At 31.5% G+C, this 129,575-nt stretch overlaps 3 protein-coding genes, 1 long non-coding RNA gene and 2 pseudogenes across 4 annotated transcripts; 4 read left to right on the top strand and 2 right to left on the bottom strand.

Annotated features, from left to right (window-relative positions):
* Window positions 1-12,117: 12,117 nt before the first annotated feature.
* Window positions 12,118-30,421, top strand: LOC127713976 (uncharacterized; annotated as a pseudogene).
* A 3,054-nt stretch (window positions 30,422-33,475) lies between these two features.
* LOC127714220 (uncharacterized) lies at window positions 33,476-37,745 on the top strand. Its single transcript, XM_052220244.1, has 2 exons — window positions 33,476-33,519; window positions 35,622-37,745. The coding sequence occupies exons 1-2, from the start codon at window positions 33,513-33,515 to the stop codon at window positions 36,485-36,487; spliced, it is 873 nt and encodes a 290-aa protein (XP_052076204.1). The 5' UTR covers window positions 33,476-33,512; the 3' UTR covers window positions 36,488-37,745.
* Window positions 37,746-42,763: 5,018 nt separating this feature from the next.
* On the top strand, window positions 42,764-81,714 carry LOC127715440 (SWI/SNF-related matrix-associated actin-dependent regulator of chromatin subfamily A member 5-like). Its single transcript, XM_052221478.1, has 23 exons — window positions 42,764-42,913; window positions 45,421-45,504; window positions 49,867-50,045; window positions 51,508-51,608; window positions 53,681-53,781; window positions 54,929-55,108; window positions 55,594-55,749; window positions 58,195-58,398; window positions 58,845-58,954; window positions 60,524-60,660; window positions 62,344-62,433; window positions 64,399-64,520; window positions 65,261-65,413; window positions 66,498-66,630; window positions 67,353-67,501; window positions 68,545-68,781; window positions 69,855-69,968; window positions 70,578-70,703; window positions 71,917-72,033; window positions 73,527-73,661; window positions 79,421-79,633; window positions 80,110-80,226; window positions 80,982-81,714. The coding sequence occupies exons 1-23, from the start codon at window positions 42,863-42,865 to the stop codon at window positions 81,039-81,041; spliced, it is 3,069 nt and encodes a 1,022-aa protein (XP_052077438.1). The 5' UTR covers window positions 42,764-42,862; the 3' UTR covers window positions 81,042-81,714.
* LOC127715447 (uncharacterized) lies at window positions 62,729-75,023 on the bottom strand. Its single transcript, XR_007988420.1, has 3 exons — window positions 74,885-75,023; window positions 74,591-74,737; window positions 62,729-63,098 (listed from the first exon to the last, which is right to left on the bottom strand). It is a non-coding gene; the product is annotated as an uncharacterized LOC127715447 (long non-coding RNA).
* A 24,128-nt stretch (window positions 81,715-105,842) lies between the features above and the next one.
* On the bottom strand, window positions 105,843-109,203 carry LOC127715444 (uncharacterized). The gene is made up of 2 exons (XM_052221484.1): window positions 108,670-109,203; window positions 105,843-107,050 (listed from the first exon to the last, which is right to left on the bottom strand). Exon 2 carries the CDS (start codon window positions 106,922-106,924, stop codon window positions 105,848-105,850), a length of 1,077 nt encoding a protein of 358 aa, XP_052077444.1. The 5' UTR covers window positions 106,925-107,050; window positions 108,670-109,203; the 3' UTR covers window positions 105,843-105,847.
* Window positions 109,204-127,003: 17,800 nt separating this feature from the next.
* Window positions 127,004-129,575, top strand: part of LOC127715446 (E3 ubiquitin-protein ligase TRIM33-like) — a 3,388-nt pseudogene continuing 816 nt past the window's right edge.

The following is a 129,575-nucleotide window of genomic DNA, read 5'->3' as shown; positions in this document are numbered from 1 at the left end:
AATGCTCGGAAAATTGATTAAAGTTCGGGGTTTGTTTGTTATTTTTTGTTGACATTTTCAAACGTGTCTTAAATCTTTTATTTGAACTTAGACATGATAGTGGTAGAAATATAAATGGAATTTTGGATGCAAGCCCTGGGCATCATTGGAGAAAATTATATACTTTAGTTAAATACTGAAACTTTTGGTCTTAGAATTATTGAGACATTGCAGAATTAAGGATTGTTGGCGGATGGTCAAATTACACTTGAGACTATGCAGCTGAACTAATGTTATTGTCATGTCTTTATTATTATGTGTTGTTTAATACAAATTGTATTTGTCTGAATTACTGAATTACTGATAAAAGCCTTTTGCTTGGTCTGATTTATTTTTTGTGAATAAATTACTCCCGAATACTTCCCCCTTTTACAGGGAATCTTTCATATTTTAACGATTTTCAACGAAATGTTGTGATATTTGATACTTGTATATTCTGAAATTTGGTATGTGAAATTGGTATGACGAAATGTATTACTGTCTTAACAATCCATAGATCGTTTTCTTATAAGCATATTCAGGACAGAACTAGACTATTTTCGTTAAACTTATATTGTTGATTTTATACCAACATTGATTTATTTAGAAATTAGATTTTCTGTTGTTTCAATAGTTTTGATCGTGTGAACTTAGTTTCGAAAAGTTGGGTTATTATTTTCCCTCTTGAAACGACTAATGTCAATAGGTTGTGCTACCGGCTTTAAATCAGTCTGTCTGTCACATCTTTACCATCTCTTGAACTAAAACAATAGACTAGTTAACATGTGGTAGCCTCAACTGTCGACTCTTCATATGAATATTTGATATACTTTAGTACCTTTTGTCAATTATAATCCATAGAGTTTTCAGCCAAATAAAAATATCCTCCAATTAGATTAAAACAGTTACCCACCCCAGAGGACAAACATATACCAGTTTTTGTCATTCTCCATAAATTAAGGAAGACTAATCTTCTGTTTACGCATGTTCATTATTCACTTCAATATTTCCCCACATGTCACACTTAACCAATTTTTGATATAGTCGAACTATCCTACAAGATGTTAAAGTATATTGTTTAGGTTTGACCTGACATATATTTTATGCGTATGCTTACATAATGTTTATAACGTATATAATGTATAAGAATCGGTATACATTGTATATTCCGTCTTACTTCAAGTTCGGTTAACTCCTATTTGCCAGAAAAAATATAACTCAAAAGTGACATACATGTGTATGTCCCATGTCTGTTACTGGCAAATTTCATGTATGTCTAATAGATTGGATTTTATTAAGTAAGAGTAATGTCGATCGCCCGGGCGTGTTCTTCAATAACAACAAAAAATAATTTTTTGCAACTCGAAACGAAATCTAAATATGATTTCACTTGACTTTTGTGTATTGCGAGAAATATATACTCTATTTTATGTTATTTTAATATGTTTTTATCTACACACATTCTGTTTAACTATCCACATTTAAGCTAACAACGGCAACGATAACACAAATAGTAAAAAAAGCAAACAAACAAATCATAAATGAAAAAAAAAAAAAAAAAACATATTGGTTCTCTATGGGGCTTTACTGAAATGACCACGTTAAGCGTCATCAGAGTGGGGATAGAATAACAAAATGTTGTGGCATCTACAATGCTGACAAGATGAAGCAAGAAATGAATGTTCGATTAATTGAGGATTGTCCGAATTGCATATTTTTTATGCATATTCATAACAAATACAACTTTAAACAAAATACAATAGACAGGTTCTTCAATGTTGGTCAACATGTATTCACCACTGAAATAATATGGTATGTAAATAGAGACAAAAAGGTTTGTTTTACAAATAGGCACCTACAAATCCCGCATTTATTATAGAATTCATTAACTTACAGTAAGCTTGGCACTCTTTTTTCTTCTTATTTTTATAACTAGCTATCTATTAATATCAAAATAGTAAACTTAACTTTAAAAGAGGTAGAATGGTCACTGAACAATTAGTACAAAACTTCTTTATCATTTTTATCCTATCTTCAGCAGTACTTTAGGTTGCACTTTGTAAATACAGCTGTTTCTCAAACCACGCCTCTTTTGGGGAGATATATAATATTCGTAGGTATGTAAATTTGTTAATTTGTTTCTATCAAACGTTTAGGGAATTTATGCACCAGACTGATATCTTCATAAATGCAACTTTTGCAAATATGGCTTTGTTTAAGCACTTCTAGTTCATATATTAACTAACTTATGTTAGATATATGGTTAGGGATAATACTTAGATAATACTGTTGTGACAAGAATTCTAAACTGACCATTTGAGGCAGAAATTGTAAACTTTCACTGACTAATAGCAGTTAATATATGATTGTCTCATGATTTGATGTCAATCTTTCTAGAAAATACATTGTGAAAATTATTACGTTATGTTCACAAATTAAATTGAAGACTGTAGCCAATTTCAGTATGTCAACAAATTGAAATCTGGTCAAAAGGACGATCATCTAACGACCATAATCTTGAATTTTGGAATGATTAACTACTAAACATTACATTTATAGTATTCTAAAATGCTTTCAATTTGTTATCAGAAAACTTTCACATAGGGTAAAAAATTGAAACAGGGTTAGGGGTAGGGGTATAAAATGTACTGTAAAAGGAAACTTAGAGTAAATGCAGTGATTTCTTTAGGCTATAGTTCTGATAAATAAGTATTGTTGTGAGAAAAAGTGTTTCAGAGAGTTTTCTATTTGAATAAATGTTTGTATAGGTTGCACTTTGTAAATACAGCTGTTTCTCAAACCACGCCTCTTTTGGGGAGATTTATAATATTCATAGGTATGTTAATTTGTTAACGTACTGGTTCCCATTTATGATCTCTGTGTTTCATCTCATAGAGACATCACTTGGGAATGTAACCAGTATAAAAAAAACATGGTAGAGGCTAAATTTCAATTCTTAGGAGGTCAAAAAATGAAGGTAAGGGTAATATAGAATTTTAGTATAAGTTAAAACTCTTAGAAGTTCAGGGCATATAAATGTTGAAAATATGCCGAACAGCCCTATATTTTGACCTTTGAATAAAATAGCAGTGCATATAAACTTTCCGTTCTGGGATATGATTTTCACGAAACTTCATAGTAAAAGTGTCACAGTTTTATCACCAAAGGGAGTTCCTATGGGAATTTGCATTGTCAATATTTACAGAATGGCAACTATATAGGGTTAAAAAATAGAACATACAGAATTTCACAAAATCTGGTTTATCTCAGAGATTTTAAATAATTTAAATCAAATATGAGGTTTTATAAATATTTCATGAAGATTGAGAATTTTCTGGGTCTTAACTATGATGACTCAGCATAAATTCACAGTTTACAGTGTGCATGGTTTACTTAAAGCCCTGAATTCAAAATAAATTTATAAAATATGCCTATTTGTAATTTAAATTGTTTAGAAGTGCTTATATTTACTCTTCGCAGTCATTGCAACTCATTGGTCCTTCCTAATTTTTTTTGGTGGGGCGTTTTTATCCTGTCGATAACCCAAAAGTAAGCCGTAAGACCTAAATGTGCATTTTTGTTACCGCGGCATAAAAAAGTACAAGCTAGAATTACAAAATGACCTCAATAAAACTTACAATAGTGTGACTTATCCTAAATATGTACTGAATATTCCACATTGCTAGAAACAGGGGAAAAAAATAGGAAATGTGAGGCCCCAGGGGCAAAAAACAGAGAAAAATGCCTACCCCTGGGTCATAAAACAGATAATTTTACTAGAAAATGTTATTATTTTATTATTTGAAAGGTCTTTTGTAAAGAAAACAATAACTGCTAGGAAGTTATGCAAAAATAATATGTAAGAAATCATATCTATCAAACTTTTAGAAAATTTATGCACCAGACTGATATTTTCATTAATACAACTTTTGCAAATATGGCTTTGTTTAAGCACTTCTAGTTCATATATTAACTAACTTATGATAGATATATGGTTAAGGATAAATACTGTTGTGACAAGAATTTTAAACTGAACATTTGAGGCAGAAATTGTGAACTTTCAATGACTAATAGGCACACAGTAAGATGTGGACTGGAGACAAAGGCAGGATTGGATACTTTGTATAATCTTGAATGTTTGAATGATTAACTACTAAACATTACATTTATAGTATTCTAAAATGCTTTCAATTTGTTATCAGAATAGTTTCAAACAGGTTTTAGCCAGTTCATGTCAGAAAATTTGCACATAGGGTAAGCTGGCAATAAGTAAAGTCCTGTTTTCATAAAACAGATAATTTAACAAGAACATGCTATGATTTTATAATTTGAAAGGTCATTTGTAAAACAACAATAACTGTGCTAGGAAGTTATGCAAAAATTAGATGTAAACAATCATTTCTATCAAACGTTTAGGGAATTTATGCACCAGACTGATATCTTCATAAATGCAACTTTTGCAAATATGGCTTTGTTTAAGCACTTCTAGTTCATATATTAACTAACTTATGTTAGATATATGGTTAGGGATAATACTTAGATAATACTGTTGTGACAAGAATTCTAAACTGACCATTTGAGGCAGAAATTGTAAACTTTCACTGACTAATAGCAGTTAATATATGATTGTCTCATGATTTGATGTCAATCTTTCTAGAAAATACATTGTGAAAATTATTACGTTATGTTCACAAATTAAATTGAAGACTGTAGCCAATTTCAGTATGTCAACAAATTGAAATCTGGTCAAAAGGACGATCCACTAAAGACCATAATCTTGAATTTTGGAATGATTAACTACTTAACATTACATTTATAGTATTCTAAAATGCTTTCAATTTGTTATCAGAAAACTTTCACATAGGGTAAAAAATTGAAACAGGGTTAGGGGTAGGGGTATAAAATGTACTGTAAAAGGAAACTTAGAGTAAATGCAGTGATTTCTTTAGGCTATAGTTCTGATAAATAAGTATTGTTGTGAGAAAAAGTGTTTCAGAGAGTTTTCTATTTGAATAAATGTTTGTATAGGTTGCACTTTGTAAATACAGCTGTTTCTCAAACCACGCCTCTTTTGGGGAGATATATAAAATTCATAGATATGGTAATTTGTTAACGTACTGGTTCCCATTTATGATCTCTGTGTTTCATCTCATAGTGACATCACTTGGGAATGTAACCAGTATAGAAAAACATGGTAGCGGCTCAATTTTAATTCTTAAGAGGTCAAAAAATGAAGGTAAGGGTAGTATAGAATTTTAGTATAAGTTTTAACTCTTACAAGTTCAGGGCATATAAATGTTGAAAATATGCCGTACAGCCCTATATTTTGACCTTTGAATAAAATAGCAGTGCATATAAACTTTCCGTTCTGGGATATGATTTTTTACAAAACTTCATAGTAAAAGAGTCACAGTTTTAGCCCCAAAGGGAGTTCCTATGGGAATTTGCATTGTCTATATTTACAGAATTGCAACCTCTACGTTTAGCTTTAAGCTTTCCTGTTGCCAATTTTCTATTAATTGTTGGCACGAAATCTGTTCTGTTAAAAACTTCAGATCAAAACAAAGATTTGAAATGATTTAAAAATGTATGAACATCAATATTTTCAAAATCATTGAAATTGTTTTTTTTTAATTTTACATAATCTATGTATTATGATAGATTTGTTATATGGTTATGTATTTAATCAAGATGGATGTCTACGAAATTTATCTTCTTAAATAAAATATAAGTATATGTAAATGCTTAATGTAATGATTGTACTCTCTTACTTTCTTGTATCAGTGTGATGTAAATGTGTCAACGCATTTTGTAGTAGACTACATACACTAAACCTAAACAAATCAGTTCATGTTTGTTTTGAAATTTGATACAAATGTGTCAGATGCCGTTCCAGCTGTTACACTTAAGGATTGCTAGACGATTTTACTGATGCTTGTGAGTAGGTTTTCCAAAATGATTTCAAGTTGTTGTTAAGAAGTCTTATAAGAACAAGATAGAACAATTCATTGCGTACTTCAATTGACTTTACGGTTTATAGATTTTACTTTATACCTTTTCGACAAGAGTTTATTCTTCCATTTAGCAATCGGAGGTAAAATGCGTATTTCTTTATAAAAAAATCCAAACCCAGTTTTTTATAACAATGATCACTAATTATTAACAGAAAAAAAGTGGAGAAAGATACCAACGGGAAGTTCAAAATTCACAAGTCGAAGAAAATCAGACAACGCCATGGCAAAATAGGAGAGACGACGAATAGACGAGAAAGTCGACAAAATACCACATAGAAAATGAAAGTCAAAGTAGAACGAACCCGCCCTAAATCGGTTCTGAATCCATATACACTGGATTGATATGCAGTTCCTTCTCCACATATGGCACCCGTTCTGTTGTAGAACATGAAATAAAAAGTGTCAGGTGCACTGACATTATTGTGAGTGGTTTGACAAGGCCATAAAATTCAGAAAGGAATAAATTACAAAGTTACCAAAAAGGAATCAGATGAAAGAAATATTTCTTTTTTTTTTCTTGTGAAGATCAACAACTATAAAGGATCAGTTAATATATGATTGTCTCATAATTTGATGTCAATCTTTCTAGAAAATACATTGTGAAAATTATTACGTTATGTTCACAAATTAAATTGAAGACTGTAGCCAATTTCAGTATGTCAACAAATTGAAATCCGGTCAAAAGGACGACCCACTAACGACCATGATTCTTGAACATGTGAAAGGATATCAAAATGTTTATCTGATTTGGATGTAAACTAAAGTTCCACTGTTTTCGTGTTTCAACAGGAAGGTTAAAGAAAGGACATCTTCTTCCTTGTGTTTATATAAAAAAGAGATCCTCGTCACTGATAAAAGGTACAATCCACTTGATTACTATATATATGAAAGGAAGTGAAATCTCAACAGATCTATTCTTAACTCTAAACTCTATTTTTGAAACATTTTGAAATAATGAAAATTTCCACGCATTAGAAAATATATTTTAATTTTTCATCGTAACTGCAATCAGAAACTAATTGCAGAAATGTGATTTTTTTACTCCATAAGTTAAACAAAATCACATTGTTTTGTGATCTGTTCATTGTCTTTTTTTTCTGGTTATGATATTGTGTGTGTTTTTTTCTATGTCTACTTTTAATCTCTTTATTTTTATCTTCTTCAAATTTGTAATAAAGGAGAGGATAACCAGCTGGTCAAAACCACAAAGTATTAAAACATACTTATTGACTATCAATTAACTCAGGTAGAAGATATGTAGAAACATTCACGTATCAATGTCTGTTTGTCAGTTTTACGTTCATCTGCGTCTGCCAATTAATATTGAGGGGTTTTCAGGGATTTATTTTCGAGTGGAAAAAAATAAGTGATGCATTCCGTATTATAAGATAGTTATCAAAGGTACCAGGCTAATAATTTGATACGACAGACGCGCGTTTCGTCTACACAAGACTCATCTGTGACGCGCAGATAAATGTAGTTAGAAAGCCACAAGTATAAAGTTGAAGAGCATTGAGGACCCAAAATTCCCAAAAAGTTGTGACAAATACGGTTAAGGTAATATATATGCCTGGTATACGAAAATCCTTAATATTTCGAATAATTCGTACTTTTGCAAAACAGTTAATTTATAAAAATGACTATATAATTGATATTCATGTCAACACCGAAGTGACAACTACTGTGCTGGTGAAACCCTGTTGGACAATCTTATTCTAATTTCGATTTCATATTTAATGTATATTTTGAAATGATCCATTGGGTGAAGGTGGTAGAAATGTGGTCACCATAGATTTCTTCCGACCGGCAGTAAAAGCATCAAGAGTGGCGTTAGTTTGCTTGTGTGGTATTTATTCATTTACAGTCGTGTACAGTAAAAAAACGAAGGGTAAATGTCTGGTATAGAGGAAGTGCAAATCACCCCCAAACGTTCAAGAATCCTTGTAACAACTTCAATTAGGGTCCTTATTCAATATTCCCTCATTTTCTAAATGATTGATAAATTTCTTTGCTATTCATCACGGTTCAAAAGATGTTACCAACATGTTGTCGTTCTGAACATTGATGTTTTTGCCATTGAACTTACAAACAATGTCGAATAATTTTCATTTTTTTGGTTTTCAATTTCGTAGTCATCTTGTTAATAGCTGCGCTGTGCGGATCATTTATTGTGTTAAAGTTTAATCGACATGTGATCTAGACATGCTAATATTAAAGTTCATGTAATATTAGTCAAAGCCCCTTTACGATTTGCGCCATTATCAGCTCTGGTTATATTATCCATTTGTTAAATGTTGTTTTCTTTCTATATAAAAGCAAGGAGATGTTGAAAGTGTGATGCTTTTTTTTGATAGGATCAATCGGGTGTTGATGTTTTATGCGCAGTGTGTTTCAATTGGAGAGTTTAATATATTTTTGGTTAGGTCAACTGTGTGTTTTTATATTTTATGTGGTGTGTTAAAATTGTATATGTGTTAAAAAATCGCAGTGTTTTGTGGTCTGTGTTTTGTCTGTTCACTTTTTGTTAGTCATAATGTTGTGTGTGTGTCTGTCTATCTGTCTGTCTGTCTGTCTGTTTGTCTGTCTGTCTGTCTTTCTTATACTTATACTTTTAAATCTTAAATATTTATGTTGTATTTTCCCAATTATTTTTAATAAAGAAGTACATATCTGTTTGTCGATAGCTGAAAGCATGATAAGGTATTTTTTTACTGCCATTTGAATTCTAAAATCAGAAAGTATTAAACATATAACTAATTACTGTCTTCAAATGTCCATAAGGCATTTGTCTGATAAGTATACATGTTGAAAGTTTTGAATTTTGTCTTACATCGTGGGATTAGGGCTTCAAACATCTTGAATTTATTACAAAACAGCGCGAACTGACTAATAGCCTCAACTTTAGATCTCGCCATTATATATAGATATGAGCCAAGGGTTGCCTCCTCCAGATATTTCTATAAAAAATGTTTTAATAAAGATGCTAATGTGTGTAAAATATAACTTCGTGTAAAGCCTTAGTTCATATATTTTTTTTACCAAACAATAGAATTATCAATATGTTGCAAGTCTTGTGTGTTTCAACATTTTTTGCAATATCAGAGATCAAACAAAGGCTCTCATTCTCCTTCACATACCTTCTCCTTTCAAGATATTAAAATTACTAATTAATAGGAGTATGACGTACCTGTCTTTGTAAAAATCATGCAGAGGGTGATTCATAACATGCTACAAATGTATTGTTTGCCCTTTATCATAAGAACACATGTAGATGAGTTAAATTATGTCTTTTTACCCTGTATAATGTGCGTTTCCATGGTAACAGTCAAAACAACATTTTGCCTGAATAGGTGAAAAAAGAAGCTTTTGAAAATTGAAAGAAGGGGAATGTAAAGCCCCATGGAAATAAAGTGAATCAATAAAACAATAAGAATGTTTACATTGTTAACAAAAAAAAAAAAACACAAATATATTAAAATTTATAATTTATGTTTTAGTTTGTTCCCAAAGCAACCATTTAGAAATACGTTGAAATACTATAATGAAAATTTCAAACATCTAGGGTCCACGAAATATCAACTTTTCAATTGGTTTTTACTAAAATAATTTTTGTTATGTTGACATGAACATAAGGAATGAAAGACAAAAATTATCTTATCTCACATTTTATTCCCTAGACCATCTGTCGATAACCTAAATACACAACAACAGAGACCCTCCAAAAAAATGTCATCTTTAAATGTCTAAAAATATGTTATAGATTTCCAGTAAGCAATCATGATATGTGTAACTCTTAAATACAATGTGTCATGCATTGTGCAGTATACATCTAGAAGGTACCGAAACTATCACATTAATCAAGTCTTTTATTGTTATTCATCTTTTCTACGAAATTATAAATTAAAATCAATAAAAGTGCGAAGATTATGTCACTTTAAACAGCTGAAATGTGTGCATCAATTCAACCATATATTAACTTTGCATGATAATCTTTAAAACAAATAGCCGATACAAAAAACCTCTTTCATCTGATTGTGAAACTTTGAGCTATTGCCTTCATTTCTTTGAAATAAGACGAGTATCAACGGTAATAAAATATATCTTTTCTCTTGAATTGTATTTTATGTGCCCCTTGCATGTACTTTATGGATAATGTGTAACTTGTTGGAAATTATTGGAACCTTTCTTTTTATCTTTTTCCAAAGAAAACAACAAAAATGTTCAAGACACATTTTCCCTACCTTGTACCCCAACCCGTTTCATGTACGTTCATCCTATTTACGTTTATTTTAAAATCATTGTTAAACCTATGATTTCTACTTATAACAGATGTTAAAGTTATAAACTTATCCAATGAAAAATAATTATACTTATATTGAGTTGTGAACGAAAAGAGGACTAAATCAGAATACAGGTTTTCATGTTAAGCTCGACGGACCAAACAAGATGACAGGTGTGATTTAATGAAGATATTATTTTCTTTATAATCCTAAAAACGTCAATGGATAAACCCACTCTCAATAATATGGATATGACGTTGTAGCTTAAAACTTAATTTGCACAATATCTATGTATCGAATCAATAGTTTTAAGGTTGACAGACGTTGGAATTAAGTTAAAGGAAATGGAAATGGTTTGTCTTTAAATGGTAAGAAAGGTAGTTCAGGATATAGAAAAAAAAATGACAGAATTTTTTTATACTTTGCCAAAATGAAGATTTTACTATGTTTTTTTTCCAAAAAAATAATAAAAAGTATGGGTCACTGCGCTATTTTTCAAGATACGAGTCGTTTATCATTGCTAAAATTTGCTTAGATTGTGCAATGAAAAAATAATTTTGTGCATAAAAAGAAATCTATGGGCAGAATTTTGAATTAAAATATAAGAAGATAGGTTTTATAATAAAGAAAATTCAAAAAAAAAATAAAAATGATGTCACCGAACTTGTTTTCTTGCTACAAGTAAAAATGATAATTTCCCTATATGTCCAGTATAAATTTTGTACTAAAAGAGTTATCTCCCCTTAAATGGCTTATTTGAAAAACTAATTCTAAAAGCACAAATATTTGGTATTTGTTAAAACATTTTCGACAATGCAATGAATAACTAAGTTTTCTTTATATAAATAAACAGTGTAACCAATAAATTGCAAATCTGTCTCCAAATTTGCAGATTTGGGCAAAGAACTAGACCGATTATTAACTGTGATTGTACAATTCAAGATGGCGGTATACCCCTGAACTACCTAAATACAAGTTAATTGCAAGTTATAATAAATTATTCTTCTTCCAGACAAGTGAAAAAAGTTGAATTAGTCTGCGTTTTGTGTATTAGTAGGTGTACGATGTTATGAAACGATGTAATTCCAGTGCACATTCCAGAAAGTTCATGTCTATAAGATAAAGATAATCTTAGTTGCCGATTAAAAAAAATAAAATTATATGGAATAATCAAGGTAACTGAAAGAAAGACAATTTTTTTCAATGATGACAATATAACCATTTCAATCATGTTATTGTCAGGGGTTTCACAGTCAGGTTCTCATGTACAAGTATGCACAGAAACTAGTTAATTTTTTTTCAAAGATGATCCCTTTTCCGTAACGCATATGCACAAAATAATTCAAACCTAAATCACCATATATTTTCAAATTAGTTTGTAAGATGACCTGATTATTTTAGCGTTATCTCCAAAATAATATAGATATTAAACAGTGTAAATAAGGTTTGCTATCAGTGTAATATGACAGTCCCTATATATTATAGCATTTGTTTGTCGTTTTCAAAGTTTGTAAAAGAGATTCAATGTTTCTAAAATCTCCAAAATAATGTAAATATTAAACAATGTAAATAATGTATACTATCTTTGTAATATGACAGATCCTGTATATTCTAACATTTGTTCGTTGTTTCCCAAATTTGTATAAAGGATATTCAATGTTCTGAATATAACCAGTGGTAGCTTTGGAGAGGGTCTTGTTATGCGAGATAGTGATTTAGATGTTATGGCAGTTATGAAAGACACTGGGGTCTGTGAAAATAAACACATTTTTTCTAATGCTGATAAAATACTTTTTTCAATGGAAATGGAAGACACACAGGCAGGTTTTACTATGTTACGTGTAGTGCACTGCAATGAACAGAGAATCTTCGAATACTGTGATCAGCTAGGTAGTGATTTTTACTTGTCAAGTCTTAAATTCAAACAATCATTAACTAGCTCCGGTTTGCCGATTGTGCATGGGCCATGTGTATCCGACATACATGGAAAGATTGACCTCGCAGTTTGTTTAAATAGTAAATTATGGATATCACCAGCGAAACAATGGGTAACACGATCAAATAATTCATTGCCGAGATGCGATGTTATACAGGCTATTGTAAAACACGGGGTTCTCTTTGTACCTGTAGGTGTGAAAGGATCGACACAAGAAGAATTCGAATGGCGAATATCATTTTCCGTTGGTGAGAAACTTCTGATTTATTCATTTACACATACACAGTTATTATGTTATTCACTAATGAAAATACTGCTAAAAGACGTTATAGCTATATAGTAATTTTGAAAGAGCGATGCACAAATTTGTATTAACTAAGAGCTCAAAAATAAAATACCTGTATTTATACTATATGTCTAAATGTTGAGGAAGTAAGCATTTACAACCATTTGAGGATATGTCTGGTAATAAATCTACGTATAAACAATACAAAACAGGTGTACGCACTCTTCTATTGAAAACGCATCATGACGCTGTGTCTGGATGGCTGGTGCTAGTTTCGTTTTTCTATACTAGAAAACATTACAATAAAGCTCTTTACATCGTTCAGTATTCTCTATTGAAATGCACACCAGAAAAAATTAATAAATATATGACATTTGAAGATAGTCATCGTGAGCTATTAAAATTACAGTTATTTAAGAATATGAATATTGTTCAGTTGTGGAGATTTTTGCTATTAGATATGGTGACATTTATCGATGACTCTTGTTTAATACCGGACGAATTACAAATGATAGGATCAACCATCATGTCTCCAGTAGTATGTGATCATTTGCTTTGTTTTCTATGTCATAATCATCTACACAATAGGAAGCAATGCTGGGATTCCCTCAGGAATATACAGTTGACTACAAAGGAAAACTGTTTTATTTCGGGCCCTACTGATAAAGCTTTTTCTTACCAGATCTTAGGTACATGTTTTATATTGTTAGGAGACATAGAATCGACGAGACATGCTTTTATGCAATCTATAGTATTATTTCCAAATGAACAATTCAACGTAGCATTTGAAATATTGTCATTGATAAGACGAATGTAATTAGTGTTATGTTAATTAATTTGTGCATTCGATTATTAGTCGTATGTTGTTCTATATAGTATGTTCATAATATAATGCCTTAAGAGTTTTTTTGTTGTTGTTTAAATTAAAACAAACTTAGTAACTGTTTGTCGTTATTTAAAAATTCATTGATCGTTTATCCAAATATATCACGACAGACCAGTTCGTAGTTTGTGCTATGTGTCTATTCGATATAGCAAAGTTATTTGCAAAGTATGTATTCCAAATCGTAGAGAGAAAACAAACAACCATGAAACTTGATGTAATGTTGACAAATGTACTTGGTAATAAAACAATCAAACAAGAGCATTCCAGTTAAACTGTAAAACAGAAATGTAATGAACGCCAAAAACCTTTCAACACTGAAAATAGAGGCATCAACTCCAAAGTGAGCGAGGCTACATGTAATCGCCTCCTGCTATGTAAGCGTTACTTGGCATGCGAATTCGCTCAGTCTGAAAGCCTTCGTGAACACATATCGCTAGTGATTTTAGACACTGACACCTCGTATCTGCCATCCAATTCTTGATGGTGACCGCGAACATGTAATACCGTCAAACTGTAGGAATGTTAGTGTTTATGTCAGTCGTTGATTCTCATACGTCTGCTGCAGCAGTTTTCTGTAAGGAGCACACCACTGTTAATTTAGTCCGTATATCGTGAATACGCACGAGAGTAACGTATCAACTGATATATATAAATATATATATAAACACAATACAATGGGTCAGAGAGTTTTGTGAATGCTCAGAAATTGATTATATCTGTCAAAGATTAAAGTCGTTCATCTGTGTCAATATAGAGGCCAAGATCAAGATATGAAGCAGACCTTTTTCCTGCAGTATTATCCTTAAATCTCAAGTTCATTGGTATATATTTATAAGATGTCAACTCATTCAAGTATCAATATATATCTGAAAATTAGATACACAACTTTTGAATTTGCTTATTAGTTTTGTCTTTAAGATGGTTCTGTATTAATGCTGGTTCAAATTCATATGAGTACAAAACATGTCGGGCAGTAGTGGTGCACAATGAGAAGCATTGTCGACAGTATGCTGGAATATTCATCAATAAAGTTTACAAAAGTTAACAACTTTGTTGTCAATAAAAGAGTTTGAAGATAACAATGTCGCTGTATTTGTTTGAAGAATCAGTGAGGTACTTCACAAAGTAAATGTTTCATGACCTAAAACAAGAAAATTACGATTATGTTTCCAATTTCTGTAGAAAACCCTTTATTTGATGAGACGATGTAGTCGATATTTCAATTGGGTATGGGAAAAAAGCAGAAGAAAAGGAAGAAAAATTATATCTTTTATTAATACCGCAACATTGCAAAGATTGTGTTTGTAATTTTCAGGAAGAACTTGTTCCCACTACGGAAACTATACCAAAGCCGGGATTTTTATCAACATATATCTTGACAATATTCCGACACAATGAACTCATCATAGAAATCAGGATTGAAAATCTACTATAAATACAACCCAAGCTTACAGAGTACGGGGCAGAATTCAAAAACAACCTGCTAAAAGACAAATATAAAAAACATCTTGCAAACTTTTTAAATTTCATTGTCAAATAGATTGTTATATTCTGTCACTCAATCACTTCCATTTTTTGGTGGGGTTAGTGTTACCCAGTTTTTAGTTTTCTATGTTTTGTGTTTTCTATACTGGTGATTGTCTTTTGGTCTTTTACTTTTACTACCATTGCATTGTCAGTATTTTTTTGATTATTTTCAAGAAAAAGGGAAATGATATTCATCAACTATCACAGCCTGATACAGCAAACTCTTAGTTAATGGCATGATCGTCTTTGATTTCGTATTTGACTTTGCCTTCATCTTTTTTTATTCGAGCATTACAAATGAGTCTGATGTAGACGAAGTTCACGTCTGGCGTACAAAATATATGTCTGATATCTGTGACGAACTTTCACTACTACTACCTTTCTACTCTGTAGACCCATTATTTTACAAAAGGCCTACTTGAATCACAGCAACACAAATAGCTAAACCTATAGAAAACGAGAGTGATTCAAAAACAATTATGATAGACAATCTTAGTATTTTTTCCTTTAAAACGTTCATAATACTTAATATAATTATTGTCACAGGAAGTCTGACATTTATACTTAGTGATTTTTGACATCTTAATGAATCTAAGGATTCTAACTCATTCAAATCTGTTCTATGTAATTCCTTACTCTGAAAGTGTCTTTCTACCTGGACACTTGTTTTAAGACGCAAGGGTCTTTCTAAATAAAATACTTTGTTGTTTTAAATGATTTATTCGACAAAAGCAAACGATGACGAAGTATGATATGTGGTCTAATCAATTCAAAATACATTATTTATTAAGATTTATTTCAGCCTATTAATTTTAAGTTAATATCACAACATCATGAGTTTTGTGTATAATTGAGTAACTTTAAGAAGGACGGAAGGACTCTTCATAATTTTCATTATTAAGTCTCGTTTTAGCTGTAATACCACCAAATCATAGTCCGTCACATCCAGTCCATTATGAAAAAGGGTCGAAAAGAAATATTCCCTTAAATTTGACAGTTGTATGAAATAAATCCTACATTTCATTGCAGTAAAACATTTCTGAGTCATAAACATTTATCTTGGGCGTTTCATATCACCATGATGTTTTTGGGTGATTCTATAGACTAATTTGAAAACATGAGGTTACATGGTTACTTAAGCTTATCAAGGGAAAATAGTTAATAATTTTTTCAAACGAAAAAATTTAAAAAGAATTATTGTGTAAAATCAATTGTGGTATTACACCTATTATGGGAAGCTGCATATGCACCTGTGACCTTGTGTGTACTTTCATTTGTTATAATTTCATGCTTTTTAAGTAAAATATTACAAGAAAGAAATATTCTGAGTGGATTGAGTCTCAAAAACACATTCTAAAAGAAAATTGCCTTGACATATGACTCTACAATGTATATTAGTAAACAGAGGGAGCCATACTCAGTGTTTTGGGGAGTTTTTTACTGACTAACCTCCTTATTTCTTATATTTTTGCTATAATAGAATACTGTTTCCAAAGTAATACTTTAATAAATATATAGTTATTAGTGAATCATTTTTGAAGCAGTAACAACAAATTATTTATAAAAGGGAAGCCTTTTTTGTCCCTCTTTGGAACGAGGCGGACATTTAAGTTTTGCGTAAGGACTTATTGAACCTCCATGGAGTTAGTAAACTTTCATATGGATAATTCATTCAGCTTGAATAATTCAACTACTCATTTATTATCACATTTCGTTCATTGGTGAGTGAAAGTTATCCCACAATTTATATTAATTGGCCTAAAAAGTTGAAACGTGAGGAAATGAAAGGTATAAATGGATCAAAAGGAACCTTATAATGACGACAAATAGGTCCATTAGTGGTATTTATCATCATAGAGTCATATTTTGTATCATATTCAACTGTTTGTTGGCAGATGAGATAAATATTTGATCATTCATAGTTCCACACTATCTTCTATCATGATGCAGCTTGATTTGGATTTTTCGGGGAAATTTTGCTCGAATCGTTGTAGATGTTGTCTTAAGTTTACATTATACCAGATTTTTCTCCAACTATTGAACTGATTAATATGACAAAACTTGACAGTAATGCTTGAAATAACCAGTATTTCAAAGGAAAAAATCACGTTAAGTTTATTCAACAAAAAATCTTCTTTAGGTGTAATACCACAAAATCATAAACATTTATTTTGGGTGTTTCAAAGCACCATTATTTTTCTATTTCTTGTTTCTGTAGAATATTTTTGGAAACTTGAGGTAACATGGTAACTAAAACTTGTACACAGGAAAAAAAGTAGTGAACATTTGATTGTTTAACTTTCAGTAATGATTTCTTATATGCAATGAAATGTCTTATGGAATTTTGTCTATAGTGCTGGACAAAATACTTTACTTTTAGAATGTTTTGCATAATCTCAAATATCTTTTAAGTTACTGTTCTTCAGGGTTGGGGTAACTCGTAAATAGTATAATTCAAAGAAGAATCTAAAGGTTATATTTCTATTTCATTTTATAACAGAACAACGTACGATGACCCCATTTTTGTTGATATTCTGAAATCATTATATAAAAGCTATCTGCAGAACTGTATTGTAATTGTGTAATTTTAATTTGTTAAATTTGCGTTCTATTCACATAAAAAACTTTTTCTCTGTATAATCCATATAGAATTGGTAATATTTAATACAACATGATGAACTATTACATGTAGTTTTATTATATTTGTGAACATTTCATCAAATACACTTCATTTTATTGAAAATTTGAAAAATTCTTTTCTTTTTCATATAGACTCCCACTACCTTAAGTTGAAAAACCTCTAGTTGTATATGTAGTTAAATAAGTTGTTCAGTTGTCAAACACAATACCGATTAATGAGAATTTGTTACCTATTGGATTCTTGTTTTTTCTATATATTCTCTGTATTGTGTTAAGAAATCTATTCAACTTCCAACTGTATTCGACAATTTTGATCAATCAATTCTTACCAGAAAAGATAATAATATTCATGAACAAAATCCTCCTGCATCACCCATCCAGTACATAAATGATCGTTCCCTTATTCAGAAATTATGGAAATATTTTGATTCAATTCAATGACCTTGGGTTATCCCTTACACATGGCAATTCGATTTCTAACTTTACTTCAATTGTTTTTCCTTCGAATTTTAATTTTACAATAAGATTTAACCGTTGAACATATAAAAAAATAAATGAAGTTAGAATAACAAAAATACCGAACTCCGAGGAAAATTCTATACGGAAAGTCCCTAAGCAAATGGCAAAATCAAAAGCTCAAACACATTAAACAAATAGATAACAAGTGTTATATTCCTGAATTGGTACAGGCATGTTTTTTTTATGTAGAATCGAAAATATCGTCCGCAAAAAAGATAACTTTTTTTTAGGATATTTTAATCACATGAGCGCCTTACTTTTATTTTTATAATATGTATGGTAACCGTCATCACTTGATATACAATTGCAAGTGTTTTCAAGAAATTAATTGGGTTATTTAAACAAGTTGAATCGCAAGAACACCAAAACCAGTCTATCCCAACCTTGAGATTTTTTGTTTGTTGTTTATTGTAGATTTTCATGTAAAACATACGAAGCAGCATGGTTTTAGATATTATATTACATTCTAAATACATATTGTTTTTTGCTGAATATCTGAATGTATCACAATTCCTGTTTGGACGCCTAGTTAGTTGTTTTGGTGGAAATATGGCATGGTTGCTCCTCAATGTGTTATCTTGGACATTAATAAGACATTGTCGATGAATGCTGATTTTTTTAAGGTTTGGTTGCTATTTGTTTGGTAAAACTATAAATACATGACCTAAAAACTCAATGCTTCCATTTAATTTCTACTATTTGCTATTTTTATCCTAATGATTGAAAAGAAAGTCTTATAATTTCTCTGTGATAAAGATAATATAGGATCGTTGGAAAAATTATGAGCTTTGAGTTATTCCATTATACAAGTATATCCAATCAGTTGGTTTTCTTTCCAATATTAAAAAAATAACAAATAACATATTTGTCACCTAGATATGCATGCAATACGAGCATCTGAAAGCTCCCCTGTTTCATTTAGTTTTGCCAAAAAGTATTCCTACAGCTACATTTGTGTATCATAATTTCTCTGTTTCATTGATATGATGAGTATATGATGCCGTTTCGACAATGGTTTTTATAGAATCTGACGTGAAGAATTTGAACTGTACAGAAAAAAAAAACAATTCAATCCCTTATATCCATTTCTACACTTAAACCGGAAATGGATCTGATTCAAATCTTATTTGGAGAAAGAATGAAAGTGCGAACAAAATATATGCAAATGTTTAACTCAGAAAACAATGACATAAAATTCTATTTATAGGAGAGATATTCGAATTTTAGAAATCAAATATTAATGCTGGATCGGACATATCACCTATGCATACAAGGAAAAGAAATATGAAATCGAAATGAATTACCTCGTGATTACCTGATATTCATAATCTAACAAACAAATCAAATGTAAATGATGTTCAAGCAGTACAAATGCATTATAAGTATGTGTTGTGTGTCGATTATGTTAGTAAAATTGACTGTCAAAAGTCCAGAGGTCCTTACACTGTTTTTGTTATCAACACACGTCCACTTTAATGTATTGTGTTGAACTAATATTAGACGTTTATTGTCTTTTAATGACTTCAGATAAATGTTTTGTTTAATTTTCGTTTGAAAATCTGTTATCACTTCGCCCAAAACTGGTAAGACAAATAGCGATTAATATAAAAAAAGTACTGATTTTGAAATGTGCGGTTTCGTAGTTTTACAGCAAAAACATTGTCGCAAGTTTTGCTCCAAACTTTGCAGAACGGTATCATATGACTTAAAATAAATAATCTTAATTTCATTGTATTTATTTTATGATTTCTTTAAAAAGTCAAATTTTTGTGCCATATATATAAAATATGTTTTAATAATAAAACCATGATAACACAGGAAGTACTTGTTTGACTATGATATCACTAAAATAAAGATAAAATATCTTTATAAGGTAAATTTATCAACGTTTTTTCAACTTAATAGATTAGGTTAGTACCTGGCCAAGGTAAATAAAGTCACAGTTTTCAACCAATATGGCAGGTAATACTTTTTAATAACACATTGTGTCTGCTTTTTTCTATTATGATATGTTCCATACATGATTCCGTCAACACAAACTTCAGCTGAAACTCTTTTCCAAGATATTCAAACATATGCAATGTTGGCACGTTCCTGAAGATACATTTGTTACGCCTTATTTGAAATAAAATAATGAAAAAAGTGCAGATAGAAAGAAGAAGAAAAATCGAAAATAAGTTTTTGACTTAACTTTTTCCGAAAATTTTAATTCTTAACAAATCTTACAAAAAATGACAAAATGCTCTGAAAGCAAAATATATTATGGGGAATCGATATTTCTATGATAAAAAATCATATATATGTATGGTTTGTAGGTCAAGGAATATGTTTGTCATAATTCTAAGATTAATGGCTTTTCATTGAACAGCCTTCTATTGAAGTGTTTGCAGTTTCCCACAAAACTATCATCTGCGATCAATTTTTTTTTATGTTTAGATAGCACATCAATAACGTCAATATCAGGGGGGACAACTATTTTTATAATAAAATAAGTGGTATTTTAAATTCAAGCTTTAGATGTTTGATTATCAAAGAAATTGTTGTTTTTAATCATATTTAGGTTAAGAAAACAATTATTCTATCATTTTCAAGAAAAATTCGGAAATCTGTTCTGATTATGTTTGTTCCACAAAACGAGAATTTTGAAAACTACAATTCAAATCATTGTTGACTAAAGCATAAATATTTCAAACTTGTTGAAAAAATTAAACAAATAATTATTATTGATAAGGCATGTATTTGATTAATTGGAAACAGGCTATTGCCTTAGTTACTACAAAATTCCGTTTTAATTATTAGCATTTGTTCTAAAGCTTGGATTCATATTAAATTCTACTGAATTGCATACAGATACTACTGACATACATTTGAATCTTTATTCACATTGTTCATGGATTTACATAGTAATATGTTTGCATTATCAGTCATGAATAATGTTTTCCTGAAATTTGAAATCTAAAACTTTAAAATGACAGGACCGGTATACCTTATAAATATACGTGAAATATTAGTGTCAGACTGGCCATATCCTTCTGGTCAAAATATGAAATTTTATATTCAACAGGTGTCAAACTTGGTCAACTTAATTTTATTTACAAGTACAGGTTAATCATTCAGTAGGTAGAACAGTGTCCCTTAATGGTTCAGTCTTTTTTAAACTTTATTTAACAAATAAGGTCTTTAAAAATGCTTGTTTTGACAGTTCTTTACACATAAAGCAAATATTACACAATTCATCCCTGTAGTTACTAATATATAAGTCTGGCCTCTCTAACTAAATAGACGAGTGTACGGCTGAGTTATATATCGTTTGAATGCTTTTAAATATCTGTACTTTCAATTTTGCCTGGTCGTCAAAAAATCATACGGTCCAATTTCCATTAAATCAAGTTCAAAGGTCAAGAATCAACATTCCAAATATTTGCCATAATAAAAAAAGCCATTTTCTGGTTCTTTTTTTTTCGATGAGGTTATCAGAAGGATAGCATGAACCTTATATAACATGACACAATAATTCTAAAAGTAACAAAAATTAAAAGTTTTTTTACTCATTTTTTTTTTCGAAAATCGTAATTTTTGACAAATCCAACAAAAAATGAGAAAATGCTCTGAAAGCAAAATAGATCATGGGGAATCGATATTTTTATGTCAAAAAATCACATAAATGTATGGTTTGTATGTCAAGGAATATGTTTGTCATAATTCTAAGATTAATGGTTGTTCATTGAACAGCCCTCTATTGAAGTGTTTCCAGTTTCCCACAAAACTATCATCTGCTATCAATTTGTGTTTCTATGTTTAGATAGCACATCGATAATCGTCAAAAACAGGGGAACAACAATTTTTCATAATAAAAGAAGTGATATTTAAAATTCAAGAAGAAATATACTAGCTAATCGAGATAAACTTATGTTTTTATCGAAGTCGAGCTTATTTACCTTTTGAATTCATGTTGAAATGCAAACATGACTTTGAAACTAAATCGGTAGCAACATTAACATAAGTAACCCACATTTGGAAACACTTGGTTGTCTTTTTGTGATATAAACGAACTATATATAATGGTGCTGCATTTTGTTGTGTTTAAACACGTGTTAGACATGTTAAATGTGTTAAGAAGTTTGATCTCATATATTTAATACATCTTACTTTGACAGAGAGTTGTCTCATTGGCACTCATACCATCCTTAACTTCTTTTGTATATACATATATATATAAAAGAACAAAAAAATTGCGAAAGCAAATTTACAGATCTAACATTGTTGGGCTGATGTTCAGGCGAATTATATACATGTACATATATAATGATTTAAATTCAAATAAGCAACATATGCAGTTCAGTATTATTTTCCTTAGAGGACACAATTCAATAACAATTTTACGAAAAAGTGTCCTGTGGGTGAACCATATTTCATGACTTTTGCTGTAAAATTATGTCCACTTAGAAGGTTAAGGGACAATGTTTAATGGCAATGGACATTATTTAATACCAAGTATCTATATTTTCTTTTGAATATTCTAATAACATATATAGTAAAGTTCTTCAAATTTGATATTATACTTTACACACTTCCTTCTTACTGTTCTTTCATTGTCATTAGCATCAGCAGGGTATTTCTTATAACTTTAATTTTTCTATATTCACTTCCAACCAATTGTTTGTTTATATTAATCAATTTCAAATCAATCGTTCTGATTTTAATATTAAAATTCAAGTATAATAAAAAAAAATGACCTTTGTATTACTTCCCTCGGAGAACAATATTTAATAGCAACTACTATGAAAACTTGTTCTGTGGGTGGACACTATTTCATAACTTTTGCAGTAAAAATCTGTCCACTTGAGGGACAATATTTAATGGCAATGGACATTATTTAATACCAAAATTCTATGAAAAACTGTCCATGTGAACACTTTTTCACATGACACTATTATGTCTTACATTAGCATTCAATTTGTCAGGTAACACAGATAGTTGAACTTCATGTCTAGAAAGAATTATGAACTTGCCGGTATGTTAAAGAATATCACTTATGAATCCAGTCTAAACATGCTAAAGGCTCAAGAATTCGGCCGAAAACGGGTACTTTTCGAATTCCCGGATTATTCAACGACCCGGTGGGTATTTAAGATATCTCGGGTGAGAGGTGAAAATTACAGATATCACCTTCAGGATACGTATCCTTTCTATAAAAAAAATAGATACAACATTAAAATATATGTGTCTATCTTAACACTTAATGCGTATTCATAATAATACTCCGTTTATTTTGTGATGGAAGGATTTACAACCATTTAATCATAAGATATCATCAAAGACTTCCTAAAATACTCCTAAATACCTGAAAATATCAAATCAATTCCTTTAAAAAAAATATTCAAGGCGAAGTTATCGTCAAAATACAACAAACAGGTAATCACTGTGCCTACATTGTTTTACCAAAAATGACTTCTACTTTGACTGTTTGGAGAAGAGTCCCTCATTTCTTTTATTTAATTTGATTGATTTTTTTGTCTATACTTTGTACGTAGTTCTCTATTTTGTATATTTTAGCACAGTATTATTCTCTATTCTCATTTTTGGTGGGGTCTATTTTTATCTATTCCTTATTTTTTGCCCTTTATTTTGCACTGTTTGCCCATTATTCTCTATATAGTGAACACCCCATCCAGACCCTTTACTATTGAACATTTGCCCTGCTCTTCTTATCATTTTTTATTGCACCTCAATAATTCAAATAAGTGCTAAAGGAAAGTATCTTCATCTTTTAGGAAAAACTTGTTCTTTATCAATAAATGTATCCTTGTCACACTGATTAAATAAATGAGGAAATTTTGTTCGGAGAGAACATTCCCGTTTGTGTATTTCCACAACATGCACATAAAACAGAAGAAATAGATTAACGGAAATCACATATAGGGAAATACATGTCATTGTATAATGCAAATCACATGTGGATCAGGTTCCATGTAGCTTTTTCGGAGAACATAATATAACCTTCTGTTGTGTTGAGAAATTTTTGTTGTTCATCATTTCGTTTCCTATGTAGTGTCTTGTGGACGTTTTTAGCTTATCGTGATTTTTTCGGTTTCTTTTACATTGACATTTTCAGTTTATCTTCGACTTTTAAGTTAAGAGTGTCTTTCTTGTCTGTCGGCCTTTTTTTTTTTACATCTAAATAGATACAGATCAAACATCTCGTATTATAATTTAATGGAATTTATCATTTTTTATTATATTCATAATTCTTCTATTTTTTTATTTATATCGGTAAATAGTTATAAATGTTGTTTCGTCAATAGAGTTACATGGAGTATTTAAGTCTGAAGGAACCTGACTAATTTATAAGTTGTAATTGGTTTTGAATCATATTCCGTTACTTGGAGTACTCCTAAATCTGTAGTATTTGTTTTTTGTCTTAATGTTATTTGACCATCCTTATTTTACACCAACTTTCAATAATATGCTGAGAATATACTACTACATTTATTTATCTAAATATCGATGAACAATGTTTTAAAGATTTATGAAACATCGAAATTAATTGTACGGACAATTGTATTTTGAGTGTTTACAAAGATACAAGGAAAATTATTCTAAGAAATTTGTTTATGCAGACGAAGGGTACTAACCTTCACCCCTACCCAGAATAACATTGTAACATCACAAAAAAGCAATGTTATGCGAAGCTATTAGTAACATTACCTACACTAACTATTAATTATTATATAATATTTCAGACGATAGTCGGCTTGGAGAACAACCGACTGAAAATTTTTGGTTTCCAAATTTACTAGTATAGATACGCATTACACGCTGGAAAAACATCTGAACCATAAATTACAACATTTCGGAAAATTAGTTTGAAATAAGGGTTTGAGATAAGAGTAGTATCTGCCAAATTCTATAAGTATCTGACCGTTATGATAAGGTTTGATATCTATAAAAATTTCAAAATCAAAAATTATAATCATAAATATTAATTCAAAGGAAACATTTGAAACAAAACGGCAAAGTTTAAAGTCATGTTCATACATGTTCATGATGTGTCTTCTACATTGTGTTTGGGGTTCTACAGTACTGCATTCAATGTTATTGATGTTTTTGATAGTTAGATGAAATTACAATGAATATCTAAGGAAAAGTTTGTTCGTAGTTGAAAATTAAAAATAAAAACCTGCATTGTGACGGATAAAGACATTCTAATGGAAATTATATTTGCAAATAATACTGCAAAAGAACTAATTGATAATCAAATGAATGAAGATACGCATATCTTAATGTAGGTGTTCTGAGTCATATTGATCACATACAGAGCAGGCTCTGCTAACCTTTTGGGACCCCCTAGTTTATCTCAAGTTTTATCATGGGCCTGGTGTTGCTTGGTCTTTGGTGTTATCTGTAATGCTATAATGACTTGATTGTTTTTACGTGGGTTTTTTTTCGGATGACATTGTCAGTTTTTCTTTGACTTATGAGATTTGTATGTCCCCGTGGTGTCTTACTCCTCTTCTGGAATATTATATAGATATATATGACACATATCAGATTGTAATAAACTAAATTTATAATCATTTCTATTTTTTTTTTATCAGCATATTAGGAAAAATTCTAGATTTTTGTTTTCTGCTATACATGTTTTTTATTTAAGGGCATAAGTCTGATAGAACGTGTTATGTATAACTGTAAATACTTTTGAATTAGGATTCAGTTACTGAAAGAACCATTTAGATATGTAGTATGTTTATTTTGTCTTGCACTTAATTGACAACCATACCATATCTTCTTGTGTTATATTAATTCCCAAAACAATTCTGAAATAAGCATTCATCTAACTCTTTCCCAAACATTTTAATTGATTGTATTAATCAGTTGATAATTTTTTCAACATCAAGTATATAATTTGCACGTTCCACTTTAATGACAGAATGATTGTAGTATGCGTTTTCTGTTGTTAGAATGTAATGCACTAATACGAAAAATACCATATAATGATATTTTGCTTTTTGTGTTTCTTTATTTATCAGGTGGTGATCTGGATCCCACTAGAACATAAATGTAAGTCTGAAACGGTCTAACCACATCAAAGCTTAAGGCTTCTTCTGAACATTCACTTATAGGGTCTTTGCATCGGAATTAAACATATTTATTCTAAAACCAGTTGTTGGCATGACACGGGTTATGTTCTTCTCATATATTTTAGGATGGTATAATACTAAACACCTAACAGGAGGGATTGTGCCTGATATTCATATGATGAAGACATAATCTTTCAAGCAGTTTAATTGAGGTCTGAATCTGGCATGTCAGTAACTGCTAGTAGTCTGTTGTTATTTATGTATTATTGTCATTTTGTTTATTTTCTTTTGTTTCCTATTCTGACATCGGACTCGGACTTCTCTTAAACTGAGTTTTACTGTGCGTACTGTTGTACGTTTGTTTTTTCTACATTGGCTAGAGGTATAGGGGGAGGGTTGAGATCTCAAAAAACATGTTTATCCCCGCCGAATTTTTGCACCTGTCCCAAGTCAGGAGCCTTTGGCCTTTGTTAGTCTTGTATCATTTTTAATTTTAGTTTCTTGTGTATAATTTGGAGTTTAGTATGACGTCCATTATCACTGAACTACTATACATATTTGTTTAGGTGCCAGCTGAATGACGCCTCCGGGTGCGGGAGTTTCTCGCTGCATTGAAGACCCATTGGTGACCTTCGGCTGTTGTCTGCTCTATGGTCGGGTTGCTGTCTCTTTGACACATTCCCCATTTCCATTCTCAATTTTATTTGAAGGTCCCTACTATGTATTGGCTACCTAAATTACACAAAAAACCATTTAAATATCGTTATATCTCGGCCTCTAGTAAGTGTTCTACAACTAATCTTTCAGTGCTTTTAACATGTTCATTAACCACTATTAAAGAGCTTATCATAAACTATTGTAATAAAATATATGAACATAGTGATATAAACTATTTTTGGCGTGTAAACAATTCTTTGGATGTTTTAGATAAATTACGTGCATTTGATGGTCCTTTTGATTCTGTTGACAGTTTTGATTTTTCTACTCTTTACACTACACTTCCACACTATCTTATCAAACAAAAGGTTTTCCTATTTAATTAAATGGTCGTTTGGTAAATCTGAATGGAAATCTATTTGCTGCAACTCATTTGAAGCCTTCTTCTCTAATGAGAAAGGTAAATATGCTAGATATACTTACAGGAGGTGTGATGAGATGATTGAAGCTTTTAATTTTTTCCTTGATAATATTTATGTACGTTTCGGCAACAAAGTTTATCGACAGGTTGTAGGTATCACTATGGGCGCTAATTGCGCCCCTTTAATAGCAGACTTGTTTTTGTACTGTTACGAATCACAGTTTATGACTAAACTCAGTAAAGACCCGTCGAAATTGCATTTAATTGATAAATTCAACAACACTTGCCGTTATCTTGATGATACTTTTTCGTTAAATAATCAAGAATTTTCTCAATATACTGCTGAAATTGACCCTAAGGAACTTACTTTAAATAAAGCAAATTTAAACGGTAATAACTGTCCTTTCCTAGATTTAGATATTTCGGTTTTAAACGGGAAACTCTAACTCTAAAATTTACGACAAAAGGGACGATTTTTCGTTCCCTATTGTTAATTTTCCATTTTTAGATGGCGATGTTCCTTTGACACCATCTTCCGGTGTTTATATTTCACAGCTCATTCGCAATGCCCGTGTCTGTTGTGACGTTTTTGATTTTAACGAACGTAATCTATGTATTACTGGTAAATTATTAAACCAGGGATATCGTTACCATAAATTACTTAAACCTTTACTAAATTTTCCATATATATAAAGATTAGGTTTTGAAGTTTGGTTGTACCTGTAGAAAACTTATTTCAAACGGGATAGCACATCCTCTTTTTTACGGATGCTAATGCGGCGTAAAGCAAACAACAATCAATCAATCAATCTTTTTTACGGAAATGTTGTTAACCGTGCCCGGAAATTTAGAAATGATTCTGGTAAACTTATCGCTCCTTTAAATAAACTTATTCTAAAAGGTTACCAATTCAACACTGTAATAAGATCATTGAATATTGTTTTGATTGGTATAAATATTGTTTTTGTTATCAATAAATTTTTTATACAAATAAGGCCGTTAGTTTTCTCGTTTGAATTGTTTTACATTGTCATTTCGGGGCCTTTTATAGCTGACTATGCGGTATTGGCTTGCTCATTGTTGAAGGCCGTACGGTGACCTATAGTTGTTAATTTCTGTGTCATTTTTGTCTCTTGTGGAGAGTTGTCTCAACAATAAATTATTCAGTCTTGTTTAGACTGTATGTCTATTTTCAAATATATCCACTGTGGTCAATTTAGTACTTAATACTAACTTGGTTGTAAGCTTTTTTTTGCGTTTGACACGTACAATGGATAAAACGACTCTCATTTTGTAAGGATAAGACGTTGTAGCCTTTAAATTAAAATCACACAATATATATGTATCGGATCAATAGTGTTAAAGTGGCTCCTGTCGAAAAGAAGGGAACTCGTTGTTCATAAATGATATAAATGTGTCGTTGAGTACAAGTTAATTGCAAGTTATATTAAATTATGATGCTTCTGGTAGAACAAAAAGTAAAATAAGCATGAGATATGTTTATCAATAAATGTGCATTGTTAGGAAACGTTGTATTCCTAAAAGTGTATGACATTAAAAAAATAAAAACGATCAAACATAATCATTGTCAGTAATCGATATACCAAAGTTTTCAATAATGACACCATTATCATTTCAATCTTTCGGCTCTCTTTTACCATATATTTTTTAATTAGTTTTTAAGATGACCTGAATATTTGAGCGTTATCTCCAAAACAATATAGATATTAAACTGTGTAAATAAGGTTTGTCATCTTTGTTATATGACAGTCCCCATATATTATAACATTTGTTTGTCGTTTTTGAAAATTATAAATGAAATTTAATGTTTCTGAAATCTTTTTTAATAGATAGTGTCCTGACATTTTATTCATTGTAGTTATTTTAGAAACCAAATGAATAAAAAAAAAAAAACATTTATTTAAGGTTTTTAAATAAAGACTCGAAAGATATCAGGGTAATTTATAACCCTTTGTTAACCTACTCTTGTAATATCTTTACAGAATCAGTAACACCAAACGCTTCAACAGCCCTGTATCAGTATCTATGTCAGAACATTGTTGGAACAGAGAAGCATGTAAAAACTACCAGAATGATAAACAATGTCAGGGATCATTTACAAAGTGACAATAGTTACCAGTGGGAGTACTGGCGATGGACTTGAGATGCGAGGTAGTGATTTAGATATTATGATAGTTTTGAAACAAATGAATGTCAGTGAAGACACACCCATTTATTTTAATGTTCTAAAATATATTTTACAATGGAAATGGAAGACACACAGCCATGTTTCACTAAGTTACGACTAGTGCACTGTATATATAAGAATATCTCAAAAATCTGTGAAGACATCGGAGGTGATTTTTACTTTTCAAACTCATTTAAACAACAATTAATAGTCAACAATGTTTCGACTGTGCATGGGCCATGTATTTCCGACATTTGGACGCCGCATACTGTTTACATAGTAAGTTATGGATAACACCAGCAAAACAATGGATTACACGATCAAATAATGCATGGTCGAGATACGATGTTAAACAGGCTTTTATAAAACACGGGGTTCTATTTGTACCTGTAGGTGTGAAAGGATCTACGAAAGAAGACTTAGAATGGCGCATGTCATTTTCCGTTGGGGAAAACATTCTTATTAACACATTTACACATACACAATTACTATGTTATGGACTTATGAAAATTCTTCTAAAAGACGTTATAGCTTTAGATATAGATTGTAAAGAATTGCTTTGTTCATAGTTCATGAAGACAGTTTTGTTTTGGATAAGTGAGGAATTACCTTCATCCATATCGAAACCTGCAAACTTGATCTCATGTAACGTGAGATGTTTTAGGAGACTCATGTATTGTGTTGAATACAAAGTTTGTCCGCAATATTTCATTCCTAAGAATAATTTATTTGAGAATAAATTACAAGGACACACACAAGAAACTCTTTTGAATAAGTTGTATATTCTAAACAGTTATGGTTGGGAATGTATCTTATTGTCTGACCAAATCTCTAATTTCGCAGCATCTCGGATTTGCAGGGAGTCAATGCATTTACACGATAATACCGTTGAAAAATTATTAACCTTATCTGTGTTTTCAGCAAACAGTATAAATGTGCCTTTTGATTTTCTTTGGAAAAAGGTATAAAAAAGGTATTGTCCAGTAACAGGTCGAAAATTATATACCTCTACACATATTATATGTCAAGATGTTGTTTGATTAAAGGGCTAGCACTGCCATTTGATGAAATGTCTGGTAATAAATCTACCTATAAACAGTACAATTCTTATATATGTACTCTGATACTGAACACACGGCATGACGCTGTATTTGGATGGCTGTTGTTAGCTTCGTTTTCCTACAGAGCAAAATAATACAATACAGCACTTTACATCGTCCAGTACATTCTATTAAAATGCACACCGGAAAAATTTCATATTTTAATGACATTTTCAGATTATCACTATAAACTATTAAATTCACATTTCTTAAGTAAGATGACTATTGTTCAGTTGTGGAAAATTTTGTTACTTGATTTTGTGAAAATGACTAAAAACTCTTAGTTAGTACCAGCTGAGTTACAAATGGGAGAAGATGTGGCAATTCCCCCAGTAGTATATGCTCATTTCCCTCGTTTTGTTATGTCATTATCATTTAAGAAATAGCCGGCAATAAAAACTGAGAGAATAGCATGAATGATATAGGACTTGTCGAATGAGTAAGCGTTTTCCTCTATGGGCATATCACTCGCCATCCTTTTTTTTTTAAATATTCAATTACGGTTCATTTGAAAATATTACGACAGGCCAGTATCAAATTTTAAACATGCCTATTCGGAAAATTAAGTATTCACAACGTTCGTGTTCTAAACCATTGAGGCATAAAAACAAACAACTTGATGCCATGTTGACAATTGTACTTGGAATTTAAAAAAAAAACTTGATTGTGCTGAGCTCAAAATTTAGTAAGAAAATCATGCTTATATAAAAATGAACATCTGATACACTTCACTTATCTGTAAACAAAAATCTGATTAGTTTCAGATAGATATGATTTATCAGCAGCCTTGCTATGTTCTTTTATAAAGTGTCTCATAAGTCAACTGTTTGACTGGGCATTGATTGAATTTTAAAGATATTACTTAAATTTATTTGTATATATGTACTGTATCAATCAATGTGTGATACTCAAATAAAATATATCTAATCTACATAACAAATCAAAGAGAGACAATCCAACTGACTTACTTTAAGTATACTGCTATTCAAACTGAAATAGATAGCCTGAATATAGCGTATTAGAGAAAGAAAAGAAGTGTTAAAAGAAATTGTTGCAAAATGAAAACAGCACATTTAGTGCGTCCAAAGGGCTTTTCTAGACTAACCTTCATCATGAACGCTATAAAACGAATATTTTAAAGCTGAGGTTGAATAACAACCGGAACAGTTAAAAAGCAATATGATAAAAATAGGACGTGAAAATGATAGCCACATCTATCTAATTTCAACTTTGCTTAGTTGAAACCTTAGTTGCATATTAATTTATAAATCTAATGGCTGATGTTTGTACCGAAGTACAGACTATTGACGTGATGCTATGCTCGGGGACTGATAGTTCATCAGTAGCTGTATCGATACAGTGCTGTACAAATTGAAAACAGTGCAAAAAATCCGATTTTTAGGAAAGAAAGTCGGGTTTGAGAAATCAAACATGTATTTCCACATCCGAATCAATTGTACATGCACACAAAGAAAATAAGACATGTCATCAACTTGAATGATCTCTTGATTACCTGGAAATATAGTCTTGCAATTTACTCATCTGTTAATCATTCAACCGTTTCCAATGAATAATGTGAAGGTCCTTGGCGTAAGTAATAGCTAATGTCGAAACTCTGGAGTCCTTAATACGTATTTGTAACTAACACACACCCACGAGGTTTGAGAAATCAAACATGTATTTCCACATCCGAATCAATTGCACATGCACACAAAAAAAATGAGACATGTCATCAACTTGAATGCTCTTTTGATTACATGAAAATATAGTCTTGCAATCAATTCATATGTTAATCATGTTAATTGTTCAACCGTTTCTAATTAATAATGTAAAGGTCCTTGACGTAAGTAATAGCTAATATCGAAATTCAGGAGTCCTTAATACATATTTATAACTAACACACACCCACGACAGTAGGGTGATCTTGCACTTATATTAGCTACTTATAGTGTATTGTTATTTTCTTTCGAAACCCTTCATCACTTTGTCCCAGCCATTTATGGTTTTATCAAATTATTTCGACAATGAACTGTTAAGTGTTGTATTCTTTGTTTGAATGTTTCATTTTATAGAAAAACAAAGGATACAGGGTATCCATCCATGACACAAAACCATTACATGCTCAGCAATAAAACACACAATAAGTAAAGGTTTATTTCTGTGGGTATATTATGTGCGTATATATGTTTGTTTACGTGTTTACACGAAGTTTCAAAGCAAGAACAATAAAGTAAGTGTTGCTGAGATAACTCATCATAGATATCAGGGTTGAAAATAAAACCATATTTTACAGATCAGAAAATGTCATTTGATGACGAACATATCACAAATAATATATAAAGGAAAAGCAGTTAAAGAAAACGAGATATAAAGCTTTCGTTTAAATAGAAAAGAAATATTTAAATTTAAACATAATCATTTTAAATTTTGGAAATTATTTTAAATTCAAAAATATATCTCCCTCATGCAAAAGGTTTAATTCCTTGTCCAGCTTTGGATATACTTTTTGTTATCTTTGGTTTATTGCTCTTCATCCTTTTAATAAGTTTGAATTTTCAGATATTTTGGCATCCAGCATCTCTGAAGAGACAATGATTGTCTAAATACGCATCTGGTGCAGCACAACTGGTACCGTTTATATTATTACATTGTTTTTAAATTAAATACTAAAATGTTAAAATGTAATAAAGTTTTAAATTCTTTTTTTTAAACTATTAAAACACAGGAATCTGCATCAAGTTAACCTGTGTACACGTTAGGACTGCCTCCATCTGTACAGGTAGTATATGTCTATAATATTATTTGATTTAAAAAAACACAACAAAAACAGGTGTCATGGTAAGGTAAATTTATTTTTGTAAATATCAACTTCATGTTATCTTTAAATAGAAACGAAAGTAGTTATTATGGGAATCCCGTCAACTGGGCTTGGTATATAAAGTTACAGCTTTCAACCAAAATGGCAGGTAATACTTATTCAAAAAAACATTGTCACCCCTTAATTCCATTGATTTCTATTCAACACAGGATTCCTCAACAATCAAAGTCAGCTTATTTTTTTCCAACAAAACAAATGGAGATATTTAACAATTTTGCTGAAAGATAGGTGTTGGCATGCTTCGTAAGATACATTTATTATGCAATAATATTTAATACTTATATTTTATTTGAAATGAAAAAAAATGCAGCGTTCGAAAGAACAGTTAGCCATTGATAAAGAAGAAAAATAAGAAAATAAATAATCTCATCTCAAAGTGAGGAGTGGACACAGTTTCCCGGACGTTCGTATATTAAGTGTTTCGTCGGGTCTTTCAGAAAAATGACAAAACATACACCAGAAATACAGTGAGTTTACGGTACACGATAACAATAAATTGTAAGTACAGTTTACGGGATTCTTGTCCAGGTATTTACTGTTACTTTGAACAACACATTTCGTGGCAGTTTGTGAGGATATACAAATTCTCACTATTATCAAAATTATCACTTTTACACATAGGTTCTGACAATATTGCAGATTCATGGAACGTAAGAATTAAGTCATTGTGTCCTGTCTCTTCTTGTGACATAATTGGCTTTTGTATAACAAATGCGTGTGACCTAATTTGATTGCTTCTTTGTTGTATATGTCCTCTGTTATCCATACTTTAAACTTGCATGGTATAAACAGTCATTGTGTTGGACCAGCAATACATTTGTAACCAATGATATTATCCAAAATGTTCTGTAATCAAAACTATTTACATCAGAATCGGAATGTTCTGTAACCAACACTATAAAGACATTGACGATGCCAACTTTATAGCACCAGATGCGCATATCGACAATTAATGTATATTTAGTGGGGCTCGATGATAAAATAATTGAAAGTCCAAAACCTAATACAAACGTTGTAGACCTTGTAAAATCAAAAATAACAACGATTTTAGTCAAATCCGGGACAAGGAATTCGTGCTTTGCACGAGTGATATATTGTACTCTATTTGAAATTATTTTCAAAATGTTATAATAAATAATATACATATTAAATTACAAATGGAAATGTTATGCACGCAGCATTATAAAAATACTAATCGAATTGTTCTCTAACTAGTACTATTATCCTATGAACCGAACTATTCAGAAAACAACACCATTAACATACGAATCTAAATGTTCCTAAGCAATGTTATTAACATATGAATAAAAAAGTTCTTTACCAAAAATTTTAAATCACTTGTCGTATTCAAAATATTGACATTCGATTAGAAATATTCTGTTACCATTACACAAGTAACATACAAATCGAAATGTGTTGAAACCAATACTATATCATACGAATCGAAATATTATGTAACCAACGCTTTAAACATACGAATGAATATATTCTGTAACAAACGCTTTAAACTTACGAATGGATATATTCTTTAACCAACGCTTTTAACATACGAATGAATATATTCTGTAACCAACGCTTTAAACTTACGAATGGATATATTCTGTAACGAACGCTTTTAACATGCGAATGAATATATTCTGTAACCAACGCTTTAAACTTACGAATGAATATATTTTGTAACCAACGCTTTAAACTTACATATGGATATATACTGTAACCAACGCTTTTTACATACGAGTGGATATATTCTGTAACCAAGGCTTTCTTCTCTTATGAGAAAGGTAAACATGCTAGATATACTTACTGGATGTGTGATGAAATGATTGAAGCTGTTAATTTTCTACTTCATAATATTTATGTACGTTTCGGCAACAAATGGAAACATTACGTAACCAACGCTTTAACCCTCCGAATGAATATATTCTGTGACCAACGCTTTAAACATACGAATGACTATATTTTGTAACCAATGCTTTAAACAAACGAATGAATATATTCTGTAACCAATGCTTTCAACATACATTTGGATTTATTATGTAACCAATGCTTTAAATATACGAATAGATATATTCTGTAATCAACACTTAAAACATACAAATGTATACATTCAGTAACCAACGCTTTACACATACGAATGAATATTTTCTGTAACCAATGCTTTATGAAAATACTTCTTTAATATATTTACAGAAACAGCTACACAAAATGCTTCAATAGCTCTGTATCATTATCTTTGTCAGTATATTGTTGGATCAGAGGAGAATGTTAAAACAATTAGAATGATGAGCACTGCCAGAGATAATTTACAAAGCAACAAGACATGGACAGTAATAACCAGTGGAAGTTTAGGAGAAGGACTAATGATGCGAGGTAGTGATTTAGATGTTATGTTGGTTTCAAAATTGATTGAAGTTTGTGAAGGTACAAACGTTTATTTCAATGCTAATAAAACTTATTTTACATTGGAAATGGAAGATACACAGCCAGGTTTCACTAAGTTACGTCTAGTGCACAGTAATGGCCGTAAAATCTTGAAATATTGTGACGAGATAGGTAGTAATTTCTACTGTTCAAACCTTTCATTCAAACAAGTATTTCCATTTGACATGTTTTCGACTTTGCATGGGACCTGCATATCCGACAGAGATGGATTATTGGATTTTGCATACTGTTTACATAGTAAATTATGGATAACACCAGCAAAACAATGGGTAACACGATCAAATAATTCATGGCCGAGATACGATGTCAAACAGGCTATTGTGAAACACGGGGTTCTATTTGTTGCTGTTGGTGTGAAAGGATCTTCACAAGAAGAATTAGAGTGGCGCATATCATTTTCCGTTGGAGAAAAACTTCTTATGTATTCATTTACACATACACAACTTCTATGTTATGCACTTTTGAAAATTCTTCTAAAGTTTGTTATAGTTTTAGACAAAGATTGCAAAGAATTGCTTTGTTCATATTTCATGAAAACAATTTTGTTTTGGATATGTGAAGAATTACCCTCATCAATATGGAAACCTGAAAACTTGATGTATCTTGTTATATGAGATGTATCAGAAGACTTATATATTATGTTGAATACAGAGTTTGTCCGCATTATTTCATTCCTGAGAATAATTTATTTGAGAATAAGATATATGGACACGCACAGGAAACACTTTTAAAAAAGTTGTATATTCTAACCGGTTTTGGTTGGCAATGTATCTTATTTTCAGACCAAATTTCAAGTTTCCGGGCATTGAAATCGGATATAAAAAATTCGTTAAGTTATTTAAATGTCAACAGCGTTGAATTACTTTTATCTGCAGCATCATGTTTGCCAGAGTATTCAGGGTCGAAATTTGATTTTCTTTTGAAAAAAGGGATATACCACATATTGTTAAGTAAGAATTCAAAAATCAAATACCTGTACACATACTATATCTCAAATTGCTGTTGCAAATGTGAACATTTACTACCATTTGAAGATTTGTCAGGTAATAAATTTACATATAAACGGTACACTACATATATAAGTACACTTCTACTGAACACACGTCATGACGCTGTATCTGGGTGGCTGATTTTAGCGTCGTTTTTCTACAGACGGAAACAATACAAAACGGCTCTTTGCATCGTTCAGTATTCCCTATTGAAATGTACACCGGAAAAACTTCAAAAATACCTGACTTTTTCAGACATTCATTATGAGCTATTCAATTTACCCTTATTTAGGAAGATGACTATCGTTCAGGTGTGGAAATTTTTTATATTAGATTATGTATCTACTACAAACTCCGAGTTAATACCGATTGAGTTACAAATGATTATACAATGTCCAACGACATAATATATGCTCATTTCCTTCGTTTTCTTTGTCATTATCGTTTACAGAATAGCAGACAATACTGGGATGCTATTCGTGATATACAGCTGACTATAGAGAAAAATTATCTTATATCATGTCGAGTGTCAAAAGCTAACTGTTACCATATCCTAGGGATAAGTTTTCAAATGTTAGGAGACATCGTATCAGCGAGAAGAGCTTTTATGCACTCCTTAGTATTGTTTCCAGATACAAAGTACAACAGTGCAATACTAAGATTACGGTTTTCATACGCCTTACACTTTTTTAATCATAAGTAAATTAACCAATAACATGTATAAATTTAACACTCGTATAAACAGTTGATAACAGCACGCGTTGTCAGCTATAACATTGGTCAAACATTCTTATATAACCACTTAATTAGATCTAAATGTTCACAAATAAATTTGATATATGACTTTTTGTGTACATGATATACCCGGTATATAAATAAAAATGGGTTCAGAAAGTATTTATCTTTATACTTCCCTCATCTGGATCATTTTGTTAAAAAGACAAATGTTTACTCAAATAATCAATATTTCTATAGATGCTTCATAAAAAGTTACATATTTTGTCATATTTATATTTAATTTTTACATGGCTCTGGTCTTCTTTGGATCTTTGAAAGAAATTGAATAACCAGAAAAAAAAGTAATATATTGCTATGTCTAAAAATGGTTAGTTTCCCCGGCAAAATCGAGGACGTCATAAAGCGAAGACTTCATGTCCGCAAACATGTAACTTCGAATGACGAATTTAATTTACAGTGGCATTTTCCTATCAAATTTCGGATCAAGTTTTTCTATGTTGTGATGTTACACTATTGTTTCAGGTAAGGGTGAAGGTTGGTACCTATTAAAACGTTAAAACTTGCTGCATTTGTTTGCACCTGTCCTAAGTCAGGAACCTGATGTTCAGTGGTTGTCGTTTGTTGGTGTGGTTCATAAATGTTTCTCGTTTCTCGTTTTTTTTTTATATATATTAGACAGTTGGTTTTCCCGTTTGAATGGTTTCACACTAGTCATTTTTGGGGCCCTTTATAGCTTGCTGTTCCGTGTGAGCCAAGGCTCCTTGTTGAAGACCGTACTTTGACCTATAATGTTTTACTTTGCTAATTGTTACTTGGATGGAGAGTTGTTTCATTGGCACTCATACCACATCTTCTTATATCTATTTACAAATGAAGTAAAAAAATGTGTCTATTGAATAAAATGACAGGTGATGGTAACTAATGACAACTGCTCCTCGGCAATTATCATCAACCCAGTATCAATATTGTTTTTGAAGACAGTTGAACACCACAATTGGGACTCAAAGAACATTATCCATTTCGGTTGTGTTGCTGAAGCTTAAGTTTTATGTGTAAAATTTTGATATTGTTATTTGTCTTTTTTGTTGTTTCCCTTGCTGAATGGCCATGCTGCTGTTTCTGGTTTCATTGGACATATGATTTGTAATGATAGTCCCTTGGTATCTTCTCTCTATTTATCGTTAAGTATTTACATTTAATAATTTTTGTAAGATGTTCTGACTCCTTGGGTTTTTTCATACGATACAGGGTAAGATATGTTGCCCCGTATCACCCAGAAGAAGAAGAAGAAGAATTTAAGAAGAAGAAGAATCAGCACTTCAACTGCGAAATACAAAGAATCAAGTTAAAAAGCAAATTGATGTTAAAGCTCTCTATACGTTTTGGTTTTGAATTATGTTAAAGAAGCACTTCAACTGCGAAATACAAAGAATCAAGTTAAAAAGCAAATTGATGTTTAAGCTCTCTATACGTTTTGTATTTGAATTATGTAAATTTAAGTGTTCAAGCTTGGAGTTTATGGTCTTGAAAGTTGAAGGAAAATGTATGATAAGGGTAATGTTTAGCCCACTCTCAGAACTAGTTTAAATTCATACAATCAATAGCTCTTGGTGAGTTACTACAAAAAAAATGTACTCGTTCATCTGACTTATTGGATGCCTAGCAACCGATTCCTAAAATCTAACTTGCAGTGTCTGATTTTCGTCAAAAAAATCTCTTTTCATTGAATTTTGATAGTATATTATGCTAAATTACATTATATTGTCAATCTGTTTAAGAGAGGGGCGAAATATACCAGAGGGACAGTCAAACTCATAGATCGAAATAACTGACAACGCCATGGGTAATAAAGAAAAAGACAAACAGACAAATAATATAGTACACAAGACACACCATAGAAACTAAAGACTAAGCAACACGAACCCCACCAAAAACTGGGGTGACCTTTTAATGTTTTCTGTTCCCTTCAACATTATGCTTAGAAACAGATAACACAGAATATTTTGCATAGCAACCATACTATTTCAGGTATTTTATGTATGTATATAATCTGATGTTCAGTAGTTGTCGTTTGTTGGTGTGGTTCATAAGTGTATCTCGTTTCTTGATTTTTATATAGATTAAGAGCTAGACCGTTAGTGTTCCCGTTTGAATGGTTTTACAGATGTCATTTTGGGGCCCTTTATAGCTTGCTGTTCGGTGTGAGCCAATGCTCCGTGTTGGAGACCGTACTTTTACCTAAAATGGTTTACTTGTACAAATTGTATGACTTGGATGAGATAGTTGTCTCATTGGCACTCATATCATCTTCGTATACCTATTTGCATATACAACTTACATTAAGTGTTTGACAACGACATATGATTAATACATACAAGTTCGTTTGATCCATGAATCAGTTTCAGACTGGTTATATGCTAAGAAACAACATAGCAACGTGTATTTTGCGTAGCAACCATACTTGCACAACAGGATATTTTTTCTTAATAAGTATCCTACTCTACCTAGGGGTATAATCTTTCCTATGATTTTTTTAAATAATTTTCCTAAGACTAAACATTCATTGTAAGGCATGATAATAAGACAAATGTATATGCATACAGGTCCGCGGAGCAAAGGATCACAATTATAATCATGTGTTTAAAACCCTTTTTATCCTTTGTAACTATTATTCTGTGTAAGTGTGAATTAGTATAATAGTTTAAAGCCATCCAGAAAATGCAATACTGGTTATTTTATTAATAGTTTTATAAATAAACGATTCTTTTATCTGGCCATTGTATTTTGATTATCTCACATTGACGTTAGTAAATTTATAATTGAAAATATAAAAGGGCGGATTCGGGATTTTTCAAAGTAGGCGTAATTCTAACAGATTATATACCGCCGAGTGTAGCGTAGTGAACATTTGTTTGACAATTGTATGCTAAAAAGTCGCGAAAAACATATAATATCTTTCGGGTCATCAAATGTTGGAGGGGCGGGGTTCAACCTATACGCCACCTTGATCAGGTACTGATGTTATATAACTAAATCGTATACCATCTTAAAACTTTATAAGAAATAAAAAAAACAGGCACACTTGCGAAGCTTCATATTTCAGAAGTTAGAAGACCTGACTGCACTAACTTGCACACAGATATATGTCATATGTCCATTGCCCGTGGCCTCATTTTCGTAGTTCCGCGATTTGCTAACAAAAATTAATAGCTATTTTTATCAGTTGAATTTCACACTGTTAATGGTTGATAACTATGATCAATGTTAACATTTCGTGTTCAACATGTTCAAGTCCTTATCCCTAATACCATAGCAATACAGGTCCACTTTATTTGCTGGAATTGCATTTGTGCACATGACTATTTATTAATTCATTTTCTTGGTTTATTGGTGAATTAATGTTAAGGGGTTTTTTTTTGTTGGTTTTAGTGATTGTAATGACTAAATGTGTCGATGTCCGTCTGGCAGGTTTCATCGGACCTTTAATTTACTTTTTTATGGTTTATTGAACAATGTTAAGTTTATGTGATACTTTTAGTAAAACCTTTATCTTATAGACCATCAAAATAAAATCAACTACGATCATTCGAGCAGGCGCGATAATTTACATTTTAGTGCGTGCATTCTTGTATAGATAACATTATTTTTGTATAGTGTCTATTTGTGTTGAAAAACGCAAGTGAAGTTTCTTTTTGCCATGTTTGATTAGTGTCCCGCTTGTGTTACACTTAATTATGAATTGTTAGACAATTTTATAAAATTTGAGAACAATGCAATCCTGTTTGGAATTCTTATTTGGTTTTAGCCCACCTGACCCAAAGTGAAAAGATAGCTTTTCTCTTCACTTGGCCCTCTTCGTCCGTAGTTCGTGGTCTTCCATTAATTTTTACAATAATCTTCTCCTCTGAAATAATTAGGCTACATTTAACAAAACTTGTCCACCAACTTATATCGGGTTTAAAAGGTCTAAAGAACTTAATTATGCGTTACTGTATTGTATGCTTTTTACCGACTTTAAATACATTTCATTTTATTTGATTTGACAATCATCATTAGGATATCTAGTTTAATTATTTTTTTTCGATTACCCCGCTTGTCTACTATGACCGACATGGAACATAGGGGAATTTGGAAGTTTGTCTGGGTTTTTTTTAAACCGCAATAGATAGAGAAAACGTTGCTTTTCATAAATCATTTGTGGTTTAAAAAAAAACCGGGTCCTATACAAAGACAAAACCGGGTCATTGTGTAGTAAACAACATTGACAAAACCGGGTCCTTCCATTTTGACATGACCCATTTCTTTCGTTCCATGCACAGACATACAAGTAGTGAGGTGCCCATAGTGGCTAGTCTTACAATCTCCGTGTAAATATATTTCGTTCCGTACCTTTCTTTTCGTACAATGTGTACAATTTAACGAGAAATTAAACAAAGTCGAAGCAAGGTTCACTTTATTCATCATTTTGATCTGCATTTTCTCCATTAATCTATAACGGTTGTAGAAAATATTACACCTCAAAATCGAAAAATATTAATATATGTACTCTTGGATATCATAAAAAATAACAAATAAATAAACAGAAACCTCAGTACTCGGAGTTTTCTCTGCCTGTTGATGATCCGTCACCGTACCGAATATTAAATACCATTGAGTCCAATTTTTTTACCGGGGTAGTTTAGACACAGTTTACATGTGCTGAGTTTTTACTAACGATGTTACACAAAATAATTCTCTGAAATTGTAATTTTGGCAAAAAAATATACAAAAAGAAACCCACGACAACTATTCTCAGATATAAAGAAAATAAAACGGTAAAAATAATATTAGGTGCCAGTTGAATTATCAAAAGCCGAAATGACTTTAAATAGGTGCCTATTTGACCAGGTATATTAGCAATATAGTATAGGTACCGAACTGACCAGGTCAATTACCCTTCGATGGGTACTCCGAAAAAGGAGGGATCTGCGTACATACATAGATTAGACTGATAGCTGTTGAAATTGTAAAGTTATTTTAATATACAACCGAGTCTATTAAAGTTGTGAATAACTAAATTTTAAAGTATGTGATGAAAAAAAATAAACAAAAACAATTGTAATTCTAAGGTCAGAGTAAAGGGATATATTTTAGCATTTCCCATAACATTTGCGCAAGCGTGATTCTAACTTCCGGCAAAGCGCAAATTTTGCCGGTGATTCGAAACGACAAAGAAAACAGCATATATTTTAGCAGTTAGGCTGAGTATAGATCAAACAAACCATGTCTGACTCAGAGGCTGAAAGTACCAACGATGAACCAATGGAACTAGCTGTAATTAGCCTTATAGAAATTGTGGAAAACGTTTTACAAGAAACTGATATCTTAAAATTTGCATTTTTGCGGGAAAATGTCGTAAAAACTGTTATTGAAATATTACCCGACATATCGAACAATTTATTTGCATAAGCCCTGACTGTTTTACTCGTAAATCATGAAATTCAATGTTGTTTAATTAGGGTTCATGAAAACAAATGTACAAACATGTCAGTGTCATGAGTGTGTTTACAAAACTTTACACATCACAAACTACTGAGAGTACAGTACCATGATTTATCAAGAACTCCCCAAAACTCAATATGAACTCAAGAACTGATATGTATAACCTGGTTCTCATGGTTATATTAAGTTTTTGAGAGTTCTCAGAAAATTGTTGTACCCCTCTGAGTACATTCAAACATGGACATGATGGAATGCAGGACACATCTTCGATAGGATGTGGTCTCACTAATTAGCGACAAGAAAGATAATATATATTCTATTACCAAATATAAATTTATAGAAAAAGTCAATATTTATATTAATAAAGCATTACACATTTTTGAAAACCTAGATGTAAATGCTACATTTATTAATCATATCAGAAGTCCATTACTAGTCACCTTTTATATTTTTTTTTTAACACTCTCTTTGTCTAAAATATATATAATAAACTGACTGCATGCAAAATACATTATTTGTGCATCATTGTCCAGAAAATACAGACATAATTTATGAAAATCAATGAACTGAAATCATTGAAATCAAACAAGAAGAAAATGTTATTAAAACGTAAATAAGTTACATCATTTTATTTTGTGTATTGCCTCATTAAACGATATTTATCATAATTATGCATAGTTTAATATGTTGATTGAAGATTGAAGATAATTAAAGACAATGTTGTGATTCTGGAGGGTGTAATTGTATAATCTGACGCCTGTACAGAGTTAAGGTGTTGATTGGATGTTATTGTAGCACTAAAACAAGGGACACGCGTATTGTTACATTAGTGTGAAGCCACACATCTGATCATGCTCCTACCAAGAACGACGAATTGCAAATAATATTGCATGTTTTAATTTATTGATACTCTTGACTTAGGTGAAAACAGTACATACATTATCTTAAACATATTCTTTATATTTAATAAAAAAACTAGACATTCCCTTTCTTCTTTTCAAATGTTTAATTTTTTCATATTTCAATATAATTAAAAAAAAATCACTTTTTATTTCTGTCCCTTTATAAAAAAAAATTCAATGCATATTTTTTCAATATATTTATTTGGAATAAGTAATTTTAATAAGTTTTTTTTTAATTTCTTGTTGCTAAATAGTTTTCTTGACGAATCTTGTCGCTAAATTATTCTTCTTGTGGCTTCTTGTCGCTAATTAGTGAGACCCATAGGATGTATACCTTGAAAAGATATATTGGCTCCATACTTTGTGAAATTGCATCGCCCATGTATTTTTTTTAGGAAATACATTTTATCTATAAAGCATTTACATACATGTATATATTACGAGGCAGATGCATATTTTCATAAAATAAATAGTAAGATAAGTCAACAAATTTACAGTTCAATCGTTTTCATCCTTCCATTGGGACTCTTCATGATAACTGAATTAGCGTCGTTATGGGCCATGTTGTTAAGGAGACTTGAGACGTTCATGCATTGTTCGTAATTAAAAGTTATCTGGATTTAATCTTGGTCGGTTCGTTGTTATAAAGTGACTTTCCATCTCCTTTCCATAGGATTCATCCTGTCTACATTTAAATATAGGCATTATTTTGAATAGTTTTTTTACCACAAATGTCAAGATGGGCACTAATTGGCGAGTTTCTGTATTGCGGGTGTTTTATTTGTTCTTTATGAACACGCACACTTTCACAGAGGCTATTCCTGGTCTGTCCAATATTATGTTCGTGACAACCAGGACACATGGCGCAGTAAATAAGGTTTGTTGTCTTACAAGTGACGGTGAAGTCATATTGGTGCTCACATGAAATTTTCTTCCATCTTAACAACTTCGCCCGTAACAACGCTAATTCAGTTATCCTGAAGAGTCCCAAATATTAACATATTAAACAAAGTAATTAGATAATGATTAATTTTAAAATTAAAATTTAGAAAAATTGTTAATGGCGTATTATTTTTTCTTTGATAAACATAAGTATTAATTATGCTTTTGTCAAAAAATTGTAAAGGAAAAACAAATTGCTATCACTAGAAAAAAACAACACCCAAGCTGAGTTCAAACGGTAACAAACATATATATATTAGGTAGTGTAGTTTTACTATGTGTTATGTTATAACCTCCATGGAATAATCACTTAATCTATGGACGATACATCTTTTAATTACTTTTGGCTTTATTAATAATTTAATAATATCATCAAAATGATTGATTGGTGTTTAATGCCACTCTCAGTACTAATGTGTTATTTCGTGTGGTCAGGTGTTTTTGGTGGAGGAAGCCTGTACAATGAAATGCAATCTATTTAATTTCATATTTCAGCCAACCATTGGACCAACAGTTTTACTTAAGTCTCCACCAAAAGTGAGGAATCCTGAGGAAAATGCACAATTTGAAGCTAAAATTGTAAGTATTTCCAAAAATGTTGTGCTTCTGATGCAGATCTAGAGGAGTAAACATTATTATGTTCTCCTTCGCTTTGCTCATACGAACATAAAACATTTCTGATTACTTCAAAATAAGACAACTGAAGACTGGTATGAATTGAGAGACGCACCAGAGCAGTTTTGATAAACATGATGTATAACAACAATACGTTATTTATTTATAAGTTCAAATTATCGGCACAATCCTGGAATCACAATCTACAAATTTATACAAATAATATGAAATAGAACAAGAAAAACTTCCATACAAAAGCATTATAATAAATAATATCTAAATATAACTGTTGAACTTGCTTTGATGTTTTCTCGATAATTAGAAAAAGGTGCCATAAGGAAGTAAATACAAATATTTTATTAAGAAAGAAATATAATGATACATGTAGAAAGGTTTACAATCTTTAACTTTTTTTGTGAGTGCCCTCAAAATGAGAATAACATCACTTCATTGGTAAAATTTCCCATTGTTGATAAAGCTTTAACCAATCACAATGTTTTAGTTTATGCTTTTGGAAATGTTACCCAGAATGCACTAGACTCTTTAAGACTAATTGCAAACACATGTATGAAGTTTTCAATTTGTTGGGCTAAATTTTAATCCAAAACTTGCCAAAAAAAGATTGAAGCAATAGAACTAATATTTAGTTGGGTACAATGTACAGTACAAATTTCGCGAAAGGCTTCCCAAACTCCGAACACCAAGTTTTTTCTTGGTGTGACACCAGGAAACTCCGACATCCCTCCCTAAATTCTCGGAGAAATTTGGGAGTATTCCCTCCGACTTCCGCGTAAATTCGCTACCTTTTGTTTATTGTATTAGCGACATCTCTCCCAGTTCGGTGTGACGCGGTGTCACACCAGGTAATTAATTGCCCTAATCCTTCTGATCTATTCCGGCACGCGACAGTCAAGGTATGTGAGATTACTTATGTAATTAAACAATTGTATTTCCTGTCTATTGATAATCAGGTTATATTTCTGATTGCTTGAAACAAATAAAAGATTTAAAAGTAAAAAAGTTGTTGTTAATTCTTTCAATTACACTGTACAATTAAAAATAGTTTTATTAAAAAAAAACTATATTTGATTTTTACCTCGTTTTTTTTCTGGTCAGTAAATTAATATTTAATTTACAAAAGAGATATACTTGTGTAAAAATAAACGGAGACTTACGCTGAATAAATGTGAGCAGTTTAAAGGAAAATTACATGTCTCAAAGTTTTGTATACAAGTAAAAAAGAAAATATTATTCACTTTTCGTTATGCTAATAAGTCCACGCCATTTTCATTTTACGATTACATAATTGCTTAAAACAAATTAAAGATTTAAAAGCAGAATGTTGTTGTTAATTCTTTCAATTGCATTAAAGTTTTATAACAAAAACTATACTTGATCGTGTTTAAGTTCATCTGTAAATTATTTTATTTACGAAAAGAGACATACTTGCGTAAAATAAACGGAAACTAACGCTGAATATAAAAGTGAGCAGTTTAAAGAAAATTACGTGTCTCAAAATTTGTATATGTAGTAAAAAAGAAAATACTATTCACCATTCGTTATGCTTAATAAGTCTTCGGCATTTTCTCTTTACGATTTGTTGGCATTACTTTAGGATAAATAATTACATTTCGGCTACAACAGGAATACTTCTATAGCTGCATCAACTCGTCGTTGCATAATATTCATTTATGCACAATGAATGTAAACTTGTGTGTTGTATAAAGGACAGTGATTTTAAAATTTTTTAAAAGAAATTAATTGCCGTGGGAAGACGATACACATCTCAGTGATCAACAGTACGTGGTTGAACTTTGAACTTGACTTCGCTCACAATATTAAATGCTAAAAATAGTGACATCAATTTTGTCCACGAGATTTTTATTTGGCGGGAAATATTATCACGTAACAGTAAACTCAGGTGACCTTTCTGGATGACCGTGGGAAAATTCATTCGGGGTTTAAATTTGCTTTGGAATGATTGACATTTGTATGCCTTAAGATTGAGGCTCTAGAAGGTCCTTTTACAATTGATTAACCGGAATCTAAAATATAATCCTTTTCTGAATAAACGAACACCAGCCTTTTAATTTTACGTTTCTTAGTCAACACAGGACATAAACCTGGACATTATTTATACGTCCATGGTCAACAATATACATAAATGGTAGATGAAAACAGGATGCATGTCGTTCAGTTCCTGTTGGGCGTTGGTAGAGATCCTCTGTGAAAATGTGTAGATCGTAAAAATCCAATCCACATTTTTTTCACATATTTCTTTCTTGTAGAACACGATATAATTTCATTTAAATATTCTATAGTATTAATTGTTGAAATACTTCTTTTTTTATTTCGCCAAGGACTTTTAACGAGCAGTAAAATACGGATTGCGCCCATCCAATTTTATTTTAAATAATAAAGGATCAATAACAGATCATAACAGAGATAAACAACACATGATTTTTTTTTCTTCATATAATTAAATTAGGTTGTGATTATTGTGTTGTGTCTGGACGGGGAATGTCTCTCAGTGTTGTGTTTTTATGAATATAGGGCACATTGCAAACAACATGTTTTCCCTTCGTTCAACAGAGTTGTCACTTTACAGTTTCTTTTCTGAGTTCAAATATTTCAAGTCGGTAATCTACCGAGGTAGTGAAACATAATATTTTACATTGCAAAATAAATTGAAAGTAACAGGGTTCACTTGTTGATCCGATAAATTAACTCTTGGGTTTAGATTGGACAAATTACCGTAAAAACATCATTTTGTTTTAAGCCAGTTGATATTTACATATTGAACAATTAATGAACCGGATATTGCTCACTGAGTAGGTCATAAAAGATTCTAATTGTAGTAAAATCGTCTTTGTTGAAAAAACAAAAATTATGACCTGACCGGACTATAATAAAAATACAAAATAAGTTTTTTATTCGTATTTTTATACGTTTGTACGTTTTATTTCAAATGACAATGACATGTGGCAAATACATACAAGAATAATTATCTTATTTTGTATGAAAATGTCACATTTTTATCTTGTCAAAGAAAGGAAATTTTAATACCGTGTTTTAAAGCACACAGGTGCAATCAAGATCGATTAAATGTACAAAGGTAAAAAATCTGGCTAATCCGATTATGTTGTCACGCGTCATTAATTTTCAGTACATCCGATGGGCAATAAACCAATTAACAGCCACACGGTGTTGGGAGAGAATCTTTGGAGGAAATTGGGAGTATAATCCGTGATTCGCGGTGTGACACCGCTACACTCCGAAATCCATGATTAGAGTTCGCGATTACAAACTCTCTGTGCGTACTGTAACTGTAGAACTCGCTTTGGTGTTTTCTCGATAATTAGAAAAAGGCGCCGTAAGAAAGTAAATACAAATATTTTATTAAATAAGAAATATAATGATACATGTAGAAAGGTTTACAATCTTTAACTTTTTCTGTGAGTGCCCTCAAAATGAGAATAACATCACTTCATTCGTAAAATTTCCCATTGTTGATGAAGCTTTAACCAATCACATGGTTTCAGTTTATGCTTTTGAAAATTTTACCCAGAATGCACTAGACTGTTTAAGGCTAATTTCAGACACATGTTTGAAGTTTTCAATTTGTTGGGCTAAATTTTAATCCTAAATTTTCCAAAAAAAAGATTGAAGCAATAGAACTAATATTTGGTTGGGTACAATGTAACATGACTCTATTATTTTTGGCCAAATAGAAATGTATAAATTTCATTTATATACATGCTTTTAATATCAAACAATCATTTTATATCAAATTGTAATGCTTTTGTATTTTGAGAATTCTACTTACACACACAAAATTAAGAATTGTGCTCCAGATTTTATGCAGTGTATAGGAAGATAACAAAATTCATGGAATATTAGAAAACTTACAGAAGATTTTTCACAGTCTAGAGTGTACATCTAAATAGATAAATGGAATTATTTTTGGGCGGTCAACACTGCTCTTTCAGACTGACAGCAACAATTGCAGGCGACACTGAGTTCTTTTTATTATTCTTTGCTTTTGTTAGGCAAATGTACATAGATATAAGAAGATGTGGTATGAGTGCCAACGAGACAACTCTCCATCCAAGTCACAATTTATAAAAGTTAACCCTTAAAGGTCAAAGTACGGTCTTCAACACAGAGCCTTGGCTCACACCGCACCACAAGCTATAAAGGGCCCTAAAAATTACTTAGTGTAAAATCATTCAAATGAGAAAACCTACGATCTAATCTATGTAAAAAACGAGAAACACTTATGATAACACTACATGTAAATATTAACATAATTTTCTTTTAAAACAGGCAACTGACCAAGGCAACAGATTTGAGTTTTTACTCAAACAAACTGAGTTGTTTGCTCACTTTATGCAGACTGGTGTCGGTGTCGGTCGGAGTAAAACACCAACAAGTCCTTTGAAGATGAAACCAGGTCGACCTTTGGCGAAACCTATGGAAAAATCCAAGTCATCTGCAATAGGAGAGTAAGGATTTTCAGTTGACTAGAGGTTCTTAAGCTCTTAAACTGCACAAAACATTTTTATGACCATGATCATGATGATTGATAATAATGAATCATACATTTTTAAACGTCCGTCTTTAAAAAAAGACGTATTATACCAAATATTGGTTAAATAATGATTCTGATTTTATTCCATTCAGCTTATAATAGAACACTACAACGAAAGTCTCAGGTAATTTTAATTGTGATAGAAAAACAATTTACAAAAAAGATATATTATTATAATTTAATTTTGGATGTAACGTGTCTTCAGATTGGCTGACATTGTTTTGTTTATCAGCTCATAGACATAATTTTGTCATGTGACCGTGACGTCATCAACGTTTTTTCAGGATTTACTCCGGCTTAAAATGGTAATTAGAAATAAATTATAAGGAATGACTGTAATATTTTTTTCTGTCTATTCGAAATAACATAAAAAATGTGGTGCACACTTTAAAATAACCCATTATGCAGGTTATTCAGTGTGCACCACACTTTTGATGTTATGTCTTCAAAGACAGAAAAAATATTACAGTCATTCCTTAAATAAAAAGAATTTTAAGTGAGACCCTGTGAAGAACTGATAGCACCAAATTTTCTCCATGTATCTAAAAAGATGGCCTTAACAGATTGCTATTATAGGCATATATCTATTTTCAATTAATAAAGGGAAGTAACTACGATGTACTGCAAATTCAGAAATTATAGTGAGGTTTTTTATTAATGTGAATAATCTGACTAGGTGAATATCGCAATGATTAAGAACTTTTATTTCTTATGCAGCAAAAATACTGCAATCTGATTGGTTAGTTACCCTGGTGTCAATAACACCCCACCCTTGTTCACCCCGGGATAAATAAAATTTTGCCAAAAGAAAAAAAAGAAAATGTCAAAAAAAAAAAAATATATATATATATATAAAAAACAAAAAATAAATAAAATTTGAGGACAAAAATGTTTATAAAATTTTTAAAAAAAAAAAAAAAAAAAAAATGTTTTTCCCTGCGGCTCAGGGTGTATGAATTTTCAACAGCGGTGTAAAATTCTGTACACCCCTGCTTACACCAAGATAACTAATAGCATCCTGACACATAATAATTGTATGCAGCTTTTATTGTAATCCCAATAATTATTCTCATATTTTGGTCTGTTATGTCAAATTCACAATAATAATTGCACAGAACAATTTCTGAATTTACAATATTTTTATCTGGGTTTCTACCTACCCAGAAAAAATCATTTATTTTCTTGATGTGAAAAAGTTTTTTTTTTAATCAAGTAGGGTATGAAGACTTAAAAAAAACATCTGACATTTCAATTTCTCTTTGCTGCCGCAACAAAGAAAATACCTACCTACCCACTGTCTGTACCTTTCAGTAGGGTTTGGGGACACCAAAATATTTTAAAAGTGTGGCCTAAACCATTGTTGTTATCATTTTCAGCCATAGACATAGAAGAACAGAAGAAGAAGAGGATGCCGAATTATTGACAGAAAGTAAAAAGTCCAATAATGTCCTTGTCAGATTTGAGGCATCTCCCTCATGTAAGTAGTTTGAATAAGGAATTATGGGTAATCTTGAATGAATAGGTATGATGAATATGCCAAAAGGAAATCTCCATCATGTAAGTAGTTTGAATAAGGAATTGTGGGTTAACTAATGAATAGGTATGATGAATATGCCAAAAGGGAATCTCCATTATGTAAGTAGTTTGAATAAGGAGTTGCGGGTAATCTAATTGATAGGTATAATGATTAAAATTGAGAATAGAAGCAAGGAATGTGTCATAGATACAAGGTTGGCAAAAAAGCGGTCAATACTAGTATTGACCAGGCCGGCGGTAAATACCGGTAAATACTGGGAAATACTGGCAAATACTGGTCAATACTGGCAAATACTGGTCAATTGAAATTTTGATAAGATATTACTATTAAATACAGTCCCTACCTGGTCAACTACAGGGTAAATGGACAAATATATTCACAGGACAGAAAGTCACTTATTTACTACATTGTAAAGGACAAAAAGTCACAATTAATATTAGTTAACAAGTTTTTGAATATGTAAGGGAAAATTCTTGAAATGAATTCATTGTAATGTTTATGAGATTGATAATGAACATGGTTAAATGAAGATTTATTAAATATTAATACTACAAAGGATATTTCTTGGTACCATGAAACCAGTCAAGAAAAAGACTATGACAGCTTGTTTTCTTAACAGTAATTTCATCAAATGTAATAAAACAATGTCTTAAAAATTAGTCTTTTCTTATTCAAAAAAACAGTTCTTTCAAAATTGCATTGTGACTTTCTGTCCTGTGATATTTAGCCCTACATTCAATAACTGTTAGTCATGAAAGTTTTCAAGTCAAAATTAGACTTTTTTAATGTTATCTTTTCTTATATAAATTGAAATTTTACATGAACACATCATGGACAGTGATTATTAGAATAAAATTAAAGAAAAATAAAAACAGCAGCCAAAGTATAGATCCTTCAAAATTTCCATTTTCTGTATTTGGTTTTAGAAGATATTTATCATGCAGTTGAATAGTCAGGAATAAAATAATTGTTTTAAACAGTCTTCAAAAATAACTTTTATGACTTTTTTCCTGTTATGTCAACATTTATTAGGGGACAGTTGTAATATTGAATAAACTTTTGACACCTGCTTGCCATATAATAGGTAATGCCCTGATAATCTAGTCACCTGTAATTCTATTTACAAATGTACCTGTTAAAATCAAACCTTTTCAAGAAAAAAAATATACATATTTTATACATGTTGAAATAACTGATATAGCAATTTTATATCCATACCTAAACTATGTTATATCATTACCCATAAGAACTGAATAAGTCATTATTCATGCTAATAGTTGATAAAACATACCAATATCAATCCTTTTTATAAACTGAATCATGCCATATGAATAAAGTTAAAATAATTTCCCCTATCAACTAAGATTTAACTAACATTGATAGTAAAATCTGTCAAAAGAACCATGAAAATTTCAATTGTCCAGTATTTGCCAGTATTGACCACTTGAGGAGTATTGACCGGGGCGGTAAATACCGGTAAATACCACTGGTAAATACCGGGGGTGGTATTTACCGCCCAACCTTGCATAGATATAACAACCAGATCTAAGAGTAGAACACAGCAAGAAAGCTCTTGCACATGGAAGCAGGGTTTCAGTTGGCCCCTAATCAAAAATGTGTACTAGTTCAGCAAAAAATGGGCTCCACACTAAACTCAAAAACATATAACTGAACCGAAATTAAAAAACCATTCAAGACTTACTAAGGCTATAGCTAGAGGCTCCTGACTTGGAACATGCACAAAAAGGCAGTGAGGTTAAACATGTTTTGTGAGATCTCAACCCTCAATATATATGCAAATAGTGAATCTCCATCATGTAAGCTATTTGAAGAAGGAATTATGGGTAATCAAATTGATAGGTATATAATGAATATGCAAATAGGGAACATCCATCTTGTAAGCAATTTGAAGAAGGAATTATGGGTAATCTAATTGATAGGTATAAGGAATAAAGTTAAATATGGAATCAACAGTTTATAAAATATTTATCATAGGGTGTTTATTTTTTCAGACATTAAAGCAGGTGAGATGAGAGACTACCAAATAAGAGGTCTGAACTGGATGATTTCATTATATGAACATGGTATAAATGGTATATTAGCTGATGAAATGGTAGGTGGAAGTTGTTTATGCCGATCACTAATTTTTTTCATAGAAGTAAAACTTCAGCAAGACTCTATTTCAATAGCTTATAAAATCTAGTAGACATTTCATTATTATTTATATTTATTATATACTTAGTAGTGAATACAGATAAATTGTATGTGTAATACAATTATTGGCAAGCGTGCTGTATCAGCCACCCGTGATGATATCGATATCAGCACGGTTGCAAAGGCTTAATCACACCTTTTATCTGTATGACGTCACGTCATCGATTGCAGTCACTGTTGCAAATGCTTTATCAAACCCCTAATCTGTATGACGTCATGTTAAACCTCTAATCTGTATGACGTCATTTCAACCCCCCTTATCTGTATGACGTCATGTCACATAAAACACATCTACGTGAGGTATATGTATATAATAAAGTGTATATGATATGGCTTTTTCAATATAACACACCATATCAACCCTCAACCAATATAATCCCTCGAGCAGAGCTCTTGGGATTATATTGGTGTCTCGGGTTGATACAGATGTGATATGGAAAAAGCCATATGATATTCTCTATATAATTTTAGTTGTATGATTGTTGGTTAAAAGAGCTGCAGGATAATAAATCAAATTTTGCCACCTCTTTTATTATAGTGATCACTTGAATACCAGGATGGGTTGAACATTGATATTGGTGATAAAAAGTCCAAGACTTTTAGAGGTTTATCAAATCAAAAGTCCACCTCGGAAAGTGATGAAACTGATGTTAAAATACTCGCAGGAGTGGACCTGCTCAGGACTTTTGGATTTCAAAAACTAAATTCCCTCTATGAATAAAAAGGTCCGGGACTTATGAACTCTATTGATTTGAACCCCTGCAGGAATTAACTCTGCATACAATCTGGGGCGAAAGTAATATTCATGATGTAGAAATAGCATCAGTAGGAATAAATTAACTTTTTTAAAAAATTTTCCGCTATATATTACTGATAAATTCAATTATTTTTTCGCAGTCAACCTTTTTTAACTTTTATTACTGACAATAATTATTTGCAGGTGAGGCACAGATTTCGCTTTGCTCTTCATGAAATAATCTCTTTGTATGTACTAAACTATTTAATATTGGTGAAAAGGAGTTAATGATTTGTTTTAACTTTTTCAGGGTCTAGGAAAAACACTACAGACTATATCATTGCTAGGATACATGAAGCATTATAGACACACACCATCTCCACATTTAGTTATAGTTCCTAAATCTACACTGTCCAATTGGATGGCGGAATTCAAACGATGGTGTCCATCAATGACAGCAGTCTGTCTGACTGGAAACCAAGATGAAAGGGTATGGATTATTAAGTTTTATTTATTTTCATGGGTACCAATTTTTAGGGATTAAGGAAAACTTGCATTTTCGTGGATATTACATTTCATGGTTTATTTCAAAGCATATATATTTCTGTAGAAAATTGTAAAATTTGTTGAACATTTAACAAAGTTATGTTTAAATTCATATTTTCATCTGCATCCACCAAAATTTGAGTAGGGTCACTTTAACTGTTCTTGAGTTATGTCTCTTTATAATGTTATACGCAAGCAGGGGGCATCATCTGTGTCCATGGACACATTACCAATTTTTATTTTCTTTGTGGTAAAGTGTTTTTGGTTGTCGAAGAATTGGAAAGTTGATTTATTGTTTGATCAGCTTCTATAGGTAATTTGTAGTTTGATAAACATCCCTATCCCCCCCCCCCAAAAAAAAAATTAAGAAATTAAACACAATAACAAATTCACAGTATATGTGTATGTTGACATAATTTCTATTTTTAGAGTGTATTCATCAGAGATGTTATGATGCCAGGAGAATGGGACGTGTGTATTACGTCATATGAAATGTGTATCAGAGAAAAATCAGTGTTTAAAAAATTCAACTGGCGATATATAGTGATTGATGAAGCTCACAGGATTAAAAATGAAAAATCAAAGGTATGGTTATGCAGAGTTGGAAATTATAGCCCGCCCGACCGCCCGAGACGGCCTATTTTACGATCGGGCGGTCAAAAATTAAATTTCAACAGTCCGGTGGACGGTCTATTTTTTGCAGGTGGTTGGGATTACCTTTTTCTATTTTTGGAATGAGTTCTCAGTATTACCCCATTCATAACAGCACGTAAGAATCATGACTGCCAATTAACCTTTTACTACCACGTGTTTCCACGCGATTTCTGTAGGGAACATGGTGATACCTGTTGTTTGTAAGATCCGCACTCATTGGCTAGTTGGTATCAAATCGTCCAATCGCGATCGCGTTTTTTAAATAAAAAATAAATATTAGAGGAAATCGAAAGTACAAATTTGTTTTGGTAAACTCATGTCTTTACGACAGTACTTGGGCCTTTCGTCGCCGAAAAAGCGAACTGCTGTGGACTCAACAGGAAAAAATAAATTGTACGATCAGTCTAAGAGGAAGCGGACAATTGTTCCTGGTTGGAAAACGGAGTTCGAGTGGTTGAGTTTCAAATATTGTGAAATTGAGGAGCAATAAAATTATAAATGAAACCAAAATTTTATTTTTATTTGCTTAAAAGTAATTTTGTGGAACAAAGGTACAACAAACAAAGGCATGCTGAATTACACTGAAGACAAACTAACACCCCCAGTGCCCACCCCAAATTCTAAAAATTAAACCACACCTTGCTTCTGAACAAATGGTCATTAGGCTTAGCAGTGTCTGCTTAAATGTGCACTTGTAAGTCTTGTTGCAGTGTGTATTTACAAAAGCAGTCATAAGTCATTTTCATTACAAAATATCCTCAAGTTTATCTAATAATACTTCTAGTCATTAGAACATCTCAAAACACAAAAACATAATTTAGAATCTTGAAGGAAAATGGGTTTGATTTTTATTGCATTAATTTTCAGGGCTGGTAAATTTTGATCAGGACAGGTAATTATTTTATGCAGCCAGCCCGGTGGTCTGGTAGACATTTCCAGTGAGTTTCCTACCCTGGGTTATGGCCTATTTCATCCAAATTTCCATGAAGAATAAGAATATTTTATTTTCATAATTACAGTGCCCATAAAGAGTATATAAATCAAGGACAATGATTGAAGTAATTAAGTCAACACTTAAGACATTACAATATAAAATATATATCATTATATCAAAATAAGCCTCAGTCAGAATCAGAGCCAAAACATAATTAAAATTTTAAACAACAAACACATTGATATTAAATAACAGTATCAAAACCTGTTCTTCTTAAGTCAAAAGAACTACCAATAAAATCACCAATTTTTGTTGAGCCTTCGACTATTGTCAAAAAAGCGAGAAATAGCGATCCTACAGTCTGTCGTTATAATTTAATAACTTTCTTAAACTATCCTGGATTTGTACTAAACTTGGACAGAAGCTTGTTTAAGATCAAAAGCTAGTATCTAGAAGGAAATTTTGTACCTGTTTTTCCTTATTTTACTTATAAATGGACTTTGTTTTTCTTCCAGTTACCATCACATAGAGTCTGCAGTTTAAGTTTTTAAAACATTTATTAGATTCATAAACTATCCTAGATTTTTACCAAACTTGGACAGAAGCTTCTTACAATTAAAAGATAGTATCAAGAGGAATATTTTTATTAATTTTTCTCTCATTTTTGTTTAGCCTGCGATTAACAGCAAAAGTAGGCGAGACACTGGGTTCCGCGGAACCCTTACAAATTTGTTCCATAATAGTACAAATTCGGAAGAATCATCTAAATTATAAAAGTTCTGACAAGTGCTAAAATTGTACTGAAAGAGTTCATCTCTCAAATTATTATATAATGAGCATTCAATTAAAAAGTGATGCACATCTTCAACTTTATTAGCTGTACAATTTAGACAGTGTGCTCAGGGATGGAAATTACAAAGAAATGACTAAATATTTAACTTTATTTTTTGCTTCTGATAAGATTGATTTCAGAGGCAGTAAAACATATGAGTAACCTCCTCAGAGTCTCATGTTGAAATTCTCTTTCTGATAAATATGATGTACTTGTTCTTATAAAATTGAGAATGGAAATGGGGAATATGTCAAAGAGACAACAACCCGACCAAAAAGCAGACAACAGCCGCAGGCCATCATATCCTTATTTTTGGAATAAGTGGTCAAAAACACATCACCATTGTGAGCAAACACAGAAATTACATCTGGACCAATCATATTGGTTTTTCAACTAGTATCCCATGATGCATCACAATTTTATAATAAACTTTGCATTCAAATTAAAAACACATCAGCGTATAATGAGCCCATACAGAAATTCAACTTTTGTACTCATTACTCAAGTTGAATTTCTGTGTCAACCTCCTCATGAATTGCATCTGGACTAATTATATTTTTAAAACAGTAGTGTCCCACGATGCATCATTTTATGACTGTTTCCATTTCAGCTGTCAGAGATTGTGAGAGAATTTAAATCAGCAAACAGACTACTGTTGACAGGAACACCTCTACAGAATAATTTACATGAGTTATGGGCCTTGTTGAACTTCCTGTTGCCTGATGTTTTCAATTCAGCAGATGATTTTGATTCTTGGTTCTGTGCTAAAGACTGTCTGGGTGGAGACAATGAATTAGTATCACGTTTACATGAAGTAAGATCAGATATGAAAACTATTTTTAGGGGAAATTGCTTAATCTTAGTAATAATATTTTTTGTGAAATTGGGGAACTTTCAACAAATTGTCGGTCCTATTATAATCACAATTATTTGAAATATGTGTACTAAGTTTAAAACTGTTATGCAATAAAAATAATGAAGGTGAAATGAATCAGTGCATACTTTTATTTTTCAAACAAAGAAATATTTTAAATACGTGAAAAATATCATTGTGTGATTTAAATTTTAAACTAAAAAATCGATTTTAACACTTTCATAAATACCACCATATAATTATCTCTTGTACTTTTTTCAAACGTAATAAATCTTTTGAAACTTTCATGTATGATAATAAAAAAATCATTTTTTTGGGGCTTTAGAAGTTTCATCTGTTTTAAAGTTGCCTGTCATAACAAGTCAATACCTATTTTTTGTTTGCAGGTTTTGAGACCATTTTTATTGAGAAGAATAAAGTCTGATGTTGAGAAAAAATTACTTCCCAAGAAAGAAACAAAAGTATTTATCGGACTTAGTAAAATGCAGAGAGAATGGTAATTTCATATTTACTGGCTTTAATTTTTGGTTATCAACATTAAGCATATGTTGTCTGTCATGTGTTTGCATTTCTTTTAAGACAAGTTAAGCTCATTTGCATCAGATATTCATTAGATAATAGTGTTTATGATTTGGTGATCCTCATGTAGTATGTATTGCGTGCTTATAATGTTTTGGGTGGCATAAAAGGTGGCACTAGTTTAAAGTCTTTCATCCTTTCAGCTTTCAAAATCAGTTGAATTTACTTATGTAAATAGTGTCGTTATTGTGTCAGAAAAAGGTCACCAAAAAAAGGCATTTTCCTAGCATTCCTATATTTTCAACTCAAAAATTCTGTCCCCTCGATCATTAATTTTCATAGTATAAAAACTCATCATAGATACCAGGATTGGAATTTTGTATTTGAGCCAGATGCGTGTTTGTTCTACGAAAGACTCATCAGTGACGCTAGAATAAAAAAATTGTTAAAAAAAAGCCAAATTAAGTACGAAGTTGAAGAGCATTGAGGACCAAAAAATCCTTAAAGCTTTGCCAAATACAGCTAAGGTAATCTATTTCTGAGGTAGAAAAGCCTTAGTATTTAAAAAATTCAAAGTTTTGTAAACAGTTAATTTATAATTATGACCATATCAATGATCATGTCAACACAGAAGTGCTGACTACTGGGCTGGTGATACCATAAGGGAATAAAAACTCCACCAGTATACCATCAGAAATAGCTCAGACTTGTTGATAAATTATATATTATATTCTGTGTTTGATAATGAATCAACCCCTTGTGATAACACCATTTTGAAAACTGAAAATTTTTCCAAGCTTGGCAAAAGAAGGAACCTGCATGGTAACGGTTTATTCTGATTGAATTTTAAGATAAAAACAAACAATTATTAAAAAATCTTGCTAATTGATGCTGAACAGAAGGTTGTCAAAGTTTCCAGTTTGTCATTTGACATCCACGCCTTGAATGCAACCACACCACTCTCTTATAATCCTCTAGTTTAAATAGATAGTTTAAAAGTCAAATTCATTTCTGAAGTAATATTTATATTGTGACATCTTGTGACTATTTTGTTTTGAAAAATGTACAATGAATAACTTTTTAAAGAAAAAGGGGTAAAAGGATGTATTTATAAGAATTTTTATATTGACAGAGGCAACAAGCTGAGGTTAATCTGATTTTATATAAAAAAAATAATCAATTCCAATAAAAATGCATTGATTATTATGATTATGTTTTCAGACACTATTTGTCTCTTTATGTTTCAAATCATTATTTATCAAGATTTTTCTTTAAATCAGCGTTTAAACATTTTACTGCGATTTTAACATAGCCTTTTATCATAAAATTACATTTGGGGTCGTCAACCGATCAGAAAATTCAGCATGTGGATCCATATAATTGTAAACATTTATCGGTGTGAGCTAAGGCTCCGTGTTGAAGACCGTACTGTGACCTATAATGGTTTACTTTTATAAAGTTTGACTTGGATGGAGAGTTGTCTCATTGGCACTCATACCACATCTTCCTATATCTATATATATATGCATCCAATTCAAATTTTCAGGTACACCAAAATTTTGATGAAGGACATAGATGTTGTGAACGGAGCAGGGAAGTCTGACAAGATGAGATTACTCAACATACTTATGCAGCTGAGAAAGTGCTGTAATCATCCATACCTGTTTGATGGAGCTGAACCAGGTTTGATTTTTTACTTACTATTTAAATTTTGATCTGAATGTTGTTTGATAAGACCATATGATGTGGGACCCTTGGAAGGGACTTTTTTTCAAATCTCATCTATGGATGAGATATAAAAAAGAAGTTGTGGTATGATTGCAAATGAGACAACTCTCCACAAGAGACCAATTGACACAGAAATGTACAACTATAGGTCACCATACGGTCTTCAACAATGAGCAAAGCCCATACTGCATAGTTAGCTATACAAGGCCCAGAAATGAGAGTTTTGTACAATGAAAATGTAAGCATATTTAAAAATTGCCTCTTTAGATTGTTGTCTCATTTTCCAAGTGCCTCCCTGGGTATATGTTCTATGTATGTTTAATAGGGACATACCTGAGTTGTTATGGTGGTTTCCTCATACCAAAATACCAGATTTGGACTTTGTGAACACACAATTTTTTCCAGGATTTTGACAATTTAAAATTATATTTTTTTTAATTTAAGAAATTGCAGACCTACCGACACTATTCATTTTTAGGATGGAATTTGAACCATACATACATGTATATTTTAATTTGGCCTTATACCTCATTGAGACAGAAATTATACCACACAAATCAATTATGAGGATTCAGATGGACTGCTTGACTTCTCTTGAAATTAATTCATTAGTGTTATTTAACACAACAAATTCATCATCTACATTATATGCTTAGGCTCTATTATTATTGACCCCATATCTAAGCAACCAGGTTAGAATATATTTTCAAAGTAAAGCTCCCCCCAAGGGTGACTGGGGAATAGAAGTATGGTCACCATTGGTCTTCCTCGGACAGGCAGTAAAACCCTTGCTTAAGTGGGGCGTCCGTTTGGCTGTGCGAGATGTACAAATTTGCAGTCACATCCGGTCAGAATGGGGACGTTAAATCCGATGCCTCGTGTAAAGAGAGTGCCACGCTCTTTGCACGTTAAGAACCCTTGCAACAACTCTTTGAGGGGTCCGTAGGTGACCTGTTGCAAGGCTAAATTTCTGTCCCTATCCAATATACCCTCATTTCCCGTGGCAGTCTAAATTTCTCCGACCTTAATCCTGGAAGCCCCTATTACAGAACCTACCTATTGTATTTATTGTTAATTTGTTTTCGTCCTGAATATGCATGAAATATTTGCCACTGGACGTTAAGCAACCAACAATCAATTAAAGTAAAGCTAGTCTGATTTTTTTCTGCGATTGGAGGGTGTGGAGGTGAGTTTAGAGCATCCATGTTCTTCGAACAGTAAAATAACAAAAAATACAGAACTCCAAGGAAAATCTAAATTAGAAATTCCCTTATCATATGGCAAAATCTAAAGCTCAAACACATCAAACAAATGGAAATCAACTTATATTCGTGAATTGGTACAGGCATTTCTTTAAGTAAAAAATAATTGATTAAACCTGGTTTTATAGCTAGCTAAATTTCTCACTTGTATGACAGTCACATGAAATTCAATTAAATTGGCAACAATATGTGAACAAATCTATCTATCTATCTATAGACTTAATACATGCAGGTAAAATAACAAAAATAGGGGTAGAGCAGTTAACGTTGTTATTATCGTAATAATCAAATAAATTTTTATCAGCTTTATAATAGTATTTTGATGTTTACATTGTTTTTCAGTATGGCATAAATGTTTATTTTTTATTTTTTCCAGGTCCACCCTACACAACTGACATGCACTTAGTAGAAAACAGCGGTAAAATGGTCATCTTACACAAATTGTTGCCCAGGCTGAAGGAAAATGGTATGATATAGACAGCTACAAGAAACTACAGATTATTTTTTAGTGCACAAACCCACTGTTTTAACACCACCCCTTATTTAAGAAATGTCTATTCTTCAATATATTGTTTATTGCAACTTCTTACTTATTTCATCAAGATACCTGACAGAAATGGTAAAAAATGTGTTCTATGACAGAATTTTTGCCGAGCCTGCGACTTTTGTCGCAGAAAGCATGACATAGGGATAGTGATACGGCGGCGGCGTTAGCTTACTTCTTAAAAGCTTTATATTTTAGAAGGTAGAAGACCTGGATGCTTCATACTTTGTATATAGATGTTCATGTTACGAAGTTTCTGTCTTTCACATGTCCATTGTCCTTGACCTCATTTTCATGGTTCAGTGACTACTTGAAAAAAAAGTTAATATTTTTTGTAATGTTAATATCTCTCTTATTATGAGTAATAGGATAACTATATTTGGTATGTGCATACCTTGCAAGGTCCTCATGCCCGTCAGACAGTTTTCACTTGACCTCAACCTCATTTCATGGATCAGTGAACAAGGTTAAGTTTTGGTTGTCAATTCCATATCTCAGATACTATAAGCAATAGGTCTAGTATATTCGGTGTATGGAAGGACTGTAAGGTGTACATGTCCAACTGGCAGGTGTCATCTGACCTTGACCTCATTTTCATGGTTCAGTGGTCATAGTTAAGTTTTTGTGTTTTGGTCTGTTTTTTTATACTGTATGCAATAGGTCTACTATATTTGGTGTATGGAATGATTGTAAGGTGTACATGTCTAGATGGCAGGTGTCATCTGACCTTGACCTCATTTTTATGGTTCAGTGGTCAAAGTTAAGTTTTATAGGTTTTGATCTTTTTTTCTAATACTATATGCAATAGGTCAACTATATATGGTGTATGGAAATATTTTATGATGTACATGTCTGTCTCGCAGGTTTTATTTGACCTTGACCTCATTTTACGGTTCATTGCTCAGTGTAAAGTTTTTGTGTTTTGGTCTGTTTTTCTTAAACTATAAGCAATAGATCAACTATATTTGTTGTATGGAAGAATTGTAAGCTGTACATGTCTGCCTGGCATGGTTCATCTGACCTTGACCTCATTTTCATGGTTCATTGGTCAATGTTTAGTTTGCTTGGATAAGTCTGTTCCTTAGAAATTATAAGCAATAGGTCAACTATATTTCGTGTATTAAATGATTGTAAGGTGTACATGTATTTCTTGTTTGGTTTATATGACCTTGACCTCATTTTCTTGGATCATGTTTAGTTTATGTGATAGTTGTAGTAAAGCTTTATATTTAGGACTATCATCATATCAATGATTAGTAAAGAAGGCGAGACATTTCAGCGTGTGCACTCTTGTTAAAAAGCACCATGGATGTTAATGTAGCATTTGTTTTCCCAAAATATAGCACCATGACCCCTATATATTCTATAATATAATCATTCAAGATAGCAACATGGTAGAAAATATAGCACCAGGGTAACATAGTGCTTTAAGGCCCTTGGGAGAACAATGGATTACATCTGACTGTAGCCAAACTTTGTAAAAACAACGTTATTTTAGTTATAGCTATTTTACGAAATTTTCCTTTGATTTTACTGACTGATAGTTTCCTTTCTCAGCCAGTTGAGTGATATGAAAAATAATGGCTAGAAACTAAGGATGCAGGTGCTGTTGTCACTGAAATTAACAATGTAGTCATAGGTAAAATAGCTATAAACACATTATCATTGGGTCATCTCAGCTCCATTGCTTTTCTCACTTTTGGTCGTTAAGGCTCAATGAGAAAATCAATCTCGTTGAGATGACCAACAATAATCTATAAATATGGTTCCCATTACAAATAAAAAGTTCTGACGTACAGATTTGATATATTTGGTAAGAAAACCATTAACATGCATATTTTTTTGGGGCCTAGAAAAAACTGAATTTGTATCTCTATTGTATTTCAGGATCTCGAGTACTGATCTTCAGTCAAATGACGAGACAGTTAGATATATTAGAAGATTACTGTTTCTGGCAGGGATATGATTACTGTAGACTGGACGGAAGTACTCCTCATGATGAAAGAACGGTAAAAATAGTTTGACATTTTATATGTTTGATCCAAAACTTATTTTTCTGCTGTAATACTATGAGTAAGAAATCAAGAAAAACTGTTGCGCTTTTTTGTGAATTGATATAAAAACGATGGGGTGGGTAGCTGTGATATTTTCATCCTATTTTTCACAGGATTTTGATAAAGGATTATGTAATTTTATTGCAACTTTTATGTAAGCATGCTATATTGTGTGATGTGTTTTCACATCCATTGCTTATGAGTGCCTATTTTTTGAATACTTAGTGTGGATATCATTAGTGAACAACAAAATCTGTGGTTTCATGGTAGCTTGTTTGCTGCCTGGAGTATGGTAAGTCGTGGGTTGAAATCCCAACTGTGTCAAACCATAGACTTTAAAATTGGTTTTTGCTGCTTTGTCAGCTAAGCGCACAGTATTAAGGAGTAAGAGGAAAGACTGGATCTGAGTCAGAATAATATGTCTGGATAGGGTGCCATATCTTCCTGGGGACTGTTAACTTGTGATCTAGCACGTCTAAAATCTGACTCAGCGTGTCAGTCTAGTACAAAGCAGGGTTAATACTCATATGACATTAACATGTTCTCGTCCTGAATATGCGTTATGTTTGCAACTGGATTTCTTGTTTGAAGATCTGTATTACATGTGCTCTATAAATACATTTCTTTACTTAAATTAAATCAATTTTTTATTAGTATTATAAAACAACCATTTTTCTATATATATATATTTGTAGAACTCTATAAACGAATTTAATGCACCAGGAAGTTCAAAGTTTGTCTTTATGTTGAGTACAAGAGCTGGTGGATTAGGTATTAATCTGGCCACTGCAGATATAGTTGTCATATATGACTCGGATTGGAATCCACAAGTAGATCTACAGGCTATGGTAAATACAATTTATTTTAAATGGATACTTTCTTGTATTTACATTTAGGGTTGTTCCTTTAAGACGGTACAAAACACTACAGGGAGATAACTCTGCAAATATCATGTGAACGTTTTAATCACGTATTATTGTTAAGAAAATCTTAAGCTTCTCAATGATCAAGATTAGTGTTTATCATACTACTAATATGCCTATATATCCATTTAAAATTTTCTGATAAAGTGTGTGGTTCAAGCTATTTGAAATTTTTATATTTTTTTTCAAAATTTTATGAAAATTTAGCGAGCCAAATTACTTTTAGTTGAGGTGTTTGGTACCACCTAAAAAGTGGGGTATACTGCTTCACCTCTATGAATATTTTTTGTCACATCTTTCTCAGGAACTACATTACAAGGATTTTTGAAATTTGGTTTCACTGTTTATACGAGTCAGCTGTACCATGTGATGCATTTTCAGATTCATCACTCAAAAACTTCCTGTTTACCTTATACTTTAAGCGGGGCAGGGGTATCATTAGTGAGCAGTAGTTATTTTTTTTTTTAAATTGCTAGTGATTATAGCTTCATACATAACATTTTGTGGATATTATACTACCACTACCATTTCTTAATTGTGGAAGATTCCTTAAAAGATCCAATAATGAGAATGATTACTACCATTATCTGATTTTTATGCCCCACCTACGATAGTAGAGGGGTATTATGTTTTCTGGTCTGTGCGTCCGTTCATCTGTCCGTTCGTCCGTTCATCCGTCCGTCTGTCCCGCTTCAGGTTAAAAGTTTTTGGTCAAGGTAGTTTTTGATGTAGTTACTTGAAACTAAGTACACATGTTCCCTATGACATGATCTTTCTAATTTAAATACCAAATTAGAGTTTTTACCCCAATTTCACGGTCCACTGAACATAAAAATGATAGTGCGAGTGGGGCATCCGTGTACTGTGGACACATTCTTTTTTTTTATCAAAATGTTTTCAGATGAATTGGATTTATTGTCTAGTGATTAATATGTGTTAAACCTTAATTAAGTTTGCTAGTAATTTTCAAGGAAGCATTTTAATGTAATGATTCACTGGTTTTTTTTAGGACAGAGCCCATCGTATTGGACAGATGAAACAAGTCAGAGTTTTTAGATTTATCGTAGAAAACTCTGTGGAAGAAAGAATTGTAGAGAGAGCTGAGATGAAACTGAGACTTGATAATGTTGTTATTCAGCAAGGTAAATAGATATTTTAGTTAGAATAAGTGAAAACATTAAGACATAATTATTTCCAGATGGTCAGTTCTGAGAGCATTGACTGTACTATAAAACTACACTACAAATCAGGTGAATTATCAATAAGAAGATGTGGTATGATTGCCAATGAGACAACCCTTCATCCAATAGGTCATTTCCTACTCCTCACTTTTACCATTTTTTGCGTTTTTTTAACTCAGATCTTTAGAACTTGACCTGGGGCCTCGGTGGCCGAGTGGTCTAAGTATTTACTACTGTTATCACTAGCCAGTCAACACTGAGGTTTTGAGTTCGAACCCCGCTCGTGCGGGTGCACTTGACTCCAATCTTTATTGACTAGGATTGTCAGTTTTCCTATCGAAGGTCAGTGGTTTTCTCCGGGCACTCCAGCTTCCACCACCAATAAAAACTGGCGGCCACGAAATAGCCCAAAAGCGGTGGTTAAAAGTGGTGTTAAAAACACAAAAAAATCAAAAAAATCAAAAATCAAATAGAACTTGACCTAAAGTTTGAAAACCTGTTGGGTGGTACACCTTCCGTTGTGGGGTTGTTTGTAAATAGTTATACCCATTTTTACTATTTTATATTTTCATATATGTAAATGTTAAGGATAGACCATTGCCCCTTTGTTATTAAAGACAAGAAATATTATGAGCAACACTGCCATTTGAGATGTTGATCCATTTTTTTTTATCATTAATCAGGGAGATTGCAGGATAGTGCTTCTGCTAAACTTGGGAAGGATGAAGTGCTGAACATGATCAGACATGGAGCCAGTCATGTTTTTGCCTCTAAAGAATCAGAAATTACAGATGATGACATTGATAGAATAATGGAAGAATCTGAAAAAAAGGTATTTTTAGAAATAAGATTTTTAATGTTTTTAATCTCATCCTTTCAAAGTTCTCTATTATAAATGTTTTCCGCTAAATATACCAAATATTCAGACTGCAAAAAGTATATATTAAATTATGGTGACTGAAAATCTTGATTATTTGAAAATTAATGCTTTTTATGTCTTTTATCTCTTCCTCTGAAAGTTATATATATTAAATTATGGTGACTGAAAATCTTAATTATTTGAAAATTAATACTTTTTATGTCTTTTATCTCTTCCTCTGAAAGTTCTCTGTTTAAACTGTTTGCTTTATAAATTAAAAACTATAAAACAATTTTCCCACATGCTGTAAAGCTCGCCCTTTCAAATTTATGACCCTAAGATATTTAGATTTTACACTTTCATACATTTAACACAAATGAAATAAACTGTTTTATAACAAAAACCAGTGATCAAAGTCATTTTTATTCAGCTTTTTACATTCTTGTTTACACTGTGCAAAAAGGGTGTTGAAATACCACTTTTCATTGGATAATTATTCATGAAGCCAATATTTTCTTGTTTTCGGTGGAAACAGAAAACCTTACAATGGCCAGAGTGGAGAATGACAAATAAAAGTGAATAACAAAATATTATACAACAGATCGAGTCTATGAAATTTATTATTAAACTTGAAATAAGTCTTAAAATGACTGCATATTGTAAAGCATTACACCTTTGTGAGCTATTGATTTTTTCGCTAGTAGTGGAATAACCTGAAAAAAAAATCATCTCCTCTGAAAGGAATACTTCAAGTAGAATATTCAATAGGGAAATAACTGAGGCAAATCCACTCTCAAGTGCTGAATGCAAAATTAAATATTCGTGAAAATTTGCTGGATAACGTATTGCAGAATTAAACAACAGAAAAATGACATTTTAAGCTTTTATTTTGGGTTCTGAATTCAGTATTTAGCATCTTTTTTTAAAATACTTTTATTACCAAACCTCACTTGGGCCTCTTCAAATTAGAATCTGTCATCTATAAAACAATTAACTGGAAAATATTGCCTTTTTAGACAGAAGAAATCAAACAGAAATTAGACAAGCTTGGAGAGAGCAGTTTAAGAGGCTTTACTCTAGACACGGGAGATAACAGTGTGTATCAGTTCGAAGGTGAAGATTATCGAGACAAGCACGGTAAAGGTGGAATGGGGATGTGGATCGAGCCACCGAAACGTGAGAGGAAAGCCAACTATGCTGTAGATGCCTATTTTAGGGAGGCACTACGTGTCAGTGAACCTAAAGCACCAAAGGTAAGTTAGAATTAGTAAATATTGATTTGATATCATTACAATAGAAGTGGGGCATTGTGTCTGTACGTCAGTTTCTCATCCTTCTATCCAGCCTCCAGGATAATTTTATAGTTTAGGGTAAAGGTTGGTAACCATTAAGTTGTGGTCATATTAACTGGAAACCTATTATACATGTTCATCATAATGTAAAATAAATAAAAAAAAAAATATGTCAAACTAGGGTTTCAGCTAAGATTCCAGGGTTAACAGAACTAGGAAATGTAAGCTAGGCTTTGTGTATTATTTACACACATTCTTATTTAAAATTGGATACTGGCTGAATAGCCACATTATTCTATATTATTATTTATCAACTCATACTTTGTGAGGCTGGTGGTATATAGTGATCATTGTGTCTGTTCATCCATGAACTTCTGTATTTCCAATTCTTCGTAATGTGTACATTTCAATAAAAAATTTAATGAACTTTAGCACCTTTGGCATTGTTCATGGTCTATTTCATTTTTCATTTAAAATTATGTTTGGGTTTTTCCCTATATGATAATATTGACATTACCATTTCTACAAAAAGGGTAGGCAATCTTGTTTCTACATAACTTTGCTACCCTTGTTGCCGTTAATTGTCAGTAGCCAGGGTTTTTTTTTTTAAATAATAAACATATATGCATACAATCTGATTTTGCTATGCTGTTTTTCATTGCTGATTGTTGAAGGTCAAACAGTGACCTATATTTGCAAACTTCTACATCATTTGGTATATGTAAATAACAAACAGATGAAGGAATAGTGTTCATTCAGTGATATAGTCGAGGAGATGTGTAGTATATATGCATATTGAAGCTGCAAAATAATAACAGAAAAATAATTTAAGACTTTTTATTTCTTTGAGTTTATATTTTTTTAATATCCTATTCTCCAATTCATTTTATAGTGATTTGAGCATGTGTGTAAAGAGAATTGGTCCTTGGTGTCAGGGTTAGATTTGTTTTGTCCCTGAACTTTTTATCACTTGATGTTTACTTTCAAACTGTAAATATGCTAACAAAGTTTACATCATACTTTCACTTTTCCAGGCTCCTAGACCACCCAAACAACCAAATGTACAGGACTTCCAGTTCTTCCCTCCACGATTGTTTGAACTGTTGGATCAAGAAATATACTTTTTCCGTAAATCCATTAGTTATAGGGTAAGTATAAATACATAGCATTTTGAGAGTAATACAACTATCCATTTTAAAAACTAGACTATCATTAAACCAGTAGAAGTGAAACAATATATATTAAAATAAAGATACAAAGGCAGGTTTCCTTGTGCAAAGAAATTTGACAGGATAGCTAAATTTTATATATTAATAGCTGATATGGCTAAAATCCACATAGGTGACTTTCTTTTGTGTATTTGAATCTTTTATAATCAGAATTTTTCATTTATTTACCTATCATACTTTAAACATTATTTATTTGTAAAATTTCAAGAATGTTAAGAAATTCAACTTTCTCTCATTTGTTTTGCTTTAACTAGATTTATGTAAAGAGTACCTTTGATTTTTGACAAATTTTAATTTGATTTAAAATACATATGCTGAGAAATTAGTGTGAGGTATCTAATTTTAGTAATAATCTTGGCAAGGTGCCTGCCTCAAATGCAATAGGTTGTAAATACATTTCCCAGCAATAAAAAAAAAATCAAAACTGATGTTTTAAAGAAGTCCATTTTTTTTTAGAAATCCTTTGAATATCAAAGGGGTAGGTTTGTTTCATATAGACTATTATCATTTCAAATATTTCTTTAACAGGTACCAAAGAATCCAGATTTAGGCTCTGATGCTGAGAGAGTAAGGAAAGAGGAACAGGGTAAAATAGACAATTCTGATGTTCTGACGGAGGAAGAGACTGCTGAAAAGGAAGATTTGTTACAACAGGTTTGATCATTTAATAATTATTATTTATTATGTAATATTTGTTGTGATTAGAGATGTCAAAGTCATTTTTGTGTTCACAGGAATTTGAACCCTTCCATAGTTAACACACAACTTGATCGGCTTTCTACCCATTCTGTTCTAGATATATTACAATCTTCATGATAAACTTGAATCTACAGGCCCATATTTGAATTTTTTCGAAAATTTTAGTTAAATTCTATTAGCCTGTAGAGATGATTTTTACAGACCTGACAGCATTTTTACAAGTCTGGGCTTTTGGACCTGTGGTTGTGCGAAAACTATATAATATATATGCATATAAGATAAGGAGATGTGGTATGATTGGCAATTAATCAATTGATACAGCTATCCACCTAATGATGTAGATGTCAAAAAATATAGGTCACTGTTCAGTCTTCAACTTTGAGCAACGTCCATTCTGCATAGCAAGCAATTATTTAACAATTCTTGTTAATTATAAATATTTTCGATATATTCATATGATATATTTCAATGAGACAACAATCCAACAACACTGTCAAATAAAAAATTTAGATAAAACAACTTAGTTTCCATCATAGGCTGGTTCCCTGTTTGAAAAACAAATATGTTTGATTGAATATTACTTAGAAATTGTACACAATTACAATAGTAATAACATATTTATTATCTAACTTGCAACATCATCTTAAACTAAATAGATATTTCAATGTTTTGTTTAATATAAAAATAAAACAACGTGGTTTGATTGCCAATGAGACAACTCTCCACAAGAGACCACACAACACAGAAATTAACAACTAACTCTGGAATTGATGGACATTAAGAAATTGAAAATATAAATGCATAGTACTGTAAATTCAGAAATTATTGCGTGCATTTATTATTGTGATTTTGTCATTTTGGACTAAAATGCGTTTTTTATTTTTGCGATATTGAGAAAAATCCTGTTGAATTCATATAAAAAATTTCAAAATGCGATTTTAAATTATTGCGATTATAACCCTTTCGCACTAATAAAAACATCGCAATAATTTCTGAATTTACAGTAACTAATCAAATATAATATTTTCGAATGAGGTAATAGAAAAAAATAATTATAAGCCAAATTTTACAATCTAAGTGAATAAGTTCTTTTACATAACTTCATAAAATTTCGTTTCCATGTGGTATTTTAAATTTTATTCATCTGTATATATTTTAATTTTTGAAGGGCTTTACTAATTGGAGTAAGAGAGACTTTAACCAGTTTATTAAGGCCAATGAAAAGTATGGAAGAGATGACTTGGACAGTATATCAAGAGATGTGGAAGGAAAAACTGCGGAGGAGGTAGGATATTTAATTTTCAACTAAGAATTTACAGGGCTGGATAATTATCCTTCTTTGATCTGGCATTTTGAGATTGATGATCAAATGAATACATTAAAAAAAAGTGGGGATTATCCAGTTTTCTGACAAAAACTCAAAAGTGCTTTGAGCAGTTTTCATGAAACTTTGGTGACTTTAATAACTTCCCTATAGTTTTTTTGTTTATAAATTTCTGATATGAAGTTTAGGAGTTGTGGAACTTTATGCTTTGAAAAAGCAACAGCCTTATCAGGCCCTCTTGGTGCAGCACTTTATTATTGATAAGAAAATGTGACTGCAGGAATATCTAGACAATAAGAACTTGTTTTTTGGATACCTTATGCATTTATCTGTATGTATCTTTTACTGAAAGTGCAATAATTAATCTCAAATTGTTCATTCTTAAAATTTCAATAATAGATGCACATAATAATTTCTGAATTTACAGTATATAAATTACTTGTCATATTTATCCCCTTGCTCTGAAGGAGGGGATATGCTGTTTTACTACTCTTTAACATTTTTCTCAGGAACTACAACTAGGAACTCCCTGAAATTTCCCATCAGGCTTCATGTCAACATTCTTAAACTATGTGATGCAGTTTCGGAATTCATCAATCTTCAACTTCCCTTTTTACCTAATAGTAATATATAAATGCTCCACTGAAATTTGTTGTTGGGCTTCAATTGAACATACTTATTTTTTCCATTGCTCTTCAGGGGCCTCTGTGGCCGAGTATCTGAGTGATCTAAGTCATCGAACTACTGTATCACTAGCCAGTCAACACTGAGGTTGTGAGTTTGAATCCCACATGGGGCAGGTGCATTCGACTCCAATCTTTATTGACTAGAAGTGTCAGTTTTCCTACAGAAGGTCGATTGTTCTTTCTGGGCACTCCGGCTTCCTCCACCAATAAAAACTGACTGCCATGAAATAGCACAATAGTGTTGAAAGTGGCGTTGAACACCAATCAATCAATCAACTTCCTGTTTAGAAGAATTTTTAAAGTGGGGGTATAATTAGTGAGTAGTTGCTGAAATTCTACTTGTTGTAACATTGTATAGCAATACATTGCCAAAGCCACATACAAGGATTACTTCTGTTGCTGTCCAGGTCTCACTTACTGTGGATTCATTTATTTTCGTGGGTACCAATTTTTGTTGATTGAGGAAAACATGCATTTTCGTGGATATTTGATTTCGTGGTTTTGCAAAAGTCTGCATACAACCTTGTAGAAAATTTGTTATGCATTGAACATTAAAATTTGTGGTTCCATCTGTAACCACGAAATCCATGAAAAGTAGTATCCAACGAATAATAATGAATCCACAGTATCTTAAAAAATGGCTGTTTCTAACTGGAAGTTATGCACCTACATACCAAAACATGAACTCCAACATTTGTACGTAAAATTTTAATAATAACAGATTGTAGGCTGCCCTTGTAAGACTAACGCCTTCTTTATCTCTTTTAGGTAATGGAGTATGCCCGAGTGTTCTGGGAAAGATGTAACGAGTTACAAGATATTGAGAAGATTATGGCGCAGATTGAGAGAGGAGAATCTAAAATACAGAGACGTATCAGTATAAAAAGAGCATTGGATTGTAAGGTAAATATATGAATGTAAACCAGAATGGGGCTGTGTCTGTAGGGTGTCTAGAGACCATAACCAAAATGGTGGACAAATATAATTTTTTTTTAAATAAAATTTTTTTTTATGGATTACGCAATATTCCAGGCCATACCAAGGGTGTCTAGAGACCATAATCAAAATTGCAGTCAATTCATAATTTAAAGAGAATTTAAATTTTTTTGTTCTGGACTAATAGTAGGAAAAATCGTAGAAACCTGTTTAACTGTCCAGAGAAATTTATTACACTCAAAATATGCATTAAACTTTTCATTTTTGTCGAGCCTGCGACTTTTGTCGCAGAAAGCTCGACATAGGGATAGTGATCCGGCGGCGGCGTTAGCTAACTTCTTAAAAGCTTTATATTTTAGAGGGTGGAAGGTCTGGATGCTTCATACTTTGTATATGGATGCCTCATGTTACGAAGTTTCCATCAGTCACATGTCCAATATCCTTGACCTCATTTTCATGGTTCAGTGACTACTTGAAAAAAAAGTTAAGATTTTTTGTAATGTTAATTTCTCTCTTATTATGAATAATAGGATAACTATATTTAATATGTGCGTACCTTGCAAGGTCCTCATGCCCGTCAGACAGTTTTCACCTGACCTCGACCTCATTTCATGGATCAGTGAACAAGGTTAAGTTTTCGTGGTCAAGTCCATATATCAGATACTATAAGCAATAGGTCTTCTATACTTGGTGTATGGAAGGACTGTAAGGTGTACATGTCCAACTGGCAGGTGTCATCTGACCTTGACCTCATTTTCATGGTTCAGTGGTTATAGTTAAGTTTTTGTGTTTTGGTCTGTTTTTCTTATACTGTATGCAATAGGTCTACTATATTTGGTGTATGGAAGGACTGTAAGGTGTACATGTCTAGCTGGCAGGTGTCATCTGACCTTGACCTCATTTTCATGGTTCAGTGGTTATAGTTAAGTTTTTGTGTTTTGGTCTGTTTTTCTTATACTGTATGCAATAGGTCTACTATATTTGGTGTATGGAAGGACTGTAAGGTGTACATGTCTAGCTGGCAGGTGTCATCTGACCTTGACCTCATTTTCATGGTTCAGTGGTTATAGTTAAGTTTTTGTGTTTTGGTCTGTTTTTCTTATACTGTTTGCAATAGGTCTACTATATTTGGTGAATGGAAGGACTGTAAGGTGTACTTGTCTAGCTGGCAGGTGTCATCTGACCTTGACCTCATTTTCATGGTTCAGTGGTTATAGTTAAGTTTTTGTGTTTTGGTCTGTTTTTCTTATACTGTATGCAATAGGTCTACTATATTTGGTGTATGGAAGGACTGTAAGGTGTACATGTCTAGCTGGCAGGTGTCATCTGACCTTGACCTCATTTTCATGGTTCAGTGGTTACAGTTAAGTTTTTATACGACCGCAAAAAAGTTTTGTGGTCGTATATTGGTATGACGTTGGCGTCGTCGTCGTCGTCGTCGTCGTCGTCGTCCGGCGTCGTCATCCGAATACATATTGGTTTTCGCACTCTAACTTTAGTTTAAGTGAATGGATCTTTTTGAAATTTGACCATAAGGTTAAATACCACAAAAGGAAGGTTGGGATTGATTTTGGGGGTTATGGTACCAACAGTTAAGGAATTAGGGGCCAAAAAGGGGCCAAAAATGAGCATTTTCTAGTTTCCAGACAATAACTGTGGAACGGTGTATGGATCTCTCTGAAATTATACTACAAGTTTCCATACCACAAAGGGATGGTTAGGATTTGCTTTGGGGGGTTATGGCTCAAACCGTTTAGGAATAAGGGGCAAAAAAGGGGGAAAAACAAGGTTGTCCTGGTTAATGGACAAATACTTTAGTACAAAACATAATTTAAAGCAGTGTAAGGGAGATAAATCAAATACATCATTGAAATTATCTCCCTTACACTGCTTTTAAATTATGTATAAAGTAATGGTTAATGAACAATAAAGATAATCTAAAACAGTGTAAGGGAGGTAATCCAAATACAACGTTTTGGTTACTTCCCTTACACTGCTTTTAAATTATGTTTAAAGAAATGCATATTTATAAAGGAAGACCAGTAAAAATATCTGCAAATGTTTTCATCTTTTTTTTTTACAAAAAAATCCATATGAAAGATTTGACACTATATTTTTATTAATTCTATTATAAAATAGATTAAGTTAGCACTATGGTAAATTTAAATGGGTAATTATGGTTGCCAACTCCATTGGAAATTTGAATTGAGATTATGACCATATCTTGAGGGAAAGAATTTTTTGGGGGGAAAAAGGGGGGGGGGAGATAAAAAGAAATTGTGGGGGGCCAATTTTTTCTCATTTCAGATTTCAGAAATTAAAAAGAATTATTCTTCAAATATTATTTTTTTTTTCAAATTTCAAATATTGAAAAATTTCAAGAAGTAATCTTTAATTGCACAGTATGGCGCATTAGATTTGTAAAATCTTTGATCACATTTATTTATTTGTTATGCCGAATCTAACAGTGTATTTAGATTTTTAATTTTTGGTCCAGTTTTCAAATTGGTCTACATTAATGTCCAAAGGGTCCAAAATTAAACTTTGTTTGATTTTAGCAAAAATTGAATATATGAGGTTCTTTGATATGCTGAATCTAAACATGTATTTAGATTTTTGATTTTTGGCCCAGTTTTCAAGTTGGTCCAAATTGGGGTCCAAAATTAAACTTTGTTTGATTTCAACAAAAATTGAATATATGGGGTTCTTTGATATGCTGAATCTAACCATGTATTTAGATTTTTTATTTGTGGACCCTGTTATCTAATTGGTTCATATTGAGGTCAAAAGGGTCCAAAATTAAACTTTGTTTGATTTCATCTAAAATTGAATTATTGGGGTTCTTTGATATTCCAAATCTAACCGTGTATTTAGATTTTTAATTTTGGGTCCTGTTTTTTAAATTGGTCTACATTGAGGTCCAAAGGGTCCAAAATTAAACTTAGTTTGATTTTGACAAAAATTGAATTCTTGGGGTTCTTTGATTTGCTGAATCTAAACATGTGTTTAGATTTTTGATTATGGGCCCAGTTTTCAAGTTGGTCCAAATTGGGGTCCAAAATTAAACTTTGTTTGATTTCAACAAAAATTGAATATATGAGGTTCTTTGATATGCTGAATCTAACCATGTATTTAGATTTTTTATTTGTAGGCCCCGCTATCAAATTGGTTCATATTGAGGTCAAAAGGGTCCAAAATTAAACTTTGGTTGATTTCATCGAAAATTGAATTATTGGGGTTCTTTGATCAGTCAGGGGCGTTACTTAAACAAGTTATTTTTTTAAGTTACTTATATAAGTAATTTTTGTTTTTAAAAATAATAAAATTACTTAATAGAGTTATTTTAAATTTCAATAGAAGCATAGACTAAATGTAGTTTTCATGAATTTTTACATCATTTTATATCATAAAATAAAGAATTTATTAGATTTGAGAGGAGTATAGAGATAAAGGGTTACTTTAAAAATAATGACAAAAATATTACTTGAATAAGTTATTTTATACATTTTTGAAAAAAATAGTAATAACACTTATTGAAGGAACATATGTAATTGATTTTGGTTACAAGTTATAAATAACTTCAAGTCTTAATTAAATCACAAGTATCTATCTATTTATATCAGTCTATCTTCAAGATTTTGGAGGAAAATGATAATTTAATAGTCCCATGAGACTAATCTTTGACCCAGAAGCGTCAGTATGAAAGATAAGTGCGTCAGAAAGTTAATTAGTGTTTCAGAAGGATTATATTTTATATTTCATGGGAAAAATAACCAGATGACTGTGAAAATTTGTTAAAGCTACTAAAATCTGTATAATTAGACACCTATAAAAATAATATTCAGAAAAGTTACTTATATAAGTAATATTTAAAATAGCCTCGTTTTCAACATTACTTGTATAGGTAATTTTAATTGTTACTTATTTAAGTAATGCCCCTGACTGTTTGATATGCCGAATCTAACCGTGTTTTTAGATTTTTAATTTGGGTCCCGTTTTTTAAATTCGTCTTCATTGAGGTCCAAAGGGTCCAAAATTAAACTTAGTTTGATTTTAACAAAAATTGAATTCTTGGGGTTCTTTGATATGCTGAATCTAAACATGTGTTTAGATTTTTGATTATGGGCCCAGTTTTCAAGTTGGTCCAAGTTGGGGTCCAAAATTAAACTTTTTTTTGATTTCAACAAAAATTGAATATATGGGGTTCTTTGATATGCTGAATCTAACCATGAATTTAGATTTTTTATTTGTGGGCCCCGCTATCAAATTTGTTCATATTCAGGTCAAAAGGGTCCAAAATTAAACTTTGTTTGATTTCATCAAAAATTGAATTATTGGGGTTCTTTGATATTCCAAATCTAACCGTGTATTTAGATTTTTAATTTTAAGTCCCGTTTTTTAAATTGGTCTACATTAAGGTCTAAAGGGTCCAAAATTAAACTTAGTTTGATTTTAGCAAAAATTGAATTCTTGGGGTTCTTTGATATGCTGAATCTAAACATGTGTTTAGATTTTTGATTATGGGCCCAGTTTTCAAGTTTGTCCAAGTTGGGGTCCAAAATTAAACTTTGTTTGATTTTAACAAAAATTGAATATATGGGGTTCTTTGATATGCTGAATCTAACCATGTATTTTGATTTTGGACATTGGACCATAATAGGTAAATTAAAAAAATTCAAGTTCTTAGACCACATTCTTTCTGTGTCAGAAACCTATGCTGTGTCAAATATTTAATAACAATCCAAATTCAGAGCTGTATCAAGCTTGAATGTTGTGTCCATACTTGCCCCAACTGTTCAGGGTTCGACCTCTGCGGTCGTATCAAGCTGCGCCCCAGCGAAGCATTTTATTGTGTTTTGGTCTGTTTTTCTTATACTGTATGCAATAGTTCAACTATATTTGGTGTATGGAATGATTGTAAGGTGTACATGTCTAGCTGGCAGGTGTCATCTGACCTTGACCTCATTTTCATGATTCAGTGGTCAAAGTTAAGTTTTTGAGTTTTGGTCTTTTTTTCTTATACTATATGCAATAGTTCAACTATATTTGGTGTATGGAAATATTTTATGATCTATTTGTCAGTCACGCAGGTTTTGTTTTTACCTTGACCTCATTTTCAAGGTTCATTGCTCAGTGTTAAGTTTTTGTGTTTTGGCCTGTTTTTCATACTATAAGCAATAGGTCAACTATATTTCTTGTATGGGAGAATTGTTAGCTGTACATGCCTGCCTAGCATGGTTCATCTGACCTTGACCTCATTTTCATGGTTCATTGGTCAATGTTTAGTTTACTTGGTTAATGTTAAGTTTATGTGACAGTTGTAATAAAGCCTTATATTTAGGACTATCAACATGATATCAATGATTAGTAAAGAAGGCGAGACATTTCAGCGTGTCCACTCTTGTGATATATAATTGTAGACAATAATGGTCTGAGTGTTGACAATATAGTACTTCATTCCATATTCTGACTTGATTTTGAAATAAGTTTTCAATAAAGATATAGTCAGTACAACATTAAAAATTGTACACTTGTTCATTGTTGTCATAACTCTCTTTCATTGAAATCCACTATAACCTAGCATTTGCATTCTAAAATTTTAGATCCACACCTACTACACATACAATGTTAATTAAATCATCATCTTAACCCCTTTACCACTATTTCTAACTCTAATTAAAAGTAATAGAGTAAATGCATCTCACAATGAACATTTCTATCTACAGTTAGCAAGATATAGAGCACCATTCCATCAACTCAGGATACAGTATGGTACAAACAAAGGCAAGAACTACACAGAAGAGGAAGACCGATTCCTTATATGTATGTTACACAAGTTAGGATTCGATAAAGAAAATGTCTACGATGAGTTACGAACAGCTGTCAGACAAGCTCCACAATTCAGATTTGATTGGTTTATCAAGTCCAGAACAGCTATGGTGAGTTTATATAGAATGCACCTATTTTAAGTTTCCTGGTAGACAAGGGAGATGCATGAACGCTCAAAATCCCTAGTGCATGTGTCTTTCTTAAGTCAAGAGAATTTGTCAGTAGTTTTCACTGTGGATGGTTTTATCTCATTTGGTGTAGACTGTAAACAGGGGAGAAGGTTTAGTTTTAAACCTAGTTTAAGCTCACCAATCTTTAAAAAAAACATAGTTGACTCACAGGGTAAAAACAGATCTGGTGGGATAAGTGGAAAACAACAATCATTTTTTTCATGGCCTCATCAACATTTGTTTGGTTCTCATTGACCAATGGTTGAGTCTGTAAATTCATAAAGATAAACAGAAGATGTGCTGTCATAAATATTTTCAGTCTTGCAAAATTTAGGTTTATTTTCTAACTAGAAGAACATTTATTATTTTGAGCTGTTACTTCATTTTGAGATTTAACATTGACTCAAATTTTGTAGGAATTACAAAGAAGATGTAACACTCTGATCACATTGATAGAGAGAGAAAACATGGAACTAGAGGAAAAAGAAAAAGCAGAAAGAAAGAAGAAGGCACCAAGATCTGGAACACCAAAGGTTAATATATACAATGAAATTTTATCAATGTTTTCTTGGTCAAGTCATTTGTGTAAGTTCTCAATATTTACTAGCACAAACATGTAGCATTACACCCTTTTACGGGACGTTTTATGGTATACTGTTGTCTGTCTGTCCGTCGGACAATAACTCATAAACCCTTTAACCAATTTGCATGAAACTTTGGTGAATTGTTTATATCTAATGACTTAAGCTCCCTTTTGATTTTTATAAATTTTAGATTTTACGTTTGTGATTTATCGGATTTTATTCATAAAAAAGTGCTTTGAGCAGTTTTCATGAAACTTAGGTGAATGGATTATATGTAGTAAAATAATCTCCCTTTAGTTTTTTATAAATTTCTGATACGACATTGAGGAGTTATCGAACTTTATTCTTTGAAAAATCGAAGGGCGTATCATGTTCTCATGGCACAGCTCTTTATTAAATGTCTTTTCCTCTTAATATTTTAATGGGGGGAAATAGGAGACGTTATTGATTCATTTACAGGAAATACATGTATTTGACAAAACCCGACGCAAAAAAAAAAAGAAATTATTGCTGTCTTCGATTTCAAAGGCACAATGAAGCTCCTGATGTATTTGTAATACCAGCTGGAAATGAAATATAAATAAAAATATGTTGCCCACTCATTTATATTTTTAGCATTGATTACTGAAATTAAAAATGCTCTGTACGTTTTTCTATCTGATATATATATATATTGATTTTGACATTATCTGAATTTTTTACAGAGTGGCAAAAGGAAAGCTGACACATCATTAGACAGAAGTAAACAGAAGAAGAAGAAATGAACATAAAAAGACTTTTTATCATCAATCTGTGATGTTGACTGTATTCTAACTGTTGTGATTCTTGTCGGCATTTTATTAACATTTTTTATTCAACTTCTGTTGAAAGTAGTGCTTTACAAATTAATTCCAACAAACCAAAAGTACTAAGTGTTGTCAAAGATTGTAGTGTGAACAAAAATGGCATCCTTGGCAAAAAGAACGAAATGCTAATAAAATGTATCAAAATTATAGTATTTTAGGAACAAACATAGTGAATTTTTAAAGAATATACAATATTTGATCATACACTATTGATAGTGTTTTTAAATACATGTCTGGCCTATGATATACTTTTGCGTTAATTTAATGAAACCGAAAGGTACCTGTTAAATATAATTACATGTTATTTTATCACACTAAGGTCTTTATAATAAAATAGTAGGATAAAGGAGATTATGTAAGTTTAGTGAACACATTCACCAGACCAAGATAATAGATTTTTTGTTGTTGTTGAATAATATCTGCTATAAACTGTATTCATTAAAAACATTCATTAGTAAATCATTTTGTCATAAATCAGTTCTTCTTCATGGAAAAATCGTAATGACAGAGTGTGTTTTCCATTTTGTATCATTTTCATCATCATTAAATGTAAATCATATGTAAATAATCATCAATAAATCTTAACAATGTCTGTGTTTTACAGTGTTTTTTTATACGACTGCAAACAAATTTTTTGCGATCTTATATTGGTATTACATCGTCGTCGTCCGAAGACATTTGGTTTTGCACAATAACTTTAGTATAAGTAAATAGAAATCTATGAAATTTAAACTCAAGGTGTATGACCACAAAAGGAAGGTTGGGATTGATTTTGGGAGTTTTGGTCCCAACAGTTTAGGAATTAAGGGCCAAAAGGGTCCAAAATTAAACTTTGTTTGATTTCATCAAAAATTGAATTATTGGGGTTCATTGAGATGCCAAATCTAACCATGTATTTAGATTCTTAATTTTTGGTCCTGTTTTCAAATTGGTCTACATTAAGGTCCAAAGGGTCCAAAATTAAACTTTCTTTGATTTTAACAAAAATTGAATTCTTGGGGTTCTTTGATATGCTGTATCTGAACATGTACTAAGATTTTTGATTATATGCCCAGTTTTCAAGTTGGTCCAAATCAGGGTCCAGAATTAAACTTTGTTTGATTTCAACAAAAAATGAATATATGGGGTTCTTTGATATGTTGAATCTAACCATGTATTTAGATTTTTGATATTTGGGCCCCGTTATCAAATGAGTCCACATTGAGGTCTAAAGGGTCCAAAATTGAACTTTATTTGATTTCATCAAAATTTGAATTCTTGGGGTTCTTTGATATGCTGAATCTAACCATGTATTTAGATTTTGGATATTGGACCATAAAAGGTAAATGTCCAATTTAATATTTTTAAGTTCTTAGACCACTTTCATTCTGTGTCAGAAACCTATGCTGTGTCAACTATTTAATCACAATCCAAAATCAGAGCTGTATCAAGCTTGCATGTTGTGTCCATACTTGCCCCAACTGTTCAGGGTTCGACCTCTGCAGTCGTATCAAGCTGCACCCTGCAGAGCATTTTATTTGTAACTGCAGCAACTAAATTATGGTGAATATTTTGTCATCTGTTGAACATTAGGAATGGTGTATTTTAAATCAAGTTCAGTCATTTATGTGGTTATCTTTCTTCTCCTTTCTATTCCAACCTGCATGTATGTTCTCATACATATGTTTGTGTTCAATTGTCCATCCTATATCCTTGAACTTATTTTTATGGTTCATTGGTTAATGTTTAAATTAAATGGTTTGTTTCTCAGATACTATTAGCAATAGGTCAAGTATGGTTGTTGTATGGACTGATTTGTCTGAAGGGTGCAAGTGACATTTACCGTAATTTTATGGTTCACTAGTCAATATTATGCTTAAATAGTTAGCTGAGTTTTTTCTTATATAAACAGTTGAATAGCCAAATCAACATTGAGCAATGAAGTCCAACATTTTTCAAAACATTTTTTAAGCAATGGTTGACATTGGCGATATTGACTGGCTTTGTGGTATTTTTGTCTCGCTTGACAGAGTCAAAAAGCGAGACATAGGTATGCTGTTTCCGGCGGCAGCGGCAACAGTGTATTAGTTTGTGATTAGGTCTTGTTTATGGTGAACCACTAGTGGTAAGTCAAAGATATTTGGTATGCAGTTGTATTAGTATTGGCACATCTCATTACCATGGAGATTATTTGGCCCAGCCCCCTCAGTTATGGTCTATTGACTTTGAAACTTTTGCTTAGTTTAAATGTATTAGTTTGTGATTGGGTCAGTTTATGGGGAACCATTAGTGGTAAGTTAATGATAATTGGTATGCAGTTGTATAAGCATTGTTATATCTCAATTCCATGGAGATTATTTGGCCCCGCCCCCTCAGTCATGGTTTATTGACTTTGAAGTTTTTGCTTAGTTTTCATGTATTAGTTTGTGATTAGGTCAGTTACGGGAACCACTACTGGTAAGTTAATGATAATTGGTATGCAGTTGTATTAGCATTGGCATATCTCATTTCCATGGAGATTATTTGGCCCCGCCCCCCTCAGTCATGGTCTATTGACTTTGAATTTTTGCTTAGTTTTCATGTATAAGTTTGTGTTTAGGTTTGTTTAAAGGGAACTACTTATGATAAGTCAATGATATTTGGTATACAGTTGTATTAGCATTGACACATCTCATTACCATGGAGATTATTTGACCTTGCCCCCTCAGTTATGGTTTATTGACTTTGAAATTTTGCTAAGTTTATATGTATTAGTTTGTGTTTAGGTTTAATTAAAGGGAACTACTTATGACAAGTCAATGATATTTGGTATACAGTTGTATTAGCATTGGTACATCTCATTTCCATGGAGATTGTTTAGCTATGTACCTTCAGTCATGGTTCATTGACTTTGAACATTTGCAAAACTCACATGCTAAAAAGTTGCTATTTTAATTTTTAACATTTGCATCATCGAAATTACAAAAAAGCGTGACATATCTCTGTGACAACAGTTTATTTGTTGATGCCTTTTAATAATTGCTTTTATCAGTTTTTGCTTAGTTTCTAAATGTACCTGAAAAGAAGGTTATTATAGAGAGAAAAATGTATACAAAAAAATACTAAACTAGGCAAACCAAAAAAGGGGGAGTCCATAAAAACTGACAAAATAAACACTTTCAATTAACAGAACAAGTGAAAAATAACTCTGATATTCCTGACTTGGTAAAAGCATTCTCTAATGAATGGCCTTTGTTTATAGTTCTGTTATTTTCTCAAAAAAGGTTCAGTAACACAAAACCATATATAAGGTAAATGGGATCTCAACCCAAACTGTAAACCTATATTATGCATTTGAAAGTGGAATCTAGCATTTTTATTCCAGCAAATACAAATTTCAAAACTACGCAAACAAACCAAGATCCAAAACGATATGGATATTTAGTAATCATACCACATCTTATTATAGTCATTGTATGATGGCTGAAGACATTACTTCTCAGTTATGCGAATGCGACCTTGGTGAAAAAACCACAATAGGAAATAGGATACATTTGTTTAAATTAAATTTCAAATATTCCAAAGATTTTATTTTACACTCAGTTACACCATTAGATACAGCACAATACAATAATAAATCTTTCAAAATCTAAAAAAAATGTGGGACGACCATTTGATAATTTGAAGGAGGAGACTTTTTACAGATTGAATATCAATCTCAATCTGTTTTTTTTCCAGATAGTCAGACTATACTATAGTCATGCCATACTAAAGAAGATAACAAATAGTTGGTAAACAATCTTATCAATAGAAATTTTGAAAATAAAGAATAAAGAATAATATTTTTCATATCTTGGACATTATATATAGACATACACCTTTGGTATCAGTGTAAACATGTCAACTATTGTCAAAGCAAGTTGTGAGGTTTCGGAATTGTAATTTTCTAAAAGATATTTTTCAACTGTAATCCAGGGTTTCACTAAGACTGCAATTTTACTAGTCTATGCACATTACACTATTTTATTTCCAAAAACACAAAATATGTTGTACATAACCAACAATTTGCACCCGTATTGTGTATGTTGCGGTTAAACAATATGAAATACAATTTAAAAATATAGAACAGAAGTACATACTAATTTAAAAGTAAAATTGGTACAGTTACTGTTATTTTTCATCAACTTGATCAAGTACTTAAGTCTTATTGTTTAAGATTAGTGTATTTTTCACAACGACGCTACAAAGGAAAGTCTTTTAAATTGCTTAATATAGAATGGATACGGATGTAACAGTTCCAAGGTCTCGTTGAAAGCTTGCTTGGCTGATTCATTGTCTCCCATTAACTGTTGAGCAGTACCAAGACAGTAGTAAGATATTGATTTAGATATTGGTTCATTTCTTATGAAATAGTCTTTGAATATTGTCGCTTGTAGATCTCTAAGAGAATTTTGACATTCTCGCACATTGTTCAGATGGTAATGACATAGGAAAGATAAAAAATGACCGTAAACTACAGGCGGTATTTCACAAATGCTTTATGCTCATTAGTAGTTCCATTGGAATAAATTGCAAAGTTCCAAAAACAACATAATCTGCCATTACGAATTTTAATGAACGCACAAATCCTTGCTTTTGTTTTAAGTGGCATTTTATAAAACGCCATTGCACGACTGACAATTTCGTTCCGTAGAATATTTTTTCAAGTGTACATTTTGATAGTGCATACTCAATGATGGTAAGAGATTTCTTATGTTGTTTAGCTTTGTATAAAAACGAAGCAACCATCAACCATCCAGACACAATATCATGGTTGATGTTCATTAGTAGATAACTTAGACAATGGTTGTATTCGTTATATTGATTCTTATTACTGATTGTACTGCTCATATATAGTGACTGACAATGTTTGTTGCACACAGCTGACATGAAATATGCATGAATGTATTTTGATTTTTCGGAGAGACAAGATCGTATGTTATGAACAGCTCTATTAAAGTTATTGTGTTTACCAATCATAGTAACAACATGGCCTAGGACGTTTGACTTTAACAAAATGTTTATATCGTCATAATGCAAGAAACTTTGATCATTTTGAACATTGCATGACAAAACAGAATGTGATATTTGTTTAGAGAATAAGATGCATCGCCATCCATAACTAAAAAGCACACGAAGTGTATCTATCAAATTATCCCTATCCAATCCTTCTATTTTATTCTCAAACAAATTATTTTCTGGAATGAAATAATGCGGACATACTGAATACTCCATGCAATAAATCAGCCGATGGAAACATCTCATAAAACACTTTATCAAATTACCAGGTGTCCATGAAGTAGGTTGTAATTCTTCTGATATCCAGAAAAGGATTGTCTTCATGTAATACGAACACAATAGATCTGAACATCTACTATCAGTATTTATTATATCCTTTAGAAGAATTTTCATCATCGCGTAACAGAGTAATTGAGTATGACTAAATGTATAAATAAGAAACTTTTCTCCAACTGAGAATGACATTCGCCATTCCAATTTCTCGTGTGGTGACCCTTTAGAACCAATTGGTACAAAGAGCACCCCGTGATTAATGATCATCTGCTTTGTATTTTCATTTGGCCACGAATTATTAGACCGCATAGTCCATTGTGATGCTGACGTCACCCAATATTTACTACGAAGGCAATAAGCAATGTCAGTTACACCCTGTTTATCGGAAACACAGGGTCCATGTACAACGGGACTAAATTCGGTTAAAAAAGATTTATTGAATAAGTCATTTGACAGATAATCGTCCCCTCTGACATTTTCACACAATTGCCGCACTACTGGACAAGGGCTACTTTTAAGACGTAACATAGCGTAACCTGGTTTTGTATCCTCAGTCATCAATGAAAAATATGTTGTTTTTGGATTAAACGCAATAGATGTTATGTTATCGTGAACCTCGATATATTTTATTACAAACATAACATCTAGATCACTACCACGCATCTGCAATCCTTCACCAAAACTGCCGCTTGTAATATACACTGTTGAGTTGTCGCAGGATAAATGATCACAAACTGAGTTCATTAATCGTATAGTTTTGACGTAATGTTCTGTTCCGACGATGGTTTTGCACATATAATGGTAAAGGGACAATGAAACATCTGAAACAATAAATTTCCACATAATGGAATTTGACTATTTAAGGCATATCAATGTGAAACATGTTGAGCTTTTTTAATTGCAGCTGAAAACATAAGCTCTTTCTGGAAACGAAAGATGTATGTTGTTACTCAAAATTACTTTCGAGAAAGAAAATCAAAAATAGGTCAGGAAAACTCTTCACAAGAGACCAATTGACACAGACATTAACAACTGTTGGTCACCGTACGGGCTTCAACAATGAGCAAAGCCTATACTGGACAGTCAGCTAAAAAAGGCCCCAAAATGATAAATGATAAACAATCCAAACGAGAAAACTGACGGCCTAATTTATGTACAAAATAATGAACGAAAATCAAATATGTAACAAAACAACAAACGACAACCACTGAATAACAGGGTTCAGATTTGGGAAATGCACATACAGAATATGGCGGGATTAAACATGTAAGCAGGCTCAACCCTCCTCTAACCTGGGATAGTGGTGTCTCAGTACAACATAAGAACAAACCATAAAAATCAGTTGAAAAAGGCTTAACTGAGTAACTCATCAGATGGATACAAAGATATATAGTTTCATCTAACAAAAACACAGAGTGAACGTCGGCGGGTACTTGTACATCCCAACAACAAAATGACACTTAGTACAGATCTGAGAGTACTCGCAGTTATTGACAGCTAGTTCAAAGCAAATAATAACTAATAAAAAAGTCATGCATTTTTAAGACTACAAGATACAGGTATCGACATGTTTTAGAGCCATGAATATGCATATGTATATAATAACAATATTTACTTTGTTTTTAATTTACTGATAACAAAATCAGTATTCATACCAATAAAACAATATTCAAAGATCTATTTACAGTGTTGAATTGGTAAACTTTTAGAATAAGTTTATTCATTAGGTCTCTGTTAAAGTGAAGATGTGCTACCTCGTTTTCTACGGGTATAATCAAACTTCAAAACCAAATCTTTACACTTATGGAAGAATTAAGTAAAGGTTTTGTGTAATTTGTGGTAACGAAATCCCCGACTTAACAATTTACCAGTAAAACATAGATTACGTTAATTAAACTCCAAACAGTCACAACAAACAAGGGCATAGCGAACGAGTTGAGATATATAAACGCCATAAGTAACATCACCATAAAAAAGGAAATTGTACAATAGGGAACGAAAAATCGTCCCTTTTGTCGAATATTTTAGTGTTTCCCTTGTAAAACTGAAATATCTAAATCTAAAAGGAATGTATTACCTTTTGTAATTGATTTATTTAAAGTCATATGAAACGAAGGACCGGTGAAAAATAATGTTAATCCAATTCTTGAACCAATGCATACATATATCATAAACTTAGTCTTCTGTGCACGATTTTATCATTTTTAACGCATAAATTTCGTACGATCGTCAAAAAATATTTCAATCGGTCATTGTTGTTGTGAAAATATGGCAGCTAATTAATGGTCGTGTTTTGAAGCCGAAGTTTAACGATTGTCACCCGTGTGTAAACAATCAATAGAGAAGCATTGATATTCAGGTAAGCACGTGTATAACGGGTACAATAAGGTATAATTTATCTTGATGACGGAGCGATGTTTACGTTTGGTTTTCCATTCGCACTTGCGTATTGCGATCACCGGATTTTTACGACAAAAGGTCAAGCTGCATACGGAAAACATGTTGGCGAATTGTTTACTGGAAGCAAACAGTTAAAAAAAGTAAACTTCTTCTAGATTTGGACAAAATATAGAGTTTTCTTTAGAAAAAAGTATCTGTACATATAATAAAAACTAACTATTTAGTTATAAAAACATATGCATAATTTTTTAAGTTTCATATGACTTTAATTTTTTTTAATTTCTTTGGGGAAATTTCGGCAGTATATTTAGAAAATTCTTGAATATTCATGAAAAAGATCATCAAGATAATGGTAATGGTAAGTGTTGTTACTGCTGGTATCGTCCACGAGGGTATCACCAGCCCTGTAGTCAGCACTCCTGTGTTGACATGAATATCAATTATATGGTCATTTTTATAAATTTCCTGTTTACAAAACTTTGAATTTTCCAAAAATCTAAGGAATAGATTACCTTAGCCGTATTTAGCACAATTTTTTGGAATTTTTGGTCCTCTATGCTCTTCACCTTTGTACTTGTTTTGCTTCATAACTATTTTGATCTGAGCGTCACTGATGAGTCGTATGTAGACGAAACGCGCGTCTGGCGTACTCAACTAATCCTGGTACCTTTGATAACTATTTACACCCCTGGATCGATGTCACTGCTAGTTGACGTTTTAGTCCCCGAGGGTATCACCAGTCCAGTAGTCAGCACTCTGGTGTTGACATGAATATCAATTATATGGTAGTTTTTATAAATTTCCTGTTCACAAAACTTTGAATTTTTTAAAAAACTAAGGATTTTCTTATCCCAGGAATAGATTACCTTAGCCGTACTTGGCACAACTTTTTGGAATTTTTGGTCATCTATGCTCTTCACCTTTGTACTTTATAACTGTTTTGATATGAGCGTCACTGATGGGTCTTATGTAGACGAAACTCGCGTCTGGCGTACTAAATTATAACCCTGGTACCTTTGATAACTATTGTTAAATTTATCTATTTAATGAAATTTAGACGGATCTTTACTGAATTTGGTCATAAACTAAGTAAACTGTTTTCCATTGCGATTCATGCAGTACAAGAACAAGTCTGCTATTGAAGGCTGCAATTAGTGTCCATGAGAATACCTACAACCTGTCGATAAACTTTGTTGCCGAAACGTACATAAGTATTATCAAGGTGAAAATTAATAGCTTCAATCATCTCATCACATCTCAAGTAAGTATATCTAGCATACTTACATTTCTCAATAAGGAAGAACGCTTTAAATAAGTTGCAGCAAATATGTTTGCATTCAGATTTACCAAACGTCCATATAATTAAATAGGAAAACTTTTAAGAAAAGAATGTGTTGAAGTGTATTGTAAAGAGTTGAAAAGTCAAAACTGTCAACAGAATCAAAAGGACCATCAAACACGTAATTTATCTTAAACATCCAAAGAATATTTAACACACCATACAAATAGTTAATTCACCTATTTTCATATATTTTATTACAAAAGTTAATGATTGGTTCTTTGGAACAATCTAAAGAACTAGTAAAAAGCACTGAAAGATTAGTTGTAGAACACATACTAGGGGCCGAGATGAAACGATATTTTACTGGTTTTTTTTTGGTGTAATTTAGGTAACCAATACATAGTTTGGACCTTCCAAATGTTCAGAAGAGGTCTTAAGCTTTGATGTGGTTATAATATGTTTGTTTACTATATGACTCTCTGTGGATCATACGGACTTGAATATTTAAAATGTTCATTCTTAAGGACGTCCGTATAGGGTTTACGGCATAACATCACCAAATTGTTGATTGATTTATCGGTCGGTACACACACAAACCCAAATCGCTTTGAAAGTTCTTGAAGTTTATTTCTAAATCTATAAATAGGCGTATTATATACGCTTTTGTTTATTTCTGAATTATATTCAAAATGTGATATTCGAATATCCATACATTTATTTTAATAAGAATCAAGAGATGTTTTTTATCAAATTTCTCCCGCTACACCATTTTTTACAATACGACGAAAGACCGTTTTTGTTACCTGAAACATAGGGGAAATGATCATTTATGATATTTTATGAATTTATAATAAACCAGCAACTTTAAATTATAAAATATAAAATTCTTTAAACATGGTTAATACATACAAATATGTTGTTATAAGTAAGTGTTTAAAGTTGATAAAATAAATATTGCAGCTTAAGTTTTTACAGTTATTTGTTCATAGAGTCCTTAAATTGGGCAGTTATAGGTCCTATGATAATGATAAGAAGTATTTAAAAGGTTTTATTATACTTCATGTCAAAATGCCAGATACGAGGGTGTTAATTTACTCTATTACCCTTCATGGAGACGCTTGATCAAGTGTGCGCTTTATTAAATACGACTCTAACCTATGGCAAATACTCTATCACCCTTCACGGAGACGCTTGATCAAGTTTGCGCTATCACCCTCTCAGTAATGTGTTATTTATATAATGGTTTGAGTTTATAATGATATCTGAGGGGATTGCCCTTTAATAATTTAATAAATTACTTAACCAATATTCCTTTTCAGTTACATTTTGGAAGAACAAATTTTTATTCTTAGTTCTGGGGTAACATGTATATCTTGCAAATTACTAGGTTATCTTTTTCTTGGACTATTTATCGTGTTTGTGAAGTCTTTACTTTTGAACCATAGGAGTTGATCCATTTGAATTTTAGTCTTAGAAAAAAAAATACTTATCTATATGTAAAACAATTGGCTTTGAACAAGTTTTTAGCCATTCTCACATTTTATGAAACTTATCAACTTTATTTATTATTTGGCCTTTAAGCCTTTTTGTTTCAATCGCCACTTTACCATGTGTACTAAATTATTAATTATACATACACAGCTAACTGAATAACTTTCATTATATAATTAAGAAATTAATTTGAATATGGATGATGACCTTTTACTTTTTTGCTATCTTTATAAACCTATGGTCACTAGTGTTATTAGGTCTTTTCAATTCCCAAATATTCATTTTCATTTATACATGCTGTATGTAAAATGACTTCATATTTTTCTGAACGTGATTAAACCCTCAGCATGAAGAAGTATGTTCAAGTAGATACTGTGTTTTTGTCCGATTAATCTGCTTAGATAGATTGCCTTAAATATGGTACACAAAAGAGCAATCTAAATTCCGGAATGTTAATTACTACCGTGCCATCTTAAATGCCAATTTGTATCATACAAATAACAAAGTAGGCTACAATTGTAAATAAAACTGTGTCAGATTGAGATAATCAGTAATCTGGCACACTTAAAAAAGAGTAATGGTTTGAATTCCTTTCTTTCAAAATAGGGCGATACTTAGCTTTACAAGCTTTGAACAGTTCAACTTACAGTTATTTAGAGTCTTTTCATGATATTGAACTTTCATCTGCGCGTTGCAATATGTGTAGCTAGGTGCCTATCCGTGGGTTTGAGAATTACGTGCAGCAACATCTCGTCATTAGTTGAGAAACTTCAAACAAATTATGCACAGCTCTTATATGTACTAACGTTTTGTTCTACTTTAGTAAATCTATCTATATATATATATATATATCGGACATGAGTTTTTTTTCCAATTTCGGTACTTTCGTTTTTCTATATACATATATACTGATATAGCTAGACAAACGAAATTTAATAACTGAATTGATATTCACAATTAAAAATGGAATGATAAATGGCTGATCAGAATTACTTTTTTCCTCACGAGTCATTGTTTCATTCATCGTAAATACTAAACTGAAACTTTAAATTTGATAAACATACCAAGCGAGTAATAGATAATAAACAATGGTAGAAAAATAATTACCTTTAATATCCATTAATTCTGTATTATTTCCGGACTAAAAAATGCCCTTTTAATTGAACATTGAATATGAATAAGACCCACGGATTATTGATCCACACAATCTTTATTTAGAAATTGTAGTTAACATTACTTCAATGTATTGCATGCATTTACATTTAAATTACCTGTTCAGGTAAATATAAAGAACGTTCCAGTTCAAATCTTTTGGAAGACTTCTAAATCTAAATTAAACGTCCTCGAGTTGAAGAATTTTGCAATGAGAAATATAACGAAGTTATAATATTTGGCTGTTGCAGAAATCTTGGTCATCAGTTAAAATTTGAAAAGAGGACCAACATATGATCATTCCTACAAAGTTTGGTTCCAATTGGTCAAGCTGTTCCAGACAAGAAATGATTTTTCCGTAGGATCCTTTGTTTGAATATGTTTGTCAACGGTGGCTATCTTGGTTGACGGGTAGGGTCATCAGATACAATTCTGAAGGAGAACCAACTTAGGACCATTCCAACAAAGTTTAGTTTAAATTTGTTAAGTGCTTTCAAACATAAAAACATATGTGATTTTCCAAGAAGTTCCTATGTTGAACTATGTTTGTTCTCCATCTCTCTGTCCAAACCGTCTTGTTGATTTTGCTGAATTATACAAAAAACATCCTTGACGTCAAACTGAGAAAACGATTTAATCGAAGACTGTATGCTATAGTTTAATGCTACTGAAGTATATAATGTGTATATGATTTATTGCATATATTGATAAAAATGCACTATATGTTGAAATGGTCGACCTTAATATGATGGTATATCATTTAAATAAGCTAGACTGAGATACTTCAAACTTCAGATATCAAAGGGTGTACATGATAATTAATTTTAAATATTTCAGATGTTTGACACGCTTTAGAAAAGAAAGCTATATTTTACTTTGAAAACATCGAGCCATTTCGTTCAACCCATGATAGAAACTACTTTGAATGCAACATCATTAAAAAAAGAGTTGAATTATTTCTCGAGGTAGGATTTAGAAGAAAAACAATTCGAATCATTGTATATAAAAACATAAAGTCATGGTAATTGAAGCTGAAGTACCTTCTTATATGAACACATATATGCATGTCGGTATTTACTTTATAATGCCCTAGTGTCGGTTGCTCTTCGTTCCGTCTCTCAACTTACCAATATATGTATCATCAACTTGATTGAGTCTGAACATATAAATCGTTGGTATCTGCTGAACAAATTTTAAATTGATTCTTTTGTCAAAGCCATTTTACTATGAGCAAGTAGTGTTTAATACTTTATAAGATGTATGTTAACCTTGATGCAGGTGTTCAGAAAAAAAGAAAATGTTCTAATCTATGTAAACTAGTAATTTCTTTTATTTCTACAAAATTACAAGATATATTTATGTTATCTATCATAGACAACATTCGTTTGGCATGTACAAGACGTAATAAATATTAAATGCAATGTATTGAAAATTATTTTGTTTTTAAATAAACGTTACCATGTTAAAAGTAACATTAGTACTGTAACTTGCATAGTTCATCGCTTAATCCAAACAGTCACGTATATTTGTAGTAACAGTTCAAGATAAGAAGAAAGTCACAAGGAGGATATCAGAGAAAGTCATTTCCATCCCATAATAATTCAGGGTTGCGGAAATAATTTCAGTCTCAATGAAAGCTTGTTTAGCTGCAATATTGTCTCCCATTTACTGTAAAGCTGTACCAAGACAGTAGTAACATATTGATTAAGGATATTCATTCTTTCCTATGAAATAGTCTTTGGCTACTGTCAATTGAAGTTGACATTCTCGCACATTGTTCAAATGGAAGTGACAATGGAAATACAAAAATGAGCGTAAACTACAGGCGGTATTAGTAGTATGTAGTAGTTCTATAAAAATAAATGTCGAAGTGTTAAAAATGACATGATCTACGAGTAACTTTTTTAAAGAACGCACCTCTCCATTCCTATTGTACTGACTGCCAATTTGCTAGAAGACGTTGCGTGATTGACAATTCTGTCGAACAGAAAGATCTTTAAGTGTACATTTTGATAATGTATACACAATAATTATATTAAATTTTTCTTAGTGGTTTTCCTAGTAGAAAAATGAAGCAAGCATCAACCGAACAGAGACAGAATCGTGGTTGATGTTCTCAGATAACTCAGACAAGTCCTGTATTGTTTATATTGATTTTTATTACTGATTGTACTGCCAAGATGTATTGACTAGCAATGTCTATTTCACACCCTTGACATGGCATATAAATGCGTGTATTTCAATTTTTTAAAGCCAAATGCTTGTTATGTACCGTACAGTTCTTCTAAAACTCTTGCGTCTAACACCCACACATGCACCACGTACTTTATATATCCAATCCATATCCAGTTTTCTATATTATTCTCGAACAAATTATTTTCTGGATGGAAATAATGCGGACAAACTGGGTACTGCACGTTATAAATCAGCCTCCGGTAAAATCTCATGATACAAGGTATCAAATGGTAAGGTGCCCATAAATATGGCCGTGGTTGATAATCGTCTGCCATGTTTTTTCATTCGGTCATGAATTTGACCTCATAATTCATCGTAGTGCAGGCTTGTCCCAAAATTTACAATGAAAGTAATAAGCAAAGGGAATTGAACCATTAATTTTGGATAGACAAGGTTCATATACAACAGGAGGAAAATCGTCTAAAAATATTGATTTTAATAAGGAGCAGATAGATAATTCCCCATTTTGAATTTTTCATTTGCTTTTCATTTGTTGGAAAAATTAGTACAGTGAATTGTGAAATTTTTGCTGATCTTTGCTTATAAAATATTGCAATTTTTAAATAATGAACACAATTCAATGACTGTGATTTTAGAAATACTACATACAGATAATAAATTTGAGAATAGAAATGGAGAATGTGTCAAAGAGACAACAACCCAACCAATGGGCATAAAACTTTCTAAGGCCAGCAATGGGCCGTTTACACAGCAAGAAAATACCGCACCAGAAATCGCGCTTCAGCTAGTATCATTTTACGGTGTTTACAAGTTATACCTTAACCATTTAAGTGTTTATTTGTTCACAAAATTTAAATTATCTTATTTCAGAGTTAATTCTGTAAAATCTTCATTATTTTGATTGACAGAAACTTTTCAGACAGGGTATTTAGTCATTCTTTAAATACTTATTCCATGATTTGATAAACAAATGATAACAATTGCAAGTATAGATTGTAAACAATGGTAATACTGATTTCACCATCTATCTTGCAAACATGCATCCACAATTGTTTTGTTCTGGACAAATATTCGAATAGATATGATGTGAAATTTGGTAACCTTTGATTGTTTCTACCATCAATATTAACAAAACAAGGTGAAAGTTCAGATATTCTCAATATTGACTATAGTACATAACATTTTTTTATGACTGAAGTTAAAGTCTTATTTTCATCAGTTACACATTTATTGATGGGAATCATCAATTACGCTACCTACGAGAAATATCCTTAAAACGAATAATTTATTTTTAAATATGCCTTTTCCCGTTAAAGGCTTTTCATTTTTAAATTGGGAGATTGGGGGTGGATAGTATATTGATTCATTACAGGAAATACATGCATTTGACAACATTGCAACAAACGAACAGATTGTATTGCCGTATTTGATTTTAAAGGCTTAAACTCATTTGAAGCCCCTGATGTATTTGTAATACCAGCTAGAAATAGAAAATATAAATTAAATTTGTTACTCACTCAAATACAATTTTACCATTGACCTCTGAAATAAAAAATGCTCTGTATGTTATATATATATTGATTTTGACATTTTCTGAATCATTACAAAGTGGCAAAAGGAAAACTGGCACATCCATAGACAGAAGTAAACAAAAGAAGAAGAAATGAACATAAAAAGACTTTTTATCATCAATCTGTGATGTTGACTTTATTCTAACTGTAGTGATTCGTGTCGGCATTTTATTTACATTTTTTATTCAACTTCTGTCGAAAGTAGTGCTTTACAATTTAATTTCAACAAGCCAAAAGCACTAAGTGTTGTCAGTGTACAGTGAAAAAATATGGCATCCAAGACAAAAAGAACTACATGAAAATAAAATGTAAAAAAATAGTGGTATTTTACGAACAGATATAGTGAATTTTTATAGTATATGGTGTATTTGTGTTTTAAATACATGTCTGGCCTATAGATGATATACTTTTGAGTGAATATTAAGAAAATGAAATTTATCTATTTAATAAATTTACGGGTTCTTTTTGTCACACTAAGTTCTGCATGATAAAATAATAGAATAAGGGAGATGTTGTTTGTTAAGTGAACATATTCATGTAAGATGTACTTTGGAAATTAAAAGGATATGAATTTCTCTAATTGAATTGATTGGTATAAACAAGAACTAGAGAATATCCTTTTTTCATTGTCGAAATGATGTCTGAAAATATAAACTGTATTCATTAAAAACATTTTGTCATTTTCCATTTTGTCACTAAATAATAAATAGAAATGGCAGGGGGAGTTTTTCATTTTATATCATTTTCATTATCATTTCATGTAAATCATATGTAAATAATCATCAATGAATCTTATCATTGTCCAAGTTTGTTATTGGTTTTTTGTCGAGCGTGCGACTTTTGTCGCAGAAAGCTCGACATAGGGATAGTGATCCGGCGGCGGCGGCTATGGCGGCGGCGTTAGCTAACTTCTTAAAAGCTTTATATTTTAGAAGGAGGAAGACCTGGATGCTTCATACTTTGTATATAAATGCCTCATGTAACGAAGTTTCCGTCAGTCACATGTTCAATGTCCTTGACCTCATTTTCATGGATCAGTGACTACTTGAAATTTTTTTTAGAATGTTTGTAATATTAAATTCTCTCTTATTATAAGTAAAATGATAACTATATATGGTATGTGCGTACCATGCAAGGTCCTCATGCCCGTCAGACAGTTTTCACTTGACCTCGACCTCATTTCATGGATCAGTGAACAAGGTTAAGTTTTTTGGTCAAGTCCATATCTCAGATACTATAAGCAATAGGTCTTGTATATTTGGTGTATGGAAGGACTGTAATGTATACATGTCCAACTGGCAGGTGTCATCTGACCTTGACCTCATTTTCATGGTTCAGTGGTTAAAGTTAAGTTTTTGTGTTTTGGTCTGTTTTTCGTATACTGTATGCAATAGGTCTACTATATTTGGTGTATGGAATGATTGTAAGGTGTACATGTCTAGCTGGCAGGTGTCATCTGACCTTGACCTCATTTTCATGGTTCAGTGGTCAAAGTTAAGTTTTTGGGTTTTGGTCTTTTTTTTAATACTATAAGCAATAGGTCAACTATATTTTTTGTATGGAAAAATTGTTAGCTGTACATGTCTGCCTGGCATGGTTCCACTGACCTTGACCTCATTTTCATGGTTCATTGGTCAAGGTTTAGTTTTCTTAGTTAATGTTAAGTTTATGTGACAGTTGTAATAAAGCTTTATATTTAGGACTATCAACATAATATCAATGATTAGTAAAGAAGGCGAGATATTTCAGCGTGTGCACTCTTGTTTTATTGTAACCTAGGCTTTCTAGGTATATCTATTATATAGTCATTTTATAAAATTTACTGTTTGCAAAATTATAAATTATTCTAAATAATAAGGATATTCTTGTCCCAGGCAGAAAATCCTGGCCGTGTTAGGCGGAACTTTTTTGAAGTTTTGGTCCTCGGTACTCATCAGCTTTGTACTTGTTTTGGTATCAAACTTTTTTCATCTGAGCGTCACTGGTTGGTCTTGTGTGGACGAGACGCACGTCTGGCGTATTGAGTTTTAAGCCTAGTACCTTTTGTTAGCTATTATTCGTGTGTTTCTTTGTCCTATATGTTCTCCCATTTATTTGTATTGTGGTCCTGTCATGTGATGTTGTCGTTTTGGTGTTGTGTTTGACGTTGCCATAAAAGCGGGAGGTTTGGCATGCCACAAAACCAGGTTCAACCCACCATTTTTTTCTTAAAATGTCCTGTACCAAGTCAGGAAAATGGCCATTGTTATATTATACAGTTAACTCTCGTTGTCTCGAACTCGGTTGAGTCGAAATTTCGGATGAGTCGAAATTTTCCCGTGGTCCCGAACTTTGTTCCATATAGATACATGCATTTCTACTCCTGATGAGTCGAAATTGTAGTTCGTTTCTGTGTGTGTTACATTTTAATGTTGTGTTTTTGTTGTGTCGTTGTTCTCCTCTTATATTTGATGCGTTTCCCTCAGTTTTAGTTTGTAACCCGGATTTGTTTTTATCTCTATTGATTTATGAGTTTCGAACAGCGGTATACTACTGTTGCCTTTATTTCTTATTTTTCGGATAGCAAGTTTTTACATGTCATTCAAACAAAAAGATAAGGAGATATTGTATATACTAAAAATCTAATGATGTGGATTTATTAGGGCAACTAGGTCACTGTGTATCATTTTAGGAAATAACATCAAAAATGTGGTGCACACTGAATAACCCTCGTAGCAGGTTATTTTAAAGTGTGCACCACATTTGTTATGTTATTTAGAATAGACAGAAAAAAATATTATAGTCATTTCTTATAATTTAATTCAAAATTCCATTTTAAACCGGAGTAAACCATGAAAAAACGTTGATGAGGTCACGGTCACATGACAAAATTATGTCTATGAGCTGATAAACAAAACAATGTCAGCCAATCAGAAGACGCGTTACATCCAAAATTAAATTATTCAACAGTCAGCATTACTCATACAATATATTAAGCTGTATAATCCCCAAAATGCCAAAATGTAAATCAATTCAAGCAAGAAAAGCAACAACCTCATTTGTGATGAAGTGAAAACATATTTTACAAACGGCAACCAACAATAACCACTGAATTACATGCTCCTGACATTGGACCAGCAAATGCAGAATGTATTTAGGTTAAACATGTTTGCCAGTGCTCAACCTAACCCCTTACCTGGGATGATAGTGTAAAAGCATAAAGTTATATTAAGTATATATGTAAACAGTTTGAAATGGCCCTACAGATCAACACATAGTACAAAAAATACCAAAAGACAAAGTACTGATCTGAGAGTCCTCAGATACTGAAAGCTATTTCAAAGCTAATTACAGTTTATGAATAAATAGAAAAAATATCAATCAAAACTCATCTAACAGATTTAAAGTAAATCTTATACATTCTAAACAGGCTGAATAATAGCATGACTATGTGCAATGCATTAACAGGTTGTTTAAACATAATAATATTTACTTCTATTAATGTTACCGCACCAGCTGCACATTTCAACAAACAATTTTTCTTCAGCAATGCACTATGCCAAAAAAAAATTAAAGTTCAAAGTGTGCAAAAATACAGTATCCATTGAAATGTGTGAAGACTGACCCATTATGGTGTATGTGCATTCAAGATGAAATGAGATAATATTTGATATTACTGAAACATAAAGTACATGTTATTCCTTTATTCTGACTTATGTAAGAGCCTACTTTACTAGTTTATTAGATAAAAAGCAAATTATATGTAAAAAATGTGTTTGAAGTAGTTTAACTTTATTTCATCTCCAGTGCAAACTGCAAACAAACATAATACCTTCCATACATGTAAGCATGTTGTTGAAATATTGCTATTTCAATTTATCTTTCAAATTATTTTTCCAATATTAACTTTATGTTTTGTGTGCTTTATTCTTGATTTCAAATAGATATCTTATGTTTAAACTTAAAGACATTTTATGATTTCAAATAAAACAAAACCAAAAAAAGAAAAAGAAAACCAGGCATAATAGAAAATAACAGACATTTTTTCAAATAAAATAGAAAATAACAGAGGCATGCATAAAGTAACTGTCTTAATTTTATACCTACATGACTTACTGGTATTTTTACCAAATTGTATTTTACAAACTCATACATGTACTTAATCGTAATATGATTAAGTAGCATTAATATATAAGATTACCTGCAAATCTGTATTACCAAAATTATCATTCATGAAAAAAACTAACATACATGTTTGGCTTTATATTTGTTCACATATATAACCTGCATTATATTCAATATTTAAATTTATGCATTTATTAATTTCAGGTACCAAGAAAAACACTTTGAAGCTAAGAAGAAATTGCTTGCAGCTAAATTGGTTGAAAATTGGACATTTTGAAGATTTAAAAAAGTACCTTACATATTTACATGGTGATTTATTCATTCAATTAGGTTTCTACTATCAATAATTATTTTTCTTGCACAAGTATCGATTATTGTCATATAGGGGAGGTAACTTCACTTTAACGAAATAGTTTTATTTGATACACTCATACATGATACATAAGATGAATTATAAACATTTTTTTGTATAAAAGATGGGAGATATTTATATTTTTTCATTGAGTAAACTAGTTTGAATGAATACATGTAAAGTTGATATTATAAATGTGAAATTATATAGCTTTCAAGATAGATGACAAATTGCCTGTAGTTCAACAGCTTTCAATCAATAAGTCAAAATGTGTATGTTAATAAATGATTTTAATGATTTGCTATACACATGTATATATTTATAAATGAAATTATAAGTTTTAGATTTTTCTACTTTATTTTAAATGACAATTACAGGCATAGTTGAAATTGAAATTATAATATTAACTGGTGATTCGTAATTTAAAATTATTCTGATTATAAATATTTTTTAGGTCAGAAATCTTATATACATGTATTATTTGTATTCAACAAGATAGTATTTTATGTTATTTTTAAGTTATGACAATAGTTATTTTGATGGACAGTATAACTAATTTTGTGTGTACTATGTATCATTTGTTAGTTCTAAAAACATATTTCAATGAAGTAAATGCATTTGCAAATAAATCTTCTTTGAAAAGTTTTATCTTAATTTAGCTTAATGGTATTGTAATTCATTACGCTATCACACATTTTTATCAACCATTATCTACATAAGATTTCAAATTCAAAACCTCCTTTATGATGAATAAAAGTATCCCATCTAGAAATAAAACATGTTAACATAGCTTTAACAACAGAGTAGAATTGATAAAGGACATACTTGACTCTTCTGATCTAGGGGAAGTAACTCAAACATTTTTAATTCAATGTAATTATTTAATTTGCAAGGTTTTTTAAGTACAATTATGGAGTTGTATGCGATTTACAATGTTGGGGCGTGAAAATATCTGTGTATTATGCATACTCATAGTATAATCTGATGGGTGACTGTATGTGTCATATGCTAGTTATAACAAAATATATATCAATGACAGTAAAATTTATTTGCTATGTACTTTTATCTGCATTAAGTTTGATAGTACAAAATGAATTGTAAGTGATTAATTTGTAACATATTTTATCTGTCTTGTCTACATAAGATATCAAATTTAGAACCTCATTTATGATAAATACAAATAGCCTAACTCAAAATAATCCATGTAAACATAGCTTTGATATCAAGGACGTTCTGTTCTTCTCTGATCTAGGGGAAGTAACTCCTTTTTTTATAATTGTTTGTTATAACATTTTGGTATGGTGAGATTTATGTCATTGTTTTAATATGATTTTTGTTCATATATATCAAATAATTTTCCCAAAATGTACAAATAAGATTTCATTCTACTCACTGAAACAGTCTTATCTTTATTTATCTTCACATTCATTGCTTTTAGCTGACTTTTTTTCTCACAATTTCCAAACATTCTTGATATTTCAAATGAAAAGAAGATCTAAGTATAATAAGCATTTGAATATTTGTATTTGCTTGTTTTTTTCTATTGGCTGAAAGGTCATGTAAAGTTAATATCTGATTTACAGTATTGGTAATTCCATAAAATATGCTTTTACACAGGTCTTTCTTTAAAAAAAATGTCCCACTGATTACAGGACTTTTTTATTTAATGAAAACTATACTGACTATACTGACGAGGTTATTTCTGATTTTTTTCTTTTAATTGTTTTATTGATGAGTACACACAAATTTGTCAGAATATTCAACTGTGCCATGTCAACCGAATTTATTTAAGTATTAAAGAGAGACAACTCCAAAACTCATGTTCTATATTGTGATTTGTTGATAGAATTAATTTAATGAAGTTCAAATGAAAAGATGTTTTATGTTGTTTCAGATGAATGGCTTACAATGCAGTCAGATCTAGCTGGTATGTATTCTAAAATGAAGTTATAACTGTTGTGGCTAGTAATTAAATTAGAACTTTACTTTGTTGTTTTATTCTTATTATTTCTTACAAAGAAAAAAAAAGACGCTAGTTGATGTTGATGGCATATTTGTATAAAGAACAGGGCAGATGTGTGGTAAATTTCAGCAAGACAACAACAATCATTCCAAAAAATGCAAGAAAAACATATAAATTACAGGGTATATATTGGAAGAAAACTAAACAAGTACATGTATTTTAATATAGTACTGCTTTCATTTTATCATTTCGTGTTCCTAAGAGTGTGTTTATATGGTTAAGTTTCAAGACAAGTGGCCGGTAAACTACTTTTTTACCCTTAAATAACAATATGTTTGCAAGTACAAAACATAATGTGGAATTCAACAGAATATTAACCAGGCAAAGTAACCCGCCTGCTTGAATGAAAAGGTATATACATTTTATGGATTCAAACCCATAGTATCTATATTGTATACATTATACATAGAATCTTAAGCAAATATCTATATAATGTTTGATTAAAATTTCTTAAATGTCTAATATAGTGAAGATTAAATTGAAATAAACTTTGAAAATAGGTATTTATATTTGCTTAAATGCACATAAATTTTAAGTAAAATGAAGACTAAATTGAACTATTCTTGCTAAAATTAAGAATTTATGCAAATATAAATTCATTTAAACTTACTTATACATTAAATTTAAGCTAGCTTAAAGGATGATTTAAACCACAATTAAATGTAGGAATTTAATTAATAGATTAAATTCAAATTAAACCACAATTAAAGGTGAAATTTAAACGATAAATAAACTTAAAGTATACATTTAAAATGAGAATTTATCTATAGTTTATCAAGGGTATAATTACAAATTAAATATATAGTTTCATGCAGTGGGAACATTTTATGATTGATAATACTTTGGCTGAAAGGGTTGCGAGAAATTTCTTGGATAATGAATCTTGTGTTATTACATCAACTCAATAGCAGAAACCATCGGTGTCTTTACTTTCCTGTCAGATGGATTAGAATTTTAGGCAATGTTCACTATGGACAAGTTTTTTTTATGTTTTTCTAAATCCAGTATGACACATTTTGAAATCATTATCTTATGTTTTTATTTCAGAAAATATGACTAATAAAACTACCCATACATACATTAACACTGTGGATTCATACCACATTTGCATATATATTATACAAAGGATGCAAGCATTAATTTCAGTTTTTTTGAAAATGTTTAGATGTCTAATGCTATGCATGTCTCTCCTGCTATGCGAATCCTGACTCGGTGAAATGTCATGATAGGGTAAAGAAAGCCATTGGTAGATTAAAATATTATTTCAAATATTCCATAGAATTTAATGTACATTCAGACACACCATGCAATACAACATAATACAATAACATATCAATAAGACATTGAAGAAAATACTATGCATGGCATAGATTATACAAAAAATCAATATACAATCATAGCAAGACATTTTAAAGTATTAGACGAAAGCATGATATTTTTTTTATAATTCAATATTGATACATTTCATGAAAACAAGAATCCTTTCATTTTGAAAGTACAAAGTTGAAGAGCATTGTAGACCCAAATTCCTAAACGTTTTGCCCAATACTGCTGAAGAACTCGATTCTTGTGTAGAAAATCCTTAGTGTTTTGGACAAACTTTGTAAACTGTAAAATCAATCAGCAGAAAAACATGAAACCCTTTTTAAAATCCAGCAGGTTTAATCCACTATTTTCTACATAAGGAAATGTCTGTAGTAAGTCAGGAATTTGACAGGTTTTTTTCATTTGTTGATGTGTTTAAGCTTACCATTTTGCCTTTTGATAAGGGACTTTTCGATTTGAATTTTCCGTGTAGCTTGGAATTTACTTTTTACATTATTTTCATGTTTGAATTCAAAGCGAATAAATAAATTTATACATAGATGACCAATATCAAATTTATACAGATAAATACCGCACAATAAAAATATAAATAATACGCAATGCGTGTATAGATAATGATAAACATTAAAAGCTTTAAAAAAGGACCTGTACTCAGACGATAAAAATACATGAGTATAAGTTTTACTGATACAACTACATATACGCTTTTTGAAGACATCAAGTTCTCATAAATATCTATATAATGATGCGTAACAGGAAAAGATAATTCCCATCTAAATTCACAGAGGATACATTACAAACATGAAACATGAGTTAGAATACATCAGCAGAATAGACCATTTTGAACGCCAATTTTGTAAACATATTTTTATATTTCATCGTCACCCACTTGTAGGTTCTTTCAAATCTAATTAAGTAAAAGAAAATGACGGTTCAACAAAAACATTACAATTTCCCTTCAAAACTGAATGATATCCATACGTCCTACTTAGAGAAGATAACTGCATAAGAAACCAGCTTCATAAATACAAATATAAACAAAATTTATTAATTGCAAATATTTAATTCTCTAACGCATTATTATGTGTTTCATTTTAAAAGGCTTTCAGTCTCCTCTTTTTATATTATTTCCGTATTTCCATGAAAAAAAATCAGTTATGTGTTGTTGATTTAGGAATTAATCTTATATTCTATCATTCTTATTTTTAAGGGCCAACGAGCCTAAAAATCATTAAATTTCAATGTCGGTATTCTCTGCTTAGATTTTATTTGCTGCTTTTATCATTTTTGGTTATAACTAGATGATAAAAGTAATTACACACTTCTCTCAACTAAACAAAGTTACACAAAAGTTTAAAATGATTTCCATTTTTTTTTTATTTACTTGCAGGTGAATATCTAGTCTACACTCAAATTTAAAATGCATTTTTTCATTTTAAATTGTAACAAATTTTTGTACTATTATTTAGAGTTATTCAATGTTAAACTACATATTTGTTAAATCTATATTTCCTTTTGGAATTATAAATAAAATATTTCCTAATGATAGTCCATGTGTTTATTTCTTGTATTTTCGCTGGAAGATATAACAATATCCTTTGCATTAACTTTTTCAATATAAAATTCAGGAGATATTTCGTGAAATGGCTCAAACTGAAAAAAATAATAGCTATACCCCGAAAAATTATTAAGTACGTATAGTTCAATACGACCATTTCTGTTGAAATGTAAAAGTAAGCCTATATGGTTTCCTACAACAATCCGATTCATACCAGAATCATCTGAAAGACAGAAGCCAGTCGTGCGAACAAAACCAAGGAAGTAATTAACTTCACACTTGGTACATTCTAAAAGTTTAGTTTCTTCGAATTTACTATTTTTATATTCCCGAAGGCCGATCTTAAAAAATGTATTACCATCATTTGAGCCGACAAAATCAATGTCAATCATTGTTTGAAAAGTATTGGAGATTTCAAATTTTTTAGGACGTGTATAAATGAAAGGATTTCCAGAACTCTTGCTTGTATATGTGCCACCGAGCATTTTATTAGATATTGTTTTGTTTTCGTAAGATATGAATAATTTTGGATGCAATGTTTGTCGATCAAATCCAATTTTATTTGTTTGTATAGTAATTGAAACAGTTATTACTTCCGAATGATACGCGGCAAAAACAGGCCATAATGGAATTTTGAATTCTATAAGCTGTGCTCTGTGTACCTCGATCATGGTGTTATCTTTTGCAGATTTAGCTAGAATAACAAAGGTCGAATCCTTAGGTCGATAACTCATTGAAAATTGCCCTTTAACAAATGTGGAATTAGTTTCACTCTTTAATATTGCTTCACTTTGAAGGTCTTTGCCAGTCCCTGTTTTAAGGCAAACACCAAATATATTTTGACAGTTGAAAGCACTGACAGAAAAATATGACGGATACAATACTTCCCTACTAATGCTGTCTTCTACCAATCCAAATTCAAAACTAATTGATTTAACATATTTATCTTTATCCTGTGACCATGGTGACGGTAAATGCTTTTTGTTAAATTTTATAGAAAATCCAATTGGGCCTTTTTTTTCCAAAAAGGAAAGAGGTGTTTGCAAAAACACCTTCATATTTAAAGAGTCTTCCTGTTGAACCACACGACATATTTTTCAAAGGTTTTGTAGAAACAGATTGATTATCAGCTGATTGGCATACAAACTGACTGTCCACTATGGTGTTAAACTTGAGTCTAGTAGCTGCAATAAACAAAAGGCTCGACATTTAAAACATAATTGAATATATTTGATTTAGTTAAAATTCGAAAAGTCCCCTGAATTTATTTCCGATTTGACATTTTCTAAAAGCCTTTGAATTTATAATAAAATACAGTGTCACAGCTTCGTGTATTTCACAAGAAGCTGTAGCAGCATTATGTCATATTCTGGACGTATAACCGAATTGTTCTTCTTAAAGATGGTTAGATTTTGACAAACATTAGTACCATTCAAGAAATTATGACTAAAAACACAATCAACCTATGCAACAATTTTGTCGGAAGGATAAACTAATCATAAATACCAGGCATAAAATGTTGTACGCCAGACGCGCGTTTCGTAAACAAAAACTCATTAATGACACTCGAGACAGAAAAGTTACAAAAGCCAAATAAAGTACGAATTTGAAGAGAACTGAGGACCGGGAATGCCGAAAGGTTTTGCCAAAACAGCTGATGAAATATATGTAGAAATCCTTAGTATCTCGAAAAAGGAAAAATTTTGTAAACAGTTTCATCTGGTGCAGTAAAATTGATACCATTACTGTTATTAATTTATAATCATGACCGATAATTCATGTTAACACATAGTGATGACTACTGGGCTAATTATAACCACACAATGCATTGTCAGGCGGATACTAGTTAGTTCCTTTTGATTAATTATGGATTTCGAAAGTAATTGTTAAAAAAGATTTAAGATTTCAGATAATGTATGTATCAAACCTGTCATGAACAGTAATGAACGTCACTTCATAACATTTGAATTTTATGGATTTATGGTAAAATTGTTAACCTAATCATTCAATCATATATAAGGGTCTGTATTGTAAGGTTAATTAATTTCCATTACATTTGAATTTAGACACTGTGACACACTTAGTAGAATTGAAAAAAAATTGTTCAGAGAACAGTCGAATAATTTTTTCAAACCTTTGAAATTAACATTGTTTATAAGAAAAACGAAGGTTTACATAATTATTTCCAGTTTACAGAAGGTTACCTCCGGTGTCACAATATACCTTAGTTTTACACTGGTCTCAGAATATATAGTGTTGCTCTGTACTTTTCCTCATATAAAGTGTAAACACAACAACGGGGAGGCATCTTGTAAAAACAAATTAACGCGCTAACAAAAATAAGTGTTCTGTTAAGCAGGGTCGTTTTAAAAATTGCATCAACTTTACGAAAAGCATTGATTAAATGTTTTGTAGACTTATTACAAAATAAATATTACATCAAGAAAACACATAATGAGGAATATTAAAAATGTTATGATCAGAGGTCCTCTGAAGTTATTTTCACTCTCGATCCCCCATGTTTTGATAAGTAGATATATTCAAAAATCAGTAATTGCTAATTTCAAAAATAAACACTCCCGGTACTCAAAGATGTCCATTGTTGAGAACAATATACCTTTAGTCTGATATTTGATTTTGTCAGTTTTTATGATTTTTTTATGAACAGTTTGAATCAACATTAGAGTTTTATATTTTTGCTAAACTTTTTAAGATGTTTTTCGCTTTATTGTTTTCTTGTGTTGTGCTGTTTTATTGGTGCATACTCAAAATTTTCTTCGATGTTGAATATCAAATTACTTACGGTTGTCATGTTCTTTTATTCGAAGTCGTATCAATATTATTTCATGTATAACTAAGATCATAACAAGGACCACTATGATATGCCATATTGTGTCTCTAAATCCTATCACGTATCCCTGAATTTGTTCTAATTGACCATGAACATGTTCAGTTTGCATAAAATGACCCCTGTTCAAGTGTCTGACATCTTGAAGCATTTGTCCAATGTGCATTTCGTAAAGTTGCTCTTCACCAGGCTGTATAGCATTCTCTGCATTCACGGGATTGATAATTAGTTGTTGTCTCAGCATTAAAGGATATTTCGTAATCATGCAAATAAAGGCAACCACATATGAGACAGTCTGTTTCCCGTATTGGCTTGAATATCTGAACAACATTCCTACATTTTTTCCAATTGTGCTGATTGTATTTTGGGTGGTTCCCTGCAAATATAACTAACAACGGTATTTTTTCACAGAAAAAAAAACTATATGTGATAAACACTACGAAAAAATTTCGCTAACCTTGTTTTTTTTTGGTAATAAATTACAATAAGGATTCGTTCGTTTGCTTTTTAATCCTTAAGATTGATACGTTCCGATCGTCATATTCACAATCCCGTCATCATTATTCCCGACTGTCGCCTAGTGAATTAGTGCAACATTCCAGCAGCGCCTGCATACGGAGTACATATCTCCCAACTGCTACGATATTCCCGGGCTTGTATTTCCTATCATGATTTCCTTGATAGAGGGTTGCTGCTCACTAGGAAGCTATTATACCAAGAGTTCCAAATGGTAAAGTTGAAATCATCCCTTCGTAAATTTTACGGACGAGTTGTTTGACCGTTATGGAATATCCGTTTCACAGATGATATAGGATAATTATGTTCCTTATGTTGTAACTACAATTCCATTCCCTTTTCACGAACGTGACCTACCGAATTAGACTATTTACCAGGTTTGTAATAACACGAGCAACACGACGGTTGCCACATGTCGAGCAGGATCTGCTTACCCTTCCGCAGCACCTGAGATCACCCCCAGTTTTTGGTGGGGTTTGTGTTGCTTATTCTTTAGTTTTCAATGTTGTGTCTTGTGTACTATTATTTGTCTGTTTGTCTTTTTCTTTTTTAGCCATGGCGTTGTCAGTTTATTTTCGATCTATGAGTTTGAATGTCCCTCTGGTATCTTTCGTTCCTCTTTTAGACTTATCACCAGGTTTGTACTTATATGAGCAACACAACAGATGCACATGCGGAGCAGGATCTGCTTACCCTTCCGGAGCAACATAGATCACCCCTGTTTTTCTAGGGTTTTTGTTGCTCAGTCTTTTTTATGTTGTGTTTTATATACTGTTGTTTGTCTTCTGGTCTTTTTCTTCTTTTTTTTTGTCTTGGCTTTTTATGTCTTTTTTTCAACTTATGAGGGCTAATGTCCCTCAGATATCTTTTGCCTCTTTTAGATTTTTCCCATCTAAATCTTAATAACAAATTTCAATATTATTTACATTTGAACAAGATGTAGCTTAAATAATAGAGCGTCACTATTATACGGCTTTTTCGGAATACTGATCATGCAAACATTTGAAATACATTTGATAAACTTCATAGAAGAAAATTTGGTGCTAGTAACATACGATGTCGTTCTTGCTTAATATTTTTTTCAATGATAACAACAAGCGAAGGAAGATATAAATGGGTTAACAAAAAACATCAAACCATAGTCGAATAAAAGCAGACAACATCACAGCCACGAACAAAAATGACGGAAAACGTTCAGTAATAGAAATAAAAAACAAGAACCTGAATCTCGTAATGAAAAGTAGAACATTTCTCTGGTCTTAGGTGAGTGACACAGATATTTCATAAATGTCAAAAAATGATAATTGCGTCCATAAAACTATCTTTCAAAGAAAAGACAAATCAAACAAACAAACAAAAACTGATGGAAATGCATGAACTCTGGAAGGAGGGAGATCAATAGCGTCGACAAGGTAAGCGTCTCCGACTATGCATGAACCACCCTCCATGCGAATACACACAAACTTCACAATGGAGAGTAGGACACAATTGGAAAAATTACAAATAAGACGACTGTTCTGGTTTCTGTATATGACTTTAATAACATGTCGTAAGTGATTAAAGAAACGACGTATCTGATATCGAACCTGCTTAATATCATTCTTTTTGCAAAGTGTACGTATCCAGTATTAAGACAGTATGTTTGGTTAAGAAGAATAAAAATAATGACTTTCTAATACCTTTTTTACCGATTCATTGTCGATGTAAACTTTTGAAATAATTTTGTACCAATATCCGACGAGAACAATATTTGAAAACGCAAACATTGTGATCAGGAGGACAGACGATTGTCAACATATATGTATCTATTGCTCCCCATTTCTGCAAAAGGTTATACCGGATATCGAGTTCTTTTCTCGTGTTTTTAGTTTTCGCTCTGTACGTGGCCGCTAAAGAAAATTTTACCACGCGAAAAATTGCTTGCATTTTCCAAGATTTATCGTTGTATGAAAGTTTCATACATTATACTGTTAATTTTCGAGTCGAATTTTTTGTGTTGATCGATAGATCAAAAGAATATTCATACTAAATCAAGATCTCTGTTTTCATAATGATTAAATTTGCTAAGCATACATTATTAGGATGGGATACCGCTAACATGTTTAACCCCGCAACATTCTGTATGAATGTGCCTGTCCCAAGATAGAAGCCTGTAATTCAGTGGTTGTCGTATGTGACTGCGTTACATATTTTTTTTCGTTCATTTTGTTATACATTAATTAGACCGTTATTTTTCTCGTTTGAATTGTTTTACATTTGTCATTTCACGGCCTTTTATAGCTGACTATGCAGTATGGGGTTGGCGCATTGATGCAGGCAGTACGATGACCTATAGTTGTTAATTTTCGTGTCATTTGGTCTCTTGTGAAGGGTTGTCTCATTGGCAATTATACCACATCTTCTTTTTTATGTTACACCTTTTGACAACACACAACCAATGGCATGTTAAAAAAATTTAATGAGTTAAAATCTATTAATTAATGTCAAAACCCGAATCTTTTGCATAGAAGTAAAAATAAAATTAACATCTGTAATTATCAAAACCTTCAATTCTTAACATGCCCTAATGTACATAATTTACGTTCCTTGAAAGTGCTCTGAATAATGTATATTTTCGTTTGTAGTACTCACATTTATTTGATATCGATTACCTGTAGTCAATCAAATTAATGTTATTTACATATATACAATAGGCGATTCAGTTATTTTTTCTCGTGTGTATATTCCCATTCAGTGATAAATTGTACACAGTGAAAATTTAACTTTCCCATTTCGTCATCAAATCGGGGAAAAAAAGCCGACGCGAAAAAATCCGATATACGGTAAATTTTATTACAATATGTGGTTGTTGCCAAACGTTGCAAAACGGTATATATGACATTTATTAGTCGATAATAAACGATGAAATGCTTATCATATGGAGAGAAAATTAATGAAGATAAAAAAGAACTGGCAATAAAACCAGTTTTACTACATCTCAGAAATTAAAATTAAGCAAACGTTTGTTGTCCATTTTATTAATTTTGTTAAATGCTACCCATACCTTTACTTTGAAACAGTGTTGTTTTCTGGCAGGTCTCAAAACAAACAAGTGTAAATTAAGTCCCTTATTACACAGGTGCACGCCTTGATACGGAATAACCCCGCCACATTATGTATGTTTCTGTCCCAAGTCAGTAGCCTGTAATTCAGTGATGGTATTTTGTTGATGTGTAATATATTTTTTTTCGTTCATTATTTTCTACATAAATTAGGCCGTTAGCTTTTTTGTTTGGATTGTTTTACATTTCGGGGCCTTTTATAGCTGACTATACAGTTTGGGTTTTACTCATTGGTGACCTATAGTTGTTAATTTCTGTGTCATTTGGTCTCTTGTGGAGAGTTGTCTCAATGGCAATCATACCACATACATAAAACAGATTTTAACGTGTTACTACTTATAAAAGATAGTGACGAAGTTCATTTGAATTAATCAGATGATTTATGAAGTAATTTGTAAAATGATAAAAATAAGATATTTGCAATGAAATCAATTTCACAATTCTTAAACAGCAATATACCTTTGACCAGTTTCTCGAATGGGTTCATATATTCGTTTGCGTCATCGTTTTCTAGATTTTCTACTTTTGTTTTGAACAATCGCAGATAATCATCAAAATATATTCTTTTCTCCTCGATGTCGCCAGTTGTTGAATCTTCAATTGGGATATTTAAACACTGTTTCACGTGAGTATCTACTGTCTGATGGACATTCAAAAAGGATCTCATATTGTTGCCGTTTATCATTTGTTCAGAGAGATTGCAACATGTAGTAGCATTTCTAAGAAAACTGTCCAAGTTATCTTTTCGTCTGATTGATTTTAATTCTGTCTCTTTAAAGGCAACTTTGTATAGATCCTGAAGTTTTTGTCTTCTGTTTTCTAAAACTTGAATACCTCTAATGTAAACTGCATCAACATTTTTCAGAAATTCATTCTTTTTATCTTGAAGAGCATTACTATTGTCTTGAATGTTTTGCCTTGTCGATTTGATGTGTGATATTTGTATTCGAAGAGATTTAACGTCATTTTCTATTCCTTTTTTCCTCTTTTTGAAGGCTTCTTCAATATCTTCAAGTTCATGACTACTGGCATCTCTGTGTTCAGCTATTACACATGAAGGACAAAGAACACTTTGACAATTCGAAGAACGGCAAAAATGTTTAAGCTTTGCCCTCTCATGCTGAGGGTTCATACAAATATCAAAATTAACATCCCAATTTAAGGATGTTTCAAATTTGTTAACAATTAAGTTGTGCGTTTCATTTTCTTTCTCGTGTTGTTGGCGACATATTCCTTAAAGATTTATTTTGCATTGCTGACAAATATAAGTAATATCAACGGTATGGCCACATTGGCGACATTTTGTAAAAGCATTTAGATCGGAGTAAGCTTGCAAAAAGGACCTCAAATCCCGAATTGTATTATCTTTTGCAAAATTTAAAGAATATTTTTCTTAACATTGTGCACGTGGTTACAAGTGGGACATTTGATTGTGTCCTTCCGGTGACCGAGTTTCTTCAAGCATTTTGAACAAAATGAATGATGACATCGAAGCACTCTGGGTAAACGATCATCCTCATCGAATAGTTCCGTACATATGCTGCACTCTAAATATCGACGTTCTAAGTCAGTTATCAAATTGACCGTATTAGTTAAAGTCATTCTTCCTTATTCTGAAAGAAAACATTGTTTTTTTATGAAAGTACTACTGTCATGGTTGTGTAGTTTAAGCACCTTCTTAGAAACATATTAAGTTAACAATGCATTTTTTAAGAATGTACTTAATTCAGGTCTAGGAATTTTTGTTAGATCTTCAGACTCCTTGGTTTTTTTCCTACGATACAGGATACAACATTTTGCCCCATAACACCCATTTTCTTTTATATAAGACTTCAATTGCCCATTAAGGATGTTCACTTGTCATGTTTTGGGATTTTTGTCAGATTTTCGGAATCCTCTGGTTTTATCCATTTGAATGCCTTGATAATTTTGCCCATTGAGCCCCATTTTTCTTTTTATAAATCTTTTACATGTATAATTATGAGCCATCTGTAAGAGTCTTATAAAATCTTTGTTAATTTAATGGTTTTTAGGAACTTAAACTTGTCAATGATAAAGCTAAGAAAAATCAAGAGAGAATATTTTCCCGCCAAAATTTCAATGGCTAATATCTCGAAAACAAGCACATATTTTTTGCGTTTTTCGTTCCTTTATTAATCCCCTATCAATATATACTAGTGTTATAAAAAGCTTGTTATTTTGAAACTGAGTAGCGAACCTCCTTAAATATCAGTTACCAACATTTTAGCGGATTCTAGATTTCTTTACTTTCGATTTGGGAAACAAATAAAATACCTATGCAAATATAAGGTAAAAATCCGAGTCAGCCATTTCACTGCCATGTTTTAAAAATTAAATATCTCAAAAGGAGTTCCAAAACCTATCAATATTTTTTACTTATTTATTTCCTTTACTAATACTCTTCGGACTTCTAGATGAATTCTAGATTTTCTAAATGTCACTTTTAGAAGTACATTCTTAAATGAGTTATCTAAATTCAAAATATACAATTTTGCATGTTTACGAATATAAAATTCGCTAAAAGTTTGTATTATTATTTTGCAAAATACCTAAGATATAAAAAAAAGTTATGGTATGATTGTAAATGAGACAATCAACGAGCAAAAAAGAGGATATGAATTACTGAACTCTCATAGTACATGCCCTTAGGGACGAAAATTACAAACGATATAACCAACAGATTTAATCCAAATAATATACCTTAAGAGATTTTACGCAGATTAAGCGACAACCAATGGAGCATATAATTTTGAGCTTCTTTGATGAAGGTAAACGTGCTTTGAACAAAATTCTTGCATTCCTTTTGGTCAAGACAGCCACATGAAGAAACACAATAGAAATAAAATATAAACGATATGGCTGGTGATGTGTTATTTGTTGGGAAACGCTCACCTCTCTTCATTCTGTTACATTTACGAAAAAAAATTAATTGTAAAAGAAATTTGAAAACGGCTTGACTTATCAGAGCGATACAAATCATACACAGAACTAATTTTCAAAAAAAGAGCAAAAAAAAAAAAAAACAGAGATACGAGAATCTTTCTAATGGTAGAGACGAACAATACTTTGAATAAAAAATAAACTGGTATGAAGAGAGATTGTCTAAAGCTGACGTCATCAAATTGTTAGATTTGTATGACAAAATATTTGTTACGTTTATATGTCATATGTTTCTATATATTATCCGTATGTTGTAGGGCAACCAACTGTTCCTTTTTACTTATGCGACAAAGTTTTAATACAATCTTTTAGAAGATATTGAAAAACGCTGTCAAACAACTTTAAACATCACGTTCCACACAATATATACTGGCTTTTCACTGCAAATGCTAATGAGTAAGTTGATCTATTCAATTGAGCTTAACTGTTTGCTACCCTTGATTCCATAGATTTCTTGTAACAGTTACCTTTCATCAAAGAAATCATGATTGCAAACAACTACCCTTTAGGTGCTTATTAACTGGGAGATATATACTAGTACTCCAAATACAAGCTGATGAAGTGTTGCTTCACAAAAATGGAAAGATCCTATTAGGAAAAATGAAATCATCTATTTCGCTACTACGTTGAGTTCCCAACTGACATTTGTGAATAATTTCAATATATGAAGCAGACATTAAATTAATATATTTAATTCTGCTTTGTATTGATCTGATGAGTTAAGCCCTTTTCAACTGATTTTTATAGTTTGTTCTTATGTTGTACTGTTTCATCACTGAATTAAATGCTTCCATATGAAACATGAGTGCTACATTGAGGTTAATTGCATATAACAAATGAAACTCCGTCTTATTTTTTATAAAGGAAGGGGAGGGGTTAACAAGGTTAACAATACAGTTAATGATTAGGAACAAACTTAGCCATTGAATATCATACAGTTAACAAAAATCAAAAGAGAACATAACAGTTTGTCATCTAAGGCTTATAGAGTTTCGTTTATGTGCAGACTAAATGTGAGTCTGACGTACACACTTTTAATCCTAGTATCTGTGACGAGTTAATTTGAGATATGGTCACAAAGGTAGAAAATAAATACTACAGTATCATGTTTTGTCCCTGCTGTTAAATGCTTATCAATTTTATATTTATTATTTATATCATTGAGATTATCTGTGGTTATTCATTTATCAGTCAAAAACGTATACGAAATTGTAAAACATGTAGTATTATTTAATAATCATTGCATTTTACATGTAATTATATATACCAACATTTGTTTATTTTAAACAACATATTTGTTACATTTTTGTTTTGTGCGAATTTATTATGATTTTTGTTTGATCTTTTATTATATTGCCATAAGTAAGGTAATTGAAATAAAAACATACTTTAATTGGTCACCTACCTGTCAATTCAAAGGTGATAATAATCACAATATTAACAAAATGATTATAATTGAAGGTTAAATAAAAGTATAACATGAAAAAACATCTTTTAATTGTGAATATATGTATAATACTTTTTACTTAGGCTAACAAGGACTTTCAATACTGTTACAGTTCATTTTTAAGGAAGCAAATAAATCAATTAAGCCCAAACTAATACTAGCATCAACTATTTAGGATCAAAACCTATGTTCCAAAAATAGTTATTCCTTGAAAATAACCTTTTTTAATCAAAAACAAACAGAATGTTAAGCCTTTCACCATGTTCACTTCAAATTTGAATTATATCAGAAATGTAGACTTTTTAATCCTATAAATGTGCTATATATATTATGTATAGTCTTTTAATTTATTCATTAAACTTAAACTCGGGGTCTTAATTTGTCCTCTTTAACCTAAAATAAATCTAATAAATCAAACATATTAAAATAATAATCCATATCTTGAGATGTGTCAAAAAGTTAGAAGTTGTCTTCGTATGTCCAGATATAACAACTGTACAACTTAAAAATGTTCACAAAATTTGAGATTTGTAATCAGGTTGTAATTAAAAAGTAATCCGAATTACATGGCATTTTGAAAAGTAATTGAATAAATTAAATGACATGTAATCAGATTTGTGGCTGATAAATGATTACAATGATTACTTGAAAATTGTAATCAATTACAGCTGATAAATGATTAAGATTACAATTAACCCAAATCTGCAACGAATATGATTCATTGAAGAAGTATTGAGGTTTGAAATTCAATAATACCCTTGTTAAAAAAAAACACAATAGAATAACAGTCGATCAAAAACAATTATATAATATGATTTGTTTTGAAAAGTTGAAACAATAAGCTCTTATACACTAGAGCAGTTTTTAAAAGTTGACAAAATAAGCATAAATAAATCGTTAAAGTTAATACATTGAATCTAATAAAATGAACAGCTGTCTCACTAAGGGTGAGTAATCATATTGCAATCAAGTCATAGTTCACATTTGAGATTTATAAATCTGGTAGTGTTTAGACGTTCTTTTGTTGACTTTAAGCAGAAGTAAAAACTTTTAAATTAAAAATAACGTCAGAATATTTTTGAACAAAGCATACAACAAACATTGACAGAGAATAAAGACAATAATCTTGTATGTTTGTGCAACAGCCAGTAAATGATTGTGCAATGTTTTATAGATGATTAAATTAGACTAAAATGCCCATAAGCGTGCAAATAAATGTTACACTACATTTAAAATTTGCCTTACTTTATTTTATTATCTTAAGTATTGGCTCATGCTAAATCGGGCAAAAACTGTAAATTAGATATTTGATAAATCCTTAGTTCATACAAAAATCTGTTTAGAGATAGTTTCATTGCTGCTTTTATGAAATAGAAATTTCCTGAAATACCGTCCTTTGACAGGGCAATATGTACGTGTATTTAGACAGTTGTCATAGCAGCATAGTACAATATTATTCAATGTAAAGATATCATATTTATTCCTTCTAATTACATCATAAAATGATTTACATTTTCTCTATTTTTGTTCTACTGTTCAAACCACACTTGTCTTTAATGTTTCACAAATGCATTTTGAAATCGGTATATATTAAATTTACTTTAGAATAAGCCAACGTTCATAAGATAAAACTTAATGTAACTACCTGTGATCATTTTAAACCTTGAGGAAACGCTCCATTCAAACAATTACCTGTTGTTCCAGATATAGATGCAAGGGTTCAGTATTGATAACCGTTAAACCGGGCCATTCTTTACTTATGTGGGATTTAAATGTTAATATAGCTAACACAGTTGAAAGTATTGCAATTAGTGAACATCGTTATTTAAAATTTGATGTACAAAATATACCTAATCATATGTTTCAGGATAATATTGGACAATTGAATGATAAGATCTATAGCTTACAATCAAGTGTCAATTCTCAAACAGATTTGAACTATTGTTACAGTGTTTTCGTGGATTTAATCGAGGCTGGAATGTTAGATAAGTTGAAGGTGAAAGAAATCTGCGCCAATTTCGCATTTTCAAACAAACGAAGGCGATCAAAGAAACCTTGGTGGTCCGAATCATTGACTGGATTGTGGAATAATTCATATTGCGCCGGAAAAGAAATGTTTAAATCATGTGGGCATCGGAAAAAAGAATTTCGACTTATGTTTGTACAGAGAAGGAAATGTTTTGATAAAGAAGTGCAAAAATGTAAGCGTTTATATTGGAGAAAACAACAGGAGAATATTGCAAATTTACTATCTTCAAATAGCCGACAGTTTTTGATAGAAATTGGCTAAATTGGTGTTGGCCAAAAAAGACGTAAACGCATTCCGATGGAGGTGGTCATACATTATGGTACAACAAGCAATAATATGATGGATATACTTCAAGTGTGGCAATACAGTTTTCATACATTATTAAATCTGACGGGTTATGATAGTATAAGTGAAACGCACAACGAAATAAACGAAAACGATAGGTCATATTTAAATTAACAAATTTGCCTAGAGGAACTTATTCGCGCTATCCGTTCTCTTAAAAACAATAAAGCGTCAGGAATCGACTAAATACCGTAAAGCGGATTATTTTCGCTTATTTTGGCGGATGAAAGAAAATTGCGAAAATAAATTCCGCGAAAATTAATGCATAACTTCTGTAATTTCTAACAGCTAAAGCGTCGGTCAGTAGTTCAATAACGGTATAGACTAGTTTTAACAACACAAACGAAAAGGGCATTGAGCATACATGTATTTTATAAAATGACTGTCATATGTGTATATCCTTATCAATTAGTGACAAATAGATTATGAGAGTGGGGGTATTCTATCAGGTAATTACCCTTATTAATTAGTGTCAAATTACATAAGAGTTGTAAATCAGTCTTGATAATTTTATAACCTAAATAATAAGTACATCAAAGTTCCGGTCAAGATCAATAAATAAGACGTCATTAAGGTAAAAAAATCAATTAACTTGCTTCTCAATTTTCAATATTTTGTATGCAACAATTTCGGTATTCGCCAAAATATTTATTTGGGATTGAAGAATCCACCAAAATAAAAACCTCCAAAATCTTTTGTATTCTTTGTTGTCCTTAAATCGAGCAATTTTACTCCCGTGAAAATAACCCGCTATACAGTATAAAGAAGTATTGAAAAATCATAATTTAGTGAAGTTTTTATTAGCTCTTTTCAATAAATGTTTTGAGACTGGGATGGTGCCAGACATATAGAGTAAAACTATTATTCACCCAATTCCAAAGTCTTCTACTGCCGATAGCCGTGATCCAACGAATTACCATCTTATAGCCTTGGTACCAGTTATATACAAAATTTACTGCAATATTCTAAATAATCGATTAGTATATTGGGAAGAGGAACCTGGCGTTTTGAATGATGAAAAGAACAGTTTTCGAAAGGACCGAAACACAATTGATCATATTTCAACACTGACTTGAATCATCGAGTGCAGAAAATTAAAACGAATGTGTACGTACGCCATGTTTATAGACTTTAAGAAAGCTTATGACTCTATCAACAGGCAACTATTATTAACTAGATTAAATGACCTTGGTATAAATGGGACCATGTTAAACGCTCTACGATCTTTATACAGTGATGTACGAAGCTGTGTGCGTGTAAATGGATTTTTAACATACTGGTTTTCAGTAAATTGTGCATTAAAGCAAGAATGTTTATTATCTCCCTTTATGTTCAATTTCTATATAAACGATTTCGTAAACTTAGTCAAAACACTTGAAGTTGGTATCAATATAGATGGAGAAACAATTTGAATTCTGTTATACGCAGTTGATATGGTTCTTCTAGCTGGTTCCCCTGAGGACCTTCAGTTTCTCTTAAACATTCTTTCTACTTGGTGTGCTGATAATCATATGATAGTAAACGCTGAAAAGTCTAAAGTCGTGCATTTCAGATCGTAATCCATTGAAAGAACTGATTTTTTTTTGAATGTGGTGACCTTCCAATTTCAACAGTGGAAACATATACGTATCTAGGATTAGTTTTTTACGGAACATTTAGATTACAACCGCATGGCCAGTAATGTTCCGAAATCTGCGAGTAGAGCACTTGGATTAGTAATAACGAAGTTTTAAACATTTTGTGGACTCCCGTATAATTGTTACACAAAACTATATGATACATTGGTTCGGAGTGTAATTAACTATAATGATTCAATATGAGGTACACAGCATTTTCCTTGTATTGCCGCCGTACAAAATTGGGCAGCTCGTTTCTTTATGTGTGTAGGACGATATACGCCCAATACGGCCGTAAATGTGGATATTGGTTGCACTCCTGTTATAGTAAAACAGTTGCAATCTGTGCTGAATCAGTGGAATAGACTTCAAAATTTTGATAGTGGACGTTTGAATAAAAGATTCTTCGTATGGGCTGACAATCAAGTCTTTTCAAACTACAAAAACTGTAATTTTAAAACCAGAGACAAATTTAAAACGTGTGGTGTTTAAAAGCGTTACAATATACATGAGGAAAACATACAATTTAGCGAAATGAAAGACACTATGAACATATTTCCAAATGGCATGAAGATTGAAACAGAATTAACGCTGTTAGAGGAAACGGACAAAACAAGCTACGAATCTACAGACAGTTTAAAAACGTTTTTGAGTCTGAGTCATACCTTAAAGTGAACATGCCAACATCATACAGAAGTGCTTACGCCAAGTTTAGATGTGGAGTAGCCACAATCTGTATCGAGACCGGAAGATACGAGAATATAACATTGCAAGAACAAATTTATTTTTGCTGTCCGGACTACATTGGAATCGAAGAACATGTACTTTTATTTTGCCCACTATATGATGATATTAGGGACAGTTGTTTTAATAATTTAAATGTTGATGGATTTGATAATTATTCTAGTCAAGATAAGCTATCTGTGATTCTAGGTGGAGTAAGCAATATCCGTTTGTGTTCCAAAACCTGCAGAGACATTTAAGATATAAGACGTAGATTTTTATATACATGTAGATAATTTTGTATTTGTTTGTTTTTATTTTTAATGGTTTTTCAGCGTTCGGTAATCTTTTTTTAATGTGTAAATAATCGTTTCTCATAATTCTTTATTAATGGCTTTTACATATGTGTAATTTGTTTTAATCAATGTGTTATGCATTGCTTTGTAAAAGGTGAGACGCTGATATTATATTGTATTGTATTGTATTGTATTGTATTGATTAGTTTTCGTAAGTGTTTAATATGGACGTCCTGTCTTGATAGGGTATATGATATACAAAATGCAAATTTTGAAATTATAAAAAACTAGGGTTTCAACTTCCTCAGGCAAATATGACCTTAGATGCTTTTGGCTATTTTTTGCATTAACTTTTTCGGACGCATGACATTATTAAACGTGTTGTTTTCAATTTTTTACATCACTGGGTCGATACCTCTGCTGGTGGACTATCAGTCCCCGAGGGTATCATCAGCTCAGTAGTCAGTACTTCGGTACTGACATGATTTATAACAAACATTTTAAAAAATTGTCCGTTTATAAATTTTGAAATTATAAAGAAACTAAGGTTTCAACTCCCTCAGGCAAAGTTGACCTTAGATGAATTTGGCTATTTGGTTTAGGTATTTTTGTCATATAGCTCTTCAACTGTTTCGGTACTTATACATCCCTCGGATTTCAAATGTTTGGCATTGAGCGTTCCTGATGAAGGTTAATCCAGAAAAGCGCTTCGGACGCATGAAATTATTAAACGTGTTGTTTTCAATTTTTTACATCACTGGGTCGATACCTCTGCTGATGGACTATCAGTCCCCGAGGGTATCATCAGCTCAGTAGTCAGTACTTCGGTACTGACATGATTTATAACAAACTTTTCAAAAAATGTTCGTTTATAAATTTTGAAATTATAAAGAAACTAAGGTTTCAACTCCCTCAGGCAAAGCTGACCTTAGATGAATTTGGCTATTTGGTTTAGGTATTTTTGTCATATAGCTCTTCAACTGTTTCGGTACTTATACATCCCTCGGATTTCAAATGTTTGGCATTGGGCGTTCCTGATGAAAGTAAATCCAGAAAAGCGCTTCGGACGCATGAAATTTTTAAACGTGTTGTTTTCAATTTTTTACGTAATATATTCCGGGAACACAGTTATCGTCCTTCGATTTTTGATAAATCTATTCCCTAGTGTGGACAGTGTTTATCATGCATTTTTTCATACCTCTTCCTAACTATTTTCATCGTGTTGCATGCCTAAAAGGCATGCAAGTGGAGGAATTTGTTGTCATGAATTTTAAAGTAAAGTAGTAATTTGGTCTGGTTTAAAAAGGTTAAAATTTAGTATGTCTGAACATTGCCCACATTTTGATTTAAAGAATTAAACCTGATGAAGTTATAATAATATTGATATAGTTTGTCCCAAAAGTAGTACACAATAGTGTAAAAATATCAAGTTTTCTTTAGCCTTTAGAATGTGTAAAGTATAGGTTCGATCTTTATTTAATTTCAATATTTCCTAAACAAAATGCACCACGAAATAACTGTGTTCTCGGGCCATATAGCTCTTCGACTGTTTCGGTTCTTACACACCTTTTGTTTTCAGATTTTCTTCTGGTTATTATTTTTTCGGATTTAATAACGATCCGATAATTCCTAAAAGATCCAGTAACCCGATCTTGTCTTCTCCGACAATCAACAAAGTAACGACGTTATAATATAGAAAAGTTTACATGTAATTCTTTGAACGTGCACTTTTCAAACAGTTTTACAAACGGAAAGGTTACGTTATGATCAAGAAAGTTCGACAGGTGGTACTTAGCTCTTCAAACTGGCAAAAATATTACAACTCAACGTAAGACAGAATGTACATTCTAATGACATTAGGAATACATCTGTAATGCAACTTAAAATTCCGACATTACAAAATTTATGAATGACAGTTCTTTAAACAACAGTCAAAAATAGTTTTATTTGTTTGCCTATCTGAAATAAAACAATAATAATCAAAAAGCTAAAATGATAACTAGTTAACAAGATTTCATGTAGTGTTTCGAAAACTTTTTGATCACAAAAAAATCCAACTATTATAAAAAAAAAAGTAAAATTACAAAAATACTGAACTCCGAGGAAAATTCAAAACGGAAAGTCCCTAAACAAATGGCAAAATTAAAAGCTCAAACACACATCAAACGAATGGACAACAACTGTCATATTCCTGACCTGGTACAGACAATTTATAAATGTTATAAAATGCGTTTCATTTAATTCATAATACTTACATTGTCTCCTTAATTGAAAAAAATATCCTTGTTATTAATTTGTCACCAAATAAATGACAAGCAAAACAGAACACTTTAATTATATAACTTAATTGGTCTGATAAGTTTAAACAAAGAGTTTGATTTGCGATACAGTCGGTTTCAAAAGTCGACACAATAGGCATTGCAAATTAATTGAGGTTTAAAAATTGAATTGTAATACAGAATGTGTTTTTTCTCCTAAAGGTTAAATTATTTGATATCAGATTTCAGTTTATGATTTATATATTTTATACTGGTTAATTTTGAAGCGTTAAGACTATGGTTTGATATGCATTTATCATGTTTATAGCATAGCATTTAAATGAAAACAAAGAAAGAAAGAAAAAGTAAGAATAAAAAGTTTTTATATTCATATATTCAAAATTAAAATTGATTTTTCATAAACACATAAAAAGACTGAATTTGACCATATGAATCAACAGTTAAAGCGAGTAAAGTATGAAAGAATACCTAGTTGGAGGCCGATAACAGCTTCGTGTGTTTTTGTCAGGATTAAGTGCATATGCTTTAAAATTAAAACACTATTAAAGGACAGAGTTGAATTGAGACTAAAAAGAGCAGAGTAAACGGATGAAATTGCAAGTTTGACCTATGAAAATTTGAAATCTAAACATAGAAATTGTAATTTACGATAAAACTTTATCAATTATATGCTGTGACTATATAAGTGTACAATGTAAAGCTAGCGTCCCAGATACATATAATTAAGATATGGACTAACGTCACTTGAATTTAATCAATATTGACATGTGATATTTTAAAACAATCTGATTGTGGTTCAGTCTTAAATAATGAAATAAAATCGGCCGAAACAATTTTAAAGAGGAAGTAAGATTTGTTAATGTAATTGTATAACGCAACCAGAGTGTAACAACATTTACTGCCAACATTAGATAACTTGCCGTGACGAGATATATTATTCAGACGACATAATGAAGCCCGACAATGGTAAGACTTTTATTTCATACTGTTAAAAAAAATCATGTGAATCGATACATATATCTGAGTTTATAATGCCTTCATGAATGAAAAAAATTCATAACACAAAATAATATGTTATACATCTCACCCTTGACAACCATGTATTCATTCATAGTAGTATACCGCGGTTCATTAGTCATATGTCGATTCAGCGAAAACAAATCCGGGTTACAAACTAAAGTCATTAATCATGTTTCAGATCAGAAAAAGGAACGCTCAAAAGCCAAATATTTGAAAGTTTGTATCCATCTGTGTCAATAAAACAGTATCTATAAACAGATATATAAATATGGAAAGCCATGACGGTCATTGTCAATTATTTTTAGATATAGGTATGATTATTCATGTCTTAATCCTTTTTCCATGAACATCTATACAAATAATTAGTTTAATGATTTTGATTATAATTTAAATCACCTTACTGGCAAAATAAGAAGGAATTCAGAAGCCATCAATTTTTAGATCCATTATGTAGTGTAAATACTTGTATTGTGATAATGTGAAAATTCTTTTCATAGGTACAAACATTGATTCTGTTTTAAAAAAATAACAAACCTAAGCAGTGTTGCTGTAAAACTATGTCAATTTAAGTCATACATTCTGCCAGTGCTTATAATTTGTTTTTCTAAGATTATTGATGACGTTTAAAATCTAAATCAATAAGATGAGTATCGATCGATGTTTATTTTTTTTTTATTAGTTGCAATAAGCTTTGAATCCGAACTGCAAGGATCTTTTTAGTTGTATGTTGTTTGCTATTTATCCACCTTACAAGTCAATCCATTTTCAGTTTCCTCGTATTTTGTGTAGTGTCCACACTGTCCTTGGCGACGTTAGGGTTATGCGCCCTTAATCATATCTAATTCCGACCTTATGTATTATGCGCCTATCCCAAGTTTTTTTTTGTACTATATAACAGATATTCATTCTCCTAATTTAATTAGAAATAAGGGTTTAAGAGATAATATCGTGCAAAAATTTATAAACGTCTAAACAAATCATAAAGGAAAGAACAGTACTGTTTCATGGTGTGTGTATTGCGTTTTAAAGATTGAATTTGGGTAGTTGTGTAGTTATATACATGTTATAATTAACAATTCATAGCATATGTACAACTGGCTAACGGAAGAGGTTTATAAAGTAATATAAGTTATCATTGATATGTTCATAATTATAAATTAACTGTTTACAAAACTTTGAATTTTTGAAATAATACTAAGGCTTTTCTACCTCAGGAATAGATTACCTTAGCTGTGTTTGGCAAAACTTTTAGGAATTTTTGGTCCTCAATGCTCTTCAACTTCGTACTTTATTTGGCTTTTTACAATTTTTTTTATTCTTGTGTCACTGATGAGTCTTTTGTAGACGAATCGCACGTCTGGCGCAAATATAAAATTTCAATCCTGGTATCTATGATGAGTTTATTTATATTGATAAATAAAAAAAAATTTACTTGTAATTTACCTGTGCACAATCGCTTCAAATGAAAGATTCAAATCGGTGCAAACGAAAGATTGAAACTTTTAAAAATCGGCGCAAATGTCATTCACACAAAGGAATATCCAAATGAATCTAAAGTCAGTTTTCTATTCTTCTTTGTGAAATAAATTTTGATTTAACAAAAATGTGTAAAACTATTGATATTTCTAAAACGTATTTTAATTTAAAAAAAAAGAGTAATAATTCTCTATTGTCATATACTAATACTTTATTTTTACAGTTATACAAGTTATAGGCGTATAACAAAATATACTCAAAATATGAACAGAAGTTAAAGAAATAAACCACACTTTATATATACTTTACTTAATATGTATTAGACGTTTGTAGGTATCTGTCGAATTTATAAAAATGCAGAAACTACCTTGCAGTGATTTGTTCAAATCATAAAACATTACAGGTTTTAAATAGTGAATTCAGTTCACTTAATATACGTTTTTCATTGCATATTTTATTAGAAGTGTTTTCAACTGCATACCATTTCATTTCATAAGATACAGAAATATTATGAATATTTTAGAATGTAAGATGTCCGTCAATTTGATTACTGAATTAGAACGTCGATATTTAGAGTGTAACATATGTAGAGAAGTATTTCATGAAGATGGACGTATACCTAGGTTACTTCCCTGTCATCATCCATTTTGTTCAGAATGTATAAAAAGACTATGCCACCGAAAGGATACAGTGAAATGTCCTACTTGTAACGCTGTGCATACAGTTATGAAAAATGGACCGTCAGATTTTCCAAAGGATAATACAAGACGGGATTTAACGTCATTTTTGCAAGCTCACTCAAATATGATTGCATTTGAAAAAAGTTGTCTATGTGGCAATACCATGTACGCTACCTATAAATGCCAACAATGTAATACACACCTCTGTGAAATTTGTCGCCGACAACATGAAACAGAACATATAAGGCATAATATAACGGTTAAGAAATCTGAGGCATTCCGAAACGAAGACGACAATCTAGACATCTGTCAGAACCCTAATCATGAGGGTGCAAAAGTCAAATATTTCTGCAATTCTGCAAATTGTCAAAGTGTTCTTTGTTTTATATGTGCACTTGAGGGACATAGAGATAGTAATAAACATGAACTTAGAGACATTGAAGCGGCGTTTAAAAAGAGGAAGAATAAGTTAGGTCGTGACGTAAAATCTCTCCGAGCACAAATATTACATGCCGAATCGACGATACAAAAAGCTCAAGACAATACCAATAATCTGCGAGACGAAAAGAAAGAATTATAAAGAAAGGTGGACGCCATATATAACAGAGGTATTGAAGTTTTGCAAAACAAAAGACTAACAATTCTCGATCAATATAACATTTGTTTTCAAAGGGAAAAATCCAAAGAAAACACTAGAAAAGATAATTTAGACGTGTTTATTAAAAATGCTAGCGACTGTTGTAATATATCTGAACAATTGATCAAACGCAATAGTATGCACTCCTTCTTGAATGTTCATCGGACAGTAAAGGTTCATATGAAAAATTACTTAAGCAGTCCAGTTGAAGGCTCCAACTGTGCCGAAATTGATTCTGAGGATTCTGAGGAGAAAATAAATTTCGATAAAAATCTTCAATTGGTAAACAGAAATGTTAAAAATCTGGAAAACAGCTGGGAGAATGAAGACCAGGAGTTATTGAAAGAGCCGAGAACAGGTAGATTGGTTTATAATATTAATGTATAGAGCTTCATTGGAAAGTGTATATTCACACGCCAATTATTAATCAAATTAACTTCAACATTATATGTGATAATGTATGCCATATTTAAATCATCTTTATTTATACGTATCCAAAGGGTAAGATGAAATATCGCTCTTTACTTTTTTTATAAGAACAAATGAAATAACTGTCAATGAACTGAAAGTTATGAGTAGCATGCTACTATTTATACGTCTTGAACGGCTGTCACATGTAGAACATAATTTGCTTACCCTTCCGGAGCACCTGAGATCACGGTGTTGTATGTAAACCTTCAACGTCAATTTTGAATCATTCGCATGATATTAGTGTCTTCTTATATAGTACTTGAAATAAAAACTTATCGAAGTTACTAGGCTTTATATACCACAACAACAGTAAATTTCGTATTAACAAAAGAAGAAACCCCTGTATAAAAAAGTTGGTAAGCCAAATCAATTACAGTGTCAAGGACAATTACTTTATGACAGACGGGAACGTACATAAGGTATCTGCAGACAATGATGAAGCATCCAGGTCTTCTACCTTTGAGTTTCATATAAATAGTTTACGCTATCGCCGACGCCGCCTGATTGTAATACCCAAGTCTCGCATTTTACGACTGTCGACGTAGACGAGACAAAAACATGACCGAAATGACTTAATAAAGTATGGCCGGTCTGGCAAAATGGCCTTAACAAACAAAAAAAGCGATTGCAGCAAGACTTTATGATTGTAATTTTAATTTTGCCAAGAATTTGATATTTCAATCTAGTCGAAGAGAAGTAGTTTTTTCATATATTGGAAATAATATCTTTTTTTTTCAGATATCCATCAAAAGAAGCATTTGAGGAATACGATAAACACATGGGGAACATATATCTTCAAAAAAATTGTGTTAAGTGTAATAGTGTTGAGTTTTTTCATGCAAAAACTTAAACAAACCGTCTTAAATGGTTTCTCCTTAATATGCATGATTTCAAAAATTCCTAGAATGTTGAAACGCCTTCTTACTATTGATTCAGAAGACCGAAACACTACAGAGTCTGGTGAAGCGCAGCTAAACGAAAGACATGCTGCACAAGTGCATCAAAATGTTATGTTTAGGCCGATTATCTTTACAAACAATAGACTCGCTACTGACCGACAAATCGCTAATGTCGATCCTTTGAGGCATTTCAAAGGATTTGTGATGCCAATTATGTCGCTTCTTGTTGCAATCTTTGTTATACTTCATATTATAGATATATCTATTAAAATGAAAGACAAGGGTCACCGTTTAAAGATATGAACATCATATAAAACTACGGAATTCAACAATAGAAAAATATCAATATAATATGAAATCAAAAT

Source organism: Mytilus californianus, unplaced genomic scaffold, assembly GCF_021869535.1.
Source record: "Mytilus californianus isolate M0D057914Y unplaced genomic scaffold, xbMytCali1.0.p SCAF_9, whole genome shotgun sequence".
NCBI lineage: Eukaryota > Metazoa > Mollusca > Bivalvia > Mytilida > Mytilidae > Mytilus > Mytilus californianus.
Note: the sequence above shows the minus strand (reverse complement) of the source record. Positions and strands in the feature narration are given on the sequence as shown.

Coding starts and splice junctions, on each gene's coding strand:
- LOC127715440 (XM_052221478.1), top strand. CDS start 42,863: ATGTCTGACTCAGAGGCTGAAAGTACCAACGATGAACCAATGGAACTA. Junction 55,109..55,593: donor CTGGAAACCAAGATGAAAGG/GTATGGATTATT, acceptor TTCTATTTTTAG/AGTGTATTCATCAGAGATGT. Junction 68,782..69,854: donor GTGAACCTAAAGCACCAAAG/GTAAGTTAGAAT, acceptor TCACTTTTCCAG/GCTCCTAGACCACCCAAACA.
- LOC127715444 (XM_052221484.1), bottom strand. CDS start 106,924: ATGAAGGTGTTTTTGCAAACACCTCTTTCCTTTTTGGAAAAAAAAGGC.